Here is a 144179-nt window from a genome sequence, read left to right as displayed (position 1 = left end):
CCAAGCCAGACCAGTGGCTGTGGAGGTACATGCAACAAGACATGGTCAACTCATGCTGTGAGGAAGATACACATGATGTGCCATTATCTTTCCCTCTCAATTGTAGCTGGATGTTTCTTTAACCGTTAGCACATCAAGTTTTCTTTTGTTTCTCTTTTGACTACTTTTATCATGAAAACATGTGGATATTTCCCCTGAAATGGAAGCTGGAAATCAACTTGAGATATGTTGAGGTGAGTCTTTTTCAGCAGTTGATTGCTCCCAGCCCTTTCACATACTCAAAGTAAATGCTGAAGTTGGAGTGGAATACTTCAGTCCCACAGGTTCAATGCAAACCAGATTTTAATCTACAGTTTGTATTTTTGCTGGTAACACACATTAAGATACTTGATATCTTAACGAGTTGCCATATTCAAAGCACTGAATCAGGAGAAATAGATTTCAGATGGAAGCTAAGCCCCCTGTAAGCATCCCAAAGCACAATATCTGTTCAAACTCTGCATTTTCCCTTTCAGAGAGGCACACATGCAAGTGGATCATTTAAGGCCTCCTCTGAGGCAGCACATACCTCAGGAACTTCAGTTGTTCCTCTCTGCAGAAAGCAACTTAATGACCTCATTTACAGCAGTAATGAAAATGAACAGGACTTATGCTCTGCCCAGCTGACACGGGGCAGCAGTTTCATCCATACAACTGAATTGTCTTACTCCCCAAACCAGCGGTACCTCCGAACTGTTTTCTGGGAACAGCCTCTGGTATGTGCCACCCTTTGGCCTCTGTTCTGTCACCTGGGACACAGCTTTTTGGCACAAATGAAATGCACACCTGAGACCATGTGCTAACAAACAATATGGACAACATGTGGCCATGTCTGGACCCACACCAGCAGTGGTGATTTTATTTGAAGAGGTGGAGTCAGTGCATCTAGCTCTAATTTTTTGATGTCAAAGTGCTAAGTAGACATGAGATTCCGGGGTAGGATACCCTCAGGACTGCTTTTGAGTGCCTTATCCTCTGAGCCTCTGAACAGAAACACTGCAACAAACACATATGCAATGTCTAGGACGGTGCTCGTTTATCAGGATGAATGGCCAGGGAAGCTGTGCTTCCAGTAGTTTTTGTTGTCATAAGTAAACCCAGTGGAGCTGTATTGGTCAAACTCAGACCATCCATCCAGTCTGCTGTAGCAAAGAGAGACTGAGATCTCTTTTGTCTCTGGCAGAAATTCTTCCATAGTAATACAGTGCAGTTGAATGGGTGATTTCCAAACACAGTCTACACTATTCTCACAAGCCTGGAGAACTTTTATTTATCTGTGCACAATGTTTGTTTTTTAATTGGACATTATGGAAACTATGACAGAAATATAAAAGATGATTAGCAATAAAACAAAATATAAACCAATGGCTTCTAAATTTAATAATAGGCTAAATGTCTACATTCAGACATGGTTAATCAAAACCAGTTTGTAAACTTCATTTTATTCAGGTCAGCCAGTCAACAGTACATGTAATGCATACTATAAAACTGATTTAGGACTTTTGGACACCCAAGCATCTACATAAACCAAGCAACTATTAACTAGGTCTGTCTACTCATAAATTACAGCACATTGTTTTTAAGTGACCAGGATAAAAAGCAACATGCCGTGAACCATCTACATCATGTTTTTTTCTCCTTTGACCAATTTCCCAGTTACTCTCTCAAATTATCACTCCAGTCCCTTCTTTGTTCATCTCTGTATTGTTTCCATATAACTGTCCAAACCCGCCTGCAAGGAAACTAATCAAAAAAGGCTGAAGCACAAGAACATTGACCACTTGATAGTTTGCCCAGCTTATTAAAAATATGAGTTTGACATCCTGCAGCATCTTTTAACAATTGGTTAGCAAATTACAGCATGGCTAAATACAATTAAATTCATTCCATTGTACACAATAACTATTTAACATATGCTGTGAATCTTGTACACAGATCAGGACTCTGCACTGTTTTCCTACAGCTGTTAGTCAAGTCTTGTTGCCTTGTGCTACAGATCCACCAGTTCTTGTAACATAAACAGGCTTGGGCTGGGTCACAGCTTGGTTGCCATTTTAACAAAACAAAACAAAGCAAAACCTCAAAACCCCACTCGGATGGTTTTTAGAAGCAGTGGTCGTTTTCCATAAGCAAAATTATTCACTTCTCTGTACTCACTGCAAACCAATACTGGGTTTACTCACTGCTGTGCTTGTAGAGGTGAACCATATCTAACAACTGGACCAGTGCCTTAACTCTTTATCTCAAATACCCAAACACAGACAGAGCTGAAAACACTTACTGCTTATTCTAAAAGCAGGTTTAGCATAAATTTATCCACTTTTTCTCCCTCTTCAGAGGCTGAACCCGCAGAGTATATATTTTATCTAGTACAATATATGCGATAATATATTGGCTCACATGAACTAACACGATACAGTATCTATCCCACAGTATGCACCAGATCCGAGAAGCACATGATATACAACTCTCAGGGGATATGAAACACATGTGGGTCTGATTCGCCACTTTGTTATTCCAACTGCACACCGTTGCAACTCCAATGAAGTTACACCAGTGTAAAACTGTTGTACTGAAGTGGAGGATTAAACCCATATGTCTTTTTATATAAGCCAAATTTACAGGACAAAGTTTTTCAAACAAATTCAGTAAACAATCAGACTTCTTCAGAGTTCTATACCTTTTTAGTCCTCAGACAGTAATTTTCCTGCTTCAGGAAAAGCTTTACCTTAAGGACAGCAACTGTTATTTGTTAAAAGGCTGTCAGTAAGAATTTGAGTTATCAAAAAAAAAAAAAAAGGCAAAAAGCTTGAGAATATTTGTGACCTACAAAACATTTAAAACAAGACGGCATTTCCTCAAACTCACTCACCCATGATTAAAACCCTTTTTGCCTGCTTCGCTGCATAACTTTTTGTAGAATTAAAAGCACAAGCCATCACCATTTGCAAATTCTTATGATTTCACTGTGCAACTTTTCAACTGTTTTTCCTGGCCTCATTCCAGACAGTACACCTGCATATTAGTTTAGCAACATTTTACTGCGATAGAAAATTAACTAATTTTGTTTGATTTGGATTTGAATTTGTATATAATTCTGAAAACTTATAAGGTATATGCTTATATACTAAGTAGCTACGTTTATCTGCTGCCAGATGAAAAAACATTTATCAAACAAATATCTGACTGATTCTCATAAAGTGTCATTTAGAAGTAGGAACCTGTGGTAGTGCTCTGTGGGTTACTAGTTTAGTTCAATGGATAAATCAAAAAATTCGTATTAGCTCTATATATTTCTTCAGAATATTTCACTGTATTCAAAAAGTTGAAATTTCCTTCTGGTTGTAGAAAAATGATTGAATCAGGTAAAGAATCCCAATAGCAGCTTTTAATGCTACACAAAAAATACTGAGGAAATGTAATAATGACGATGATAATGCAATAATAAAAATAATAATAGAATACTACTAGTAGTAGTAGTAGTAATACCACTTTCTGTGGAAGACATGATTAAAAGAGTGGTATTTTTTTGTGTTTCAAAGTTATTTCTACAATTCACCAAATATACACTTTCAAGAAGTTTCAGTCACTCAAATTCTATATTTGCAGAAAGAAAAGCTTTTTTGTGAAAATAAATAAATAAATAAATAAAAATCCAGCCCCAGTCCCACTATGTTAATTTCCAGTGCTACTGAACTCAATTTGATTACTTAATGAGTAATTTTTATATCACACAGTGACTGCAAGATCACTTTTTATACCATCTTCTGGGAAGTTTCACTATTAAAAACATTCAGCAATATTCAAGTGTCAACCAAAATAATTCTAAAATAATATTATAAAAAAATTCCTTATGTATTTTACTTTCAAACAATTATAGTTTAATTCTGATCATGAATTCTTTTCTCCCTGGAAGTGTTTTTGATAAAGGCAGTGGTTTATTTGTTTTGTTAAGTGTTTAAAAAGTATTTTATACCTCCCTTCTTGTACCTGTAATACAATTAGATAAAGCTGGCAACCAACAAACAAGCTCTGTGAACACTTTTATATTTAGTTATGATAGTATTATATACTAATACACTTATTAACATGGTAACCAAGAAATAGTACTGAGTTCAGTTATTGAATACCATAAATAATATCTCATACAAATATTATTCATAAAGTAATTATGCTAGAGGCAGAAGGGTATATCTAAATAACAAAAGCTCTGTGATATAAATACCTTTTTGTTTTTAAATAATTTTGTCTAGACATTTATTTAGGCTGTGATTCCTCTCACCGAATTCTAATACTAATGAATGTTAGGGAATTGATCAGTTATCTAAATTTAGGTGTTGTATACTTGGATGAAGGTGCTGAATGCATAAGGTACAGTAAGAGGTCCGATGCATCCACAGAGCTTGAAGCTCTGATGTACCATCACCACTTTTCTGGAGCAGAAGCTGGAGGTCAGTTGGGAAACAACAATATTCCCACTAAAATCCGAATTTCTAGTTAAAGCAGTACAGTCAGTGGCACTGAAACAGCAATTCAACTCACCTGGAACACTAACAGAGGTACTGCTGCCGTTGGGAAGCAGGAAAGTCCTCTGGGAGTAACATCCACTCATCCCACCCTAACAGAGATACGTAAAATAGGAGACAGGAAGTAACCATTCCTCTTCATTGAGAATAAAGAGATTGTCATAAAGATTAATTACATGGCCACCCCTGGGGTTCCACTCATTTGCCTATATTTAGGTGTCTAGTGCCACGTTCCTTGCTGTGTCTGAGATGACCACACGGTGATGGACATTGTGAAGCCTTCTTCAGGCCTACTGCAGCAGCTGCAGCTAAAGACCTTCTGGTGAGATCCAGACACCAGAAGCCCTTTTAGATGCCATTTTAGCTATCTGAACCTTCTGACAGTTATTAAACAGAACCTACAGAAAAGCCACATCTTTCATCAACTAAAAGTCATGTGGGATCTCACATATGATGCCTCATGAATCCCATTTATACAGTTTATCCCCATTGTTCCATCCCTACTCTGGAATTTGATTCACAGATCAAAGTTTCTACCAAGGTAGGAGTTCCTGGTCCACTTGTTGGTAGGAGCTCAGCTGTATGGGAATTTACTGAATTGCCTTTTTACCTCTTCCTTTGTCTCGTCTGTGCTCTCTCTGGGATCATTCCTATTTCTAGCACAATTTCCCCCCCAACTTTCTGGAAGATGACTGGTCACTGTTTCCCAGAATATCAGTCTCATTAGACGATATTCTGCAGTATTGTCCTCTCATGGACAAGATTCTTACAAGTAATGCTGCTAGAAATACATTAATTTTGTGTGGTTTCACCTCTAAATTCTATAAACATTGAGACCAGTATTTGGGGTTTTGTCTTTTCTCTACATTTTTGAGGCTTCAACATTTGTATATAAGACAATTATGCACCATTCAAAGCCTAAAATGTCACAGAAATGGGTAAAGATGGCAAACTTTTGGGTTTATCCCAGATAGGAAAACAGGAGGAAATACTATAACCCTTCTCTCATATATCTGAATATGTATCTAACATCTGAATCAAAATAATTTATATGTAGAGAAGAATTACATCACAAGTACTTTTAATAATACTGCTTACAGCATCAGACATCACAAAATAAAAAAACCTTCATGATGCTTTGGAAAACCAACTGGAATTTAAATGAGATACAAACCAGGCATCTTCTTCAAGTTTTCTTCCTTCTTTTCTAGTTGCTCACAACATGACTCCAAGGGGCAGATCCTACCTGATATAAAACAGTCAGTCCAAAGTCAAAGTTACAGTCACACGAAAGGAAAACCTGGCATGGTGCATCTAAGCTGCAGATAGAGCATTAACTGTGGCTAATTGTGAATGTTGTAGATGTTTCTTCCTACGCAGAGTTATGTCTTTACCTGAACATCTTTCTGCTTTTTATTACTAGGCCCAAATAGGACATCAAAGGTTATTTTTTTTTTAAATCCACATGGAAAAATGTCTCTCACTTCCATGCAGCTCTCTAAACTTCTCCTCCTTACTTTAATTTGCTTCTGAGGACTTCAAAACATCTTACTGTCCGCAGTAGAAGAAACATCTGTTGAAGTCATACACAGTTTATGGCTGGAACTGGTGATAAAAGACAGCATAGAGACTTACCAAAACATTTCCTTGCTCTCAATGTAAAACAAAATATTATAAAAACCAAGCTTTTTTTTTTTTTTTTAATAAGAGAAATGTGGGGAAAATTTTGCAAGCCAAATAGACAAGAAAACTGTGATTTTAATTCATCAAGCCTCACATGACTAGAGTTTCATATCCCAGCCAGCTGAGGCCTAACCACACTATAAAAGACGTTTTTCAATTAGCTAAGAAAGAGAAACAATTTATGAACAATGGTACTTCTCTCCACAGGATTTCCTGTTTGGAGGAATTGCTTTCCACACTAGAATTGATTTTTGCTCTTTCTACCTACTGATCTGTTTTACCACTTGCCCAGAGCAGCCTGATATTAATTACTACTCTTTTTTTTTTTTTTTTTTTTTGGCATAAAAACACCAACAAGGCCCCAACATCACATTTCAGATCTAAGCTAGCCTCCTAGGAGGTGAAGTGGGAAGTATATGCAATGAAATTAGAACTGCCATATTTTTTCCCTTTTTTAATAGTCTTGTCCAATTCATCAATTCTCTGCATCAGACACAGAGAAATCAAGAAAGAAGACCACCTGGCAAGCTTACAGAAACCTGCCTGTCTTACTGGCATGACAGTAGAAAGGCAAATAATGTGGATAAAGCTTCTGGTAACAAGGAGGAAGAATTACAAGGTGGTACATTGGAAACTTCATTTCACAAAGTATACTTCTTTTGTAAGAGCAAGGGAGTCTGCATCATCCAAAAGAACTGATGCTTAGCAAGTGTGGTCCCCTTCAGATACTTTGGCAATTTGATACACTTGTCTATTCAGCTTCCATCTACTTGCAAGTCTTTAAGCAGGTTCTACTCCTAGTATTTTTAGTCAATTATTCTTTGCTCCTCTGTACTTTGCTATTCCATTTCCTTTTTAATGGCATTCTATCTACTTTTTGCTTTATGTTTTGGGTTGATTTTTTTCTCCCTTACACCTTAGAAAATCAAAATTTGCCCATTTTATCGGTAACTAGTTTCATTTTTTCCTTTTGCAGATTCTCTCTACTTTCCATCATCTTCCTTACCCTTATGCATGAGATTAATCTTCTATCTCTACTGATTCCTACTTTTCTTCTATTCCTATTAGTGTTATCTATTCCATTTTCTGTTTTTTTCATATTCACTTTCATCTAGTTTCTCTTATTTTCCATTTCCTTTTCTGCCCTTTTTTTTTCAGGTTCTCCCTTGTACCTCACTTTCTGTTGTACACACACATTGGCATTAGAGAGCAGGAAATAAGGCAAAAAATAAAATAAAGGCAGCTGGGGAAACCACCAGGGATGTCACTGTCTCTTACACACTTCTTTTCTGCATTTTCTCCATTTGTCTCCAGCTTGATGACCGTTTTATTCCTCAATGTGCTTCACACTTTTCCAATAGCATCAGTTGTTTTTGCTTGAGGTAAGTACTGTTTATTCAACAAAAAGTATTTAGCTTCTGCATATATAATTGCAAAAAAGGCGTAACTGATAACTATGGATGAACAGATAGGTTTTGCCTTTTTTTTTGAGCCAGATTTCCTAATTCCAAGGTCCAGAGGTTTATGACTTGTTTCTTGTAGTTCCACATCTGCGGTCAGGATGCCCTAGCATTCAGCTGGAAGCATCTATGGCTTCTTTAAATATTTCTTGTATTTTGTTATTTCAGATAACTCTGTAACTTCTATGTCAAGCATCAATATTTTAATAAACCCACAGTAGCCATAAGGATGTTTATAACCTTTTTTCCTACAGCAGGTAAACTTTCTGTCTCCTTCAAGGAAGCTGTAGAGTATCAGAAGGATATTAAACATATTGGGATAAGTCAATGTTAATGATTCAGAGTGGATCTTTATAAAATATAGTTTAACAAGGTAAGAAGTAATACTTTATAGATACCTACAAAATAAAAAGAAGACTGTGTAGTGAAGTCAGTGCTACTTGTTTCTACTCAGGAAAGTTTGTTTCTGCACTTGGCTGGCTTTAGAGATGCTAGAAGCAGCACAAAGCTGCTTTGTTTCCATACCTGAGTTTCCAATCTCTTCCCATAAGTTGTGGAAAAGGAAAAAAAAGCCTTAGGATACTACAGATTTAAACATAACAAGATTATGTTCCTCCTCAAAGACACACACTTTGATGGATCTTGGGGTTTAAGATGCTTATGGGTACTTCTGGACTATATAATGAGCAGAACTACCAAGATTCGTGTATTGTAACCCTACACTGAGTTTTTTGAAGGCACACTATTGTGTTTTCTTTTCTAAATAAAAGCGGTAAAGCTTGGCATAATAAGCAGTCTAACATATTTTCCAGTTCCACCTGTTGGATTTCTGTAGATGTACTACCTTGAGCTCTACTTGCTACACTGAGCAGCCACACAATCTTGTTTCTATGACCTTAGTTCCTAAGAATACAGACCTACTATATTTATGGCTGTTATGGTGATTATCAAGCACACAATGAGTAACAACAGATAGATTGGGTCAGCAGTCAAAAGGTAATCTAAGGCAACCCACCCACTTGCTGCTGCAACAGAGAGATATTTTTGCTGAAGAAATCAAATCCTGAAGGGACTGTATAAACATAACAGTAATGGGACGAGTTATTATAAAATGCCAATATATAATTAAATGTGACATTCTTTTAAAAAAAAAATCTCCACACAGAATCATTTCACCAGAGCTAAGGATACCTGACAATGTAAACTAACTAATTTTTGGCTGCTAGTTATTACCATTTGACAGTTTTTCTATCGCCTGTGTAAAATGGAAAGGTAGTCTTAGCCATTTCCTTACGACTGCAGGCCATAATAATTCCTTTTGTGCTAAATACTCTTTCCTTAGGGACTAAAAGTGTGATTTGTCCCACCTAGCTCTATGGTTCCATGGCTCCATGGCAGTTGTCAATACAAATATGCCATTTCATATGTCTTAAAGAATCTTTTCTGGCCTCCAGATGGGTCTGTTGTACATTGCACGCTCCAGATGAACATCTCAGGTACCACATGTCACAGGCATCAGGAACCTATATTAAGGCAACTGAACAGTTGCCTACATCTGCAGTAAGGGAATCTTAGATACCCAGCTCACACGTAGATGCATAAATACAGACAGTTATTTAAGTTTAGACTCTGAATTTGAAATACATTCTGAATTAAAAGCTGAATTTTAACCCTCAAATTACAGAGGATTAATCCTACCCTTCATGTTATCCCCCAATGTTTACATCGCACAGCTGGCTGTCACAAATCAACTCCTTGATTTCCATTTGCCTTAGCATAGTTTTCAGGAGAATCTGCTCTATGACCTTGCCAGGCACAGAGGTGAGACTGACTGGCCTGTAGTTCCCAGGTCTTCTTTTTTTCCCTTTTTAAAAATAGGAGTTATGTTTCACCTTTTCCAATCAGAGGGAACTTTGCTGTAACGCCCCAGCTTCTCAAATATGGTGGGTCATGGCTTAGCAACTTCATCTGCCAGTTGCCAATGCATTTTATAATGCATTTCATGAGTCCCACGGACCTGTGCACCTCAGGTTCCTTAGATGTTCTTGAATCTGTCTCCTACAGCGGGTGGTTCTTCATTCTCCCAGTCCCTGCCTTTGCCTTCTACAACTTAGGCAGGCAAAAAAAGTGGTGAGTATCAACCTTCTCCATATCCTAGTTAACCAGGTCTCCCATTTCCTCCCAGAGAGGGTCCACATTCTCCCTAGTCTTCCTTTTATCACTGAGGTACCTATAGAAACTTTGCTTGTTGCCCTCAACGTCCTTGGGCAGGTTTAATTCTATCAGGGCTTTCAGCTTTCCTAATCTGATCCCTGGCTGCTCAGACGATTTCTCTGTATTCCTCCCAGCCTGCCTGTCCTTGCTTCCACCCTTTTGAAGTCTTTCTTTTTGTGTTTGAGTTTGTCCAGGAACTCCTTGTTCATTCTTGCAGGAGTTCTTGCCTGACTTCCACTTTGTTGGAATGCATTGCTCCTGAGCTTGGAGGAGGTGATCCTTGAACATTAACCAGATTCCTTGTGCCCTTCTTCCCTCCAGGGCTCTATTCCATGGTGCACTGTGAAGCAGATCCCTGAAGAGGCAAAGTCTGCCCCCCTGAAGTCTAGGGTAGCAAGCTTGCTGTGTGCCCTCCTTGCCACCCTAAGGATCTCCAACTCCTGTGTTAAGGAAGCCGAACCCCTGGCTGTGGCTCCACTCCTGTAACCATTTCTTGACTGGCCGGATTTGACTGGCCCTTCTAGACCCCTTCACTTTGACTGGGAGGATTGACGAAAAAACCACCGGCACTCCAAAGTCCCTCACCGCTGCTCCCAGAGCTCTGTAATCCTTCTTGATCCTCCTCAGACTGCTCCTGGCTGTGTCACTGGTGCCATGAGAAACAACAGCAGCAGATAATGCTCAGTGGACTGTACAAGGCTTGGTAGTGTCTTGGTGACACCTCTGATACCAGCCCCCAGTAACTATGACACCTCTCTAGAGAGCACATCAGGCCAGCAAGTGGGTGCTCCTGTGCTTCTCAGAAGAGAGTCTCCTGCTACTGTTACCCATTGCCTTTTCTTAGTTGCACCGGTTGTTATACAGGGAACAAATCTATGTGTCATTGCATCACACAATGCTTGATCAAAGAATTAATAATGGTGTTTTCGATGCAGAGATGGCAGTTTAAAGGAAGACTTGCTTATGTTATGCTCTTAAGCTAAAGTCTCACCAGACTGAAATTTTTAAGTTATTTAAATTGTTTAAATTATTCAGATAGTTTAAAATATTTGGGTTATTTAAATTATTTAAATTAAATTATTTAAATTATCCAATTATTCAAATTAATAAATTATTGGCTCTGCTGGGGTCAGAATTATGTCTCTGATCATGAAGATTTACTATCAGTGTTTCCTTGTTTACTGGTGGTTGCCTGCAATTACTGAAACATCACAAGTAGAGTAGTGATTTCTGCATTTAAAGAAATCAACAATTCCAGTGCCTTATCTAATACCACGTAAAAACGTCCTAATATTTGGCTTTTCTGGTAATCACTGAATTCAGGAAAGTCAAAGAATTATAGATATTCTTATTATTTTTGGCTTCTCAATGTATATTTACTTCATATAAGGAATACTAATTAAGTGAGTGAGGCTTATCTATCAAGTGTCTCAGTATTCATTAACCTCATAAATAACCACTGCAATATTCAGAGCTGAGTATACAGGATACATATTTAATTCACTGAGTTTACCTCTCTGCTTTGGATCTGCTTTAAAGACTATTCTGAACTGATCAGCCAAGTTATCAGGATTACTTGCTCTCTGGAAATGTTGAAGAGATCAGTGAGGACTGAAATCCCCCTGCAGCAGGCACTGTGCCTCCTTTCCTTTAACAGCTGATCTCTGCAGCAGTGCTTCCAGACTTCAAAGGCAAGATCAGCTAAGTCATCTTGTAAAATAGGCCAAAGTCTACCCAGAGAGTGCAAAAACATGTGTAAAATTGGATACAAACTGACAAGGTCTTCAGATGTACTGTAGGTAGTGAAAGAACTCTGAAAACATGAAGTACGTGACTTGAGGCTTGAGCCTGTAAAATTGCTGCAGTTTTGCCAACGTAACATTCTCCTACAGACTTGGAAACACATAAGAAATTTAAACATTATAGAAAAAAGATGGATAAAATGAACAAAAAGAAATCAGGATTTTATGCATTTTATGGTGAACTATATTTTTAGGATCAATACAAATGATAAATTTCCTAAATTATACAATGAAGGGGCTCCTACTTAATTCAAGTACTTAATCAGCTTGACACCAGCAAGCAGCCAAACATCCATCCACTCATTCACTCCTCTTTCCTGTGGGACAGGGAGAAAGTAGAAGGAAGGTGAGAAGACTCACAGACTGAGAAGATGACAGTTTAAGAGAAAAACAAAAGTTGCATGCGCAAGAGAAAAAAAAAAAAGGAATTAATTCACTATTTCCCATTGGCCAGCAGATGTCCAGCCTCTTCCTGGGCAGCAGGGCCTCTGCACACACAATGGTTACTTGGGAAGACAAATGCTGTGGGAGACCAAACAGATGTTCAAGCTAGAGAGCCAGGGGCAGCTCCTCAGCGAGAGGTCTCAAAATGCTGTAACATCCCCCCTTCCTTCTTCTTTCCCCCAGCTTTTATTGCTGAGCACAAGGACATGCAGTTTGGGATATCCCTCCAGCCAGTGGGGATCAGCTGTCCCAGTGGGTTCTCGCTGCAACCTACCCCAGACTACTCACTGTGGGTAGGGAAGGGGCACAAAGCTTCAATGCTGAGCAAGCACTGCTCAGAAAGAGTCAAAACACTGATGTGTTATCAACACTGTTTCAACCACAAATCCAGAGCACAGAAACAGAGGCTGCTGTGATGAAAATTAACTCCATCCCAAGCAGAGCCAAAGGGAAATTAGAATTTGTCGGAGTGGCTGGATAGTAACTACATAATAAAGACTAATTCAAGTATAACTGGGTTGACAAATTGTGGTCAGAAGATGCATCTAGAAGAGTCACAAACTAACAGTAAATAGTGACTTAACTGGGGATCCCATTGTCCAAAAACACACATAGAATCATAGAAAGGCTTGGGTTGGAAGGGACCTTAAAGGTTATCTAGTTCCAACCCTGCCATCGAGCCAATCCACTGGATGAGGTTGCTCAGAGCTCCATCCAACCTGGGCTTGAACAGATTGCAAGAGTTTCAGTGATCCCACTAGAAGGGAGGAGAGGAGAAAGTAAAGTATTTAATGAAGGTGAAGGACCTCATCCTCATGCAATATTACGTAATTGGCAATTACACCCATTCTATGGTGAGAAAAGGAGGGGCTTTAAGGCAAAAAGGGTAAATAGAAAAAGTCTTAATAATTTTTTTCCTGAAAATATTGCAATGTGAACAGTACCTGCAAACTCTTTCTTCTGATGAAGAGGGGTAATCAAGCCAGCAAATCAGGCAAATTATTTAAAGTTCTTACAGCTTTGAGCAGCTTCCATATATATCTGAGCACACCCCCTGCACTCTTCTATGAGAGAAGGTGGTGATTTTTTTACATTAGCATTTCCCCCAAACCCAACCACAAGTGAGCTCACTCAGCTGCTTGTGCAAATGGAACTGGGTTTTCAAACCTGATGTTCTATAGAAAAAAAGTTTTGGAACTCTACTTTGGCCTAGAATCCATTCACTGAGGAAAAACACTATTAAAAAAACCCGAAAAATCATTTTTTCTTTGACACTCTGTACTTCAGATCATTCTCTTCAAGAACTTGGCTTACCCTGTTGTCAATGCACATTGTTCGGTCACTGTTTTGGATTTCTTGCTATGCACAAGAAGTTTTCTCACTATTTTTGGTAAACTCTTCCAAGAATTAATCTGGCAGGGTGCTGACCATTCTGGCCTGATCCAGAAAAACACTTAAGGCTGTCTTTAAGCACCCGAGTAGTTCTAACCAGATTGAGCTCATAATACTATTGTTTTACAAGATGGTGAAATATCTGTTTACTCATTAAAGTCTGAATATTAAGATGCAAGATTGCTCGTTCTATCCATTACAGATGTTTTCTCCTCATAAACGACAATCAGAATTTCATTTGTTTGATGTTTAAATCTTTGTTCAGTTTTCTACTCTATTGGATAACTCACAGTGAAAAATTCCAGCCTCTTCTTGAACAATTTATTGTTCTTTTCTTTTTCTTCATTATTATTAATGGGAAATTCCAAACTTTGCAGATAAGATTTATATAGACTTTCAAATAGGTCAGAACAAGAGAATATCAGAAATGTTTAAAAAGCCCGTTTTGCAATTTATGGCTTTACTAAAACAAAAGAATTAAAAAAACCAAAACCAAAACAAAAAAAATGTCCAACCAAATAAAAAACCCCAAAAGCTTCAATTGCTTTAAAAAGTACAAAATTGCCAAAAACTCTGAGATTTATGAACCACAAAAAGACCTGTCTTGCAAACATTTATATGCTGAATTAATTTTAAGCACATGAGTAGCACACTACACTGTATACTTTCATTAATGATCTAAATAATGGGAGACAGAACATGACTATTACGTTTTCAGATGACACCATGAGAGGAGAAATAACAATGTCATGTTGCAAAAAGAGCTAGGCTTTATATTTGCTACATAATAATAGAGTTATTTCAGTTTTCAAGGGGATTTTTCTTCTTTTAAATTAAATGTAAATAAACCGGCATTCAGAATGATCTTTCAATATGAAAAACCTCAGTTTTAATATTTTTTAAGAGCTCAGCACTGCATTTAGAAAAATCTATTAACCTCAGAAATCTTGCCCAGCTCTAATCTTTGATGACTATCGTTTCTTGCAGCAAAGCAGTTACCTCTACATCCTTAATCTTTCTCAGGATCAAAGCCTGTGAGGTCCTGACTGATACAACTGATGATAGCAATAAACTCTTTCTGCCTTTTGAAAGACTTTTCTGATTATTTATCTGAATTCAGGATTATTCATGTTTATTCATAATTTCTCAACTACAAATTAAATTGCTGTTTCTTACTAGAAGAGCACTTTCAAGTTCAAGCTCTATGTCATGAAGTCATCTCACACCTTTTGAGTTTTCAGGGCTAGAAAAACACTTTGACTAACCCCATGCCGTCACTTGCTGACACAGGTTGCATATCACAAATTCCATCTGTAAACTTTTTAAAATCTGTAACAGAAAGTCTACATGTATTTGCAGCCTTGCAGGCTGTTCTCATTTCTTTACTCTTGCAAAGGCCACAGGTCTCTTTGTAATGCCCTACCTAAACTGGTCATGCCTTGTTTACCTTGTCTATACCCAGCTGTGCTTATGCTGTTCTTTAGTTTACTTAGCTCTTTTCCCTCTTTAGTGGTCACTGTTTTGATACAGCCAGAAATAACAATTATGCCCTTTTCCAAACAATCTATTTAGATGCTCCTGCAGTTGATCACCTTCTCCTCTTATTACCATGACTGTGTTCCAGATTGTGCTTAAATCTCTTAAACATACATAACTGCATAGTGTTTCAAGCAAGTTAAACATTTTCTTTCTTGTATGACATTCTGATTCTCACTCTCCTGGGGATATTTATGAGCTTTGTGTCTGAATGTTATTGGAAATGTCCATATATTTCTTCTGTACTTCTGAATATGTTTTGCCTTGGAGAGTCCATTTAGTCAAGGGAAAATTCTTTCAAGCATTTTTCCTGGGTCCTCAGGTTTATTTTTTGTCCCTGAAAAGAACTGAAGGTAGTGGCTTCTGGATATAAAACCCACTGTGACTTTGGTTATATAAAACTGATAGATACCATCTCTCTGTATAGTGCATTGTAACATTGCCGCTTACTTGCATGGCCTGACATTAGAGCATACAGATTAAAGCATGAAATTCTGTTAATGGTGTGCTACCCTCAGTGATGCTTTTTGTCCTAGGATTCTTCATCTTTTTTTACTAACTTTTGGGATAAGGTATGGCTTTTCATCAGATTTTGCTCAAGATTTTTCTCAAGCTTTTGACTGTGCCTTTTTGAAAAGACGAGTGTTTGTATTTGAGCAGAACTACAATAATTTTTAATAAACTTAGTATCTAAGTGTGCTATACAGTCTATAGTACAAAAAGCTTCCTATATTTACTAGCTCAATGAATTCAAATGGGAAGGGATGAAAAAAATGGAGCCAGACTCTTCCCAGTGTCACCCAGTGACAGCATGAGAGGAAGTGAAACAAGAAATTCCATTTCAGAAAAAGAATTTTTTCTTTTGTTTTTACTGTGAATGTGATCAAACACTGGAACAAGTGGTCCAGAAAACTTGCAGAGACTTCATCCTTGGGGATGTTCAAAATTCAACTGGACACAAAGCTCGTTGTGCAAGTGGATCTAATTGACCCTGCTTTGAGCAGGGAGATTGGACTAAGGAACCTCCAGACAGCCTCAGCTGTACTGTGAGTCAGTGATTCTATGAAACCTGACTCTTCATTGCTGATGTTGAAATGCTCATCTAGGGTGTGGACAACTGTCTTTCAAAAACTGCAGCAGTAGAACATCTGGTCATCATAAAAAGTGAAGCCACACTAACAGGAAAGATTGATAAGGAAACCCAGAAGTAAAGAGAAAAGAGCACCCTGCTGGGATGAATAGACGTTGACCCTAGACAGTCACTGGACAATGTAAAACCAGTTTCCATATTCCTTAGCAGTGAGAACTGAGTAAACTGCAAAATCGGGGTTCCTGGTGCTTCCTCTCCCTCCAGCCACATTACTTTCTCATTCACAGGTGCACAATGTTTTGGCTTCAACAACAGAGATAAAATACGAACCATTTTACTTCTTCCTTCCCTCTTCAGCTGACAGCCATCTTTGTGGTTAGCAAAATTCCATAGACTAGGAGATAACTTTCCAGTCCCTATCCTATTTGTTAGGTACATACCTTAACAGTGAAACCGTGAAACTTCTATACAAAAGACGTTGCTGCTGCTCCGGGGGTTGATGCATAGAGGCTTAAGATACTAAAACCCAAGTGCATGCTGACTAAGGAAGTCTTTATTCAACCATGACTACATGTTTAATATCATAGCCAAGTGCTCTCAAGCTTTGTTCGGAGTGATAAGCATAAAAGCTTATAAATCAGTTAAGGTTGGGGTTTTTTTTAAACTATTCTTTACTAAGTGTACACAATATAGCAAAGAAACTAGGAGTTCAAACACCAGTTATAAGTAAATGAGATATAGGAGATATGCATATATATAATTATAGTTTATGTCCTGTAAAGATAATCTTTCTTATGGAACAGTGAAAACAAACATAAAATCAAACCCACAAAAAATAGGAAAGAAAGGGCAGAGAGGAAAAGATAACAAGTACGATTAATGTAATCTGCAGCATATTAGTCTGCTATCTGATATTCAACCTGCGAGTGAGCTTTGTAACACTGAACTATGACTTGACTGATCTGATTGGAACAAATGAGTCAGCCAGTCAGTCTGTGACCAAAAGTGTAGGTCTCATACATTCAACTCTTTTATACTAGGCAGGTCTTCTTTTGTACAAAGATTCTAAGTACTGGTAGAAAATATTAACACTGCACCATTAAAAAGTTCTTAATAATAATAAAGGATATTATTTCGATCATATCTGCATAGTACATTTAATATTGTTTACAAATAGGAAAGTAAAATAAAAAAATATTCAATTTCTCAATTTCTATTTTGCAGGAATCACTAAGATTCTTGTAGCATAACATTTTGGAGAAAACATTGATCTTTTTCAGTTGTCAACTCTGCCTTACTCAAGAATATTTGTCAAAATATGCCTGGCTAAAGTCACAAGACCGTGAGTATCAGTTTTCAGAAGGGCTGTACTGTACAGGCCTGCCAGCTTTTTTGGAAACCACTCAAGAATCTCTAATAGGGCACTGCATAACAATGACAAAAACATCAACCTAAAAGCGCTATGTCACCTTTGAAAATAGGACTAAACTCACTTGGCTTGTGCCACTAGAGCCTCTAGTGGATTTTTTTCTACATTGCAAAACTGTAGTGCTGATAGCAAATCCTGCGGTCGATAGCCCTGTTATTCTGTTGAAGAAACTGCGACATTTCACAGCTTCCAATACAACTGTCACAGTCTAAATAGTATCATCATCACACGCTCTCCTGAGTACCTCAAATGTATTTCCCTATATGCAGACTCTTCACCACTTACTTAGAAGAAACTTTTCACACTATGCTCAGGTTTTGAAGGAAGACTCTATGTCTTTCTCTGGAAACTAGAAGTGCTTTGATGACAAATACGCATCTGTATTATAAATACAAGGAGCTGTACTTGGCTGCACACACATAAGCCCCTCATGTTGTTTTAGACAGAGGATTTACAGTCTAGCATGTAGTTGCTACTTGAGTAAGGCAGTTTTTCCCTACACTGCCCTGCCAGCCAAAGGCAGATGTGACAGATATTGCAAAGCATCTCAAACAGCTATGATACATCTGTAGGCAACTGAATGGAGCCCAAGCAGTGGAATTCATTCAGACATTTGGACTGGGATGTCTACCCTATAAGTGCCTACAGGTGAGCTAGATGTGTAAGCTCCTATTATAGCCAGTGGAGATCTGCTCAGTACAATCACCGGACAGTAGACACCTTGGGCAGCTGCTTATGTACAAGCTTCATGTGTGATGCCCAGGGTGTTCCACCTGCCTCCTGCCACTTCCCCAAAAGGTCAAGGAGTTCCCACAGATCCTCCATCACATCTGCCAGTCAGAAGCAGTTTCCCAAATGCCCAAGGGTATCTCAGGTGGCAGCAGACACTCAAATGCGGACAACTGAATCAATTGTTTACTTATCTAGGTCATACATAGATGGCTGTACTGTAGGCATCTCAATTTAAATGCCTGCATCTGAATCTGAATCTAAATCCTAAAAGGAGTTTTGACTTGGCATCTAATATTAAGCATAAATTTCCATAACTGAAAAGAAAGTATTTTCCAAGCCAGTACATTAACCAGACCTCTATTACAGAAAGCTTAAAGGGAATCAGAGGTAAAATCCCTAGATTTTTAACTATATACATAGAACTAGACATTTAGAAGCTTTGCAAATTCCAGTGCTGCATATCTATGCACTTCAGTATATTAATTGATGACATCAAATGAACTAATACGTGAGTGTCTGCAAGCACAGGACTCCAAAAAATCTTCTACATTCTTCTGAGTAAAATATATTTTACAGTGAAGTAAATACATTAGCCAGAGTAGATGATTTCGGTGAAACACTTCAGAATTTATAAGCAAGAACAGTGACATGATGATTGCACTGTACCATTACAACACTGCAATTACATGCAAAATGGGGTTTGTGCATCCCAGTCATTATATTAAATTGGCACATTTTTCCTTAGATTGATTTAACCTGTTTTTAAAAATTTATTAACTTTCTTATGGCACATCAGCTTATCCCAGAAAATGCATGTTCACATTTGGAAGCATCGAATTTATTTTGAAAAATTGCTTTCACATTTTAAGAAAATATTTCATTTTTCTAATTGCATTTTAGAGAAATACGTTGCAATAAGGAGAAAACTGGGATTTTTCTTCACATGTGAGTGTCTGGCTACACTTTTAGTTTTTAAAGCAGAAAAACTCTAATTAAGAAACAACTGAGCACTTGACAGATAAAAGCTTGCAAGAAAACTGAAAAGGCAGCCCATTGGTTTTCTTGGATTTTTCTTAGCAGATTTCTTTGAGGATTTTTTATTTTGGAAGTTCATCACTTAAGCAGTTTTTTCATTGTACATACTTTAAAGAAAATCACCATGATTTTCAACAGTCTATTTATTGTGCTACACATCACAATTAATAATTTAGAAAAATTAAGTTTCTCTAGAACACATCATCAAAGAACACATACAACTCTTATTTACCAGAAGGATTTTTTCTCCCACAAAATCCACTGATGCACATCCAAGAAACCCCTGGATAGAGCCTGCTGAAGATCTTTTTCACTTCATGTATAAGACCATTCAATTCAAATAACGTGTGTAACGCTGAACCTAGGAGACATTAATGCCAGAAACAACAACTGCACTATATCAAGCCCAGGAAAAAGTAATGGGACTAGAAAGGGAGATTTTCCAAAAATCAGAGTTTTTATTTCATCTGTAATATCGTTGATAAATGGAAATGCTACCATGCAAAATCTCAGCACTTTTTTGGCCGGAAAGGCACTCATGCTAATATAATGAGTCTGGATTACAGAGGTTTGCCAAGCTTAGATCATGTATAGATTAATAATGATGTCTTTTAATGTCTTAATGATCTCTTAATGAAATACATTTATAATGTTACAATTTGGTGAGGACTCACTAACATTTTTCATATCAGAACACAATGTTCAAAGCTAGGTTCTTAATAATAATTAACACATGTATTGTACTTTTTCTCTTCAAAGTGCTCTAGGAATATTAGTAATTAGTTAAAAACCCATGTGCTGGGTGTACGCTATCTGTTTAGGCTCTAAGAGGCCCACAACAATCAAACTGGAGATAGCCAGGAAAGTCCAAGCAGAAAATAGTCATTTCTTCTGTGTTCTGAAGAATTTTATATCAAGGCAGGAAAGACATGTCACAAGATAAATTAAATGCAGGTGGTGGCCACTTCATACAAATACTATTAGACAAATAATATAAACATAGACTACACTTTAAAAAAAAGGTACCCAGAATATTAAAGCTTAATTAAATTTTTCTTAAAAGCAGTGGAAGAAAAGGCAACCTCTGAAACAGAAGACTCCCCTAAACTCATCTAAAAGCTTATTTTGCTGATTTCTGTTCTGTTCTGAAGTGGAGATTTTAGCATAAGCAATCGGAGGCTCATGGTGCTGATTCAAAACTTGCTAATACTCAGTATCTGCCAGCTTTAACAAATCCCATATAAATCCTACCCATTTGCTCCTGCAATTGGTACCTGGCAGCACAGGGGTTAACAGAACAAAGAAGGGACTGGATAAGTTGCTGGGGTTCATCATCTGCCACACAAGTAAAGATAGAGAAAGAAATCAGAGAGAGCTGTAGCCAAGCAAGACTCAGCCTGAGTACCCAGAGAACATGGTAGCTTGGGAAGAGTGGTCTCTCTTCTCAGATTCACAATAATATCTCCCAAACCAGGGAAAACTTTATTCTGAGAAATTATCCTCAGTGCTAGCAGAAAGGAATTGTTTCATACCGTTGTACTGGTTTGGATGGAAGAATTAACTAACTCGTGATAACGTGAATTCAGTTTTGTTTTATATCTGGGAATGTTGTAGAATTTTGATTTTCACAAATAATTCAAACACATTTTTGAAAACTCATGCAAGAGGCCAGCTCTATATAAAAATCTGTTCTTCTAGTCAGGATAGATTTTAAAATTGTTTCAGTACCTAGTGCAACTGATGTGTTTGTTTTCTAAGGAGAAACAACAGAAATTCCTACATTTACAGGGATATTGTGAAGATAAACATATAAAAGATTCATCAGTAATAGCAATCTGTGCTTAAAATAAATCTGTAACTAGACAGTTGAAATGGTAAAAGATTTGGTTGTCTTCTTATGGTCTCAGTTTCAAGGGGGAAAAAAATCCCTAAATGTTTATATTCAATTGAATTTAAACTTCAGCAGTCAAAAAAAGTGTTAATTTTTATAACTTCTAATTTCCCTTACCATTTTTTAGCAACGTAACATTTAAAATAGAGATACTGCAATGTTAATTAGTATGAAGCCGTATGAAAAAAATCTAATATTAAATCTGGTATGTTTTAGAAAATCACACATTTTTCTTACTATTTTGTTTGAGAAAGGAAGAATTTGTTGATCAAAAGAATGGTATGAGATATTAAAATAATAAAGAATTGGTTGTAACAAACACCTTTAGTAAAGGGCAGAAGCTGAAAATCTGATTATTTACACATTGCACTCAGATTTCTTCCAGCCATATACTGGATTTTCACTTTATCTTATGTTAATTTTTTGGCAAATGGCAGCGTGATGCTTGTGAGGTCTTCAGAAATATGACCTAAAAAAAGCTGATAACAAATTCTTGAACACTCTTGTTCTATTTAAATTATACAGACGGCACAAGAGAAATAGAAAGGGAGGGGGAAGGTTCAAAAATGCCGAGCTCAAGCTGCTGACTTCTGAGTCTGAAGAAAGAACTGACCAATTTCTATTCTTTTTCTTGGAAGCTGCAACGAGGCCAAGTTTCATGAAGCAAGCCTTGCCCCACCATAGCCACCTCCCTCCTGCCTGCTGAAGAGTCAGTCTCTCAGTAAGGCAAGCAATTCCAACAGACCTCTGAAATCTAAGGCAGGAAATTCCTTTCAGCACAGCTTTCAGCAATGAAACGGACTGTCAAAACACCTTCCCAGAGGATTACAGGGCTCCTGCCCAGGAATCAGTGGAGAAAGTTCGGCACTTACATGAGTACAATGCCCTCAGCTCCAGTTCATGTGTAACAAGAGCAGCTTTAATGCACATTTATGCTGGGGCTAGTTAACACTTTCAAACTCAGTGCAAGAATGCCACTTCTGTAACAAAGGCTGTTTACATTCTAAAAATACATCAAATGTAAGAAAATGCTGCTTCTTCTCTAAAACACAATCTAGTGCATGTCCTTCCCAGCTTGCAAATCAGATTGTTTTCTTAAGTAAATACACTGTCTTTTTTATTTCACACCCGTGTCTTGCATCCGTTTCTTGCGTGTCTTATTAAAGACCTTTTTATAGTCTTCCCAAGGATCCCAGCCCCAGGCATATGCAATCACATTCCACACGTACAGCTGTCAGTATGCATATACATTTCTTCTGCCCTCTTTCAGATATAGCAATTCAATGAATTTATTGGCAAATTTGAAAAAGTTGTTAATTTTAGAGGCTTTTTAAATTCAATTGATAAGGTGGTGTTGCTCACTGGAATTCAGTCAAGGATGGTTGAGTGCTGGAATAGGATTCAGTTGCAGAAACATGCAGGAAAGTCCAAGCCAACATGTCCTAGTGTGTGTTGCTGTGTCCTGAGATGTTTGGACACCAGCTGCCAGACCAGAAAGTGCCTTATATGTCCTGTCTCATCTGTGCCATACCCTTGCAGATGTCTTAGGGGAACAAGGACATCTCAAATAGCACTGGATTGCTACATTTAGACACCTGAATGCAGTTTCCAATGACCTTACAAATAGAGTGAACAGCATAACTGGTCACAACAGCAAAACAGCTGAGAGCTCAGTAGCTGTGGCAACAGCCTAACCCAACTTCTGTGCTATTCAAAAATAATTGTACTGGAAATAGCAACTACTTCAAATTTAAGCCCCCCAGAAAAACACAATCCAAAAAAAACCCCCCAAAACCAAAACAACAGGTTCTCCAAGACTATAAAGGAAAATGCCATAGAACATTACAGAGTATTGCTGAAATGGAATTGTCTGGTTTTATTATTTCCCCATACCTTTTAACTTAACAGGAGTTTGTTGTCAGTCATAGAATCATCGAATCATAGAGCAGTTTAGTTGCAAGGGACTTTTAAAAGTCATCTAGTTCGACTCTCATGCAATCAATGGGGACATCTTCAACTATATCTGGTTACTCTGAGCCCTGTCCAACCTGACCTGGAATGTTTCCAGGGATGGGGTATCCACCACCTCTTTGGGCAACCTGTTCCAGTGTTTTATCAATCTCATTAATAATTTCCTTCTTAAATGTAATCTACCCTCCTTTTTTGTCATGTGGTAGCAACCCACAGACTAACATTTGTATCATTGCCATATTTTTGTATTTTTAAAGAGGTAAGTATGGCAATGCAACAAACAAAGACCACAATCCCTGGTGTCCTCCCCTCCCTTTCCCCAAATTACATAGTAACTGCACCTGCCTTGGACCTGAATGCTAAAACCAGAAACTGGAGGGATGTGTCTGTCTATAAGCCAAAAGGAAATTCTGCCATCTTTTAGAAGCTTGCAGTGAAAAAACAGAGTAATGTTACAGAAATGGAGGCTCTCTGCAAAGTCTGTGCCCAGGGAGCATTCTGGAGGAAGGCATACAGGAAAAGCTTCTCCACTATTGCTAACTGACTGAAAATAGAAATCAACCAGAATGAGCTTCCCGTCTTCTGTGCAGGGGAAAAAAATGTCCTATGAAGTCAGAAACACACATAAAATGAAAAGGCAGAAGAATTAATCACAGAATAATAGATGAGCCATCCCAGCCACTTTCATGCAAAATGTGAGAAAATCTGATGGACTCCAAATTGGGAAACTGCCAGAAACCATGGCAAAATATCAACAACTGCTGGGTTCAAAGGCCTGTGATCAGTGGCACCAAGTTCAGTTGAAGGCCACTCACTAATAGTGCACTCAGGGGTTGATACTGGAACCAGCACAGTCCAATCACTGCACTCATGACCTGGACAACAGGGCAGACCCTCAGCAAAACTGGGAGGAGTGGGGTGGAGGTGCTGCTATTCAAAGGAACCTTGATGGGTGGCAGAGGTGGGCACAGAGGAATGTTACACAGTTCCACAATGAAAAATATGAATCATTGCACCAGGAAAAGACATAATCCCACGTGCCCGTGCATGTTGGGGACCAATCTGCTGGAAAGTAGCTCTGCAGAGAAGGACCTGGGGGTCCTGGTAGACAACAATTTTACTGTAAGCCAGCAATACGCCCTTGCAACAAAGAAAGGTCAACAATGTCCCGAGGCTGTGCTAGGAAAAGCATTGCTAGGAGGTCAACAGCATCGATCCCTGTCTTTGACACAGCAGTGGTAAGGCCACATCTGGAAGGCCGTGGGCTCCCAGTGCAAGAGAGACATGGACTTACATGGGCAAGTCTCGCAAAGGGCCATAGAGATGACTGAGGGATAGATGCCAGGGAAGGCTGTGAGAGCTGGGACTGTTTAACCTGGAGAAATCTCAGGGAGCTCCTATCAACAGGTATAACTCTCTGATGTAGAGGAGTAAAGAAGCTGGAGCCAGTGACATGATAAGAGGAAGTGGGTACAACCAGAAATACAAGAAATAAAATAAAAAATTAAAATATCCCAAACCAACTTTTTACGGTGAGACTGGTCAAACTCTGCAAGAGGTTGCTCGGAAAACCTGTGGAGTCTCTGCTCCTGGAGAGATTCAAACTCAGCTGGTCACAAAGCCCTGAGTAACCTGCTGCAGTTGACCCTGCTTTGAGCAGGGGGATCAGTCTAGACCATCTTCAGAGTCCCTTCCAATGTCATCCTTCCGTGAGTCTCTGAACCTGTAAGTGAAACTTAAAAGTGTAGGTGAAAAGTAGAAAAATAGGCATTTTGTTTTTTCTGTCCTATGCTTTACTTCTAGAGTAAAATTATATCTATGTACCTACACTTGTCCATGTACTCTATTCCCCATTTGTGCTACACTCAGGAGCAGACAGGTTGACCTCTCTTTCTTTTGATGTCTAAACTTCATGTTTGTTTTGGAACTACATCTCTTTACAAAATTACACAAGCAAACAGAAAATCAAAGTCACCCTGAAAAGTACTGCACCAATATAATGGTAGCAGGGAGGGGAGAACAAGGGTTTGAAAATGTAAAACTTTTTTTCATGTAATGTTGACATACATTAAGTGAAAGTTATAAGACATTATTAAAACAAATAAGACAAATAAGACAAATTAAAAGTCAGTCACAGATTTTATTTCACCAACAATAGAGTTTTAGAATATGAAGAATATTGTGTTATTATCAAAGATACAGTCACAATATACATGACTTTTTAGGGGATTTAGTGTACCTAAACTTATACAAAACCTGTTGTAAAGAAGAATAATTAAATATCTTTAAAATGGCTGAAGCAGAAATAATTTTAATTTACTATCTGCATAGGGACTAAAACACAAACATTATCACAACAGGTTTTTGCTGCATATTGACCTCCAGGGTAAAGTAGTTGGTCTCATCAATAACAAGAATGAAAAAGTGTAGAAAAGTGTCTGGAATGTTCAACACTTTCCAGTGGTTTGTATTTCATTGTCTCCCTCTAACTCTGCATATGGTTCTATGATTGTTTAAACAGAAACCACATATGAGGAATCATAAATAGCAGTTCAGAATAAAATACACTATTCTGCAAAGGCTAAGCAAAAATGTGATCCATGGGGTTTAGGCAATAGTTAGGGCTGGAGCTGACTTTTTACAAGAGACTAAATTCTGTACCTGAGTTGAAGCCTGCACCCTCTGAAACATCAGAAAATCTCTGGCCAAACACTGGTATGACTCACGACTTACAGTTCTCATGGTCAGTTTTAGACAGCAACAGGGGAAGGCAAGGGGAAAAAGAAACAACGAATTATTCTACTAGTTCTCAAATGTACTTATAAACGGAATTTACTTTCATGAAATTCAATGTTTTATTTCATATTACAGTCTGTAGCTATTAAATATGAGGCAGTTGCTGTGTGAGTTGTTCCAGTACACACAGCTGCATTAACAGCTAACTACAAGTACATTTTACACTAGTGGGTACTTTCAAGAACCAAATGCCTCTTCAGGAAGTTTTACCAGCAACTTTTTTTCATGTATTTACGCACTTTCAGCGAACTCTGTATACATATGCACTTTTTTCTGTCTCTGCTGCATGAAAACTAATTTCCACTCATCTGTGGGGCAACACTAACAAAGACACTTCCATCTGTTCCTCGACAGGATTTGCTATCCTGTAACTGCTGACATGTAAAGGGCACTTTATATTTTGATTGGACATTAATTGTGCTTTCTTTGGATTAAGTATTTTAAACTGAACTATGAAAATAGCCTTAAATATATAGGTCATAGCAATTATTGTATTATTTACATTACTAAACAAGTCCACAGCAGATGGCCTCCAGGGCCCTGGCCAGAAGAACCTATCTCCTGCAGATTTATTTGGTGCTTGGAGATACTACCAACTAAACTTCTCAAAGCTGTTTGAATGCCGTTGTGCCTCTCATTTGATGCCAGCAAAAATATTCCAGGCTTGTTTGTTTCAACACCAATACTCCTCAAGACCTGGTACCTGGCTATATAAAACATTCCTAGCTGGGCCTTGTCAGAGGCCCTGACCCTGCAGTTAAATGAAACAACACCAGGGACCCTTAACCAGCCAAGGGGCCACAGCCTGACCACATCTACACTTGTTAGTACTTGGCCCGAGTCTTCTTTTGGACACGGGTGGTACCACTGTGGCCATCAGACAAAATTGTTATATTGTGTAGAGGTTTTTTCATTTATAAGTGCCTGAAAAATGTAAAGACTATTGCAAAATCCACTGTGATTTCTCCATTTCACAAAACCTAGATTGTATGCAGTGTGAGACTATGTGACGAGTGAGAGTGCAAAGGCTGCTAGGACAGCTTTGAAGGACACTCACTGGTCCTGTTTTATGGAGCAGTAAAAACGTAACCAGGGAAGTAATGCAAAATACTCATGAAACTCTGACCTTATAAAGTGCTACCCCAAGCTTCATAACATAAATTCTACTTTTTACCTATCCCCGAATTAAACTAGCACTTAAACGTACTTATTCTATTTCACCCTGATACAGTAAATTTTTTATGCCCATAGGCCACCTTAAGCTCACTGTTTTCTAGGGCGCTGTTTGTTTAAGCAAAGCTTATGCATGTCCAGAAATTCTGGGACCAGTGCTCTATATTAGACCATTTCCATGCTCAAAGTTTTGTGTTTGCTGCACTCTGATTTGATATATTTAAAAAAAGAATCACATGAGAGCAATACTATATATAATATACCTAAAATATACAATCTCCAAGCAACTTCCATTTCCAAAAGATTGCAGTTGGCTTTTTTAGTCTTATAATACATACTAAAACACTATTGCTGCCATTTATGCTAGGAACAAACTCAAAGGAATATCACAGTATTCACATGTACCAACACAAAAGGGCACAATGAGACAACCAACACTATGTCAAGTTAGTTTTTTTCCACGGAGATGTGGAACAATGACCTTTTCCTACTTAAGTTTCCTTTTGCCCACAGACCAGGGTAAAGTACCTCTTCTACAAAGTGAAAAAGAGTATTTTCTGTGACTTCACTATGGGAACTTATGAACTTCATATCAAATTAAATACACGCAGTCATTATTTCAATTTCACCCATGAGCTTACCTGCTGCTGACAATCAAATTTCATAAACAGTTTAATAAAATGTTGTAGTCTGATCAACAGTGGCTCAAGCACCTAGATGATTCTTCGATATATTAAATGTACATTAGACAAACTGAGTTCTGGAATAACAAATGACCTACAGGACTTGATGTGAATGTTGTTGCAAATAGGAACATGGAAACTGTATTAGATCAAGCTAACAGTCCATTCCGTCTTTGGCAGTATCCAACAGTTGTGCCAAGAAAAAGGCAAGCACATTGGGCTACTTCCCTGCTACAATCTCCAGAAGAATGACAGCTCTCAGGGCTTCCTTTACTTTAAGCCTACTAAGCAGTATTCTCATGTTTAATAATCCCTGATGGATTTCCTTCTCATAAACCTGCCTTATCTTTTTGCAAATTCCTGGGAAATTTTAGGAATCTGTGACATTTCCAATGTAGTTTAAGACTACATTTAAGTACTTTTTGTTTTGAAACTTCTGCCTATGAGCTTAATTTTTTTTACCACAGTTTTTGCATTAGAAATCGCAATGAGGAATCACTGTCCATTCAACTTGTTTTCACAAACTACTGTCATTATTTCCCCAAGCTCTTTCTCTCATCAGCTTGTCTTCCAACTTCCATTTTATTTAGTGTTCCCTATGGGGAAGAATTTCACATCTGTGAAAAACTTTGGTACACTTTCTAGATCTTTTGTAGTTTTACTGTACCCTTTCTGAGAGGTGAGAATTGCTGACTCCAGAAAAGCAGGGAGTACATCACCATCACACAGAGTGAGAATCATGGCATTCATTTCCAAATGTCTACTAAGTCTTGATTTATGACTAAGCCTTGATTTTGACCACGCAAGGAACCAACATTTCATAAAGCATCTGTTCTGACTCCAAGGCCTCACAAGTGTGTCCAGTGAAGGGCAACGAGGCTCGAGAAAGGTCTAGAAACCTTTGAGGTTTGGCTGAAGGAGCTGGGTTTAGTCTCAAGAAGGTTCTGGGAGACATTATTGCACTCCACAACTATCTGACAGGAGGTTGTGATGAGGTGGGAGTGGTCTCTCACCACCTTCAGAAAGAGGACAAGAGGAAATGGCCTTTATTTGAGAGAGGGGAGATTCGGATTAGATATTAGAAAAAAAAAATGTTCACTGGTAGTGTGGTCAGGCACTGGAACAGATTGCCTAGGGAGGTGGTGGAGTCACCACCCCTGGAGGTGTTTAAGAGGCATCTGGATCTGGTGCTGAGTGATGTGGTTTAGTGGTTCAAGGGTTCCAGTGGTTGGGCTGATGGTTGGCCTGGATGATCTTGGAGGTCTCTCCCAACCTTGATCATTCCATGATTCTGTGATTCTATCCTTCAAATACGTTGAGGGATGAATACGAATGGATGATGCCATTTCTTAGGAAACCCGGCTTATTTTGCTCTTCCAAAAGTATCTTTTCTTTTTTTTTCTTTGCCAGAATTCCCAAAGAAACTGCGAGGTTTGGGCAAGCGTGAATGATAGGCTGAAGGACCCCCCCCCAACCCCTCACCCCCCGCCCCGTCAAGACGTGCGTCCCGGGGGATCTTCGCTCGTGGTCCCGCCGTTCCCAAGCGGATGATGGGTGACGGGTAGCACCAGGCCCGAGGAGGGAAGAGCCTCCCCTTCCCTGGCGGGGGTCGCAGCCACAGTCCTCACGGAGCAGCGAGAGGCGGGTCGGGCCCGCCCTCGGCGCTCCCGCGCGGCCCCGGCGGAAGGAGCGGCCCCGCCGCCCCCGCCCCTCCTCGCCGGCTGCTTCCGCCCGGCCTCGGCAGAGACAGCGCCGGCCGCCGCCGCCGTGCCGAGTGCCTGCGGACGGGGAAGGTACGTGTCGCAGGGCCCTGCCCTGCCGTCCCCTGCCCCTGTGCCGGCTCCCAGAGCTTCCCCGAGCCGGCGGCCGGTCACCCCCCGCCGCTGCACGGGGCTGACCCGGAGCCTCGCCCGGCAGGGAGGTGCCCCCATCCCTTCTGTGTCGGGTATCAGGTCTGTAGAGCCCTGTTCCGCCAAATAACGCTGGTGATCTCCAGCCGTGCGGTTGAGGATGGAGTAACACACCCCGTGCAGTGAGCAAAGCTTCGTACGTGCTCCCTTGACTTGTTTTGTCATGGATTGGGAGGAGACTTAAGGAAACGAGTCCTTAAGCGGTGTTTCCTTTTCCAGCAAATAACTGAGGTGATGCTGCTTGTAGGGTTTTTTTCTGTCTGTCAGCACGTGTTTCTGTGAAGCATCTGTCGGAGCCTGACTGGTGCTTGTTATCTAAGTGACAGGTTATAAAACAAGAAATGAAGGAAAAGACTATGACCTGAAGGGCCTGTAAGTAAGAAAAGAGGAAAATAAGGTTATAAATTTTTAGGAGTTAGAAGTGAGATGAGATTTTTTAGATGGAAAGAAGTGTCTTCTAGTAGAGGAGCTGTTGGTTTGGCAAAGCAGCGAGGCTGGCAGGCGCGTACGCCCTTCAGGAACTCGCTGTCTGTCAGGGTGGCTCTCAGGACTGGTCCCAGAGCATCACCGCTGTTAGCACCTGCCTTCAAGCCTGCGTTTATTACAGAAGAGGAGAAACGCCTGTGCCAGACAGGAGGTGAGCAGCAGGTTCAGGGAAGCAGTGTAAATGCTGGTATGGAAATGTGTTGTTAAAGAAATTAAGCTAATGATCAAGTGCTGTTGAGACGTGACAGTTGTTGGGAGCTTTCTTACCGGTAGGTTTTTTGTTGTGTTGCAAAAATGACGAGACAGCTTATTTTCCTGCAACTAAAGTATGATGATAAAGCCTTATCATGAGAAGACTTCAATGGCTTGGATGATGCAGATGCTTATTTTTTAAGGTGTTGTATACTCCTGGCCCTCTGGGACTTTGTGGTGTCCAGTTAAATGTGAGAGTCCTTCTGCATGGGCCTGTGACAGAATCTGGATATGAATCTGTAGTCTTTGTGTCTCAGAGACTAGAAGAATTCAATTATTAATTGGGATTATTGCAGTTACCTATTTTCTTGTGGCACTTGCTTATATGATGTCACTGAGGGAAGTGGTCACACGTTTACAGAACTGGGTAAGCGACAGCACTGAGAATATTTTTCATCATGGAATTACTACAAGAATTGTATAAAAGCAATTGAAGTCAGTGATTTTTTTCAAGGGTCTTTGACAATGTCCTCAGCAGGTGCCTGTGAAAAAGGCAAACATACTTCACCTAATTCCACTTTGTAAATATCCACTCAGCTTTCAACAAACTGCAGCCCAGGAACTTTCTGGAACAGATGTATTGAGGTCTTTAAGATCCATAGTGAATTTATCCATCAACTCATCCTTGCCTTTGACCCCTGTAGAACTCTAGTTTTCCCAACATCCAACCTCAAGTGGGTCAAATATCCACTAACTCAGGGGGCACCTCCGTTGGTTTTCAATATGCTTTCTGCTACTTCTATTTAGTATTTCCTACTTTTTAAATTAGAGTAGACACTGATGGGTCATTACCTATTTATACCTATTTATCTGCATCATTTGATTCACCAAAGCAATTACAATAAATCGTGTATGGGTAATGGTAAAACAAAATTACCAATATGCCTGCCAAGCCAAAGCACTTACCAGTAAATTTGACAAGATTTACTCTAAAGCTTCCTAATTGCACTCCTCTCACTATTTTTTTTTTTATTGATAGCTCTGATTTCTTTTCAATTGCACTGTTTTTTCTATTATTGTGATTTATTATAATTAAGGCACCTTTTCTGGAAAAAGGGATGATCCCCATTTTGAATAATGTCTAGGTTATTTTTACCAAATATTAGAAGCAGAATTTCAAGGTTTCAGCTTTAGTGGTGCTGTGCATGCATTTGTACACAAAACATGTTTACAGGATATGGAGGAGAGGTAGTTTTCTCTTGTTTAAATCAGGCATGCACCTACTAGCAATATAAGTATGTTTTTTCTGCTCTTGACAAACTACAGTGTAACACTGTGAATTTTCAGTGAAATATTTGACAGAATTGGATTCCTGCTTACACTTAGAATGACAACATTTAGATGTCCAGTAAGGCTTGTGAACAGATTATACTAAGAGAAGTAAATTATTCTGATGAAAGAATATTCATAATAGGAAAAAAAATGTAATATGAAAGGTCTGAGCTTAATGGAGAATTAAGATCGAAACAAATCTGACTTTTCTCATGAATACCAGCCTGAGTACCTAGTCAGTAGTGAAATGAATGAGAGAACTGTTTGTTTATTTAGCTGAAATTGCACAAGCACCCACACAGCCGTGCACTGTGTGGTAAGTACCCTGTTACCATATGTTAGGTAATCCTGATGTGCCAGAACAACTCTAACCAGCGATGCTCCAACTTCAAGTTTGGCAGGGTTTCTTTCGTCAGTATCCTTATTTCTTTCCTCAGTGTCCTTGCTTCTTTCTTCTGCTACCAGGAACCGTGGTGTTAATTTGGTTTTTTCCTTTTTCCATCTCATCTCCTGCTTCTGTTTAGATCCCATTCCCACTGTCCTTTGCTTTGACCGATTCTTTACTCAAATTTTTTGATTTTTTTTTTTTTTAAGGAATATTTAGTGATACAAACTTTCTGTGGAAGTCTGGCTCCTCAAATTTTACCTCCTGAAAGAAATTGTAGCACCAATTGGAAATAAAATGAGTATCAGATTATAACTGGATTCTTATTTGCACCTGTGGTGAGCACAGGCTTTGTTCATGTATGTATTCATACGTAGTCATGTGTTCGTCAGGCTTTATCTTGATGGGAAGAGCTGGGACCTTGTGCAAAATGCTGTAATAGAGTAATTACCAGAGTTACTGGAGTGTTCCCAAAATGGCTTGGATACTCTTGTGACCAGAACTGTAGGTCTGTATGTCAGAGCACTGGCACGTGCAGGCCTTCCTGCAACACTGGTTTTAAGAGAAACCTTTTGGCTACAGCACCACTGTGTCCAGCCTGACTGTTCAACTCCCTGTCCTGTCCCCCTGATCAGCAGAATGAGGAACATCACCACTGCTTCTTACTGGGAAGGACTTAGATTCCAGGCCTCATATTGGTAGTACAGACAGTTACATTGCTGTAGTGACTCAGAAAGGGATCTAATGCTACCCGTTTTTATTCACGTCTCCTGTTCATTGGTTCTCCTGTTTGATTTCCTTTGTCCTTTGCACAGAGTTGCCTACAGTCTGTTTCTGTTTGTTCCCATGTCTCTGCTCACAGTGCCTTCCTGACCTGTTTAGGTGGGTAAATTAATATCAGAATGTACAGCTGCTGCAGTAAATGTAAGGAGGAGGTGGTAACACAGGTTGAGAGATTACTGGAGAATGCTGTTGTGACAAGTAAGTTGGTCTACTGTGAGTAGATGGGATTTTGACTAATTCTTTTATGTCCTTGTTAGAAAGCAGGAAAACAGGCAACAGCTGGAGAGCTAAGTTGAAGGTGGGTTACACAGTTGATGTAAGAACACATGAAAATATAAAATTATTGAAATGATAAACTGAGAAGAAAAAAGTGTTTTGAATTCAAAGCATATTTTAGATTAAAGGAGAATAACTAACATGAAAAAAGTTGAAGAAACAAAGAAATAAGAGTTAGTTCTATAGAGAGATTTATACTGAACAGTACAGGGAGGATGGGGGAAGCCGAATCAAGGGCAGCATGATGCTAATTGTACTGGTGTATGTTTTTTGATTTATTTTTTTATTTGATTCCTGCCTCTTATTAGTATTCATTATGCTCTTTGAACTTTGCATTGCTTAACAAGAAAAAAGAGTGCTCTCCATGGAGCAGTGAATCTTATTCTGATAGGAGGTGGAAAAAGAGTTATTGAACGTAAGATGAAATAGCAATTGCTTTTTACTGCTTTTGCCTGTTATTGCTGCTGCTGAAAGACAGATGTTTCTTCAAGTGCTTAACTTCTGGATGCTGTGGTTTAAGTGAATGTATAGGTTGCCATTACCTGAAATTATTGCATTTTTGTTTTTCATTGAATGTTGTCCAGATTACCTGTATGACTTACACAACTGTCCAACAGAAATGTGGGGCTTGTAGTTTTTTTGTAGTAGAAGAAAAAATAAGAGTATAGAACACATGGTTGCAAAGCCAAATAATTCTTTGCCTTTTTTTTCTTTAGAAAAGTTGCAAAATTCTCGTTTTCCCTAGAGATAATAGGAACCAAATGGCAAAGAAGCATCATCTTTGTTTTGTGAGCAAGCATTTGATCCAAACCTTAGACCACAAGCAAACCTATTTGCATGTGTATGTTCCTCTCTCTCAATACTATTTTCAGTTTCTTCTCCTGTGTGTCCTTGATTACCTGTTCCTTCACTTTTTTTTTGCAATATATTTTGATATTTCTCTCTCTCCTTTGAAGCTATAAGGCTGTGTCTTCCCCCATAATTCTCGTAACTTTTGAACGTGCTCTGTTTTGTGTGTTGATATGTGCTGAAATTTGAAGGCCACTAATGTTACTTTTCTCTGTATCCAAACTTAAGCATGATGGATTCTTGTTTGAGAAGTATAACATTCCCACCTCTAACTTCAGCCAGATTTTAACCCAGTCTGTAATCATGGTGTTACATTTCAGTTTTGCCCAGTGGCTCCCAAAGTACTGATGTTCAACATAAATAAACAAATTGCATACTTTGCAAACTTTACTGTATTTGTGACAATTTTCTCATGCTGATTTAGATTTCCAAACTGATTTATCTGCCTTTGACTTTCTAATGTAGCAGGCAGCTGGGAAAGTTTATTTACAAGATTCTCTTGACATGAGTCTGCTGTGCCTTTGAAATTTGTTGATCAGAAGAGACCTGGCATAGTTTTTCTCCCCAGGAGACCTTTCTTACCACATAGATGTACTTCAGCAGCAGCTTTTTAGGTTCTTTCACATAGATATTCTGTCTTTATTTGACCAAGGTTTTGCTAGCATTGCAGTTTAATCTCAGAACATATACTTAAAGTATATTTATTATACCCACATGTTATTCATGCTCACCACCTTCTGTTTATCCCTCTGTGAGGTTTCAGTTTTAAAATCCCCAAGATTTTTCTCTGCATCCAATACTTTAAAGCAGTATTTGGAGGGAAAGCTGTCCTTGAAAGTTACTTGATTTCTCCAGTAGATCTCAATTCTCTTTTTTTTCCTTTGTCACTAAAAGGTTTCCCAAAATCCCACTTTCTTTTCTGGAAAATACCTCATATTACACCAAATTAAACCATCTTATTTGCTTTCATGCAGATGAAACTGTCATTACTTCCTTGAGTTCTTTTTTTTTTTTTTAAGCAACAACTCGCGTGCTAATTTCTTTTTTAGGTCATGAACATTCTTCGCTTTATCATCAGGCCTGCATATTGACTGGGAAATTGGGAATTTCCTGGGAGCATACCTACCACTGTCTTGTAATCCATGGGGTTCCCAACCTAATTATGGTTATGAAGTTACTTGAAGAAAAAAACAAACCAAGACAAACTTGAACTCTTTTGGGGTAATTTTCATGTTGGTAGCTCTGAACAGTTCACAACCAGTTTGAGATGCTTTAGCTCTTTTGAGAAAGTAAAAGTGACCATCTGGGTATGATTCAGGACCTTGTGTGTAGGACCTCTTCCACTGTAGTCTGAAATGTGTTTGATAAAACATATTCTGCTTTTAGAATGTCATGTCTTTGTTCTTTGGATACATTTATAGTTGCTGGTGTTGTATGAAGCCTCCAGGACCCTCAGCCACACCAGGGTGACTTCTCAGGATTTGCTTATTTTTGTTCTGACTCCGGTGCTCCATGTTTCTAATTGAGTGTCAAATTACAATGGCAAATGGAGGAGCTTTGATCTACCTGGTAACAAAGGGGCATGGACTGTGCTCTTTGAGCACTGGAGAAGCATAACTGGGGTTTTGAGACCTTTGTTAAACTGAGGTCTGTGATTACCAAAGGAGAAAGAGAGACCAGACATCAAACTTAGTGCCTTGTTGCCAGAACTGCAGTGAAATGTCAGATGTTGTTGACTGTTGAGTGCTGTAGACCAACAGCTGATGCTTTCAGACTGCTTTCATTGAAGTTGCTGTTGCGCCTGATCCCCATGGAAGTCTTTCATTTGCTGTTTCATCCTCTTGAGAGTAGTGTGGAAATCGAGACTGAGTGCTGTAATAGTTCTATTATGATAATTTACAAGAGCTCAATTTTTTTTTGTAGTCATTAGTACATGCTGAACTTCTTAAATCCAGAAGTGTCAGTGAGATATAAATATTGGTTAAAAGTTATGGTGTACCTTCCTAATCCATTACCCCAGGGTTTTAATCACCCTCTCTGTTGAATAATTTTATACCAGACCAATGTAGACGTGATTAATTGTGTAATCTGGACATATTTTCTGATTTCATGACTCCTTACCCCCAAAACTCCTTTGAAATTGTTCATATCAGACAAGAGCACCACGTTGGAATAAGGTTGGTGGGGGATCCATCTATTCTTGGTTTGAATCCACAAATGGGCCTTCCCAAGCTAACAGTTTTTTGATTTGTGAGTCCTATGCTGCTTTGCTGAAAAGCTGTCTCAATAACTGGTTCCATGTTTGGCACTGACAAGGGACCACTTGTCCTGTACAAAATTGATACCCAGAAATCATTTTCCCTGCTCCCCTTCTACGAGGACAGTATGCACTTCCTTGATCATTGCTACAAGGTTATTAGTGGTAATAAAATGCAAATTTTACGATGATACAAAGGTCTTGCAGGTAGGTGCAGTTCTTAAAACTAGGTTTCTCTCTCCTTGGGTCTGTGCAGAGTCCCCTGTATGTTGTCTCTGAACAAGGTGCAGAAATGAAAACTGGTTCCCGTTTTCATTCTGCACTTCAGCTTTTTATCACTGCAGCCCAAAGTTTCAGTAAGCTATACCCCATTTCCACATGTTTCACTGATATTTTTGCACAGTCATCAGTGAAATTCCTTCAGCTGTTTTACTGCTTGAGGGAGGGGCATGTGGATAATGATACAGGAACAAAACAAACGAAGACATCGGATTACTAGGTATCGAGCGATCCCTAAAAACAAGGCTGTCTAATTACTTCACTTGTTCTAGAGAAAAGTAGTCTGCTGCTTTGAACTGCCCCATGTAGACACGTTTGAGGTTTATTGGGTTCTATTGTATAACTACATTGCTTCGTTTGAGATGTTAACTTTTTAGCTTTGCTCATTTTTACAAATAACACCTGACATAATTCAGAGCTAGTGCAAAAGGAATTAGTATATAACTTTGACAGAGAATTGTACTGCAAAGTACAATGAAGAAATGTTTCATTTTTATGTGCTACTGGCTACTGCTGCTGCTTTACTTATACAGAATTAGTCAAGATTTGTGACTAGTGTCACAACAGCTTGCAAAGTCTTTGGCCTGTATTTGTTGTTTTTCCTTAGACAATCTGGCATCCATTGTTTGTAGTTTGTCCGAATAAATCCTTGATGAGAGCGAGGCATCCTGTGTCGTGTCGTCCCTCATCTGACACATCGTGTCGTCCCCCCTTCCCTTGTTCCTCTTTGCAGTTTTTTTACCAGGTCAGTCAGTCTGTCCCTTCTGTTTCTAGGTCTCAGCTATAAGCATCTAAGTTCCAGTCTGCAAATCAAGGAGCGTACATCAGATCTGGAGGGTTCTCTTCTGGGGATATTGTTGCAGAAATTGTCAGAGCCTTAGCATAGCAGGCAGCTGAAGGAATCTCACTATTTTTCCAGTTATTCTTTTCCATTGTGATGTTGAATTCAATCATGTAAGATCATCCGTTAGGGCAGGGTTTCTTTTTTTATTTAAGTGGTACAGCTAATCCTCAGAGTACATCTACTTCAGTTTCCTATGTTTTTGGAGGACTAGGCTAGTTTAGATTCCTTTTCTCTGACCTATATACTTAATTATTGTCATGTACTCTATGCATGAAACTCTGCATTTGCTCAGGTATTAGAAGAATTGGCTGAGATCCTCGTTGTACCTCACACGCTTTATTCTTTCTGATGTTTTAGGGCCATAAGGTTTGTACACTGTTGATTTCTAGAAATCTCTGTAGAAAATTTAGTCCGTCCTTCAGATGAAAATTACTGTTTTGTCCAGCTGAGTCTTAACAACCTCCAACAAGAGAGGTTCTGCTGCCTTCCTAGCAATCTTCCATTGCCTCCTTAGCAACTCATTTTTTTATGGTGCATTGAACTGTCAAGACACAACTTGTGGCTGTTGCCTCTTGTTTTACCATCTGCCATTGCAAGGCAAAGTTCGGCTGTACTGCTTTTGCAGGTCTCTTTCAAATGGCTCTAGGTTGCTATTTGATTAGATCTTGGCAGACTGAAAAAGCACAATTCATAAAGCTTTTCCTTAAACCTCTGGCCTGGAAATTTACTTGACCCTCTGAAGTTTCCCTGTGTTCTTAACCTGGTGGGGTGAACACAGGTGAGCTCAGTGTTGCAGGTATGTCCTCATTATCTGTTGAATAGAAGGGAAGAGTAACGTCTATGCAACTACTGGCCTTGCTTTTGAAATTTCAATCTGATACATAGTTTGCCTTGCTGTGTGCATTGTTACCTTTGTTTGTCATCCATCATGACAAACATCTTTCCCAGCAAGGCTGTTGCTCAGCCAGTTACTTCTGAGCTGCTTTGAAGTGTGGCTGCTCCAGGGGCAGATCTCTATGCTTTCTACTGTTGAGCTTCATAAGGGATCTGTTAGCCCAGTCCTTAAGGTTCTCAAGGAAACAACCCTCTGAACTGAAGCTCTACTCCAGCTGTCTCCACCATTCCAGATGATTTAGCATTGTTTGCTCTTTATGTCTCACCGTCCAGGTTCCTGATGAAAACATTGGGCTTTGTAGGCTCCGGTACTGACCCAAGATTACTTGACATTCAGCTGACAACCAGTAGCTGACTGTCTTTTCAGCTTATTCAGTTAGTTTTCAAACTATGCAAGTCAGTTTATTAAGCCTGCATTTCCTAGGCCTAGAAAGGAGAATGCAGTGGGAGATGGTGCCAAAATTCTTAATAGATAATGTGCATTACATCTACGTATTTTCTTTCATTCTTGTAGCCAAGTATTTTATCACTGAAGCAATTGTGTTGCTTGAGCACGATTTGCCATTGGCAAATTGGTCTCTTATTCAAGAATAACCTCTTTATATGATTAGAAGAACATACAGAATACATACTCCTGTGATTTTTCTGTGGACTCAGCTGAGCCAGTGCCTTGGGTGCTCCTTCTTACTTTTTTTGATGGAAAATGGCTATAATTTTAGATACTTTTTTCCCCTCGCCTTTTTTTTTCCTTCCTAGCAATAAGATCTCCCCTGATTTACAGTGATTTTTTTATAAGCAGCAGCCTTGCAATTGGATCAACCAGTTATTTTGGCAATTTAAGGTGTACCTAAGTTCAGTCTCAGGAGTTTACATACATCCAACTTCTGTACGTTATCCCTAGGCTGTAGTCCAGCTCCTTTCTCAAAAAGGGCAAAGTAGGTCAGGTTGCTGAAAGCATTTTCCAGTTGGAGATTCCACAGCCTCTCTATGCAATTTCTTTCATTATTTAATAGTCCTCAGTGTACATGTGGGGAAACCTTTGTAACTGAAATTACCTTCATTGCAACTTCTGACTGTTTTTCCTTGTCCTTTGGATGTACATCACATGCTTCAGGTCCATATCATCTAGTTGAGTCTCTCCAGTTTATTGATGTCGTGCTTGTATGAGGAGTCCAAAAGTGGACACAGTGCTCTGCTCCAGTCTTTCCAATATCAAGCAGGAGAAGATAATCACATCCCAAAACTTACTGGCTACTCCTTTTTATGCAGTCTTGTATACACATGGGCTTGATGGTTGCAAGGGCACCCTACTGACTCATTTCCAGCTTGTTAATCACTAGTGTGTTTTTTGGAAAGCCACTTCTTAGCCTTTGAGCCCCCAGCCCATCTTGCTACATGGGGTTACTGAGCTCTGGGTGTAAGAACTTTCCATTTGCCTTGGGCTTTCATGTAGTTCCCGTTTTTCCAGCTGCCTATTTGGATAGCAGCCCTGCCCTCCAGTGTTTCAGTTGGTGTGTTGTCTTCCTCCCTTGATATATTCAAAAACCTGCTGAGAGGGCCTCCTGTCCCATTGTGTAGGTGTTCAATGAAGACATTGAACATTGTTGCCCAACAGTTATCCTTGAAAGACACTGCTGGCAAGTTATGGCTGTTTCATGTGCTTGAGTACAACTTTGGGGGTGATTTTGTTTGATAACTTTCTGTGAACTGAGCCTGACTGGCCCAGAGCTCCCTGCACACTCCAACATGGGCATGGTGGTTGCCTTCTTTGCAGTTTTCAAGCGTGTCTCACAATCATAGAATCATTAAGGCTGGAAAAGAGCTCTATGTCAGACTGTTAACCCAGCACTAAACCACGTCCCCAGGTGCCACATCCAGACACTTTTGTTTGCTTCCAGAAGTAGTGATTCCACCGTTTTCCTGTGTACCTTGTTCCAATGTTATTGTGACTTACCAGAAAGCATAGAGAGTGGTCTCAGAGTAATCCTGGCCATGTAAACCCTGGGATGTATTTTTTATGTTTTTTTGTAATCACATATGTTAAGTCTGCGTCAATAGTCCTTTCTCCTTTGTTTTGGTTTCATCATTGATTTATGCAACTTGCCCTTGTGGTTACCATTCTATCTATTACTTCAGGTACACCAGCCTGCTTGTCCTGTCTTGTTATTGGATAGTTTATATGCCAACTATCAACTGACACTTTAATTACATTATGTGGTGCTAGTCCCAGTTTATGACAATTCTGTCACTAAACGTTCTTTTGAATGCAAATCACAAATTTTGTTATTTCCAAGCTGTCTTTTAAATAAAATGCCAAGTCCAGGTAATAGTGTATGATGGAGCAGTTAAAATATGCTATCAGGAGAGTTGCATAAATAATTAGCACAGTGTGTGCAAAGGAAACTTAGTTTTGCAATCAGCATCTTACTTTGGTTAAACCAAAGATGAATATGAAGAGACTTAGTCATATGGCAGAAGTAATCTGCTGTTTGTGGATAACTCTGTTTTCAAATATTCCTATCTGAAAAAAATGACTGTAGGTGGCATCCAGATCAGTAGTAAAACACCTAAATATATGTGTTGGTTTGCAAGTGCAAGTGTGTGTCTCAGTTTTTGTTATAGTCTTTGCAAACCAGGGGAGGATTTGTCTCATCCTGAGGTGAAAACTGAGAGGATGATTGTTCCCTGATCAGGCCATAGACTGACACCTAAATCTTTGTATCCTGTAATAGAGTTTGCATTCAGGTAGACACCTACATTGAGGGTGTGTTAATCTAGTGCTAAAGCCCTGTCAGTCAAAGCCCATATTTCTGTGTTCTAACCAAAGTTTTGTAACAAGAGTAAGTACTGTTGATAGAAGCTGCATTTCTTGTAATACTTTTCCCGCATATGTTTAGAGAATTCATGAGGAGGGGTTGAAGAGAAGGAAAAAAACCTGCATGGGACGTAATAAGGCCTGATTTCCTAAGTGGTTGCATCTCTTTTACTCTGTGATGATTCATATGAAACTCCTACTGGTCAGGTTTGTGGTTCTGTTTTCTCCTCAGCATTCTTGAAACTGCTACCGGGGCACAAACTGTGCCCACTCTACCACCTGACAGAGCTGATAGGAACCTCATCTCTTGAGACTTCTGCCTGTTACATCTGTTTGGAAATTGATAGGCCATCTTAAGATATTTCTAGGGGAAATGCAGGCAATTCATGCCAAAGATAGATGCCTGTAATGGAAAAACTGTTCTTCAGAGCTTCATTTAAGAAGAGGGAAGGAGATCCAGAGGCATTTTTGGGTATTACTCATTTGATCTTAAAACAGGCCTGAGCAGTATGCTGGGAGCACATCCTCTATCTTTTCTCTGTTTTTGTCTTCTGTCCATCTCTATTACCAAAGGCCATAGAGTCACAAATTAAAACCCCAACAATAAATAAATAAAAAATCCCTCGGATATCACGTAGAGTTAGTACTAGGAAACTACTTGGGATTGTCTCAGATGGGCAGTTTTTTAGAGAACCATTTCTTCTCCAGTGTGCAGTCTTCCTTTCAGGTACTGCAACACTGTGCGTATTTAAAATTAGAAGTTAAAAACTTGACCAAAGCTAGTACAAGAAGTCTGTGGGAACCCGAAAATGCTACCACTTCAGTCCAAAATACATTGCTGAGTTTTCTTCATTGCTTAACTTCTGATTTATATTGCAAATACTTCTTGTGAATGAAGAGTTGTCAGTGGGATTTTCATTTGGAGTTGTTCCATGAAATCAATTCAAAATGAAACCTTGCAACAGATTTCATGATCAGAAACTTTGTATGGAACCTACTTTACTGGGTAAGGAGTGGTTACTTTTGCTTCTTGAATTGTAAACACCTAAGAAAAGGAGTGAGAAGCTTAATGTTTACTGTGGTTGTTGGAGTAACTGGGTTTCTCTTTCAGAACTGGTTTTAGCTTCTTTCAGCTTCAAATAATGAAGAAATAAAAGCAGGAATAATGCATTAAGAATACACCTTTTTATAGTTTGACAAAATTCACTTTACTTGCGTTTTAGTTGCTCTAAGACAACAACATGGCAAATAATGAAGTAGTAAAAGTGTCTCGTTTGTCATTAAAAAACCTTCTTTTTCTGGGGGAGTGGGGTGAAATAGGGAGGTGGGGGGAAAAGTTTAATCCAGAGAGCTGTATTGTAATTGAAAGTATCAAAGAACTCTTCTCCCTTCCCTCCAGAAGTGTTTTTTGTTTGTACTATACTCAATTTTTTTCAAGGTAGTACTTGCTAATTCAAACCAACATTATCTGTCTTTTCTGCATTGGGTGTTCTTTACCTTAAATAATTCAAAACTTCAGATTAAAACTGGAGGAAGTGAACAAATGTTCTTTCTTCTACTGTACTTTTTTAATGTTGTCAAATGTCATTACTTAAAATTTCACTCAGATCTCTTCCTGTCCTGGTGTGTAGTACAGGGAATTTTCCAGTGACTGTTTTTGAAGGTAGTGCCTAAATAGACTTGCAGACTTTGTATATCTTTTTAGACTTTGGTTTACATACCTAAAACTTCACAAACTGACTAGGAAATAGAATTTGTATTATTATACTGAAAAATGAATAGTCCTTTTTCACTAAACAAAAATAGTTGAAAGGCCTAAGATTATCCTTAACTAGATGCTTTTGATGGTTTAAAGGTCATAGTGGTATGCACCAATATCCAGAGTTATTATGAGGCACACAGAACTTGTAAAGACAGTCATGCAGTAGTTCAGCGTGTTTGGTGTTTTTTCTTTTGTTTGCCTTCGGGCAGGTTTCAGATAAATCTTTTCACTGGATGGCATGAATTAAGAAATTTAAAATTATTTGCTTTTAAGGTAGAATAGATCTTACTGTCCAGTTCATCACCATGTATTTCTGTGACAAAACTGAAAGGTGCCTTCATACAGTAGTAATATGTATCCCCTTCTACACTCTCTTCAAACATCAAATCCTGAATTGGACCTCAGTTTACTGGATATGAGAGCTGTTCAGGGGAGGGGGGGGTGGTTTGGGTGGGGTTTTTTGCAATTATTCTGTGGGAAGGTAAAATAGCAAAGAGCCAAACATGTAAATGTTTGTTGGCCTGTTATAACAGTACCTTATTCTGCCTCACAGAAAACATGAGGTCGCCGTCGGAAGAGTCAGTCCCATTACATGAAGAATTTATCTACTGTTGTGGAGCTGCTACCCATGTCTTAAAGTGTGGGCCCTGGAAAGACCTCTCAAAAGATGAAAGTAAAAATCTACCCCGGCTCTTATTCATGATTATTCCTGGTAAGGGTCTTTTTTGTGTTTAAGTCCAGAAGTGTGTTGATGTTCAGGTTCAGTATGAAATATCTCACTATTTTAAGTGATAAATTTTGGCTCATGTGTATCACTAAGATTGCAATGGTGACTTTTTTTGTTACATTCAGTTACTGCTGTTACTTGTAACTGTGCCATAAGGTAGTACTGAGAAATTAGGATGTCTCACTCATTTTCTCGGTGGTGGTGGTTGGCTGGGAGCGTTGCAGTTTTTAGTTTGTTTCTTTCCATTGCTCTTCTTCCATTTATATCTTGCATGTTGAAGCATTACTGCAATGTCAGCTGTGTGCCAACTGAAGAAGGAAAGTTACAATATTAGAGGAAAAATTCTGGATCCAGTAGTATTTTATAAGTTGGGTTTTTTTAATAGTAAATGGTTTTTAACTTAGATTTTTGCACTTGAATTTTTATGCTGAGCCACATGAACTCAATGAGCATTGTACAGTTCTATTTAAATGTGGCCATCCTAAAGTGAGAGGTCTAAACTTCTATTTAGCATATGATAAAATTAATGGAGAAGTCCTAAATTCGTTGAGGTCTGCCAGTGAACTGTATGAATTCTACCTTTAGCGAAAGTAGAGCTCAAGCCTACTCAAGCTCAGATATTGTGACTCCTTCACTGCCTTAGACTTTGCAGATTTCTAATGCTTCCTATGATTTATTTGAATGTATTGGATACTATTCTTACTTCCCACAGAATGAGTGGTGCCAATAATGACTTTCTTTGGTTATCCACAACATTGGCTCACTGTTAGTGGACCCTGTTGCTGTTTATGGGACAGTGTATGGCTTGATCTTTACTTAGTGGTGAAAGTGAGCACGGGTTCAATTTTTCAGGGTTTTTTTTGCAAGGCTTTGGAAGGCCCATGGAATATTTTATGTTAGTTTCTTTGGGCACAATGATTTTATGTACTTTGCCTTCTGAGTTGAATAATAGTGTAACTTCTAACCTAGTGACAGTAAAATTTAAATTCTCTCCTTAACTGAAAAGAAGAAATAAGCCTCCTGTGATTACCTCTTGTTCCTGTTTTGTTGGAATAACCTTTTAAACCAGATACTGCATAGTGTAGTTCTTTGGTAAAAGACTATTTGTAAAAATCCAAATCACCAAACAGTTTTCTGGAGGTAGAAGCCTAATTTAATGCTTTTGAATTGCTGCTTTCTTACACTTAGGGCATTTCTGGAAGGCTTAGTTGAACAGCTAATTTAAGAGTTTCTTTTTCCCCCAGGTTCTGGACCTTTCACCTGTCTTCAGGTTGTGGTATTCTTGTGTTTAGGTTGGTAGTAGAGGATGTAACAAGGGTAAATCTGTAAAGCTAACTTAGATCAGTAGAAAGATATGTGGGGGAGGAACATCCAAGACAAGGTAGCTCTACAAGGCATGTAAATTATTCTGCTCAAAATATACCAATACACATACACACTGTATGGTCTCCATATTCATCACAGGAAACTTTTCATGCGAGAAAATGTAGTGGCAGGGCTACATGGAGCTTATTTCCTGCAGAACAGTTCTGTGAAGACTGCTTAATAACATCCTATATTAATGACGTAGGTATCCAGAAACAGACATCAGTGAAATATTCAGTACTTTTGTCATGCTCTGCAAGCTTTTGCAAGCAGCTGAGTTATGGTTTTGCTCTTATTTCAGAATTATCTTGGTAACAAACTGGAAGTTCTGTCACAATTTAAAACCACAGCAACCACAATAATGCTATCTTCACTTCAGATGCCCAAATTCAGTAGTGAATCAAGTTACTTGAGCTTCTTGCTGTGGCTGGCAGGGAGCTGACTAGGACCTGGCATTACAAAGTCCAGTTTTGCTTCTCATAAGTCAAATGTTTGGGTTTTTTCCCTGCTGGTATATGCCTCATTGTTAGCCTTCAAGGGAAGGCTTATCTGCCAACAGAAAAAGCACAGCCTAAGGAGAACTCCTGACATTGGGTCATCTGGCAACGTGTTTGTGTACCTAAACAATTAGGGTTCAATAGCATTCCCCTTTGTAGCTTCCCAAGAATGCATTGTGGAGCCCTTCTGGAGTTCAGCAATTTTCACACTCGAAAGGCATCTATCCCTGGTTGAGACTCTCTATGGAATGAAGGAAAGAGGGGCAAAGGGACAGCTTGGGACAAGTCAAGGGAAGAAATATCCAGACAGGGGCAACTCTGGCTCAGAAAAGGAGAGTATGCACAGCCAAGCGTTGAGTGATCTGAACTGAAGGTGGTTAGTTCTGCTGCATATATTATCCTGTTCTGCATATTAAACTGCTCTGGTACAGACTTTTCCAGACCTAACGAAATTCATGCATATGATTTTGTTAATATGTAGTCAAACAAAACTGCATTGTTTGGGGGCTCCTGAAAAGAAAGATGACAAAATTCTCGGCTTCTGCTGGAATCGAATTGTTGCCAGACATTTTAGAATAAATCCTGTATATTTATTTTCTTTCTGTGTTTTAGTCATGTTCGTTGGAACGGGGAGGATTTCTCTCTGGTCTGACTTACTTTTTTAAAAAAGAGGGGAGAGAGAGAAAGCTAACTCCAAAACATTTTTCTACTCAGAAATCAATGGCAAAAGTCCCATTGACTTTAATGAGGCAGGATTCCGTCTCCTGAGGACTGACAGCTCGCTGTGCTTGAAGGGGTTGGAATACAGAACATGCAGCAGAGTTCAATCTCATTTACCTGCAACAAGCTAATGTTGTTTTATTAATGGCAGTCTGTGTGAACTTAAAATTTAAATAAAGTTTTACTTTATTAGTTGAAACGTTTAACATACACTTTTTTGTTCCATCACATTTTTTCCTTATGTAAGCAAAACTGCTGTATAGGAGTAATAATGTGTCCACTAAAGTAATTACTGTGTGTAAGGTCCAAATTTTCCTCAGTCCAGAATATATGTGTACACTTGTTTACCTTTCTTATTATGAATTCTTCTCTATTAAAATTGATGAGATTTGTTCATGAGAGTAACATTAAATGTAACATTTAATGAGCATAACATTAAAGGATCAGGTCCATCGTTTTCTGGAAATGTAGGCGTTATGGAAAGGACAGAAATTAACTGGTTTTCCTCTTGTGTCCTAAAGGTCTGTTTTCCCCCTTGCAATGTTTGTTTAGTGTAAAATTAGCAGTGAAGTACAAAATCTACTACAGCAATATTTAACATTGCTTGTGTTCATTGAAAACCAGAATCCACAAAGTGTAATGGAATATTTTGTTACTGTTTTAAGACTATCTGTCTATTTATGTCTGTATATTTATGAAACATTTAACCTTGTAAATAAATACTGTACAAATTTTAAAACCACTGTGCTGTTTAGTTCATGATGTTTTGCTTTTCATCAAAGTTTTTCTTGCATTTCATTGCAGGAGTGCATTGGAATACCTTCATTCCAGGCTTCCTAATTTGTGTTACCATTGCTGTAAAAACAAAGCAATTTTGCTATTTTCACTCTTGTGCTTGGGAAGCTTAGTTCACAGTTGATAATGTATGATGTAAATAACATTCTTTGTGGTAAAGCATGTGACACAAGTTTCATTCATTAATATACAGAAATAATTTCAGAATCTGGTTCTTTGGCCTGCATGCAGAGTATTCCCTATGCTTGCCAAGTCTCTTGATCTGCCTGCTTTCAGTTGGATTGCTGCTGGGTTATTGGATCATCTTATTGTTTTACCAACTCATGTGGTGACTTGGTGACATTTAAGGGCTATGAGGACTTAACCCAACATTTTTATTAAAATATAAAAATTTTATCTCCTGAGTCAAGAATTGCTTATACACAACAGAAGTTGAGGACTCGAATGCTCATCTTTTCATCTTCTCCTAGGAGTAGTTACATCAACTTACATCAACAACACTGTTTCACTTGAAGACTACTTAGCTATTTTTCAGCAGTGAAAACAGTGCAAACAATTTGCTTGGATTATGACAAGTCTTTAATGTGTTCTCCCTTGAGGTGAGACATCCTGTTAGATTTAAAGTCTTTGAAGTTCTATTTTTGACTGTAATACAGGGACTCTGAAAAGCTTTCAGTACATTATCTGGCTTTGTCTTCACCTGCTGTTTTGTTATTGAACAGTCATCACCCTCAATATTTGCATAAGAAAAGTTAGAATCACTATATAATAATACTTTACAATAAAACTAATTGTATAGCCCTAAAGCTTAGTTCCTTTGTGTTTTGTTTTTTTGGCTCCCACTAAACCAGCTTTTTGAAAGTTATTAATCATTTACTCTGCTCAGCAGTTACTGGAATGAATGGTTCTTCAGAGGTCTACTGTCACCACTGAGACCAAGGGGTTTGCTTAATAATAAAAGAATCTGTTTCCTCATTCTACAAACTGTGTAAAGTATGTTTACTCCAATTTCTCTTCAGTTTGGTTTTACAATGGGCTTTGATTTATATAAAATTCGTGTGATTAAATGGGCTTGTTGGTATGTAATCTGTGTGTTTTAACTGTTTGTCTGCAAGAACTGAGTTGGACTTTCAATATCAGCAGATGAGTTTGCAGTGTGTAGCTTCTGGCAACCTTAGCCAGGATGTAATTCAGAATCCTATATGGAGTCTTGACACTTAATGTGGATAGATCAGAACTGTTTATGTAAAGCAAAATCTGGTTTTGGAGTCAAGACCACTGAGTTACTCAAGGAAGATACTTTATCTTCTCAGACACTACTTTCTAAGCTGGCAGCCAGGATCTCCTCCACCAGGACACAGCAGTGTTCAGAATTTGCCTTTGAAACTGGAGGAAAGGGGAATGTTGCTGGCAATGGACAGCCAGGTTAAGAGGAAAGATGACTTCTCACCTCCTGGGCAAGGGGACTTCTTAGTTCTGGGTCATGTATGCTTTGTGTTTACAGTCACTGAACGAGCTCCAGCAACAACTCTGTGAACAAAGTTGAGAACCTGTTCTGTCTGAATGCATTAGGCATTAAAAGTTGCTTTTTTCCTCCTTTGGTTTTGTGATTTGAGTTTTTCTTGAATGAATAGTACCAGAGCATCAACAGTAGGAAAAAATGTCTCTCCTCAACTGTTACCTCTGCAGTTTTGTCACTGTCATCATGATTATGAGAGCTTTCATGTGGTTTGGGTTTTTTGGGTTTTTGAGGTTTTTTTCGTTTGTTTGTTTGCTTTTTTGCTTGGTGTTTCATTGGTGTGGTTTTTTGGGGGGTCAGGCTGAGCCTTTGTCACTTGGTGCAGAAAGGGACTCTAAGGCCTGATTTCACCCAGCCTAATAGTGAACACCTAATTAAGGTGCTAAAGTGAGTAGCATAAATTTTTGGGTAGTTTGTAGAACCAGTAGGTAGGGATGGGTACAGCCATGAGCATTTCTGCCTGCTGAGGGTTTGGGTTGCCCTGGGATGTGAAGTCTCCAGCTCTGGAGATAATCAAAACTTGACTGTGTGCAAACCTGGACAACCTGCTCTGACTCTGTGTGAGCAGGGGTTGGGCTACAAGATCTTGGGTGATCCCTTCCAAATGCAGTGATCCTGAAAACGTGACCCGTGGGCTCACCATCCAAGCTCCTTGTCCTTGTGTTGGATCTGATCTGGATTGATTTGGGGTACCTTCAAAAGGCAGTAAAGATAGGTCTGTGGATAATCTTATATAAGTACTTAATTAGAATTAAGTACTACCCTTAAGTAGCTGCCCTTTCAAAAGCTGTAGATTGCCTTCACAGCCACACTGCACAGTGAGGGTCTTAACACTGAAATTGGGTTTGTTAAGTGCTAGGAATCAAATTAAAAATTGGTGAGGAACAAAGTATGGTACTTAAGCACAGTATGGACAGAGTATACCAGAAGAGGGAGCTGTTTTAAAGATTAGAAAAATAGTGGGGTTTGGCAAGCTTATTTCTGTAATAGCCAGCTATACCATGTATGTACAGGTTTCAGGCTCTCATCTCAATGCACAGGTAAGCACTGACTGTTTCTCTACTTTGTGTATCAGAAAAAAAATTAGTACTTTATTTAGACCATGTGACAGTGATTAATCAATTATTTTGGTTGTTGAGGATCATAAAAATGCCTTTTACTTGCATTAGGAGGAGTGAGATAAAGGAAGTCCAGTTTGAGCGGAGAATATAAGAATTGGGAGTGCTGGGGCTTCTGTTCCCAACTTTTCAGTGGATAGTCATCCTCACAAATTGTGTCCCAAACGACCAAACAAATCTTCATTCACATTTGCAACATTTGTAATTATACAATTGCCCAAAATAGCATTCACTTACAATCAGCTAACACTAAGTAAATAAATGAATAGTAAAGCACAGCTACATAGAGTGAGGCAACAAATACTTCCTCTCTTGGAATGTTTAAATCTTTGGCCAGCTCCATGGGCAGCTCCACTCTTACTTACTGTGAGAAATTCTTGTACCAGGGCACATATCACCTTCTGTACACCTAGTGTACAGCACTAAATACCCAAAGGACATTAAGGAAAATAACGCATCACATAAAAATACTTCTTTTTTTAAAGGAATCATTAATTTAACTTTGGATTTTGGAGTTTTGAATACTTCTACATGCAATGAGATTTTTTAGGTGAAAGTCATAAAGTGTAACTGCTTTAGTTACAGTAAGTGTAGTACTAATGTTGAAATAAGCTGTATAAGACCCCTTTTTTCACACTGACTTACACTTTATTTTGCTTAATCCTGTATCACATAGTTCTGATGACCTAAAGCTGAGGCTGAAAAGCTTTTTCCTATGTGGATGTATATTTTCCATCATATTAACATTGTGCAATATGTGTTTATCTTCACATACCTCTACTAGTGTAAGATACAAGAAGTTTCATGAGTTCTACTACGTTTGCATACTTTGACCATATCATCCCAAGGGGAGCAGTGCTGCTATTGTCCATCCTCAGCTGAAGCAATGGAGCAGAGAAAAAGGGAAATTTGGGTGCTCAAAAGTAAAGATGGTGTTATTTAACACACTTGGTCCAGGGAATCAACTTATAAATCTTGTTTGATTGGAGTCTTGGCTGCTTTGACAAGGCATGTGGAGGATTATGGAGCTCAGAATGGCGTCTAGTCCAGCTGGCACACTTGAGTCACATGTGGCTAATCAGCAGGAACCAAAAAAAGTCTAAATTTTGCACCTAAAATTCTGTCCTGGTTATATGCTGTTCAAATCCAAACAGCTAAGCAGAATTCCTTCTATGTATGCACAGATATTCACACTATTTATTTAAGAAAGATTTCTCTTTTACGTATTGGATTAGCAGCAGCATTCATCTGTTCTGTGGGACTTCCAGTGCTTGAAATTAAACTGAAGATACTATACTTGAGCAGAGTATTCACTGTAAAACATCCTGCCTGACTTCATGGAGAGGATGGCAGTGAATCTGTAGCCTTTTCCTTGAGAGAGGAAGAGAAATGCTGTACTCTTTATCATGGCCTCACCTGCAGCACAGGAATTGAAGCAACCTGGGGCTTTGAATGTATTACTTGCCTACTGGGCTGCTCAGGAAAGCTAGATGCTGTTCCTAAAATTTTCAAGGGTGTCTTTCACTGCATCCCACCTGTCTGTGTTATGACTGTATGGGATCAACATCACCTAATAGCAGTTTTCCTGGAAAGTCTCTACCATTCCCTGTTTTTTTATTTACTTAAGTAGTTGAACCTCTGTTTGGGTGTGGGCAGCCTGTGAAGGGACTGGGTAGCAGGGTTGGGCCATTCACAGAGCTCTTGCCTTCAGACAGCTCTTAGAACCGTGAAGTTGGGTATAAAGCAGATGGTCCGGAGTCTGAAGTAGTGTGGAAGTTAGAAACTGTTTCTAGAGTGTATATTAAGAGTGACTAGATATTGAAAATCTGAGAGATTAGTGCTTGAAGCACTTAAAAAACTTCCTAAGGCCATTATTTCACAATCCAAACTGTTTGTCAACAATGCTGGCATAAGGTATTCCTGTTCCCACCACACTGTGCCATTCCACCCCTCAGTTATGCCAGAACAATAGCTTGAGAGATCATGCTGTGAATTAAATAAATACATAAATTTATTTCTGGGGTCTTTCTACAGCTGGAACAGTTTCCTGGAGCAGGGCCCCACAGAGTTGTGCCATAGTAATTCAGGGGCTGGTGAGCCGTGGTGGGAGGGTGGGAACGACAGTCAAGGGAGAAGGTGGGAGTTCCTTCAGCTGGACTTGCCACAGAACTTTCTGTTGATAAATTACAGTGTCAGTCCACAACATGAAGCGTGTGCACGTGGGTTCACATGCTCTGTCTGAAGACTGCTCTGAAAGGAGCTGGTACCCCACCAGCCTCACCAGGTGGTAGTGATTCTCTGAGAATGCCTCTCTCTCAGGACTTCTGCTTTTGTTTACACTGCAGCTCCAGATGAGGCTGCCAACTCTTTGCATTTGACCCCGAGTTCTCAGATTCTGACATGGAGAATTTGTATTTTACATTTCTTTATTTTTATTTTTTCCCTGAATAAAAAAGATTTGGCAATGGGAAAGGAGCTTTCCTACTCTCCAGTAAGTGGTATATGTGATACAAAAGCAATCAATGAGAACGGACTGTGCTGTAGGGTTAAAAGTTTGTGTAGCATAGCAAAGCAGGTAGAAAGGTTTATGTTGAGTAAAATAACATGTTTTCCCCTTTCCCTATACACGTAGTCTTACCAGCAGATAAGGAAGTAAGATCACAGTTTTGATTTCAGTGAGACATAAACACAGCAGAACATTTTATTCTTATGCTTGCATGGGATGTGTATCACCATATTTTGTATATTCACACTTTGAACAGGAGCAAAAGCATATATATACACACAGAAAAATAGCCCAAACAAAAAAACTACCCAACTCTATCTTCCTGATATTCCCAAATAGTCATCAACTATGATATTTCCACTTCTGTCAACTTTTCTAACCGTTTCTTTAGAACCAATATTCATAACTTGATTATGAAATCAGTCTTGTATTCAGCTGACCATATATTTTCTGAGATGGCACTGTAAGCTGGTGGAGCTCAGTGACTAGCAATACTTTAACTTTCATGCATAGATTGCTTAGTCTATTTCTTATTTATAAAAGGGGAATAAATACAAAATGGCCCTCCCCTCTATTTACTGAGCTAAATAGTTTGACTTCTTGAGAATGTTATTTGCCGATAAAACTAATTTATCTGTACCTATTTGATTTCTACTTTTAACCCCCTTAAAATTTGGAATACCTCAGTCAATTTTCTCCAGTTTTTTTCTGAGACACGTGGGACTCAAAATGATACCAAAATGCATTTGACTGGAAAACATACCTGCTGGTAAAGTACCCCCTGAAGGAAAGGTGTGTGTCATACCCCTTATTATATATAAAAAATTCAATTCTTAGGACACTGTTCTCCGTTATTTTTGTTGCTTATGGACTACTTGTTTGTGGCTAATATTTTAAAATATGCTGACAGTTGAGCTTTGTTTACTGGGTCAGCCCACCAGCTTCCATTGTCTTTAGAGAAGAAAAAAACATAATCTTTCATTAAAAATAAAAACTTCCTCATGCAAAGAGGAGCCTGTTTGTCAGATCTAGGCTTGAAATGTGCCACTTTTGTTAATTTCCCAGCGCTCCAGAAGTACCTCTGATGGGGGCTTGGCACAGTTGAGCTTGTTAAGCTTGAGAAGGCAGAGTAATGACAGGATGGTTGAACATCCAGCTGTGCTTGACAGTGTTTCCCTCCACTAAATCTGGGTGGCAGATGTGACTTACTGAAGTGACTTACTGAAATTTCTCAATCCACAGTCTTCTCCCGGTGTCCTCTCCCTGCTAATGAGGCGTTTTCAGCATGGATCCTTCCTGCCTGGCTGTGCAGCAACATCAGAGGAGGAAGTGATCCCTCTCCTGCAGCATGCAGTGGCTTGAGTTGGCCAGAGTTATGGGAAAGTTGTGTTCTAGGGTATTTTGCTTGATTTGACAATTTAAAAAAGGATCTGTTTCTCTTCATGGGGTGCCTGAGGCAGGAGGGAAGAAGAAATTACTTACTGAAGGACCTACCTATGAAGGAAATCCTGTGTTTCCATGTGCGTCGTGTACAAATAATGCAGTTAAAATGTTTAAAGCTACAGCAGCAGTGTATACTGTGCTTCCTTCCTGGGAGCTGCTACCATAAATACCTGAGCTGATATGGATTTACCTTGATATTAAACATTTTGACTTAGTTATATCTGAAAATAATGAAAAATAAAAATTCTCTTTCAATTCAAGTTAACAGAAGGCCTCATTTCTGTCCTGCTGGTAACTCTTATGGATCACTGAATCTGTATTAGAAATAAATATGACCTATTATGTTCAATATCTGGATTATAGAAAACAGTAGAACCAAAAATTAAGTCATAGCTCTTGATCTTGTTTTCCTGTTATAGGCATGATGGAAAAATTTTGATAATTGTCCTGATTTCCATTTTTGAAAACAATTCTTGGTTATTCATGATGGATTTAAAATCTCCCATAGGAATAAGTAAATGTATAGTGATACATACACACTGCCCTTCACCTTTAAATTTTAGATATTTTATATCTCCTATCACAGCCTTCTCTTAAGAGGCAGAAACTCTTCATAATAGACCTCAAATGGCTGAACAAATATGCTTGGGAAGTGACTTGTGTTTTGTGTTTTCCTGAATAAAGTGTTTCATTTGAAGTTTCCATGGAGCATCTACTTAGGACTAGTACTAATACCCCAACTACAAGGCTTTTTTCTTCATCAGAAATGCAGTCGTGTCAATGCAAAGAATTTTTTCCTAAGGACGTGGATTGGTAAATGTTGGTTTATCCATCTGCAGAACAGTCTGTACTTTTATCTTGCATTTCTGAAGACTGACAAAAATGCAATGAATAATTCATTTGCAAAATCACCTTAGACTGTTGTTTTCAAGTGTGACGTTCTCTTCACTCTTGATACACAAAAAACACAGAAACACATTTTCAGTCTTCTTTTCTAAAATTAGCTGTCCTTGTGTTCTGTGTTGATATTTGTTTCCTGTCTGTTGCTATCTTGGTAAAACAAACCAAACAAACCCCAAAGCCCCCAAACCTATGCTTTTTTTTTTTTTTTATAATTATTATCAGTGGTACAGCATAGGAAAATCTCTGATACATATTTGAAAATATTCTTTCTGTTGCCTTTTGAGTGTATTGTTTGCTTCCTCCTTGCATATTATTCAAAAGTGATCAAATCTGCAGAGCTATGTATCTGCACAAAACAAATAATTTGTGGTTATCTTGGGTTTGAATTATTTATTTTTCTTTCCTTTGTCTTTTTCCTGCCACTGTTGTCTCATCAGGGTTGTGTTATTCAGATGTTTCATAGGCGTTCCTGTGAACCCATTTGACATCAAGTCTCGTGTTCCTCTTTGTGCACTTCCTTTGTGCTCTCTCTTTCTTTCAGAAGGAGGTTTACTTTCTACTGGTCCTGTTCTGCTTCAGTCTGTGAAGCTGGCTGAAAAATTCCCACTGGGAATTCTAGACCCATTGTAGAACTTGCAGTAGCCTCTCTGCCAGCATCAGTTGGTTCTAGGATGGATTGGATCAGACCAACCGTCTCTGGGGTGTTAAAAGTACTTATATCTGTCTTCATCTGCCTAAGCAGATGTTTAAGAGACTGTATGTGTAGGTGGGTACTGGGAGGTCTAATTAAATGTTTTAATTTTTCTTTTGCTGTGGACAAAGTAGAACAAAAATTATTTAGTTGTAAGCACTAGAAAATCCTGGATTCTCCCTTTGAAAAATGTGAAAAAATGGCTATTCTATTAGGGACTCAATTATTTTAGTTTTGTATCTTGATCTTAACTTCTTTCCAAGAAATACTAGTTTACAAACATATAAAAAAATAAAATCTAGGCTTTTTTTTTGTTTTGTATTTATGTACCTACTTTGCTTGAGGCATTAGAGGTAACTATTGAAATACATCTGTGAACTTTATAACCTGTGCAATATCGCATAGTCACAAAGTCTAGTAGGTTTGCAGTGGGTGAAGTCAATATTTTGGACTTCATGTTTTGTCTGCCTGGTTACATGCTGTTAATCATTCCTGTGAGAAAACAAGCATGTACTGTCACAGTTTTTAGCTGGGAATTCTTATTTGCAGGCTTCAGGCACAATTGTCACTTGGGCAAAACCAGCTGTGTTAGGTTAATTCAGGTTTATCAGACTGTCTGTGGGATTTCTTTAGAGTTAAATGGACCCACATTTATCCTAAGGTGGAACAGCATTAGAGAACAGCAGGAAAGCTTATTGGCTTTGCAAAATGTGTATAAAGAATGTGTATTATAAAATCCTATATGTAAGTTCTATAGCTATATGAAACTAATAAAAGTATGTGTTATATATGTATATATAGGGAAAAAAATGTGAAATGTTCTTGAAAAACCTTTCTAATAAGCTGTTACAGACAGCTGGCTGAATCCTTCTGAGATTCCTTATTTTCACAATTCAAGCAAATATATTAAGGTGCTTTCCAGCCACATTCATGATTCCAGAGTTAAGAGACGATCAAACAGAGCTTTCACATGTGTTTCTGTACAACATCCTTGCAGTTGTTTGCTCCTTGGCTGATGCTGCTCCTCTAGTGTAGGGACTATTAGTGGATGCAGGACTAAGAATGCCAGTCCTCTAGACGTGCAAACAGGTGAAAGCTTAATTGCTGTGAGTTTATGATGGTCATTCAGATGTTATTTGACAGGTTTTATTTGGAATCCCCTGACCCTGTATGTCAGGGAAACCTATGTGTTGCCTTTTAAGGGCTGATCATCAGCCACGGTGTCAGATTCTGCAGTTTTCTCCCAAGTGTGAGAACATCATTGTGTTTTTTACATGCTCCATTTAAATCCTTCTGACATCTGTATGGGCTGCTTTCCATTCATTAACATAGGGGAGTTGCATCTTCTTCCATGGTGGCTGGTCAGACGCCAAAGGCAGATTAAGTTTCCTTGAGCAAGGAACTTGTCATTTAGGCTCTTCGAGCTGGAGCTGGGAGCTTTGGCAGCTCTGAGAAGAGGCAGTGAGAATCATTGCCACAAAAATGATTTTTGTGTGGTCCTGCTGTGCACCCCTGGATTTCAAGTTTGATTTATGGCTGCTCTTTTTTTTTCTTTTTAAAAGTCAGCATTCATTTTTTCTTGCAGGAGATTATAATGTAAATACTGCATCATACACATTTAACTCTGAAACTGTGCGTTATTTCTAAAATTAAACACATGGTAATTGCTGGCATATTTTCCAGTTCCTCAGAGTTCTCTGTAAACCCACTGCTGGCTGTGTATTTCCCTTCTTGTATTCATGTAGCTGCCTTTATTCTTTATGGTCCTGCTGAGGTCCCAGAGCAGGCAGAAAGCAACTGCTGGAGAAGCATATAAAGCACCACGGCTGAATGCCAGCTAGTGCTCCCACAGGTGGCCAGGCTCCTGGAGACACAACTGGAAACACTGGGGAACATCTCACAGGACAGTGCATGGAACCCAATAGCTTGTTTCCAAACAAGATTTGAGATGACTTAGCTACACGTAAATTTCTTCTCCGTCACTCCCCTCCACTCTTGCCTTTTACTATACACTACTCAAATAAATCTTTTTCAATTCAGCCATCCCTTCCAGAACTGCTAAGAATTATTTTATGTTTTAGTCTAAATTTCTTTTCAGTAAGCTGTATATATTTTTGACTTATGCCTTTCTGGACAGAAGACTTTTCTGCCATGGTTTGGTGTATATCTGAAACATTTTTGCATGTAGTGTTCTCTTAATTATAATTTCCTTTTTACATGAATATTTTCTGTTGCTGAAGAATTAAAAATACTTAACAATTTGTAAGCTGTCATAAACACTGTCATTGCTTGTGAGCAGTAGCTGTAGTCTGTGACTTTGTAAATGGACATGTTTGCCATTCAGAATTAAGCTGATTGAATTGCAGTGATGGCATACTATATATAACTTCGAACTTACCAAGTCTGAGTAACTTCTTTTTTGGAAGTGCAGCATCTCAAATATTAGTATGTATTTCATTTAAAACAGGCCAAGTTTGACTTTATGATGTGTTATATAGGAAATCCTGTGAAATCAGGATAAAGGTTATTCTTTAGCAGTGATACCCTGGGGTAGATACTCAGTTTGTACAAGTTGTTCTCTCTCTGCTTCTAGCTGTCTTCATAAGAAGGAAGCAGATGGCATTTAAAATCCTGATTTGATGGAAAAAGCATTAACAAGAATGTGTGTGAAAGTGAAGGGTAGGAAATGCATATATATAAGTAGTATTCATATTTTTAATTACATGGATAATTAAAGAATAGTAGTTCCAGTTTCTGAGAGCTTATATCTGCAGTATATAAAAGTGGACAATATTTAGCTTTTCCTATAGCTCAAGGTTAAACCTCTGCACTCGGTTGTTCTGTGTTAGCTTGGGTGAAACAGATTGGAAAAGGAACAAGTAGATTCCTGTCTTCAAATTAAAAATGGAAAGACTTTGAGCTTAGTGTAGAATAACTGGGTGACATGTTGTGTGGTACAGAGAAGAACAGGGAATGTACAGGAGTCCCTTGGCTATTGCACCTTATGAGTACACCAAATAAAGTGCCCCCACTGTTCTGGTTCACTGTATAAATTGTCCATTTGACGTACTCTTCCCATGAAATGCTTATAAATATTCTGCAAATTAGGCAAATGCTCAGTGTATTGTAGTTTTGTGTCTTCTTCTGTTACGGTCACCATTTACAACTGTTGTTTAAAAGACTCCTGAAACAACATAAATGCGGTTGAAAATTAAGCACAGTTGAGAGTAACTGCTTACAATGTGCTTCTTGGTTCAGATGACTGCAACTTGAGATCTGGTGGCGTGCATGAATGATTCAGCTGCCCCGAGGTGCCTAGGGATTGATGTGGTATTCAAATAACTGGAGTAACCTTCAAATCATGGAGGTTAACACTGAATTCACTTATGGTTTCCATTTTTTGACACTTGGTTGCTGAGTGATAGAGCATAGGCAGTTTTGGTTTGATGTACTGGGAAATACGTAAAATGCACAAACGAGCACTGTGTTGCCTGGGCACCTTTGTGATTAACCTTGTCTATAAAATAAAATAATTTAATTGAGCACATTTCAGTCGCAGTAGATGAGCCCAAAATATTATTGATCACAGACTGTTGTGCATATGGAACCCCAGTTATTTCCATGAGCTCTTACTATTACTCCATTGTATGAAAAGAATCTTTATCTGTTCAGGGTTTTTTTGTTTGTTCCCCTTTAAAGTGTTTTGACAGATAGCAGCTCAAGTAAAAACATATAAAATTACTTTACAGAAATGTGAGATAAACATTCTCCACTTACAAATATTGTAGATGCCAGCTTTCAAGAGCAAGGGCTGTTGATCTACCTTTACTTAAGTTAGTGCAAGTCTGTAATAACTCCATTGGAATTGCAAGTTCAATAAAGAATAAATTTATAGCTGGTTTACATGTGGTGATTTCTCTACAGAAATCTTTGCTGTTAAAATTCTTGTTGATTTTCCTTTCTGCTTATGCCAGCAGTTCTCATTCATACCTCTTCAAGGCATTTTAAAGTGCCAGTAGCAATTCGAACATCTCAGACCTCTCAGAATGTCTTTTACCATGAGCAGATTGATCATGAGGAGTGCAGAAATGGCATTTCTTTTGCATTTATGGATTTTTGTGTTTACCTGCCTAAAATACACATTATACAAAAATCCCCTTTCCCTCAAAGAAATATTAGTGTCTTGAGCTTTGTATAGTATTTGATGCAGAGCCTCACTGTCCTTAAGCAGTTCTTACTTGATTGCTCCTCAGTTGGTGGCCAGATCCTGAGATTTTATTCATTAAGTTCTTCTGGCTGCTGATGGGAAAGAGCAACAAAATGTCTAAGATAGCTGCTGTCATTTCTTCTCCTTTCCCTGTTCTACATTATTAAAGGAGAGAAAAATGTAAAGGAAAAAGGCTGTGATAGAGAATAATGTTGTGACTCCTTGATCTCAAAATTCCTAATTGCATTATATTTCAGGACAAAGCATAGTGCCAAAATATTGTGATCATTTGTACTACAAAAGACACAATTTATTTTGGAGTGTTGCTACTTTTATCTTCAGCCTTGCTGAAAGACGTGTGTCCTCTGTGTCACACCAATCCAAGGAACTTGACAGATGATGTCTAGATTTCATTTTACTCTCTCTGGGGCCCTCTATGTTATATATTTTTACGTATGAAAATGTGATACAGTTGTATGGATGTGTGACCCTTGTGGATTTTAAGTTGTTTTTCTGGAAATCAGATTACAAAAATTAGATCATGCATTCTGGAGTTTATATAATACAACAATTTATTTTTTTTTTAATTCTCCTTTAATGTCAAGCTTGCAAATAGATACTTAGAAATATGTAGTAACTGATACTGGGGTTTGGTGGGGTTTTTTCTCCCTCCAAAGCTGTGTACGCCAGTAAAAACAACGTTGTTGTAAGATTGGTAGTTTTACTAAGGTTTAAAAACCATCAGAGACACTTTTTACATGTAAGTGAGGGGTGAAGCATGTGAGATACACGACCTAGAGTGGAAGGCTTCCCTCCTGTGCCCATCCATGATCCCCAGTGTGAGCTGTGGCATCACTTCCTGCACACGTGTCTGTGCTGCAGGTGGCTGTGGGTGCCTGGGACACTCCTGCTCAGGAGTGAACAGGCTGCTCTGGAAGGCCTGGGCTGAGGGAATGCCTCTTGGGAGAGCAATGAACTTACTGTGTCCTGCCTGAAGAACAAAAGGGTGGAAGTGAAAGAAGAAAACACGAAAATACCCACTACAGAAAGGGAAGAATTGGAATAAACCCCATTTTTATCTCCACGCACCTTTTCCACAAGTACTAATTTGATTGTGCCTTTGTCATATCAATACGTACACAGCTCAACCTGTTATTGCAATCAGACTGATATAAAGGAGTTGACAAAATTTTAATGAAGGATTTTTTGTTTTGTAATACATTGGTGTTGTTTTGGAATGTCTTTGTCTTAAAAAATGGCAGCCTTTTTACACAATAGTGCTCTTGTTGCGTTTTGCTGTTGATGATATCCAAACTAAGAATTGCCTGACGTGGGAGTGAAAGAAACGTAAATGAAAAATCCTAACTATGGTGGTGGGCTTGCCCGATGTCTAAATGATAACAAGAAATCAGTGGAACTCCTCTGGAAAATCAGTAAATATATAGCAATTGTATGTTTTTATGTCTATGTGGAATTTTTATGCATCGTATGGAAATTAGGAAACCTCTGCCTCATCTTCATATGGCTTTACTCTCCAACTTATGTCACTACTGATAACCAAAAAAGAAAGAAAGAAAGGAGGAACAGATTTTAGAGTTTTGTTTGGCAGTCCTGAAATCCCTCCCAGACACATATTTTTGTCTTTGAGACAGTATTTCAGTTTCCACTTCAGCAATGGTACCTGACTGTTGATATTGTCACTGTTAAACAGTGGATTTTAGAGAAAGGTGGTCTGCTCTCCTGGGGCAAGCCGTGTTCGTTCAGACACCAGCATCTTCGAAGAAGTCCTCTGTAAAGCTGATGGGGTACAGGAGAGAGCACAGCTTCTCCTGTGGTTCTAGAGCATGAAGGTTGAAAAGGAAAGAGCTTCTCCAGTGGTGTGGAAGGGGACAGAGAGAATATGAAGTTGCAAGCAGGGAAAAATAAGTTTATTCCAATGAGTTTAAAATAAAATTATCCTTTCTTTCAGGGTCAGGGCAGCCCTTTGTATAATCAGAATGACTATAGTGGTAACACTGAGATATCTGGAAGTGGTAACACTGAGATATTTGAAGGGCAGACATCTGGATCAAGTGACATATGCTGTAGTCTTTGTGATATTTTCACTTTGTGTTTCTGTAACTTGATGGGATGGATAGATAGATGGATAGACAGACAGAGCAAGCCGTTAGACCTCTGATGGAAAAAGAGATTTTCTCTTGTGTTGGACTTCAATTTTAGGTTTTACTATTTCCGTGTAATCTGTAAAATGCTTCCCATGAATGCCATTGATCAATGGAATTAAACCAGTTGAATAGCATAGCCTCTGACTTTGGGAAAACAAAAATTGGACATGCACTAGAGAAAATAAATTAACAAATTGCTGTATAATGCTGTTTAGTTTGCTTTGAAGCAGAATGCTTGCTGTAGGAAGGTTAATATTGACTGTGCTTGTATGTTTTGTTTTTTGGCAGGTAACCCTGGACTGGCAGGTTATTACAGGACCTTTATACAGGCCTTATATTGTGGACTGAACCAGCAGTATCCCGTGTGGGTTGTGAGCCATGCCGGACATTGTAAACCTCCCAGTGGGATGGAAATGATAGAAGGTACAATATTGCAATTTGTGCATACAAATGTTTGTACCCCTCCCATTTCACTACCAGAACATGGCCTGTTAGAGGGATGTGAGTTTTAAGTGTCTCCATTGTATTTCCACAGAATAGTTGTATGAGGATTTACTGAGGGAAAAAAAGTATTTTTAGGTAAATTAGATTTGCCAGACAAATAAGTGCTATTAAGAGAATAAGAATTTGCTGTTGGCAGTCATTAGAGACAAGTTACAGTGAAGAGGTTCTAGAATGTGTCTGTGTTGAGAAGAGTAGATTAGAAAAGTACGTTTTTAAATTAAATGTCCAATTCAAAGATTGAGTATCTTAGGAGAGATTTAATTAATAATAGCTGTACTAAATTAGTGAATTTCCTAGAAGCAATTACGTCTTTCTGAGTCTAGGGTGTGGAATGTTTGGAGGGGAGAGGTTGTTTGTGTATCTCTTACGAGTCTTTTGAAATGCAGATCTCCAGCAAGACATAGTAGCCAACTTGAACAGACGTTGTTAATGTAGAACATTGTAAAATGGGGGGAGCCAGCAGCAAATCCTGTCCTGAAAGCTGCTTAGTGTCAGAATACCTCTGGACTTGGTCAGGCTGCAGTGATGTAGCAGTAAATCAGTATGATTCCTTAGGTCCAAAAGGTTCAGCAATGTAAATTAACCTGAAAATTTTGAAGAAGAAACCATTTTAGCTGTTTAGCATAACTTTCCCTCACTAACCGTTGCACCTGAGCTTCTAAGCCTTTTTATTGGTTTATTTAATCTCAGGTTTGAAAGTTAAATATGAAACTTGTATTTCTTTGGTAAAATTCCTGCCAGTCATTATGTTCAAGCATCAAGCTACTGGCTACTAGCATGTTTTCCTGACAGGTGAGAAATCCTTAGGTTTATAATTTCTGGTACAGTAGTAGCCACAGGAAACAGGTAGAAGTTTGGCGACAGAGTGGAGCTGAGTTTATTGCAGGGAACATTTGAAGGTCTGCGCTGGGATCGTGTCTGTAAGTGTGTAGTTAGTAAAAAGAACCTTTGATAGTGAGAGATGTGTTTGGTGACTTGAAATGGCTGAGCAAATTGAAAGGGGGGAAGGATTTTAGATTGAGTCGGTAGGGGTGTTGTCCCATTTCTACTGTGACAGTCCCTGTACTACTAAAGAGTGTAAATCTGGGTGGAGGACAGCGTCCAGTAGGTAAAAGCAGCTGATAGATCTAAGTTGAAAGCAAATGTTTAGCTGACTTCACTGTATCCTTTTGTGCTGACAATGCTTCTGTGAGAGGGGGAATGTGGACAGGTCAGAAGTGAAGTACCATGATGGTGTTGTGTCAGGTTTTATTCAATATATTCACCCATGACCTGCAGAATGAGAGTAAACAAAGAAATTTCTCAGTTTGTGAATGGCACTTCATAGCATTTAATTACTGGGAAGACATTAGATGTGAGGGAACCGTGTAAACATCTCACAAAATTTGATGGTTGGGCAAAAAGATGGTAGACAAGTTTCAGGAGAGATAAATATGAATTAATGCATCTGACAAAAAAGATCTTCTTTAACTCTGCCTAGGCAATCTTGAACTTTGAGTACATTTATAAAACTCAGGAAAGATACTAGTGTCATCACTGACCGTTCTGTAATATTAATCATCTCTCATTGCACAGTGGCAGACAAAAATTTAAGGTAACAAAGCAAATAAAAGTGGGGGAAGAGTGGGAGCTAGCAGAAAAGAACAATTCATACTGATGCATTTACAACAGTGGTCTACAAAGTTTTTTGCTCCTGCACTGCTGTCAGTAAAAAAAATTTGGGGCACACACCCTCAACATATCATTTTTAAAAATTTAAATTACATACATGTTCCTCTGCATTTCTGGTACTTCTTTCCTATACCCCACTGTACATGCACCCCATTTCAGAGACTACTGATTTAAAGTGTGCAAGCCTTTAAATAGTGCACTTAACTTGTAAATGATGATGCTGTAAAGGGGTCTAAAATTAAGCAAACTGTGTGGAAGTATTATGTCTGGTTATATGTAGATCAGGTAAATTTTGAAAGTCTAAGAAAGACTAAAACAAGTTTTCCAACAGCAGACATCAATCACAGACTACTTCCTAATTGACTGGAGGCATATCACTTAGCAGTTTGGAAACCAAACAAAGCTACACCCTTCATTTTTACTTCTCTATGATATCCTTCTATTCAGAGAGTTCTTGCAGGCTGTACTCCACAAAGACACACACCATTAATTGAACATTTCTGTTTCCAGCAATCAGTCCACTGTGAAAAATAATTTGAATCTTATTTTTACTCAGTGAACACAATGAAAAATTATACCTCAGTTTCAATGTCCTTATCCTCCTCCTCAGCTTTTAAAAAAGCGGTTGTTTTGAACACTGCTGTGGCTGCAAAACAGGCCCACATCAATCCTTAGATGTAGGCAAAATTACAAAAAGGAGAACAGTTTTCTAGCTCTTTCTTATTCTGTTTTAAATTGGCACTAAAAATGGATAGACAGCCTATGCACATACATAGCCATGTCTTAAAATGGTCTAATTCCGTGGACATCTGCTGTGGCTTGACAAGAAATAGGAAATAAGAGATCGCAGATGGAAGTAAGAGTAGAATCAAAGAGTCATTAAGGTTGGGAAGGATCATCAAGTGCAACCTTGACTGAATGCCACCATGCCCACTAAACCATATCACAAAGTGCCACCTCTACTCGTTTTTTGGATACTTCCAGGGATGGTGACTCCACCCTTCCCTGGGGAACCTCTTCCAATGTTTAACCACTGTTTCAGTGAAGAAATTTTTCTATATATCCAACCTGAACCTCCCTTGGCACAATTGAGGCCGTTTCCCCTTGTCCTATTGCTTGTTACCTGGGACAGGCCGACCACCACCTGGTGTAGCCACCTGGCTACAGCCTCCTTTCAGGGAGTTGTAGAGAGCGAGAACACCCCCCTGAGCCGCCTTTTCTGTGGGCTGAGCCCCCCCAAATCCCTCAGCAGCTTCTCATAAGACTTATGCTCCAGCACTACAGGCTGGGGACAGAGTGGCTGGAGAGCAGCCAGACGGAGAGGGACCTGAGAGTTTGGATTTACAGGAAGCTGAACATGAGCCAGCAGTGTGCCCAGGTGACCAAGAAGGCCAATGGCATCCTGGCCTGGATCAGGAACAGTGTAGCCAGCAGGTCCAAGGAAGTGATTCTTCCCCTGTACTCACCACTGGTGAGGCCACACCTGGAGTGCTGTGTCCAGTTCTGGGCCTCTCAGTTCAGGAAGGATATTGAGGTGCTGGAGCAGGTCCAGAGAAGAGCAACGAGGCTGGTGAAGGGACTCAAACACAAGTCCTATGAGGAGAGGCTGAGGGAGCTGGGGTTGTTCAGCCTGGAGAAGAGGAGGCTCAGGGGAGACCTCATCACTCTCTACAACTCCCTGAAAGGAGGTCGTAGCCAGGTGGGGGTTGGTCTCTTTTCCCAGGCAACTATCAGCAAGACAAGAGTGCATGGTCTCAAGTTGTGCCAGGGGAGGGTTAGGTTAGATATTGGAAAGAATTTCTTTACAGAGAGGGTGGTCAGACATTGGAATGGAAGGGAAGTGGTGGATTCTCCGTCCCTGGAGATTTTTAAAAAGGGACTGGATGTGGCACTTAGTGCCGTGGTCTAGTAACCGCAGCGGTAGTGGATCAAGATTTGGACTTGATGATCTCGGAGGTCCCTTCCAACCCAGCTGATTCTATGATTCTGTGACCCTTTGTTGCCTTTCTCTGGACACCCTCCAGCACCTCAGTGTCCTTCAAGAAAAAGGACACAGGTTTGGTTTGGTTTGTCCTTAGGACTGCCAAGATACTACTTTTGGTAGTACTTCACAAGTACTTCACAAGTAACATTGAGAGTAAAGAAAAATTAAATCAAAGTCAATTTGTTTATTTATTTGTTGTAATAGTCTTTGTATGCCAAGCGCTACAGAAATATGGAATTGTGTGATTCTTAATTGATTAAAGAGACACAACTGATGCGTTAAAATATATACCTAACAAATAGCTAGCCATCAGTCATCTCTTAATGATACAATATTTGGTCAAGTGATAAATTATATTAAAGATAAGTCTCTTGAACTTTCTAAACTGTACAGATGAGTATTGGGCTATACAAAGTCAAATTACAAACACTTTATTTACAGTGTCAGCAAGGCATATTTTCTCTTTGGTACAGATTGTCTACTGAATGTTGGTTTGCATCTGAATCACTATTAACTTCCTTTTGAATGAAACGCCATTCTTAATAGTCAAGTTAAAAGATAAAATTCTAGTTTGATCTTTTATGTTCTATGGACTGTAGAAGATAATAGTATGTCCTTAAAATCTGTTAGGCTAACCTTAGTTCATAGTTCTTGACAAAAAGAGGTAGGTAATGATTGATTTCTAGTCCATCAAAAGAATATTTCCATTGCTTTCTCTTTACACATGGAGGGTAGGGCCTTTAGGCCATTTTGAAACTGCATTACATCCTTAAGAAAGAATATGGAAAAAGCACAAAAGTGGTGAAGGGATAATAAATTATCTGTGAAGACATTGAGTGTGTGATCCCAAAATGTTAACGTACCATCAGTGTGAAGTTTTGAAGTGAAATTGTGTATTAAAAAAAAAATAAATTCTAGTGTTACATGAAAATTTGGAAGCCGTGTGGAGCTTGAATTTATTTGATATATTGCTTCTTGGCTGTTGTTACAATTCATCTGAATGGAGTTTGCTTTTGCAGCCCTCTGGCTTCTAATGAAACTGCAGAATTGACTATGAGTGAGAGTCTGCCTCTAGCTCAAGTGATATAAATCTACAAAAAATGACTGAAATTATTTGGGTCAAACTGAATTTTTACTTTAGCAAATTAATAATCTTGTTAATTGCTAGGTAGTTGTCCACCAAATGTCAGATATAAGTGTGGGCATGGTTAGCAGATTTGAGCCATAAGTTTCTACCATCATGATATGCTGTGCTGGCAGGAAAAAGCCTAAAATAGTAGCCTGAGCAAGACAAGGAGCATGGTGTTCTATAATAAGAGGGTTATGAGTTATTTGAGACAGTGATTCCCAAGCTGTGATCTGTGGGACACTGGTGGTTCCCAGGACACTTGCTTGTGGTTCACGAAGAGCTGGCTGATCAGATGAAGTTGGCACTCTGGCCACTTTCCACTTGCTGAGCGGAATGAATAGTAACTAAGAATACTTTTCCAATAACACTTCTTTTGTGTAAGCGTTTGCTGTGGTGCCCTTAGAGATGTTGTGCCACCACAGATGTGTGGTGAGGGTGAGCGGTGGGATTGTGGTCTGTACTGCTGCAAACAGGAGAGGAGGAGGTCATGAAAGTTGGGTGTTCCAAGAACTGGGCTCCTAAAAATAGGGACTCATCCTTGTTGTTGTGTATCATAGAATCATAGAATGGCCTGGCTTGGAAGGGACCTTTAAGACCATTTAGTTCCAACCCCCTTGCCATGGACACAGACACTTTTCACTAGAGCGGGTTGCTCAGAGCTTCATCCAACCTGGTCTTAAACGTTTCCAGGGAGAGAAGTTACACAGGCACAGGGACTCCATATGTATTTGGTAGTTTTCACTGGCTTGTGACTCATGTATTTTAAGTAGAATAGATATTTTTAGTGATTGCTGATGGTGGAGAATACCTGCACTGCTGAATCAGGTGAATCAGAGCTACTGGCAATCTGTTCGGTCAGTACAAAAACACCTCAGAATTAGTCTCTGTAGTACTTAGAAATTTTTTTGACCAGCAAATCATTATCTATGCTTCAGAACTGTTTGGTCAGTAATAACAGCAGAGATGTGGCCACACTGAGGTACACAGTGATAGCTGGGTTTAAAAGGCATTTATGTCTTGCATATTCATATGTACATATATATAGGGAGACAAGCAGTAGGTAGGCAGCTGGGCTGGCATCTCACGTGCATACTTTAAGCTTATGCATACACACATTTAATTCACATTACACACATTTAATTCACATTAATTTCTATTTCAATAACATTTTCTGCTTCCTAGGCATATAAATTAAAATACCTGAGAATCAATGAAAGATGGATTATCTCTAATGTAAGTTCTTTTGAGGTTTGGTCAGTTGTGTGTATATATTACAGACCCAGAGAACTCTGTAGTCATGTTTATGTCCCAGACCACATTCAAATTCTGCTTAATTTTAATGCAGAATTATATGACATGATTTCTGCCAGCCTAGGGGTATCGCAGTGTAGATACATTAAAACCCCCAAGGATCAGGCATGTCATTCAGGTAGAATTTTACTAGTTTCATAACTATTTCATAGCCAAGAGTAATTTTTTTTAATGTATAGAGAGGAGAAGCTTCCTGTTTACAGAGCTGGCCTTGGCATTGATTAATCACATTGAGCTCCTCACATGGTATTCGTCAGCAGCAAGGGATCCCACATTGGGGTGTGCACAGAGGAACTGGTTGTTTTCACAGGATGGGACAGGAACTGTCAGCTCAGTGCAGTGCAGTGCTCCTGCCCCTCCTGATCCAGCAAATTCTCATGCCCAGAAACCCTATTCCTTCCTTGTCTTGGAAAAGGCAGCCTAAGGAAGGAAGTGTGTGTGCACATGTAAAAGTTATTATGAGGCATTTAAATGTTGAGGTTTTTGTCTTTGCCTGGTAAGATCTGAATTTTACTGTATGGTTTTAGTGCTAGGTGTCTATTTTAAGGAAACAAACGGTCATTTCATGTTATGAACCCACTGGAATGTTTGAAATCTAAATGTGTGAAAAATAAGCAGCCCTAGGGATGCTGCAGTACTCCATTTACTTCTTTCCTTTTAGCCACATTCAGTTAATTATTCATGGAGGTCCCATAATCATGGCCATAATTATGCAAATACATCCTTAGAGTGAAATCTTGGCATTTAGCGTTGACTTTATCAGTCTTGCTTAATTTTCAGCATGTGTTTAAAGGTCCTGTTCTGTTTAAAATCAAAACTAAGAAAATAAAATTTTGCCATATGTGAAGTATTTCTAAGATGCTCTGTTGTTTTCTTTTCTGGCCATCCAAAATGATAACAATTTTAACTACTCATACCTTAGCAACCATGTATTTATTTGTAATGATCACTTAAACACTATTAAACTCATTTTAGTACCACTTAATGCATAGCTCTATGTTCCATTGACTTCAATGGAGTCGTGACTAATTTTTGTTGACATTACTAAGAATAGAACTTTGTCTTTACATTTCTTATGGCTGCATGAAAAATAGGTTCTCTGTATTCTCTGATTCTTTCAAGGTTTTCCCCTCAGTCTGTCAACAGAATACCTGTTGGCATATTTTTTAAAAATGTCCATTAAGAGCTTTCTAATCCAATTCTAGTACTTAATTCAACTAGTTCCTGAGTAAAAAGAACCAGAAATTTTCATCCATATCTACAAATAAGAGTAATATAATTCTGTTTCTGAAGATGGGTTTGGCTTGTTGATCATTGTGAGTCCCTTCCAAATTGGCATATTCTGTGATTCTGTAATAGCTTTTGAAACCTGATACAATCTTCTGGATCTTTATCCGGAAAACAAGATGTTAAAAAAAAAAAAAAAGACATCAAGACATCCATCCATTAGAGAGTACAATGTCTTTACTGCATTCCAGGAAACTTTGGATGTAGGTTTTGAAATTGTTTATGGATCATATTCTACCTTTCCCCCCATGACACAGATATGTTCTCCAACTGGTACCATCATTTCTGATTACATACAGATGGCTGTTGGGGGGTGGGGAAAGTGTTCAAGAATGTGAACTCTATGAAGAGGTAACAGTTGTATCTTCTGGTGTCCTGATTTCCAAGAGACGACCAGCACTGTCCTGTTTCAGAGTAACTTATTTAAATGTATACCATACTATTATAGGGAAAGTAAAACCCTAACATAATTCAATAAACACAATATTGAGATGATTCAGATTGTTTTCCCCGGGGGGTATACTTAAGAATCTTTTAACCCAACTCACTTTGAAAGATATAGTTATGGCTGCTAACAGAATGAAAACAAAGTATCCCCAATAGCAGAGAATAATTCCTTGTGTCTGAAGGTGTAACAGGTCTGGATTTTTTTTTTTATAGTTGAGTCAAAAAAGTTTATTTTCTTCATAGGTTAGCTGTAGGAAGAAAGCTGATCAATACTTTTATTTACTAATAAGAGTTTCTACTTTATGATAGAGATCTTTGATTTAATTTGATATCCACAAAGCTTGCAACAAATGGTGCAGATCTCGATGGGATCCAGTGTTTGGTGGCATTTTTTTTTTAATTGACAGTGATCTTCAGCTGTAAGACTGAGGAATCATCACAACATAATTCCAGATTCTAAAATCAATCAGGTTTGGAACATGGGCCCCTTCTTGTTTTGTTTTGGTTTTGGGAGTTTCCTTTTCTTTAAGGAGCAATGTGGGCATTTCAGGGAAATACAGGAAACTGTAAAGCAGAGTGTGCAGGAAAAAGTAACTGCAAATGGTCTCATTCTGAAATAATCAGTAGTGAATTACTCATACCTCCAGTGTATCTACCTAAATCTCTCAGTAAGATCTGAGTAGAGGCTGAGTGCTTAGAGAAATGATAAAGAAAATTATATGGTACTGTGGACTCAGGTTGAATGAGGGGGTCCCAAAGCTGCTTGCTGGGTGAAGGAGTTTTTGTTTTTTCCTAGTTTTGATACCACATGGCACTGCTCTCTTTCTTTACGCCAGACATTCGTACCTTCCTAAAGGCTGAATTTTAGGATTAGTGGATTCATACATCTATTAAAATTATCTAATTTAGCTATGAAATTACTGGTGTGGTCAGGTGACTACTTAGTTTTCAAATTATTCCCCATTGGTTAAACGTTATAGCAGATAATTAAAATTCTCAGGGGTTGCCATTGTAGTGTCATATTTTTCCAAACAGAATTATGTTTTCAAACATATTACTAAAGGGTCTTTGCTCTCAGACACTCCACTGACTTCTGTACTGGTGTTTACATGATTTGGAGGAAGAAGTTTTATTCTTCAGTTAATCATGAAGAGAGCAATTTCAGTATTTCTGAATTCACTTTATTATAAAACTCTACTTGATCATATTTGGATCTGTTTATATCTAGAGTGCAGGTCAAACTCAGTTGCTGTCTTTTTATATAAATTATACTGCAAAGCTGCAGGCAGTTTCAAAGCATTTGTATTGAGCTGTTACTTTAATATCTGCTAATTTAAATGAGTGAGAAAACCAAACTTTGTCCAACTGTGACTCTAGAACTGCTTGTGGTGAATTGGTTTACTTTCCATGTCGGATCTCTCACCTGTGCAAAATGAAGACCAAAAAATCCCTTATTCATCTGTAGTGACAGATCTTGGAATGGTTTGGGTTGGAAGGGATCATCTAGTTCCAGCTTCCCTGCCATGGGCAGGGACACCTTTCATAAAAGTAAGTTGCTCAAAGCCCCCTCTAACCTGATCTTGAACACTTCCAGGGATGGGGCATCTACAACTTCTCTGAGGAATGTGTTCCAGTGCCTCACCACTCTCATAGTGAAGAATTTCTTCCTTTAGTCTAATCTAAACCTGCCTTCTTCCAGTTTAAAGCCATTCCCCTTTGTCCTATCACTCCATGCCCTTGTAGAAGTTCCTATCCAGCTTTCTTGTTAGGACTCAGTTTTGTAGTGGTGTCACTTAAACCTCCATTTCAGCTATCAGGTAAAACTCCCAACTAAAATGAAACCATCACATTACCTTGGGCATGTTGCCATAGTTGCCATGCTGAGCAGTTCAGGCCAGTGACTAAGAATGAAACCTTCAGCATTTTCTTCAGGAAGGTTAAAAAGGAAATTGCTATCTTGGTAATAGAGAATTAATTTTTAAACAATGTAACAGAACACTGGAGAAGAAGAGATATAAATCAGAATTTGAAGTGGTCATTTGGCAAAACTGTGTTTCCACCTGAAACATACAAAGCTTGCACTGCACAGCACGTGCAAACGCTTATTTAAAGCATCAGCAACTGATAAAGAAACCTGCTAAATTTATATAAAGTAGAAAGTGAAATGATTTTCATAAATTCAGGCTTTTACATATACTGTTTTGTCCATTTCTCTTTTGCCAGCAGGGATCAGTGCTGGGAGTCACTGAGCCGTGGCTGGTTCCCTTTGCTGTCAGCTCACACTCCTTGTGCAAAGAGGAGCCCACACAGAGATTACAGGGCTTTTCAAGCCAGCTTAGGAGCATGGACTGAGTGCTGTGAGGTAGCACTGCATGGCAGAGTATTTTGCATACGTGCTGTGCTACTGCCCTCGGCACTGGTAGCAGGGGGTCGGTCGTGTTCTCTGCTGGAATCAACTGACGTAGCTCTTTTCAGTCAGCACTGTGGCACCAGTTTACAGCATCAGGGAATATAAGATAACAACTTTGAAAGCCTCTTATAACCTATAAATAAATTTTGAAGGATGAAAGATGGAAAAATGTTATATTTGCCTAAGTGGCTCATTTACTGCTTAAAAAGGATGCAGATGGTATTGTTACATAATTTGGACTTGAATATTAAATTTAATGTTTCCATGGACAAATGAACATAGAAACCTACACTTTGCTTTATATTTCTATTGAAATAGTATCATCCAAGATGAATATACACAAGAGTAAAGAAAAAGAACTAAGTTTACTCAATGCCATCCTAATGCCGTTATAGAAGCTAGTCAGGCAGGAAGTGCATTAGTGTTATTTTAGTGTTATTCTCAAGATAAGTTTTATTTTGGTATTATTTTGAAGAGTCATAATTAGTTGAATGTTTCAGTCTTGGTCTCTATTGCAGTTCTGAATAAAATTTTGGGAGGGATTTTCAAGGAAAATTGGGATGGGCCTAACAAAAGTTATAGGTTGAATTCAGTAGAAGGATCAAACACTTCATAAAATGTCACCCATCAATGTGTATGGTCACTGTGAGGTAAAAATTCTTATTGTTAATCCATAACGGCCCCTCTCAGCTCCTTGCTTTTTCTCTTTTCCTTCTCTTGACATCGTAGTGTGCTCCTTCTCCTTTTCTCTTACTTTGGAAATAATTCTTTTTATTTCCTGTCTGTGAAATAACATGGGTTGTCTTCCTTGGCCAGCTGTCTTACTCTGCTCCAAATTTCGGCTCTCCCTTGTTTGCTCTCAGTACTTCTTTCTCTATTTGTATCTGTTTAAACTTCCCAAAGTTTTGAAGTGCTGTTTTCAATAGGTGTGACTGTTGGACTTGCCTACTGTGGCACAGCACCTCATTTGTCATACACCAGAGGAATCAATGCCTGTGAAGTGATATTCATCTATTTTTGTTTCCTTCAACACTCACAGAATTTCCACTGTCCTTTCTTTACCATCTATGCTATATCTTCCTAGTCTTGGTGATGTGCAGAACATCGTTACTCTTGTTTTCTTTCATTGTTAAACTGTATAAAAGCAAGTTTTGTTGCAGTGTAAAGTTTTGTTTGTGTGGGCAAGTGGAAGGCATTCACAGAGTGTGTCCAGAAAACGTAACATGGACAATCAGTTTTCCATGGGCTCGGATCTCTCTGTTTTTGCTCCTTGACGTCACTTCTTGTTAGAAATTCAGATCTACTCGTATAGAGTGGTGGTTCTCTAAACTCTGCCCTGCTAAGGGGTTGTTTTTTAATTTTTATTTTACTATTTGTTTTCTCTCTTTGTAATATGATGCTGAAAATTCTTACAGATTGTACTTTCTGCAGTTGTTCAGCTTAGTGAATGCCTGCAAAATGCAGTCATTCAAATACAGAAAACTTTTCCATCTATGTTATGTAAAACACCTATGTTATATTTGCTTCATGCATGTTAGAGTGGTTGGAATGGAGACATTGATTGGTGTAAAACTGCGTAATAAAACACTCTTTAATGGTGTTTACCTTGCCAAAATTGGAGACAAAGTTTGTGCTGTTACCTCAGCATACCTTGGTAATAGTTACCCTAATCAGAGGGAAGCAAGACTGTGAATGCAAAATAAAATAAGTTTCTAACAGATTTCTAAATTTAATAAGTTCAATATGCTCCTGTATGCTTTTAATAAAAATTTGTGGTTTAGTATTTGTCATGTTTATTAGTTCATTCTGTCACACTATGCTTGTACTAATTTAATTATAATACAACTTCCTTTGAAAAACAGATTAGGTGTTAAACAAGTGTCCCAGCAATACATATGCAGATAGCAAAGGAAATCAGTAGTTCAATTTGTAAAATAAGGTCTTGTTATTTTTCTAGTAAAGAAAATAATACATACGACCACTTCAGTATCTTAAGTAAATGGTAATTTATTTGTGGAGGATACCTTTACAAAAAGTAATTGCTCCAATAAACACTAATGAGTGGTGTGTTTATCTTAAAAGTTGCATGAACAGTTCCTGAGGGTGCTAGGGACAGCCTAAGGTCTAAAGGTTAATCTAAAACGCAATGCTTTAAGACCCGGTTCCTGGTGTTCTTCAGTATTTATTGTACATTCTTTCACGGTTTCCATCCCATTTCTTTGGCATTTTATTGCTTGCTCATACAAATTATCCAGGGTTCACTAATCAAATGAAAAATTGGGTGAAACATTCAGGTTTTAAGCAATATGTCTTTAGGGGATGCCTGTAGTAGACTCACCTTAAGTCTCAATTTTTAACCTTACAGTTCTATCTAAACAGTTTCAAGTGGCATCATTCAGTTGTAAGAAATTATTGTCTTTGCTATAAGAACAAAAGCAGTCAAATTATTTATTTAATTTCCAGAATTAGAGTCCTGATTATGCACACCATTTTAACAGCTAATCCTTCTGAGTAATTAAGTTGTGGGGTTGCTTTCTCCCTGTCATAAGATAAAACTTCCCAGGGGTTGCTTCATCTGAACAGAAGTTACTCAGTCACAACTGCTGCTCCTCCCACCAGGCAGTGTGTGTGTTTGCAGTGGAAAAAGGATGTGATGTGTAAAGTGTAAAACACTTGGCCCAATATGCTGATTGTACTTAGGGTATTTGGTGGAGATGCAGTGGACTTAACGTGACGCTGAGCTAACTCTCCTGAATCATGTGGTTGGCTGTACTTGATGCTTTGTGCCTTTTCATACGCTTTGCTATCATCATTGACCTGTCAGTATTTTCTCCCGCTTTGCTTTGCTTCCTATTGATACTTTCTTGTTACAGCATTTTCATGTGTTTAAAAACTTGTTGTTTCTCCTTACTGCTAGCATTAAGCTGCATGATGATATGCCACAAAGCTGAAATGAGCACCATCTTCAGAGGAAGAGGTGAATTTTTTTCTAGCCCCCTGGTTCAGTCTCCAGATATTTACTTGTCCTTATCCTGCAAAAGGTCCAGTTCTGAAAATTCTTGACCAGAAGATTTTATACGAGGGGTTCATTAGAGATTTTTCTTAGATATCCTGCTACCACCTCCTAGAGTAAGTGGTCCAGGGAAGAAGACGCAGTGCAGATAGACCAGTGGTTTTTACCTCCCATTCCTTCAGGACATATAATCACAAGTTACCTTTCCACATAGTTCCTTACTTGTTCATGAGTAATTTGGAGGCCTTGTGTATGAGCAGATCTTGGGACAGACTTCAAAGTCACTCCCTGACAAGTGAACAAGTGTCTGTATGTACTGAGCTCAAATACTCAGTCACCTGTTGTGACCAGAGCAGTTTGGAGTTTGGACATGTAAGCCTTTCCTTTTGAAATTCAGAAAGTACAAAAGCATGCAGACATTTGAGGGTACTGTTGGAAAATCTGGCCTCTTGTATCTTTTTGAATCATCCAGTAAAAAGAAGTCTATGATTTTTGGAGACTCTTTAATGATGGGCTACATTTTGTGAATTGCCAGCCTAAAGTCTGCTTGTATAACTGCTGTGCTTTTTTTTTCTGCTTAAGAATTTCCCTTGTATACACAGCAGAAAAAACAAACAAACACAATTCTCTGTTATTTCCCTGAAAACCAAAGTCCTCTTTCCTAGCAAGATTAACTTGTCGACTAATCTTAGAGCAAACACTTTATTTTAATCTATCATTGTTTTCTGCCTGTGGTTTTAGCAGAGGTCAGAAAAAGAGATTCATTAAAGTGATGGCGCATTTGTTTTTCCAAAAGCACATCAGAAGATTAATGCTTTGCCAAAGAAAATAAAGAAATACAGTATTTCTTTTAATAAACTTCAGCTAAATAAAGTCTTAAGATCACATGTCTTGGCGCAGATGGGGTGTTTGCAGCGTAAGGTACAAGTCTTATAATTTCTACTATCTGAAAACTGCTTAAATGAGCTGTCCTTCAGCCATGGCATGTATTCCACACCTGAAGTGAAGTCACTCTGGTCCCTTCTCTGATGTAGAGCCATTGGAGAGCTGACTGCCAGTGTGTTTGTGCAAGTCTGTTTGCTTATACAAAGAACCCATTTAAGCTTCTCCACCCAAGAAATTCATGTTGATTTTGGATAATTCCTGGGTGATTTTATTCTGTAAAATAAAGAAATAAATCTTCCAAACTTGTGACGCAGCCCAGCTCTCACATATTTTGGACTATGAGAAGTGTAGCATTTGGGTTGGGGAAACCTGAAGTGACATGAGGCGTGGGCAACTTTATATTTGTCCAATGCAAAATAGGATACATATTTCGATATAGAGTTACTGGAGTTTCACCTGATGAGAGCGGGGTCAGTCCATGATGAGAGCTTTGCATGCAGATCACCAAACCCCATACTTCACACTCATCCTCCAGTGTGGCTCTCCAGGAATAGTGCCAATGTGATTGGGTTTGGCAACAAACCAGTATTTTGGAAGGAAAGGAAAGGTTGTATTAAACAGCTGAAATATTTCTCTCGGGTCAGCCTTGGCTGTCAGGACTCGCAGCCTCAGAGGGTTTGTATGTGTGTGTAACACAGACCAGTAGCCGTGGGAATTGGAGCATCTTTGCTCTGAGTGGTGTGAAATGCTCTGTGCTGAGGATGATTCAGCCCAGTGCAGTAGAACGGGTGTCCATGGTCATCATCGATCACAACTAACCCATCCAGTTAAAAATTGCTTCTTCAGTCTCTGCTCTCCCCAGCTCCCATGAGGAAACACTAGTGCACAGGCTTGAGCTGAGTATGCTCAAGTCCTAAACTGAAGTCTGGGCAAATGCAAGGAGGAAAAGCCCTTCTTTTTACTGTACTCTTAATCCCCAGCCATATCCTTCCTCTTTGGCAACACAACTGGTTCTGAACAGGCACATCTCTGCTGAAATCAGTAACAGCCGTGAATATGTTGGCCAGAATCTCTACGCTGCTCTTTATTAGATAACTAAATAATAAGATATCTGATGTATTCATAAATAATAATATAATAAATAATAAAATAAGTAACTGTATTCGTCTGACATAGTTATCTAAACTTGGAAAATGTCGAGATGGGGTTAGACTGTCTCTGCTGCACTGTTTATTAGCTGCATGGCAGCAATGTTCAGCAACTATTTTAGCAGATACAGAATTCATATAGTGAAAAAAAGCCATTAACCTCATGAGACTGAATAATGCAAATAAAAATTTGTTTTCTTTCCTTGTTGGTTTCTGGGTTCTTGTGAACCAGGAGAATTCTCTAGATTTATATGTCTACTTTACCTCCTTTTCCCTTTTTCTAACTGGCAAATAAGCTGAAATTCTTGTAAAAAACCTTATTTTCAAGAATTGAAATGGAATGTCAAACATTATAAGATGTACTGATAAGTTACTGAGATGACAGTGCCTGACTAAGACAGTATGGAAATGATAGCAAAATGACCTGCACAAGCCAACACATGGTGATATGCATATACTCAATAGAACTTATTCTGTCACTTGTTTCTGTATCCAGTGGCCTCTTGTATTTCAAGTATTCTGGGGGTTTTGTGTTACATATACCTGTAATTAGACTTGTGATATAGACAACCTGTTCCTTCATGAGACTGAGCTGCTGTGTAATTAAATATATTTAAAAATTTAAATAAAATGTAGACCTAATAAACAAAATATTACTTCTCATCTAATTTTGCATTCCTTGAGTGTGTTTTAGTAAACCTTTTTTTCTTTTTGAGTAAATTACTATAAGTTATGCTGGGATATGACCATCAGTAGTTTTAGTAGAAATATTAGTTTAACTGAAGAACTTCTTTGTTGTCATCTTTGTGCTAATAATTTAAACTCAGAAAAGAGCCATCAGAACATGTTCTTGAGCAATTATTTTGCTTCTAAAGGTTATGTTTCATGCAGATAATCAAAAAGGTGTTATAGTGCCAGCCCACTTGGGCTACTAATTTGTACTGTCACTGTCAGCCTTCCAATAGCTTCACTACAGTAACATTGGTAATTTTTGGTATTTGAGGTTACTGTCCAATTGCCATCAAACTTACTACAGCGTATTAAAGTCCCGTCAGCCTTTGTGATTTGATAAACGCTGTTCACAGTCCTAGGCAGTTCACTCATAGTTGTCGCTTTCTCCAAGCAGATGCAGAACCAACTCCCATCTGAAATGGATCTGTGATACTATCTGACTTTCTCTTACAGTAGTTTTTCAGTGCATTTCAGTCTTTTTAATGTATTTATAGTATCGATGGATGCTTTCTTTCACATTTATTTTTCACGCAGGGAACTGTTGCAGAGCACATCAAAAGAAACCAAGTGGAAAGTCACACCTAATACTTGGTTAGGACTGTGGGTGCACTATCTCTGTCAACTACTCCTGAAAAGGTGTGTGGCATTTGCCAGGAACCTAGATGCCATCTCTAGGACCATGGATCAGTGATGAGCCAGTCCCTATCATGTGTCTGAACCATGCTGCCAGGAGATTTAGCTTATTTCAGACTAAAGCTACATCCAAAGTCAGCCTGCAAGGAGTATAAAAATCGGAGTTTTAAATTGGAGTATGAAATTGAATCCTGAGATAATAATATGGATTTAAGACATTAAGTGATATTAATGCGACTACATCTCCTTTAGGTAAGGTAGAGGCATACATTCCTTCATGCTTTCTGCCTCTTTTCTTTCATTCTTATTTTAGTATTTTTCTTACAGTCTTTTCAGTGGAGTAGTCCAGCTTAAACTGGAGTGGTATATCCTCAACGTAGCATTTAGTTTAGTGAGTAGGGCACTCTTCTAGCAGATGAAGGAGCTGTGAACCCCCTTAGATTGTGGAACTTGAGATCCATGTCACCCACCTCATGAGCAAGAGTTAAAGATGCCCGAATTGCTGTATATTCTTACAGACACTGGTTCAACTTTGTCTTGTTGACTGACCAGGAAGCAATGATCCAAATTCTCATAAGGGATTGCTCAAGCTCTCTTAAGAGGTCCCTGGCAAAACAGTGATCAAATTGCACAATAACCTAGAAGCATGAAGCTCTAACTTGATCTTCTTTGTGGCTGAATTGACAGTGATAAGAACCTGCATAAATAGGGGTAGTTTGTGTAGGTGCTAGTGCTCCGTGTTGACACATAGGCATTTCTGGTTTTCCTCATGACATGGGACATTTTTGTACATCTTTATTTTAAGACAGGAGATTTTGAATATCTGAAAGTTTTAGTGCATGATGACATACATGATAGTTTGTCTTCTGTGAGGAGGAATTCTTATTCCTGGGCAGTATTGCTCTTGTAAGTCCTGATTGCTCACTGTGAAGTTGGATTGATTTAAGCTGATCCAATGCTCTGAGTTTGGTCTTGTCCTTAATGAAGGAGACCACAATACTGGATGATGTACCAAGAAGCTCCACATGTTTCCTTATCCTTCCCTGGTTCCCAAGCTACACATAAGGCTTCACATCCTGTGAATGTGATTCATCAGTCTATATTTGCCAGTGGTGGTAACTTTAAATTATTATGTCTGGTGGTTTGAATTGGTTATTTTAAATTAATATGTGTATTTATTTCAGTGTTTTACAAAGAAGTTAGGTGGGGGGCAAGAGATACTTGAGATTTCTATCATTGAACCAAAGGACTTCTTTTCTTTTATGTTTCAGACACAGATATTAAGGAGCTAGAGGATGTTTTTGGACTTAACGGACAAGTAGAGCATAAGCTGAACTTCCTCAAAAAGAATGTATCAAAAGATATAAAGCTGGTACTGATTGCTCATTCTATTGGTTGCTACATCACCCTGGAGATGATGAAGCGAGCATCAGAACTTCAGGTACCTCAACCTTCTCAAATAAGTGTTACATTATTAGCAAAGCAGGGCATGTGCTTAGCCTGTGGGTAATGCCAAGGATTTCCTGTGGAAGCTCTGTTCTGCTATACACAAACTTTCAGTTAACATGAAACAAAAAGTTAATGGCTAATCCTACTAACATATAATACAGTAGTTTGATGTAAAAATAAGTTCTGAGTCTGAATTTGGACCTTTAATGCCCTCGGAATATAAAGAATTAATAACAGTGATAAATATATTTAGGATTTTCTTGTTCTCATCTTTAAGTAATTTTTAAGTAGATCACTAGATATTTGACAATTACATTATGTATTACACCAAAAATTGAGACTGGTTATGGTTTTAATAGTGATTTCTTATCTCGAGGTGAGCAGATTGCTGACTGGACATGGGGAAATGTATGGAAATAACTAGTAATATAAATTGTGATGAGTACTATGAAAGATGTTTTTAAAATTTAATACGTATGCAAATATCATTGCTTCTGCAACTCAGTTTTGGTTTGTGTAACTCAATGAGAGCTGTTACTGCATGTTCTGTGTATCTGAACATTTTCCTTTGTCACTGTGAAGCAATAAGAAGGCTGAAGCAGGACCATGTCCTTGCCCCTCTGGAGATGGTAAACTGTTAGTGCTCAGTAATAACTCACTCTAGAAGTGGATGATGAATGAAGAATACAGAATTTTTATTCTTAAATATTCACTCTTACTAAATCATTTTCTCTTTCTTTACATTATAAAATCCTCAGTGGAAGGAAGTGCCATGTTAGCATAAAGTCTGTGGTTAATATATGCATGTGGTTAATATATTCATATCCACTTCTTCATAACCATTTCCACTGCACATCTAACTCTTTTTTTCCTTTAAAGGAAAGAGCAACTAAAAATGTTAAACATGAGGATATATTTCCACAGGTATATTTCACTTTATGATTATAAACAAGGGCATTTTTTGAGAGAACTTTTATTACTGTTTTATCTTTTCAAGAAGGAGTATTCTAGAAAATACCGTATGCAGTAATTTGTCCAAAAATACCAACTTTGGTCAAAATGTGTACAGTATTTATTGCTCAAATGATTTTATCTGGTTTCAGTTAAACTATAAATTGTTGAATAACTATTTTACACCTGGTTCATTGGGCTCTGGCAGCTTGCTATTCCTCAGTGTTTTGAAACGTAGGGATCTTTGGGACACTCTTAGGCTGCATGGTGCACTGTGTGCATAAAGTTAATATATGACAAGCTACATTTAGGATGCATTTAACAATAGAAAATATTTGTGTAAGCTGGAGTATTGTGCAACCTTTGTCCCTTTGCCAAAAATAAGTTAACTCTTAGGTTTTGTAACATATGAAGTGTGATAATAAGAAACTTGTGTTTCCATCTCTCCCTTTATTTTTACTGGAATATTTGATTACCGCAAGATTTTGAGCACATATGTGTATTTTAGTAGCTAGATCATTTGATTTTATTTTTGTGTAGTTCTTATGTGATATTCTTTCATTACATGAATTTTCATATAGGTCTTAAATTCACTGCTTTAAGAGTCTTTCATATCTTACAGTTTCTTATCCTGAGCTAGAGGTTAATGTGTTGTATTTATTGTTCAAATAATCTAGTAGACATTTATATTTGGTATGTATGTTTAGCAGATTTGATTTTTAGAAACATAGAGTCATAGAATCGTTAAGTTTGGGAAAGACCTCTGAGGTCATTGAATCCAACTGTTGACCCAGCACTGCCATGTTCACCACTAAACCCTGTCCCCACAGTACCGTATCCACATGTTTTTTGAGCACTTCCAGGGGTTAGTGATTCCAGCAGTTCCCTGGGCAGTCTGTTGCAATGCCTGACCCCCTTTCTGTAAAGAAATTTTATTGCACAATTTAAAGCCCTGCCATGGTCTAGCCAAATACAGACTAGATTGTTCCTCTCTTAGTTCAGCTGTTGGTTGGAATCATCAAGGTTGGAAGAGACCTTCAAGATCACTGAGTCCAGTCATCAATCCAGCACCACCATAAATACCCCTAAACCATATCCCCAGGTGCCGCATCCAGATCCAGAGACCGTGACTCCCCCACCTCCCTGGGCAACTTATTCTAATGCTTAATCACTGTTTCAATGAAAAAGGTTTTTTAATATCTAATCTGAAACTCCCTTCAGGCCATTTCCTCTCATGCTTTCACTTGAGACAAGGCAGAAGAGACCAACCTCCACCTCCCTGCAGCCTCCTTTAAGGCAGTAGAGAGCAATGAGGTCCCCTTTGAACCTCCTCTCCTCCAAACTGAAAACCCCAACTCCCTCAGCTGCTCCTCATCAGGCTTGTTTTCTGGCTTTTCTAGCTTGTTTACCAGCTTCATTTCCCTTTGGACACGAACGCTGCTGGTTTCTTGGGCCTCTGTGCTCTGCAGGTTAATGGGGTACTGCATTGTTTTTCTTAAACTTCTGTGAAATTATGCTTTCTTATTTCATTAAGAGAAATTAAACAGGAATTACCAGTTTACTCCAGCATAAATTCAGTTTTGGACCCCATCCGTATTTTCCTCTTGTCTCTCAGGGAGGCTTATGTTAAGAACTCTTTCCGAAGACCCATTAGCACAAACTTAGTCTTAGCTTGATGCCTTTGACTAAGTCTGATTAGTAGAGAAAGGGCACACAGGTTACATCCACACTTGTAGTTACGTGGGGCTACTGCACAGATTTGAGTACTGGTCTAGTGATGTTTTTAAAGTTGTCTTTAAGTGACTTTTCAGCCCAAAGGAGCCAGCAACTCCCAGAAACAACCTGGAATGGTTCTGGGCTTGGCAGAGGCCCAGGACCATTCTCAGGAGTTAGTTTGGATGAAGACATCCTGTTTGGAGGCAGGAGTTGATTCAGCCTTGTGGACACAGACCATCCCATGCCCTCCTGTTTAGTGACAGGGCCAGGGAATGGTTCCTGGCCAGTCTGTTTTCTGGTTCACATGCAACCACAAACACTTTTTAGATGTCATGGTGGGTTTTGAATCTTGACAATATTCAATTTTGTGGCATCCAGATTTTGCCGAACTGCTAAAAAATTTTGACACTGGGAAGGAAAAAGATCAACCTCACTTTGTCAAGATGGAAAACTGCAATAATGTACAGCTTCCTTGATACTTGCTCTTAACCTCATAATCTTTGCTCTTCATTCAGATAGTAGAACTGAAAAATGAGACTGAGTGACAAAATGATTTTATCAGTTGTTGGAACATGAGCCTGACTCATAAATATGCTCCAAGCTCTGGGCATTCTCTTCTAAAATGCAAATCCTTACTTGGAGGATTTCCTTGTGCTTTGCTGGCAGCACTACTGAGCATTTCCTAAAACACCTCTTTTGATCATTAATTTAGTCAAAGATTGTCATGTTTCCTTGTTAATGAAATTCGGTCTGTTACAGCATTAGTCCTCCATTTACAGTGATGCTTTTGAAATGCCAGCACCTTTGTGGTAATAAATTAACACTTATTAATGGGTACAAAGTAAGTATTGCTCGTCCTGTGAAACTCATTGGTGAGAAAGAGCTTGAAACCTCTGAGTATGTATTAGTTTAAGCAAATAAAATTTCTGTAATATGTGATTCAAACCCATGCATTGCTACTATGTCTCAGTGATGTGAAAGAATATTGGGTATTGCTAGACCTTGGTTGATTTCACGAATAATAGCTAAAACCCCATAACTTGGAATAGTTGTGTATAAAACAAATTCATAGGTCACATCATTTCTGTATACAAGTTAATTGTTTAGTTCAACACTTGGTTATGAGTTTGGGAAGCACTTTCATAATGTTAGGAAAGAGAAACCTCACCATGTTTTTAAATATGAGTATTTCTACAGGAAAACAAGTGTCTTTACTATGGAATTACTGGAGATCCACAGGATCTGTGAGACTGGATTTGTGAGGGAGATTTTTTTAACAGTGCAGGAACTAGTAAGCATTTCTGACGTTTGAGATAATAGGAAATCTTTTCAGCTGCGTGAATGGAAGAGGGAAGGAACATATGAAGGAAATTACATTTGTTCAGTTTCTATTTTGCTGAGTTTAGAACCTGTTTATGTGATCCAAGACTGGTGGTGTTACCATTACAGAAAACATCTTCTGAAAGGATGGTAATGTAGCAGGCTCTGATGTTCTAGTGCATTTTGGAAGTAGAAAGAAGATGAAAAGGTAAAAAGAAATATAAATTTCTATTGAATTTTTGAAAGTTTCATTTAATATACTGGTATCTAATTCCAGTGTTGATCACCTAAAGTAGATGTCGCAGTACTTTTAAACAAAGTCATTTTACATAGCTGTTGTCTCGGTTAATAAATTTCTGGTGATTCTGGTGATCTCACTGATTATAAAGTTTAAAATATGCTTAGCAAAAAATATATTTTTTACCATCTTGAATGCTCTCTTACAAAAGTAAGCTTATCTCAGATATTTTGAAGAGTACAGTGAGGCTGCATAAAATAGAAAAATATTGTAGAAATATATGTTTTATAGCGAGAGAGTAATAAATATATATTTTATATATATTCTTTACTTATATAGAGAAATATAGAAAAATAACCAGAAGATCTCTGAAGAGAGAAGATATCTGCTCTCTATACTTTGTGTACCTGTGTGCCAGGGTGCAGTGTAACCAACAGCATGGTAGAAGCATAAATAAATATCCTTGGTTTGTACAGCTTCCTTGGATTTGTCCTTGCTGAGAACTGTTTGCTCTTGGTTCCTGAAGGGGTTGGAGTGATAGGTGGCATACGGATATGTGGTTATGTCTAGCAGTAGAGATCATGATCAGGAGAAACAGTATGGAGAAACACTATTTTTATATGAATTTCTTGTTTGTAACAGGCTTAAATGAAAAGTGCAAAAAATCACCATAAAAATTAAAGTGGTTAAAAGACTTACAGTAACACCAACCCAATGACAACATTTGCAAAATTATTATGCAGGAGAAAAGCAGATGGCTCTGCTTAGCAGACCTCGCAAGGGAATTGGTGCACATTTTAGATAAATGCATGTCTTGTGAAGAGAGCTATGAATTTCTAGGCCATGATACAAAACTAAACCAGTTCTGGTATATTTTTCTTCTTCTTCAGTCCATCCATCCAGATAAATGGACTAACATATTAAAAAACGAAGCAAACAGCATTGGGCTTATATGAACCCACCCTTCATCCCCCTTTAAGTGTTGAGGAAGCAAAAAAAGACAGACTCTAACAGAATTTTGCACAGATTTAAACATGAACCTAAGTTCAGCTGCCTTCAGTGAGGTGTGTGTGTGTTAATTTAACTTTATTAACTTTATGAATGTTTTAAGTTGGTCACTGAGTTGGACTATTTCTATTATATATATATATATAAATTTTTTTGGCAGTTCTCTCTATCAGTTCTTGATATATCAAGTCTTTGGGAGTATGTACAATGAAGCCCAGGTGGTCTGAGGCAGCAATTAGGCAAAAATTTGCTTTAGTTGTCAGCATACACATTGCAGAGTCTGAAAAATCCACCTTACAACTCTCAATGACACTTCAGGCAATATCAGTAAGTCTGATATTGTCTGGAACAGCCAGCAAAGCAGCAATATGAATTTGGGGCACATGCAAACATTCACAGCTCACTTACTTGGAAAAAGAGAGAAGTAATGCAGGTGATTTATTAAATCTAATCAAATAAAATAAATAAAATACTGTATGTTTGAAGCATCGAAGTTTCTGTGAAGATATGTGGAGAGGTTTGGGTTTTTTTTTAAAAAGGGAAAAAACGAAAACAACCTTCATATGAAAACCTAAGACAAACATAAAACGTTCTCTCTTTAGAGTGGGAGGCTGCAAAGCGAAGAGCTACAGTTGTTGAGTTCGTGGCAAAGACCTGTTAGAGAGATCTTGGCTTTTTTACTGAGACACCTATAAAAAGCCACCAGCCTGAATTTAAAAGCTCAACAAACCTTGGGAACACCATTGGTGAAAGGCTGATAACTGTGGAATGGGGTTGAGAGTGTCAGCTCACCCAAGAGACTGCCAGCAACCATTATTTTCACTGGCTTGATGACAGACCCTAATCCTTAGGGCCCCAGTCATATTCTCTTCTACCTCTCCTCACCACTGCTGAGGGGAATATAGAAACAATATGGAAAGTGAGATTTTAGTCAGTGTAATTCAAAGTAGGAAAACGTAAGAACAATAATTTTCGTTTCAAGAGACTTGGAGTTTTTTAGTAACATTGTGTTTCACTGCTAATGACACATCTGATTGGAGATGTATGTAGACAAAATTCAGATAAACCTATAAAAATTATTTTTTACTAGGAAGTTAAAAGACATTGAAGTGGCCAAATGTACAAACATAAAAGGAATAAAAATAAACTGAAAAGCAGAATCTGTGATGATTCATCAAGAATCCAAAGGAAAACATCAGAATGAAGAGGAAATTAAGGAGTAAAAATAAAAAGATGGCTAAAATGGTAAATGGCAGAATAACAAGATTTGTTAAGTGCTGGGAATTTTTACAGGTTTGTTCATAAAATTTTGTTTTTTGAATCTCCTGAAATTTAGATTTGTATTGTAATAACTGATTTGATAGAAATGAGAGAATCATAAACATACAACAAGAAGTGAGTTTCAAAAACAATTAGGATTTATGGCATATGTTTTAAAAAGAGCTCAACACCATTTCAAAAGCCACGCTTCCCAAAGAACTTTTTATGCTGGGTGGTGAGATCTTTCGAAATCCTGTCTGCAGATGTGTGTGCATAGCACTTGAAAATGAGAGTCTCATCTCTTTGGAGAGTTGGACCAAAAACCATTGGAATTCAGTATATGTTGCACATAGCTTGAATTTTTTGTTTGGTTTTTTTTTAGTGTAGTTAATGTGCTTTTACAGAAGAAAACAGAGTCAGAAATCTGCAGTTTTCATGCTGTTTTAATATTAAGTAGAGAAAAGGAGAAAGCAGTCAGTTAGGACATTAAAGACTTGTTCGTGAAAGGAGCAGCTGAAGGGATATTGTGGAGTTTTTGAACATAGACTTTGCAAAGATGTAGTTAAACTTTAAGCGTGGCTTTAACTCTAATAAATAATATCTGTTCCTACAAGCTTTATATTAAAATAGATGGGTTTTGTCATCAGCAAAGAAGTTGAGCTGCTTTGTCAGCTCCTGCCTGTGTTGTATGTGATAGTTACTCAGGAAGCAGGGAAGGACTTGTCTTGGATCTTCTAGTTAGAAGAGGTTACTTGGAAAGGACAGTCTTTTAATTGCAATATTCCTACTCTGCCATATTATTAATTTGTTCATTCCCCATGATTTATGTTGAAGTCTAGGGCTGCTTCTGCTGCACTGGCTTCTATCCTGAGAATGGTGTGTCCTGTTTGAAGAGTTCATTGGAGGAGTGAAAGGAATCAGAAAAAGACATAAACTTTATAGAAAACAGTTATGATATCTCTGAGCTTGGACACTGCATTCACTGCATTTAGGGCATTTCTGATACACCATAAAATTAAGTTCAGGCAAATACTGGAAAATTTTTTCCTGTATCTTTTTATTATTTCTGTGATTGCTGATTATTTAGGGAGTTTTTGCCAATGCCACTATGGATCTTTTCAGATACCTGAGGATGTGTTCAGTGACTGTAAGTCTATATTTAGGGAACTAAATCAAGCCCTAGATTTCTTCTTAAGAATCCCCTTCTGTACTCTTATGACCGAGGTTATCTTCAAAATTAAATGCAATAGAAGTCTGCTTCCTTTTCTGTTTATTTCGTTGTGTAAATATTTTAAATACTTGATTTCTACTGTTTGGATGTAAGTGTATATAACTATGGCATTTTGTAAAAAAAAATCATTGGAGTTTGCTCTTTCATGTGGAATTCAGTGTTAAGTATACATATAAGCACAAGTCCAGGAACAAAAATGTATTTAATAAACTTATTAACTTTGGAGTCCTGTAAGAAATTTCAATTGATGTTAATGAAAACATGCTTCTAATAACTTTGTTACAACATTTCTAGTCACTGGAAAATTTTAAGAACATTCCGCTCCATTTAAAATTCCAAAACAAAGCATAGTTCTGTTTAAGGAGCAGAATTCACTGAGTCCTAATTGTTCTTGAAAATATTGAATTTCTGCTTCTCTATTTTAAACAGTAGTATGACTACTGTAAGTATATTTTACTGAGATGAAAGGTACAAACCCCCAGTTCTCCATAAATATAATATAAATTGTGACCTTTCATGGCAACTGGCAGCGTTTAGACTTTTTACCTGGCATGGGCAATTGAAAGATATTCTACAAATTCTTATTCTCAGTTGAACTAAAGCCCTTACTACCTGATGACCAGTTTTATTTGTGTAATAAATTAGATATGATAATTTCGCTCTCTTAGCAGATTCCTGCCTGTATTCCATTTGTCATAGTAATTAAAGCTAGCAGCACTCTGTAGTATTATGAAGGAAGGAATTTTTTATTTTCCCCTTCTTATTTAAAATGCTTACAGTTCTGGAAAGGTCAAAGCAAGGATGGAAAAATGAGCTGACTGAGAGAATTCCCCACTCCCTCCTCTCTCTTATTCTCTTCTTCTAATATCCTGACAAGACTTTGGGATATAAGTTCTGTCTTGAACCTCAAATACTCCTGATTTCTTTCCTTTCTTTGACAAAAATGCAAAGTTCTGCTCAGTGTATACTTCCTGACAGTCATTCTGTTTTTCAGTGATACCACAAGGCAGAACCTGACTGTTCTTCTTTCTCCAGAGCACATTGTTAACTAAGCGACTTTAGTTGGTTAAAATGGTAGTGGAATGAACTCCTTCCAACATGCAATACCCGCTCAGCTTTCCTTGTCTGACTACTAACCCTTTGAGCCAAGAAGGGTTATGGACTTGAGTTGACTGGATGCCTTTTTGAGGGCTGACTTCAGTGAGTGGTAAAATACATCTCTTCCAAATGTCTTGAATGTAGCACTAAAAAATAGAAGTCCAAGGATCTCAAGGCACTGATGGAAAATTATGGCCTTTCCTTTTCATCGGCAAAATGAGATTATAATTGTAAGGCTGGTTTCTCATTTACCTTGTTCAGCCACACTTCCTTAAACTGAGTGGATTGTCATTGAGATTTATTAGTAGTTATGGCTGTACATTGATGACTGTGAAAGCAGTTGATTCAAGGCAACACAAAATCTGATTCTTAATGCTTTGTGTAGGTTGAGCCACCTCTCCAATTTAAAGACATATTGCTGGTTCATCCTAAGTGGTGAATGTCCCAGAACATGTCTACAAGGATCACATTTACCAGTCCCTGTGCTGTAAGGGTACCTGCAGATGCAATGCAGTGATCTCATGGGAGTGCTACACTGAAAAAAAAAACACCACCCTGTACTTCCAAAATGAAAAAGGAAAGAATTTCTCCTGGAAAGTGGCAGCTGTGTTCTGACATTCATGTAATGGGAGCAACTGAAAGCTTTATGGTGTGTAACTGTGACACTGCATTCCAACATAAGCTTCTCCCAGCCCTTCTTCCAACCAATAAACTATTCTTCCTCTCTTTTCACTCTCACCCCTCCTAATCTTCTTCTGTTTATACGCTTTAATCATAATAGCAACAAATCCATCCCTGCTGGTATTATCACACCGTTGCAAATTTTGGCCGTCTCCTTTGGCACTTCCCTTGTAGATGGAATGACATTGCCCACTTTGATGGGGCTTAATTCTCTATGTAAAATACTGCCCTGTCAATGAATATTTTCTCTATTAAACTATTTTCAGTCCAACAATAAGATACAGATTTTTGGGAGAACAGTTTTCTCATTATTACCTTAACCCATAAAAAGGCTTTTTCTTTTTTTCTTTTTTTTTTTAATTCAAACATTTTGGGCAAGTTTTCAGTTACCCAAATATTTGTAGTACAGAGTAATTTGCATTTCAGCCCTGTGAGACTTGTAAATGTAATGAACAGTCTGTGTGTTTAATATTTTTTATATTTTTAATAATTTGCAAATAGTTCAGTATGTAGAGCTGACCTGTTGAAAAATAGTTTGCAGTGTCTGTAGAGAACACTTCTGAGTCTTTTGTGTATTTAGCAGAATTCTGGGCTTCAGCTGGAAAAATTCTAGGAGTATTTCTTACTGGAAAATATTTCAAGTAATGTGAAACAACAGATAATTTTTTCCTGTGCTGTGACCCACTTGTAAGGTGAGGTATGGATGGCCCCTCTCCTGTTACTATCAAACAGGTTTCAGCATTGGAAGTCAGGTACAGGAAAAATACTGACAGCTTTTGAAAGGTGTGATTGAAAGCATATTGATTTCAAAGGGAATTGTGAAAAGTGTCCATCTACTTGTCATTCCAAGAGGTTAATCTCTAACTATCATGATCACTGTTTTACGGCAACCATGGTCTTCATCTGGCTGTCCAAGAATAGATAAGAGAGTCCTGGTTTCTAGAGCTGGGATATTGTCTTTGGTGAGATCTACATTGACTGTAGACTGTCACATTTAATAACTGAAAAATAAATCCTTAAATCAGAATTTATTCATGGGGCAGAAGGAAGATGTATTAAATTGATGAAAATTTTGCCGCTGGTTTCAACAGGAGCAAGATTACACCCCCACCGTGCAGTAGGTGGAATCACAGAGGACCAGAAGTATTCAGTAGGGTACTGGACACGATGAAGTCTCATTAGTGGTCTACCTTTTTGATTACTCTACTTGTGACCACTGTTGACAAAGCTGATTTCTTACTCTTAGCAGCTGAAGTTGGATACGACCAAGATTTCCATGCTTCTCACTGTCTTGCTATGGAAAGATATGTCCTCATTTGGTTTCGTCCCATTTTAGTTCTTTTGTAATTAAACTTTGAAGGGCAACTTCTAGTATTCTCCTAATAATACAGCACAAAAGTTAATACTGTAGAAGCCTGATTGTGATTCATGTTTTAACAGGACTCTTCATATGGCTGGTCCAGTGAGTTTGGATGCAGGACTGCAACCTATAAGGCACAGAATCAAATTTATGCTAAGTCAGTGGAAAGTGACCTTAAAGTAGACATAAATTTAGTCACACCTCACCTTGGTGCGAATGACACTCAGGTCTATATACCTAAGGATATAATCACTGTATTTGTCATTACACTGGAGATTACAGTTTGGAATACAAATACATTAACAAAAATGCTGGTCCTTGAATTTTGTTTCCATCCAAGTGGAACTGCCAGGAAGCACTGGAGGCTTGGGGTCTTAAAGATGTACTTCAAATAAAATTGGATCATATATGTTAAATAAAGAAGGTGCCAGGACATGGAAAAACCATGTGATCACTGTAGAGTATTTTAAACAGATGAGAATATTGCCTGCTATTTATATCAGGTAGACACTGAAAGAAAATAGAAAATAGTAAAAAAATAAGCTGAGGTTTGAATCTATTTGAAGAGTGTGGGGTTTATATATATTTGAACATAGTGGGTCAAATTCAGATGTTGAAGGAAGTGTCATTTATATGATAATACTGGATATATTGAATGGAAGTAAATATAAGTTAAATAACTTATAAGATTAAAATTCAGTTTGTTGTGATTCATTGTATTACAATTGACAACTTCAAAGGAGTTATACAAGAAAACTGATGGTTGAGAAATACAAACCAGCTTACACAAAAAGGGAGTTTTCCCTTAGATTTCATTAACTGTTGCTTGGCTTACATATATTTATGTTCCATTTGCAAATAGTGACTTTTTCTGATATAACTGAGGACAACATTGTCCATATAACTTTAATATTCCTTTAAAAAAAAAAAATCTTAGTATGACCTTACATTTTGCAACAGTTGGTACCATGGTAGAATACTGAAGTTGTGAAGATTGTGCACAGCTTTACAAGATGAGTCTCAGTGTGCCCTGTACCTTTCATTACCCTGTATCTTGAATGAAGTTAATACTGTTGAAATGTTTGGAAACAATACATTTCTGAGGTGTTCAGGAAGATTTGTATGTATGTTGTTTCTTAGAGAAATCTTCCAGGAAGTATATATTTAGGTACACTGCTTCCTGAAGAACTGATACAGCTGATGCTTTCTGTATAATTCCATATAGGAATAGCTAAAAACGTGGGATACGTGGTTGTTTGAATTTATGTTACCCTGCAGCCAGCCTGTTGGAGGCTCTGAAGTTCTCTCTTTTGTAATTCAGAGTGATGGAGACCTATCTAAGTTGACCAGCTCCCCTAAGATCAGTGAATAGTGAAGTATTTTGGAGGTGAGAAAGGGCTGTGTGGGTTGTCCCTGTGGTCACAGAGAAGGGAAAGTGGTCTCTTCCTTACACTGAATTGAATGTCCCAATCTAATAGAGTATGCTGTAAGTAATTTTATCTGTAAAAACATAAAGTTAAGTATGAACAAAGGAGAATACACCAGATACAAAGAGGCAGAGACATCCCTGACATCAAAGATAAATGGAAAAGAGCATTCAGACAGGAGACAGGCCTTGTCACACAGCCAGGCTGAGCTTGGGATCTGATGCAACACAGTAGTAAGGCAATACTGTTTTGTTAAAAGTATGTTATGAATTTCTAGCTGCTTTACAGATCTCTAGAGGAGACATTGATTAGAGGTTGGCTACCACTTCTCTCATGCCTCAGCTCTTGCTGACTGTGGTCTAGTTTGACCTTTGAGTGACAATCAGGCCAAGGAGCACGGGTGAGAATGTTGAGAAGACATCCACATCAGCAGAGCACTTCAAGGAGGCAGCCTTGTCTGCTGTACACATAAGAATTAGAAGTCTGGGTGTGAAGGAATGGGACTAAAAAGTGTTTTCTTCATATACTCTCCACTTATTGTTTCTTATACATCTCATAAGTCATATTTGTACAGATAAGGTTTTAGAGGAGCCTGTTTTTCCCACTGCGTGTGTGGAGTAACAAAGTATAAATAAAGGGCTAGGGGTCTCCATCAGTGCTCTTGAGAAGATGAATGATACATGTCACATTTTAGTCCAGTGTAATATAATTTATAGGACAGAAAAGCGTAAATAGTATCATACAAGGTCATTTCCAGCCAGCTGTATTGAAGAAAGAGGAATTCAGGCTGAAATAAGTAGAGGGAAAGAGGGAAAGCCTAGGAAGATAATAAGGAACCTAAATTATGGGAGGAGTTCAGGGTATCTTGGCTTGTTTAACCTCATTATGTGTATATGAGTGCCTTCTGTAAACATTGATAGGAATAAATACAGAGAAAAATAAAATTGTTATGTGATTATCTATTGTGTTGTATTAGAATACAATATGTATATAGGATCAGATAGATATAAATAAATTCAGAAATTCGAAATGAATTTCTGGACATGAAAATATTAAATCTGAAGTAACCATCCAAATAAGTAACAGATAAGAAAACTATATTGTTTTTAGTGAATGTGAGTAGTTAATGGAATATAAAAAAAGCTAAGAGAGTACATTTGTTCTGGTGGCTGTCATTTTTGCATATATATTGTAAATGTTATTCATAGATATATGTGTATGAAATTCAATCATTAGTATAAAGCATGCATAATATTTCAGTACCTAAACTCCTGTTTATGGACCTTCCCATAGTTGTCCAACAAATATTTTTTACCCTGACTTGAGGTATAGCTTCTGTGCCCTCATTTGCCTTCCTTGGAAGTGGTAAAGATTGACCGCAGGTAGACAGTATATACAGTGTTCCCATAACACTGAAAACCTTGTTTACATGCTCACAGTAAAATTCATCAAAGATTTGAAATCATAAAAGTATTCTCCATTTTAATTTCATGAGTTCCATATCAGAAAAGGGGGCCCAAGAGAGTGGTAGTGCTGTGAGTCTGCCGTCTTATCATCCTGTGCTGGATCATCAGTTTGGGGGATTTGGATCTTTTTCCAAAGCATCATAAAATTTATCATTGGGTGCTGGAGGATTTCTTACAGCTTGATGGAAAGGAAATGCAGAACGGTTTTGGACTGGGTTTAATGATCATTCTTATGCTTGAGTGTTGAAAAGTTCATCTTATTAACAGAATTCTTTGAATTAGAGAGAAATATTTTTTCCATAGAGTTCTCTACTTCAGTTTTTTTTCTGATTTTTTTTTTTTGGAGGAGTGGTAAAACCATTGACATAATGTTTGATTGGTTTTCTCCTCCCTAAAGGATATATTTCTTTCCTGGACATAGCCACTCTGCAAATATTCTGCCAACTTGCTGTATAGCTGAAACATGCTTTGAATTTTTAATTTTTGAATGTGGTTAACATTCACACGAAACAAAGGATAGAAGGAACCCACATTTTGAGTCAATGCATTTGCTTTTCATTCTTCCTGGATCATTGGTTTAATCAGTGTATGTAATACGCCGTAGTCCCAGGACAACGTAGTTACATGAGAGAAGTTGAATATATAAATAAGATTATCAGGCCTTACGTTGACTATTTTTTTATATCTCCTGACACAATATTGCAGTTTGGGAAATCAAGGCTGTCTGTCACATCCATGTAAGGTGGCACTGCTCTCTCTTGCACCACCCCTGTTGGTAATGGTCCTACAGCTGGGACCCGATAGTTTGGTGCAGCATAAAAATTTACGTCAATACAGACTTCTGATACTTGCTTTAGCATTTCAATTTTTTTCATTTCTTTCTGTCACAATCTACTTATGTCACTCGTTTCACCCAAAATATTATTTCACATCCTTTGCATTTATAGCCCTTAAAAATTTGCGTAGTTACAATTCTCCACGTCATTTCCTTTTTGCTCCCATTTTGCCAAGCTGTTCATAGTTTTTCTCTATAAATATTTCCTTCAACGATTTTATCATCCAATCCCCTTGTTAATTTTAGGCTGTATTTGTGGCTGGCTTTTGGCTGAAATCTTTCCCTTTAGCATGTAGAGCACAAAATGCAATCTCAGTTGCCTCCCAGAGGCAGAGCTTCCTCTGGCATTTGTGTTGTGTTTCCTCACTGTGTGTAACAAACATGAAGTCGCAGAGCTTCTCTCTCATTTGCTTTCTGCACCATATCGTGTTGCACACTTGCATATCACCATCTCCCATATGTCCTTGCAGCTGAATTACTTGCCAGGCTTTTTCCTACTCATTCATGCTTTACATTATTTTTCCTGGGCATATTTAAAGATAGTAGTAGCTTCTGAGTTGGTTCAGTGAGATGAATATTTAAAATGCCAAATTTAACTTAACAGAACCTCATCATTATACCATCTTTTTCCAGTTTGGGGGGTGGGGTGAAGGTGGGTGTTGTTTTGGGCGTTTTGTCTGTAAGTGGGTTTTTTTCTGTACTTCTGCTTGGAAAAATTGCCTTAAGCATCATAAAGCAGATACCCAAGTTGGATCTCAGAAAGGTAGTTTGGTATGTAGTGTAGCACTATGTCCATAGAAACTGCAGTCTAGCTACAAAAGAGGTAGTGACAATCAGTATGAAATACCTCTAGCTTCTTCTCTTATACTGCCTGTCTGTAATTTGAAAATCAGATCTTCAAACATTGACCAAATATTGGAATTACTGCATATCTACTGCTTTTACAGAACTAAATACTAAATTCTGGTCTTTTTACATTGCCATGTTAAGGGGTACCAATATATTTACATAGTGGTTTTGGTACTGGAGCTAATACACTGCTATGAATGAGCCTCTTTAGAGAACACTTGCTCAAATACTGCTTAATGGTAGCATTTGTTTCCCTCAAAGTATTTATGTGAAAGTGTGCTCTGCTACTTCTCCCTTGGAGGAGGAGTCTCATTTTGTTCTATATTATGAAGCTCCTAACTAGAAGTCTTAGGTCCTCTGTAGTTAGTGGGAAGCAGAAGATTCTATTAGAAAGTGGGTTTAATTCATTTGCCATCTGAGGATCTGTCCACGACTGACTTCAACTGGGAGCCGTGGGGTGATTTAATTCCTAACTCGGGCGCCTCAGCTAAGAACCAGTAGTGAACTTGGATAACAGTAAGCCAAATTGAACTCTGAAAAATACAAAGGTTTATTCTCAGTTATTTTCCCACCATTTCATGGTGGAATTTCAGCAGATGCCATTAACACCTCTGTATGTAAAGACATATGGAGTTAGTGACTGGCTGTTCTTTCCTTGCTGAGCATCTGATGAATGATCTCTTGATAACAGAGGGAGGATCTGTATGTAGTTGCCAAGGATGATACACAGTGTATTTAGAATCTCATGTAGGCAAAATTGATTATTAAATCTCTCTGAACAGTTCAAGGTATTTCTGATTGAATGAGGTAGATGTGCTAAAGCTAGTGTTTAAATTATTTTTCTGTATAAAACAAACCAGGGCCCGTCCTGTGGCTCTTGACAGCAAGTGGCAAAGTACAGCTTAGATTCCAACAGTGAAACTTTCTCCTTTTCTCCTAGCTCCAAACATGATCACTTCATACACATTCTGTATTTCGGAGAGTCCTTGGTCTGTGCTGTTTTCTAACCTGTGCCCAGATGTCATCTCAGGACGTCTGGCTTTGGTCAAAATCATGGCAGAGAACATACTAAAAGGTTTTGGTCCTGGAGCTTAGGTCTTAGCCCAGTTCCACTTACCAGTACTGAGGCTACAATGCAAATTGGTAGACACAATTTTTATCACATTTTAGGTGATAAAAATTTTCTACTAGTTTCACCTCTTTCTATTTACAGAAGGCATACAAGGGGAAAAAAAACCATGCAGGATTATCAAAAATCAGTGCCTCTAATGTGATAAAGCTTAGATTATTACTACACTGACAAAGAGAACTGTTTACCATACTGCTGTTCTGGCGTAGCTCAGCTCTGTGCATATATGCATACTTTACTCTATTTATGAATTTACTCTTTTAGTGTAAGATGTCATTAATATTCATGTAGCCAGTGCTGGATGGAGATCCCTAGGTATTGCTGTATTTATTCAGTGAAAAATTAGAAGCATGTACCTGGTCGTTATGTGCATGTGTGTGTGTGCATGTGTGCATGTGTTGGACTTGGCACATGCCCAAGGCAGAACCGAGGCCCAGCACCTTAAAGGGAATGGCAATGATGTTGTCAAGCAAAATTCAGTCCAAGGTTTATTTGGTAAATGGATCTATGGACTGCTTGCACATTTTCTTGCTCAGTCCTTAAAAGTGCATTCAGTGTTTATATACTTGTGTTTTGTGTCTTTGGCGCTACTGTTTGGATGCATTTGTGCCTATATAAAAGGAAAACAACGTCCTGGCTGTAAATCGCGATCATCTTTAAGCACATTGCTCTCTGGTTTTGTCCTGTTGCATTTACACTACTGTGCTCTCACCTACATGAGAAAGCTGACTGGGTCATTGTATGTTTAAAGATGGCATTAAGTAGTTCTGCTCAACTGAACCGTAATTTCTTCAGATACTGTGAGAGAAATTCTGCCTGTGAGTGTCTGTGCATCCTCCATGTGCCTTCACAGCCCTGCATGTGTAAGTTCCCCTAAAGAACTTGATCCCTAGCTAGATCCTCAGTATGCCTGTGAAAATTCTACCAAAAGGTCCTGTGATCACTCCTTGATCCTAGATCCAGTCTGTTCTCAAACTGTGAAAATTCAAATACCCCTTAGTGAATCTGAGCTGACAAACATCACCGTGATGCTGTTAGTGGCACTCAAAAAGTTTACTTTTCTTCGGGAGCAAGAATTCATTCAGCCCATCAGGGAAAATTTAAGTGTATTATTTAGAGTTCTAACAGCAGGTTCACAGAGTTGCATACACTAACTGTGCTTTTGTTTGGAAAACAAACTCAGCTCTGCAGGGAGCAAATTATGCTCTTTGTATGCAAAGGCTTTTCATAGAAAATTAAAAAATCCTTCCTTCTGTCACATACTCTCGCAGATTATACGTAATAAAATGAGAAGTCTGGAATGAAAGTAATAGAAAAAATTAAATGCATCTGATGCCAAAAGGAAAATTTGGGAACTAAGAAATAGGAAATGTAGAAAATTTAGGTTGAAAGTGTGAAATCAAATGTACATGCCCCTGCCCTGTTCTATAGCACCCTGTATGTTGAGAGCAGGCTATAGAAGATGATAACAGAAGATTCCCTTTCACTAAAGCAGCTGCTAAGGAGCTAAACCACCATGACATTTGTTGTAACAAAAAAATACAACATTTTCTGCAAAATGTTGCTTATTTGCATATTTTACCGCTTTATTTTACGGAAACAGTTTGGTTACCCAGAAAAGTAAGCTTTGGTTAGAGCAGAGTATTGTGAATTACCACAAAGTCCTTTTAAATATTCCTGCTTTTACAGTGTATATTTTTATGTGGAGTCATCTAACTTCAGTTTATTTGTCAATAAAAAGCTTAGTTCTTATAAAGCACTTTGAAATCATTGGTTATAAGGTTCTCTGTTAACTGTGTTTGAGATACTTGTTACCTATTTAATATGTCCAAATATTTGTTTAGAATCACAGGAGATCCATAAGGTAGAATAGAAGAAAGTGCACACAGTATGGTCTGACTTCACACCAGGAGAAAAACAATTTTTTGTCACTTGTGTTCATTCTTTGGTTCTTTTGCTGTCATGAAATCCTGTGGGTTTGTTGATATCGAGCTGTGACAGCTTGCTGGTACAGCAAACCAAATGACATCTTGAACAGCTGAAGAAGAAATTATTCAAGATTTTAAAATAGAACTCCATATTATATATATTATATTATATTATATTATATTATATTATATTATATTATATTATATTATATTATATTATATTATATTGTATTAATATACCACATAATATTCTACTATATTATATATAGTAGAATATTTATTATATTATATTGTATATAATTCATGACTGACCACAGTGAAGGGGCAAGCCCAGCAAGTCCTGCTCTAGTGAGAGGACAGCCGAAGCCAACACTGTGTGGTTTGTCCTGTGTGTTTTCTTGGAAATCTGCTCGGCACAGCTGTGGCAATAAAGCAGGGAATACTTCCCTGATCCTCGTTGTTTTGCCTGCAGATTTCTGCATACTGAGTAGAAGAAATTGTGATTAATGTGGCATTCCGTGTCAAGGGTAGACTGTAGATTACCACTAAGTGCATCATTATGTTATCTTTGAAAAATTTACTAGGTTTCACCTGACAGATAATAGCTTTTCCTCTGCCAACACAACAGAGGAATAACAAACTAATACATTTGATGAACTAATATATATCAAAAGAAGTGCTGCTTTTGACAGAGAAGCAGCTTTTGCTTTTCTCAGGGTTTTGAAGGAATTTTAAATAAAACTTCCCAGCCCTGTGATTTGAAGCCATGCACACAGTGGTGCTGTGGGTGTGGGGCTGCGGGTGAACTGCAGAGCTGTGCTTGAGTGCTTTGTTACTGAGCATCGGGCCGTGCGATGGGTCCGTCCCCACGCAAATCCAGTGTGAACCCCCAGCGACTGCTGCTTCTGCCATTAAAACAGAGTGAATCAGTGGGTTATTTCTGAGGAAGTTTCACTTTCTGGTATTTTGTTCGGTGTGTCAGTCTTGTTATTTTACAACTCTGGTAGAGATATCTGAGCATACCTGTGGGCTGTCATGGGCAGGAGTGGTCTCTCCGTTGAGAGCCAAAGGACTGAGAAAGCCTGGCTGTTAATTAATGAATTCACCTACTTGGGATCTCTTCTGAAACAAATCTTTGGAATGGCTCCTGCTCCTTTCTGTCAGTCATTGTCTGCCTTCTCACATTCTCCCTGCTCTTCTCTCCTATTTTACTTCTCTTATCAAAACGTCTCTCTGTATTAAGAGCAGGTGGCACAATGAGAGCCCTCTCAGGCCCTCGGCTATGTGAGCTCAGGAGGGCACACACCTGGGGTATCTGAGTCTCTAACCAGCATTTCTTGTGTAATCAAAACTGACTGATTTCAAAAGTACCAAGCTCCTCTTGTTGTCGTCAAAGGACTTAGCTGATCTGAAAATCGAGTCACTTTTTTGGTATACTGGTTGTGAATGGCATCTAGTTTTTAAGTATGGTTTTACTTCCTCAGCACTGTCATTTACCAGGCCCTGTACAATTAATATTAACCACTCAAACTTTAAATCATAGCTGATTAATATATTTCAACCCTTTCAGTGGAGGGCACTAATGAAAAATATTACTGTGTGGGGTTTTTTTAGCTTTATATGATTTGCATGCTTTTAGTGTTTTTGTAAGGAAACCATTTAAACACTTCACAGAAATCCTTTGATGGTGTGGTTGAGACTATTAAATTGTGCTGTGATAAACATCAACTTACTGTAAATTTAGTTGTTAGGCTTTTTGTACAATGTTCTCATTTTAATCAAAACAAAAAAACTTCCAACTATTTCTGTAAATCCAAAACCATGTTGACATAACTATTATCCAGTGAAGTCTGAAGGTACTTAGTTGTCATCTTGTCATCTTGTTTTAGATAGGTTAGAAGCTGAATACAAAGCCCAGATTTACAGGAATGTATATGTTCTTAGGTAGTTTTGAGGAAGCCTTTGTTCTATTTTTGATATTTATATGAAGGAGTAATCAGATGGAAGTGAATCACATTCATTTAGGGATCCTTCCTAAACAAAGCACCTTGCCATGCTTTCAGGGAATGGGTATTTAATAATCTTTGCTTTGAAAGCTCACTTTTCCCATAAAATAAATAGTTTCTATTTATTTTTTGTTTTCTAAAATTTACTGTGCAGGTCATACATTCTTGAAGTTGATGGACTGATTGCTCTAAATACCGAAGTATGTAAACAGTGGCAGGAGGGAAATTCTTGAAGTCCATACACCTTCCTACTGTGGTGTGTGTTGAAGAAATAAAGGGCAGAACATTCTAGACTGTTAGGGCAGTTTGTTCTCTGGACACATGCTCAGGCCATGCATCACTTCGTTTTCGCATTTTCACATATATATATATATATATATATATATATATATATATGCACTGCTTGACTAGGGACTAGGAACTGCCATGGCAGCCACAGGAATTATGTGAAGAGTTTGCAGGTACTGCTAGCTTTTGATTCGTAACAAGATGTAGAACTTCTGAGACACTGAATCGTATTATAGATGCTTGAACCATTCAGGTCTTGAGCCCTGTGAAATTTAGGGTTAAAAATTAATGATGAAATAGAAGCAGCTGTTTAGTGACTAACCCAAAGAGCATCTATGCTTGAACATTGAACTTTGATATATGCATCATCCTGAGTGTTGAAATCTTGCAGTTTAATAGCATGATAAATAAATAACTGGTAAATAAATCGAGTGTCAGATTTACAAATACTGTTTATTGTCACAACAGTCAACAGTGGCAATTCCAGTATAACTTCATAGTACATGTACTATTTTTAGTGGCTAGACCAAAGAACAGCAGAGGTAGGTGATACAACCCACAGCTCTCAGCAACTCCTGGACAGAGGGTGTGTTTGCCTTCAGTAGATTCACCAGCCAACTTTCTGTAGTCCCAAGATCCACCTGAATCTCTGTGACCTGTGTCTCTGTTCACCCAACTCTCTGCTTTTCCATGTGATTAACACATAAAAATCACTGGACATTGAATTGAGAGTAGTTTAAACCAGGTGAATCTGGATTTCTCTCTCTTATTATATTTTCACTGGTCTTATAATAATTCTGAAAGTTTTAACTTGAATATAATTCTGTGCCATCAACCTGATTTCAGCTGGTGTTAATTCATATAGATAAGATCCAGCCATTTGAAAAATAAGAAAAACTATTAACTGATGTTGACCATTTGCATCTTAATAATTTCCTTCATTTTACTTGAATATTTCTGCTTCACTTATTTCAAGAAACAAATATGACGTATTTTTTTATGGTCATATGCATCCTTATAATAAAATGGGTTAAATCTGTTGTATCTGCAGTTCTGTTGCAATGAAGTTGAACTACATCTTTAAGGAATTCTACAGTGAAATGCGCATTTCAAAATGCTGGCTTGAGAATGTAGCAGGAAAGTAAGAAATAGTTGATAAGTGTCTGAAAAATAAAAATTTTACATTTCCGTATTAAGAGAAAAATATTTTAAAAAAATTAAATTATCCTCCATCTTACCACCATCTTTTAAATAAGTGTGCAATTACAAAATGCAGGAATGCATAGGACATTGGAACAACTTTCTTGGTTTGTCCTTTTCCTGCAAGGTTTAGCAGCTTCCCCAGTGGTTAGTGCAGCCCTCCAAGCAACTAATCCTATATCTATAAACTGCAATGTCAAGGGATTAAAGTGTGCCTGGGAATGCAGGTCAAATCTGCTTTAGATCACAACAGTTTGGGTTCAGCTCCTAGCTGAAGTATCACAAAACTACCATATAATTTAGTACAAGTTTTGCATTCCTATACTTCAGCTGCTGGTTGCCTTTAATAAAAAGAGGCCCAGGATTGATTTCCCTGAGAAGGTATTTTTCTTTGTTTCAAACCAAAGTAGGATCAACTGGAAAGTAGAAGGATTTCTTAAAATAATTATTTTATATAAATAGCTCTTTCAAAGTCTTTTAAAATAGTATAAAAAGTTCAGTATGGCAAGTTTCTGATGATGGATGCATGACATGGAGAATTCCCTGCCCTCTCTCTGCCTGGCTGAACACAGTGACTTAAGGGACAGGGCAATGGCAAAAAGTTCCCTCATGGCACAGCTGGTGCATCTCCTCTGAGACTGCCCCACCTCTCCAGGTGCTGTAGAATAACAGATGTGAGGCTCTGCAAGTACAGTAATCAGAATAATGGTTCACCTGGCTTGGAGGTGTTGCTGAGGTTGTCACCCTGCACCCCTCATCAAAACTGCTTCTGTAAGAAAAAAGATGAGTCATTTTCGTGGGACATTCCTCCTGAAGGGAACAGAAGGACCCACTTCTTACAGAAACCTGCTGCCTCCCTGGGTCCCAGGTTAAAGATGTGAAGAGAAAGCTTTCCGCCCTGGTATGGCTCTTGGATTATTATCCACTATTGATTTTTCACCTAGGTAACAATGAAGTTGCAACAAGCAGTCTGAGGGAAACCAAGAGAGACTTCAGGGCCATGGGACGACTGGTTAGGGAATCAGGAGCACAAGTAGTGTTCTCCTCAGTCTTCCAGCTGCAGGGAATCATGAGGGAAGAAACAGGAAGAGCCAGCAGATCAATACCTTACTCTGACCAGTTGTTCTCCAGGTATCCAGGCCCCTGAGCTGGAAGACAGGGATGGTAAAGCAGACTGAAGCCACAGTAATCTGAGAGGAAATGGTTGGTGATCTGCTACACAACTTAGACACACAGATGTGTGTAGACAGCAGGACGAGGGCAGTGATTGTCCCCTGTACTTGGCACTGATGAGGCCACACCTGGAATCCTGTGTTCAGTTTTGGGCCTCTTACTACAAGAAAGACACTGAGGTACTAGAGGGTGTCCAGGGAAGGGCAACGGAGCTGGTGAAGGGTCTGGAGTGCAAGTCTGATAAGAAGCAGCTGAGGGAGCTGAGTGGAGAAAAGGAGATTCAGGGGGACATTATTGCTCTCTACAAATACCTGAAAGGAGATTGTAACCAGGTGGGAGTCAGTCTCTTTTCCCAAGGAACAAGTTATAGGACAAGAGGAAATGGCTTGAAGTTGTGCCAGGGAAGGTTTAGATTGGATATTGGGAAAATTCCTTCACGGAAAGGGTTATCTAGCACTGGAACAGGCTGCCCCAGGAAGTGGTTGATTCACCATCCCCGGAGGTATTTAAATGATGTGTAGATGAGGCACTTGATTTAGTGGTGGATGTGGCAGTGCCAGGTTAACAGTTGGACTTGATGATCTTAAGGGCCTTCTCCAACCTAAAGGATCCTGTGATTTTATCATATTTCCTGAATGTTTGCTATGTTACAATGCCCAGATCTTGTAAGCATCTCTTAGTGACATGCCCTGCCTTCCATTGGAGAGCCACTGAGACCGGGGTGCTGCACACAGGTGTAGTGGCATACATTAGCTGTCTCATCTGAAAGTAAAGACAATTATTTTTAAATATTTTTATTAAAATATTAATCTAATTTGCACAATATTTAGAATGACATGTGCAGTAGAGCAGGCATATGTAACTGCATCAGTTTTATTTATCTTGAGTCACCAGGAAAGCCCAGCTGTTTATACCTAATTATCTGCAAATGCAATATCCAGAATCTCTCTTACTTTACTTTGTTGATACTTCTGTTAGGTACTGTGTGTGTCTTTGATGGTTATTCCTCTGTGAATTATTACAATATATTTTTACTTCTGGAAAAACGTTGCAGTTATCTTTTTAGAATATTTGCTTGATCTTAACATTGCAATATAGCTGAGAGTAGGTATATTAATTCATTTTTGATTAGTGTGGATGGGTTTTTAATTAATTTCTTTGTATTTTAAGGCTACAGTGTATTCTGTTATCACCACATAAACTGATTACCAGCTATAGAATATGTCTATTTCATTATAACATACAAAAAGCAATATTATGTGTCAGTGTACGCACCACAGTGAAAGGGCTGTGCACTTTTATGCTTGTTCTGACCAAGTTTACCTATATTGAACTGCAAATTTAAAACCCTGTGTGTTGTCAAACTGTAACACAGCCATCACAGTGGCTGATGCATTTTAATGTGGTTGGTTTACTTGGAGAAAATAGTTTACCAGAAATAAAAAGCAACGTACTTTTCCTGACATGTAAAGCCCGCCGGGACTGAGCGGAGGGCTCCTGCCTGCTGCCCTCTGCTGGGGTTACTCCTACTGGAACCAGCACTGCTGGTGCTTCCAGGTACATCATGATCCCCAAAGGACTCACCTCTGAAGTTCTTCACCTCCTTATCATAAAACTGAGCATTTCATAACCATGTACTTGTTTGCTTCATCTTTTAAAAAATTTAACATGGACACTCCACAAATCCTGCCTGCATGTCTGAGGTGCAACGCGCCTGGAAACCCCATTTCATTTCAAGTGGGGGACTCGTTTCCAAATTCAGCCTCCCGGGCTGGGCTGTGGTGCTGCAGGACTCCTCTGACAGTGGTTTTCTCGTGTCCTGGCAGGTTCTTCGCTCCGTGCTGCTGTTCCCGACGATCGAGCGCATGGCTCAGTCCCCGCAGGGGAAGCTCATGACCCCACTGCTGTGCAAGCTCCGCTATGCTCTGTACATGCCTGTCTACCTGCTGTCCTTCCTGCCTGAGGGCGTCAAGGCCTCCCTGGTGCGGTTCGCACTGCGAGGAATGAAGACCTGTGATGAATCTTCCATAACAACCTCCATAAATCTCTTCAGCGTCGACTGCATCGGTGAGCACCTTTTCTGGGTTAAAACTATCTTTTGTACTTTTCCTTGTTTAGTAAATGTTGATTTATTTTTGTGGACAAAAAGCTTAATATTAAAGAACAAGTTTTTTAAGAATAACAGGTCTGATCTTTTCTGAAATTAAGACCGTGGGTACAGGAAAATCTCAAATAAGTCAATTAAAAAAAAAACATAGGGGGAAATTAACAAACTATTTTCCCGAAGGATATATATTTCTTAAGAAAACTGACCTGTGCTACTAACGTGATTTCTCATGTGATTGAAACACTCTTTTTACAATCTAGTTTATGTCTGCCTACTTTTTGCATTTCATTCGTACTGGATGGCGAATATAAATCAGTAATCAGTTTCACAAAGGGTTCTTTGCATCTGTTTTTTTAAAGCTATGATTTAGCCAGCTATATAGACTCTGTCAGCTGAATTGGAATATTGGTAAATTCAGAAAAGAGTCTTCAGCCTACAGCGACATATAGAAGTTACTTTATGCAAAGAATTTCAGCACTTTTTTGGGCATAAAGAGAAAGATTAATGTTCCTCTAGTGCATATTGTATGTGTATTTTGCACATTCTAGAAAGAGAAACAAATTTAAGAAGGGGAGTAATTTCAGATAAATTATGTTAAGTTTAGAATGAAAACCAGAACGTGAATTGTGCTATACTCCAGGTATTTTGGTAAGTTAGCAGTTCAAAACAATTTGGAATAGAATTGACATGCTAACGCAGTAATAATAGCAAGAAGGAAGTTTTGATTGCATTAATAGTAATAAAAACACATTCCTACATTTCCAGTTGGGCTCTGTCTTCTATCAGTTAAACTTTACCTACTAATTGTCTGAACAGATGTGCAGAGTAACTGGGTTTGCAGCGAGGTCCTGTACCTTTCGTGGACCTCTGGATGTGTTGGTCTGTGTGGGAGGCTCTCTGTAGGACGGTACAGGGAGGGTTCTTAATGCCAACCCAGACAGCCCCATTTATGTTGTACAAACTGAACATAATGACAGTCACTCCACTGCAGTACCCTGTGCCTGACACAATCAATCTCCTGACTGGTAATGTGGATTTCTGATAGAAGTCCTATAGTTTGTTGCTTAAGTTCCTATTAATTTATGTCAGTTTCCTGGTGGCAAAGGAGAAAGCAAGCACAGAGTCATACCTACACTAGATGTTCAAGCATCTTCCTTTGATAATTGTGTCTCAGAGAAAAGGTATGTGGCGGACTGTGGGGTCACATTTCCACAAGCCAGGAATCCTTCTCTGGTCCTCACAGATAAACTTTTACCTGTTTAAAAAACAGATTATACACAGCCAGGGTTGTATTGGAAATGGTCCTTGGCCTGCGTTAACCTCCAAAAAGGCATGGCCAGCCATTGTTTGTATGTGTTGTTTGGCCCAGACCACAGCCAGTGGCAGGAATAATTGAACAGAACAGATTTTGTATGCTGCCGTTGGAGCCTGACTCCCTGAGCCCTTCAGTCCCCAGGTGAATGAGCCCAGTTGATGTGTGCCTGTCAGCCTGTTGTAATTTCCTGTGTGCACAAGTGTCTGACCTGTGTCTGAGCTGTAAGGTAAATTGAGGCAAGAAACCAGGCTGAAAGTCCTTCACTTGTAGGATGTGGTCTCTCCCTATGGTCAGTTTGTTGGCTGCATTAATTATACCAGAATGAAAACCCCTGTGAGCCAATGTCTTGTAAAACTTGCATAAATAGGCCTTATTGATGCAAGTAGTTCCTTTGGGCTTGTGATATCATCTCTCTCAAGCAGAATTCCGCTTTGGTTTCATCTTTGGAAACTGATGATGTTTTACAGCCCAGTGACTCAGGACCACATGTGTGGATTAATAATCTTTGGGCTTTCCGGATATTGCCTGTTAACCTTCTCTTTCATTGTTTGAGGACAATAGAAAATGTTACCATTCAGCAAAAATTTGCTAAAACCTAGCACAACAACTGAGTCTGTCTTATGGGACTGCTCATCTGTGAGTTGCTGAAGCCTCTGAATTTATGGTGGATGCTTTTTTGAACATTTCCTTGTCCCTTAATAAATTGCTAGATATAGTTCAGAAATGAAGTTGTTTCTCCTCTGCAGGAAGGTTGCATGTCAACTTATTAAAAATACACATATTGCCTTTGGCCTGTACCTCTGTTGCATTACTGTAATTGTAATAAAAGCTGTGATTAAGAGCAGAAAAGATGGTAAAAGTTTCCTTTAAACTAGTACGTCCGTTAAAACAAACCAACCTGCCAGGGATTTGTTACTACATCCAAAGCTTAGTCACAACAATGTTTTCTCTGCTCTGAAAGGAAATGAGATTTGAAAACTTAATTAGAGCGAAACTCTGAGACCAAGTGCTTCTCTCGTTGACACCGAGAGTGAAAAGCTCCATTCAGTGGCAGCAGGATCAGGCCTTTGGTTGAAAGAGTCTGTGAAGGAAGAATTGTTTAACTTATTTGTCCCACTGTTCCAAATTATGTTTGCTCCTGCTTCTTATCCAGGAATCTCTTTCTGTTGTCCTAACTTCATAGTTGATGACACGTAGAAGCCCCAGTCACACAGCAGGAGGAACTGCGATGACACTGCAGACAGGGAACATAATATAATGTCTTGTCCCAAAGGGGAAACAGTACAGAAAGAGGAGAGACAGCAGCAACTGTAAAGAAAATGGATTGTAAGGAAGGATGGGTGTATAAATAATAAAGGACCTATAAGAAATAAGCAAAAGGGGCTGAAGGGGCTTTGCTTACCTGGATAGTAAAGATACCTTAGGGCAGAAAAAGCATTACAATGAATAAACAAGCATTTGGGTACTTGTATTCCTGAACCTAGGAGATGAATAGACAGAAAAATTGAACATTAGTGACCCTGAGTTATCTGAAACATTGTCACTCTGTTTATTCAGGCTAGCAAAACAAGGCTACCCATATCTAATACAGTGGTGATGGTTCTACAAATCATGTACAGTCCTGCTGTGCTGGAATACTTTGGCACTCCGGTGCCCTGAAATTTGTAAACATTTCTTCGGTGACAGATGCCAGTAGCAGACTTACAGTGACAGTAAACCATTCTATCTACACGGGACAGGATTTATTGTCCAGCCGTTTGACTGGCAAACTTCCTCCGTTTGTTTCTGTAGAATTTCCACAGAAGCACAGACATTACATAATGGGTAAACACCGCGTGGCTTTTTCGAGAAGCGGGCTCATGGGTCAGGGGTTAACGTCTGGATGACAGGGAAGATACAGATAAGCACAATAGCAAGAAAAAGCTCCAACTGGCCCAAACGAGGTGGGTCCTTTGTGATCTTGAACCTGTGACTTCCCTGAAGGAATCTGCCTGTTTGTTTAACCTGGTTGGGGAGCAGGGCAGCACCGTGGGCCGGGGCAGGGGGAGGTCTGGTTTCTGCTGTTGGGGCAGGTTGGGGAGGAGGGGACTCAGAAACCTGAAATGAGGCTTTCAGATGAGTTTAGGCTGTCACATGAGTGAGGACTGGAAACAGTAGGTTCCTAGTTTAATTGAAGCACCCAAGAGATGTTGTAAGGCAAAGAACTAAGATTAAACTCCAGAGTTTGGATTCAAATTTTATCTCAAGTGTGAAGACATTCAGATTTCATGTGGAGTGTTTACATTTCCCTCATTTTACAGAGGAAAATGGGTAAGGCAGTTTCAGGCACTCCACTTCTATGTCCATGGGACTGTATAGGAAGTGAAAATCCCAACTGAGGTATTGAGGCTTGTCTCCCAGCAGTGGCTGCTTCTCTCTGTTGGATATACAGGATGGCAAAATTACATCCCTGAAGTGCCATAGAGTAAAAGTTTTCTTATAGGATAAATTTTGCAGATCTGTCCAATAGCATCTGGGAGATAAATTTACATCAAAAACTAGTGACACATAAGCTTCCAGATGCCATGAAAATGGAATAGGAAGTTTTTATAATGATTAAGTTACTTTAAAATTGTATCTCCAGGAAGCCAACTGGAAAATTGCATTCTGGGTTTGAATTCTCCCAGCCTTGGGAGTTATCATGGCTTGAGGTTTCTATTCCAGTTCTTTCTTATTTATCAGAGAGATTTTAAATTCAGCATTATAAGTGGTCTTCTTCTGACCACTATGGACATTATGCTGTCCAAGTAGTTGGCATCTAAAGCAGGACAGGGGAATCACACCTTGTAATTGACTGCTGCACTTTACTGACCACAAAAGGGACTCTCTCTTCACTAGAAATCTAAAAGTAGAGGAGATAAATCCTACTCAGTGTCTACTGACTGTTCATTTTGCTTCAGATGTCAGAAAACAGTGTGATCTGAATTGTCCACGCAGCCTTTACCGCTGCTGCCAGGGCAGTCAGATATCTCATACTTTGGCTGCGTTACAATTTACAGCTGCCGGTTTCTAGTGACAGTCCTGTTGTTTGCTTCCTGCCTTCTTTGAAAACTGATTTTACATTTCCACCTCCATTTCCTAACAAGCAAGATGGGAATTTTTTGGAGAGTTCTTTTTTTGGGTCTAAAATGCTGTGGAAATGACCATCTAACCAAAATACTTGGGTAAAGACAGTGTGTGGTGTTGTGCTTGTGGAACTCAATAGCACCTCCACCTATCCTGCTTATATTTTTCAGAGTTAAAAACTGGTGTTTAAAGTATTAGGTAAGCTCTTGAGAAATGAATTCACTTGAAATGGTGAAATAAGTTTTTGCCCCCAAAAGAGTATTTTTAAAAACTATATAATTACATAGCTAAAATTTAGTTTACTTTTCTTTCTTTGCTTTGAAATGAAAGGGGTGTTCTTTTCTTGCATTGGAACTAAAACTGAACTCATAAAAGTGACAAAATTTGTGATGAGCACGACTAAATTCAGCACAGAAGTCATAGTTCTTTTGATTTTTATTATGTTTTATAAAACAAAATCAAAAGAGCTTTGCCTTCCGTGCTGAATGGAATGAAACCTGTCCACTGAGGCCTGCATGGCCGAGGGGGAGATGTGCATTATATTCTCATCTAGGTTTTATTATTTCAAATGCTGTATCAGTATGTTGAAAAAGAAACCCAATGTTCAAGACAGGCCATGAGCTATTGGCCAGCATCAGATAGCTGGTCAGCAGCAGAACTGTATCTAGACCTACATCTCAGGACACCAATTGATGTACTGAACCTTCCTAGCCATTAGTTTAACTTTATAAATCTATATTACAGCTGGACTTGTCTATCTCTCATTGGCCTCTTTAGCCACCAGCCACTTGTAGCAAATGTGGGTAGAGTCCTTCCCAAATCTTCGCTCGCGAAGCCCAACCATGATGATGATAAATATATATGTTTGATAAATAAATATGTATGTTAGTCATGAGCAGCTTTCCCAAACCACACTGGCTAGACAGGCTGGTGTGCATGCAGTGCATTTGGAAATAGAGACAGAAACTGATACTACCAGATTTCAGATAGCACCTTGCAATCTCACACCTACATTTTTCATAGTGGGCAGGAGAATAAAAGCTTTCCCTACCCCCTCACCACTGGGCAACTGTGCAGATCTTTGAACCCAAACCAGGACGTTTTGAAGTTGTTTTTCCAGGCTGACTGAAATCAAAGCCTTGGTAGTAAAAAGTGATTTCTTTGTTTCTTCTGATGAATGTAAGTTTTAGATAACTTCTGGCTATAATGCAGAAATAATTTCAAGGATATTTTCCTACTTTTATATTTAAATGTGTATAGAATTTCAGACATGATGGATAGCTAGACAAAATTTCATGGCATACAGAAATTACTGACATGGTACATAAATTACATCCACATAAACTAAATAATGGTACATCTGTGCAGCGTAGGGCAGTATATCACTGGTGAGCTAAAAGGATGGAGCTCAGCACGTCGCCTCTCTTCTTCCTATGTGCATTCTTTGATGCCTAGTGAGATAGAAGGAGGACAAAAATGATACAGTAGATAATGTCCCTCCCTCTCATTATCATCTAACTGATTAGGATTCAAGAGAAGTCTGTCCTGAAATCAGGTAACTCTACAGCTGTCTCCAGCAAATTGGTTTTTGCCTCTCTCTGAATTTGCTGCTGCCAGGAGACTGCTTTAGGTAGCCCAGCAGCCTGGCCTGGCGTGCTAAATCCTCTGCTCCTGCAGAGTTTCTCGGCAGGCTCCTGTGTGCTGTCACAGTTGAGTCCTATCCACTTCTGACATTTTAAGTGATGATCGTAATATGTATTTCTGCAAAGTGTTTAAGAGCGTGTTTCCTTACCTGTGGAAACACAGTAATATTTTATCACCTGCTTCGCAGGAAAAGGGGCCAAAGAATAACAGTCTTTAATATTTTCATGTTTCCTCTGCTACTGTTTATTTTCCTGTGTGATGCCTGACTAAAATGTTTGTTTAATGTAGTCGGACAACTCACCTTACCAAGACAGCACTTAAGCTGATGGAAAAACCTCACATCTGCTTTATTCTCTCTGTGAGTGAACTAAGCTTTTCCTTATTTTAGAGTAGGATGCTCGTATTAAATTACTGGAGGAAGGCAATGACTTTTATGTATTTATAGTCCTATTTATTTTTTAAAGTCAATCTGCTTCATAATTTACCCCATTTCCAAAAGAAAGAAAGAAAGAAAGAAAGATGTTTAATGAGGACTTTTATTACTTGAAAAAGCTTTTACTTTCCTGTGAAAGCCTTATGAAAATAATAGTAATAATGTGGAAATTTCTCATTGAGTTTATTTCTGTTAATTATTCCTCTTTTTCTTCTTGCGGGGAAAACCCAACATAAAAAGCTCCCATCATAAATATTACTCATAAGGCGTGAATGTTTTGATAGCAGAACTGCTGATCATTTCCATGAAATGTGAGGCACAGTTGGGATTTGGTTGGGGAAGGGGAGATTGTTTATTCACCCCTGGTGAGGTTTCATCCCCAGGGACACGATTTACTCCCACAAATTCACAGCAAGTCTAATGATGTCTTGCAAATGGCATAAAAATGGAAGAGGTAACATCAACAAAGAGAAAGGATGTTAAAAATAAGTATATGCCAGTTAAGTGCTACCAGCTACAGTTGCTTTGTGTTAGCCTGTGCCAAGCAGTCATCTGCAAATTGGCACTTTATTTTCCCTGAGCCCAATACAAAGCCCCCTGAATTCAGGGGAAGGACTCCTCCTGCAGTAGGCTCATGGCTTTTATCTCAGAGGTATCTATCTAAATTCCCCCAGGAAATATCTGGAGTAGAGCTCCTGGCTCTGTCATGACTTGTGTTTACTGCTTGGGAATTTAGCTTGATTCACCGAAGTCCTTCATCGTGCAATACCAGCAAAGCACTTAAACGTATGCCAAAACCATACCCATGGGTAAACTCTAGACATTTATGTCTTGGAATAAGGTTTTTTTGGAAAATGACATTTACAAACCTGCTAACTAATGCAGCACCTGCCATTCCACGTGCCTGAAGGGGACACTGGTTTGCATGTAATTGTTACAGTAGCTGCTGCTTCTTGTCATGAGAATGTCCACCAGCACTCACTAATTCTTTAATGTGACAGTATGGACAAGGAGAAAATGCCTACAGCAAACCCAGTGGCTCAGGAGATGGCTTGCTGATTAGTGTAGTGGTTAGGTGTATTTAAAATGAGCTTTAAAAACAATGGTTTATGTTTAATGAAGTATAAAGTTCACCTTTCATACCAATCAAAGCCATTCCAGTTGAGAGGAAGTTCACCTTGTTCAAAAGATGGGTGAAGTTGCTGAATTTCCTGAGGCTTCCTCAAGATAGAGTCAGTGTCAGGTCCCACTCCAGAAGAGCACTTAAACTGACCTACGTGTAGCTACTCACCTACATAAACCCTTGTCTAGTAGAGCAAAGTAATCCCAGTGGAGCTTAGGCAGGAACCACAGTGTGGAGGTGCTGAATTGCTACAATGCCCACCATGACCATCCCCTGTGGACTGAGCACCTCCTGCACCAGGCCCTTCTGTGCCCCTCTTGCAGTGTGAAAGCAGACATTTTCCATGACCAGAAGTCCCTACCCTGGTAGAAATCCTATCGGCACAGCCATCTGCCACAGTTTGTGAGAGCTTAAAACGGAGATGAATTTTTCTACCTAAGGGATAGTTCTGTCATTTGAAGATGATGGGAGTTGTTCCAAAGTAACTTAGATCAGGATTAAGTCCACAGACATTTCAGTTTCCATCACACACTCCACTTCACCTGCACATGCTTCATCACACAGAGTAAATGAGTGTTTTTCGCACTCCTCAACAAAGCATCTATTGTTTGTAAAGCACCTGGATGTAATTGTTGGATAACTTTTTATTTTTGGCTTTAGCCTCCACTGTGTTTTCTCAAGCACAGCTGACTGATTTTCTTCTATAGTTCTAATCTTCCAGCAACTGTAGTACCAAGGAGATTGGAGAACCCCATCCGTAACAATGCAGCTATTTCTGCCTATTGCTGTTGATCATGGTTATATGTTAACTGGTATGTTTTCATTCTAAATTCAAGTATAAACTTAAGCAGACCCCAAAGTCAATGTTTGCATCTTGTAAACCTCTAAACATCAACATTTTATGTAATGTGTGTGTGTATGTGTGGAAGCACATGTTCCTGCATTAGTCATCCTTGGTACAAAGCAGTTCCTTCTGTTTGATGTTTTAAACAATAAGTTATACGATATTTCCAAGATTGCTGTTGGCAATAATTACCGGTAGAAAATATGTTTTCCCCATAGGAAATTACAGTGCTGTTTGGTATTATTAGTTCTTGCCACTGTTTTCTGACACTTTCTGAGAGTCAGAGATTGCTTCCTCAAGAGCAAAGGATAAACTAGAAGGAAAACTAACTTTACACTCCACTGAAGAACTTCAAAATAAGACAGGGCAACTTACCAGGAAAAAAGTGACCAGATAGTAGTACATTTCCTGATGGAAACTTATTTTCAAAAATTCAATCTACTTTTTGTAGGGCATTTCAATTCAAATGAAGAATTTATTCTTCACTTTGCAATTTAAGCAACTTTGCTTTAGAGCTTAGAGGAATTTTGAGAGAGTCATATTGGAGCATGTCAAAGTATGGATGAGCTCTGCTGCACACGAAAATCATGGAGTCACAGAATGGTTTGGGTTGGAAAGGACCTTAAAGATTATCTCGTTCCAACCCCCTGCCATGGGCAGGGACACCTTCCACTAGACCAGGGTGCTCAAAGTCCAATCCAACCTGACCTTCAACCCTTCCAGGGATGGGACATCCACCACTTCTCTTGGCAACCTGTTCCAGTGTCTCACCACACTCACAGTAAAGAATTTTTTCCTAATACACAACCTAGTCCTGCCCTCATTCAGTTTAAAGCTATTCCCCCTTATCCTATCACTACATGCCCTTGTAAGATGTCCCTCTCCAGCTCTCTTGTAGCCTCTTTAGCTACTGGAAGGTGCTATAATGTCTCCCTGGAGCCTTCTCTTCTCCAGGCTGAACAGCCCCAACACTCTCAGCCTGTCTTCATAGCAGAGTCTTTGGAAATTATCATCCTATTGTAATCCCTCAGAAGGATAAGCAAAACTCTGTGTTCATATCTGCAACTCAGTGTTGAACAGTGATGGATTTAGAAATAAACTGTAAAATCAGTGGAACAGAAATTATGTTTTTTCTGGTGGCCTGAATAGCCTCTGAAGCCAACTCCTGACCGAGACCTTTAGCACTCCCACACAGAATAACTCATTCTTAGAGGCAAAAAAATCCAATCTGTCATTCAGTTAGGACTCTTCCCTTTGGCTGCAATTACCAGCAAATAATTAATTTAAATTGTGTATTGTCCAGTTTACCTTTACAGAGACCAGGAATGGGAATTTAGAGTTGACAATGTTTTGCATATTTTAAAATACTTCTCAAGCATTTTGTAATAACAGGTTATTGTGAAATTATCCTGCTGCCAGGATTTACTAAGGGAGGCATAAGTGAAGTGTTCTGGAAGAAGGAGACTAAGAATTTGTGGAGGTTCTGTGGGATACCCTTGTGTGACAGAAGAAAGGATCACTTCAGGCTTTTCTGTGTGCAGTACTGCTGGTACCTGACAAAATGTGTCCCCAGTCTCTACTGCGGTCCTTAGCCAACACAAGCAAGAGTCTAAAGTAATAGCAGTAATAGCAATTAAATGGCAAATGGTGAAAAAGAAGATGAGTTCTGTGAAAAATTTGGCAGTAAATTATAGTTTTTTAAGACAGAGCATCAGAACTGTCCTGGGAAGCTGCAGTGTCAACACAGGAAAGAAAGATGTATGGAAATAGAGAGAGTGAGAAACTAATGACAGGGTAATGAGGCTGCTTGTTTTTCACAGAACATAAGACATGGCTGTTAAAACCACTGTTTTAGGTTCCTCAGAAGAATATTTGCAAGTATGCACAGGTGTACCGAAGTTGGAGCGCTTTCAATCAAGACCAGTGTCATGGGAGCTTTGGCTTCCTTAACCATGAAAAAGTGATTAACATTGAAACATTTAGTAAAGAAGGCTTGACGATGAGTTTAAAAGGACAGATGAAAAAGTCCTCTTTATCACTGTGGCCAGATTTGCACTCATGAAGGGTCTAAAATTAAAGTAGAAAAAGAAATTCATTAGAGACCAAGGACTACTGGCAGGAAGATGGTAGATGAGGTATGTGATGTGCAGATAATATAAATTTCAAAAGTATGGAAAATAAAGTTCTGTTACAAGCCTTTAAAAATCATCACAATTATAAGTTAATTGTCTTAACAGACACAGGTGAAAGAACTGAGAAAAACCGGAATATGTATATGAATATGAAGGGACATAACAAGCTTGGGAAAGAAGAGCAGGGAGACCTGTTGAATATTAGGTCCATCAAAAATTCTGAGCTATCCAAAGTGCAGTATGTAGTGCACTTGATGCTTGTAGAGGAAGGAATCCAGCAACATACAGACTGTTCAGCTAGTTCTCAGAATGTATTGAATAAAGCAGAGAATTGGCAGAGAGTATGTGGCAGTTTGATACAAAGAATTTGAAGATGGAAGGCATATTGGCTGTGTATTTTCACAAAAGGGTAACACCTGTGCTAGAACAGAAATACTTAACATGTTTACAGCATAGAGCTCTATTCATTCACTAATCCCCTTAAAATCCTGCCATATTCAGTGGAGAAATATATAGGTAACAGTTATCTCATCTGTCTAGGTCGATACTTTAGGATGAGATGAACTGTGTACTTTTTACTGACTGTGAAGGAAGAAGAATTAAGCTTTAGATTACCACATTTAATCAGGTGAATCCCATGCTCAGACTTTTATGTAAGAAATGTGGAATAAGTAAGCAAGTTGTAGCCACTTGTCAGGTTTTTTTACCTGAATCTAGTAGAATTGTGACTCTGATAATACAGTCCTAATCGAACAGGTTATTTTCTTAGAGATGCTGGCAAATATTGCTGAAAAATTACTTCAAAAGTGGATGAATGTGATCATTATCATACTGAGGAATACTATTGACTCACACAGGAGCTAATATCTGGAAATGAGATCCAAAGTCAATCTTGTCCAATCTCTCATTTCCAACAATAGTCAGAACAAAATGCTTCCAAGAAATAAGCAAAAACACTGCAATAGAAAAGTCTGCCAGTTAGTAAAAAGACATGGTTCTTAGAGGTAAAGGTTTAAAGGCCTGAGGTTTTTACAGTGCTATGTAGCTCTAAATTGCAGTTGTGGTTTGTTAAGAGAATTTTAAATGTTTCTTGACTTCCAGTGTCTTTGTCTGCACTTGCTAATTTCTTGACCCTGAGAGGCCCTTACTATCATGGGCTGTATCCTATGTGGTGTAAAATGAAATTCCTTTTACAAGTTGTGATTAGTTCTACGTCTTAATATTCCTCTGTATTACAAATTATTTGCAAAAGATTTTAAATGCTAAAGGGATCTCTTCCGGGCCTGGTTGCATTTCAGATTTTTATTTTTTAATCATAGTGAGCTGTGTTTTATTAAAAGCCTCAAACACAGGGGAGGACAGAGACCAGATGGAAAATGTTGTTTGAAAAATAGATGAATTAACTAAGTAACATTAAACCTGTAAAAATAAAGCTGATGGAATACATAAGAATTTTTTAAAAAAGGTATCTAAAGCAGAGGTTCTCTACAGGTGGGGAAGAGAATCAAGGGAGCCAGAAGAAGCAGATGGCTGAGGGTGGCCAGGAGGGGTGATAAAACTTGCCCCGCTGCAGGGTCTCAGAATACCCTAGAGAAGTACAGAGAATGCCCACAGCCTGCACCACAGTCACCAGGGGATCACTGCTCTCCTACAAACCCCTTCCAGTTTTAGCTAAAGAAAGTTTATTCATTTTTTGGAAAAAAGGACAATACCTTAGTACGTGTGACCTTTGTCAAACAGCTAAGAAGTCTCTCCACCCTGTATTCGTCTGTCCAGGGGGTTGGTTGGTATGAGTAGCAGCAACAGCCTTGCATTTGGAAAACATGATGAAGTCAGGGCCGTGGTCGTCTTCTTTTCCTCTGAATTTGTTCACTCTAGTAACTCTTATAGTATGTTCTTCCAAGGCTGATGCTGCTGAAACTGTATTATCTGGACCTTGAAGTAAAAATTTGGCTTTGTGTTTCTCCCTGTACCCATTCCAGAGCATAGCTCCTACTAACTTACAAGATAGAACAATATTTTGATGCATGGGACTCAATAAATTTACACCTACAGCCACAATCTTGTTGACAGAGTCAACATAATCTGAAGCCAGCAGCAGTGGGGAAATGAAGTGAGTTCGGGTAACCCTTTGTAGCCTTATGTTTATTTTAGTCTGGTGAACAAGCTATTAAAGAATGTGCGTGTGCATCCATTAAAGTGTCTAGATTGTGGCTATCTTCACAACCACTCATTTTTGTTGGAAAAAGAACTATTCTGATGATTTCCTGAAATTCATTAGCCAATGAAGTTGAAAAGGTTTTTTTTTCCCCTTGTTATAGTCTCTTGTTTCATTAGTATGGCATCTCTTTCTGTCTATTCTTTCTATCACAATAACTTTATCTCCTTAGGCCAGCAAAAAACGTAGTATCATTTTTATGTAATTAAGCTATAGACTACAGAGCAAACCCACACAGAATGAGCTTCAGTCATGGCACCACAACACAGAGCTGATTTTCAAATTGATCAAGGGCATGTATATCTCTCAAAGTTTATCAAGGTTAAGACAGAAAGACATAGCTTTCTTTTATATTTTACAGATATGTGCACCATATCTAAGTAATTTTTTTCAAGATTTCATTACATACAGACAAAATTCCAACTATTTTGGCTTTCCACAGACAACATAATGTGATCCCTCAGTTTTTAGTGTGAGTTTACAATTAATCTAGCCTTAAGCTAATCTTTTTCTTGAAAATAAGAAAACAAATCATCTTTAGATATTCAATAATCAAGCAAGAAATTTAAAGACTTGAGGAAGAACACATATTTAAGTCTAAGTACAGGAAACCTCTGTATTGCTTCAAGAATCAAGTATAAAGTTTATCTGTCCTGAGTTAGAAATATGTTTCTTCCCTGAAATCTGCACAGCTTTCCAAGTTCCAGCACAGATCTGTTGATGTCCATAGAATAAAATGACAACATTTTGGTTTAGAATATAGTTCTAAAATCTTTAGAAAAATAATAATAATAATAATGCTAAATATGTATTTCTTCAAAATCAGGAAATTTTCTATTTCACACATTATTTGCTTGGCTGCATTGTGGCTGTATCACTGTGTTTGAAGTTCAGCTCAATAGATACAGGTATTCATCTAACAACTGGCTGCTTGAATTGGTGGTTAAATAACCCTAAACACTGAAAAGCTTGATTGATTTTAGTCATTATTGTTTGTGAAAACTAATAATTTAGCTGAAGGATATTAAGTCCTTGCTGTGACACTTTGGGTTAAAGAGCTACCAATGATATAAAGCAGTCTTTTCTTTTCTGGATCCTTGATTTGAGCCCAATTGGGGTTCCTCTATCACAAAACCCCCACAAATAAATCTAACACATTTTGGCACAGTTTGTCGTCTCTGCTTAGCAAATATATGAGACTAAACTGACACTGATCCTTAATCACCTTTAATCCATGGAGAGGGAATGATCCTACCGGGGCAGGAAAAAGGTCATTGCCAGGATCATGGGGAGAAGTTAAGTTGGCAGTAAATTTCATAAACCTGACCTGGGAATAAATGAGGGGCTTCCATATTCAAGGTAACTTGAATGTAAAAGATCTGCATATAAAAGTTATGATATTTTATGAAGATATTTATATGTTTAAAGCACAATAAGCATAGTATTTGTCTTTTTAAACTTTGATTTCACTTTTGAGCTCTAAGGCCTAATTGTTTATGATACTTAGATAATTAACTATAGATTTTTTTGTTATTAAACTCTGATGACCTGGTTATGAATTACAAAGGGTATCAGCGAAATTTGAGATGCAGTAGGATGTAATAAAAACACTTTGGGGTTCTACAGCTGTCACGAGGTACATTGACCAGTTTCTGTAGGTTTGCAACCACTTTTTTTTGTTCCCTTGTTTTTTGAGAAATGCTTTTCCTTTCCTAGTTGTTGTGTGAAAAACCCACATGAAGGAATAGTTACAAAGGCCATGACACTGCAAAGATTCGTGTTATAAGCTTCATTTTCTGTACTTTGGATTATCCCACTGACCCAGGCTGACTCATAATGCATCAGTCCAGCATATGCATAAATACAGATTTGAAGAAATGGATTTACACCATGAAAATTAACAGTCTAAAGCCAATTTCAGTGGTCTTTGTTCTTAAACCAGATAAACAAATTGAATAAGTGAATATATGTTTACAGGGAAAGCTGAAGAGCTTCTGTGTGTTCCTTTCCTAGAAATTCTAGGCTGGTTCAAGACCAGATCTTTAGGAGCCTGTTTCCTAGATGGGAATTGAGTGCACAGATGTACTGGGCTTTTGCATTACAAGCAAAGGATGAGAAAAAAAAATAAACTTTGTTCCTTTCTTCCACAGTCTTTTCAGGAGATAGCTGCATTTTATATACCTTCAGTGGATAGAGATGGCTTCATAATTCAAATCTCGGTGAGGCAGGATTTAGGATTCAGCTCCAGCCTTGATATTGCAAACTGTCCTTGCTAATTAAAGTGCTTTCAAGCCACTGTGGGTCTCTGACTGGAGTTCTGAAGCACTCACATTCATGTCCATGAGAACTCCTTTCTCATTTTGGGGTCTGAACATCCAAGTTACCCTAAAGTATGTGGTGTTCATCTCATTCACACATCCCATTATAACTGTGCTGTGGTGGAGTTCTTCAGACACTGAATGTTGTCATGATTTATCACTGGTAAAGTCCCTCCTTTGGCGACCAGGTAGAACTGACTTGGTTTCAGTAGGAAGCTGTACCAAGTGCACAACTTTTTATAAAACTCATGCAACCTATGGCAGGAGCAACTCATTTCAGTTGAACCAATTACCACTTAAGGACTGATGGAAGACACACCTATTTCAAACTACAGGACAGTTCTGATCCTTCAGATATTTAACACTGTCACTTCAAGCATTCCTGCTGAAAGGAAAGAGGCAGCACATCATATAAGGGGGTGTGTGTGCAGTATTGTGTCCTCCAAGCATTTTGTGTGGGCTTCGCTAAGCCAGTTCAGAGAAAAATTTTAAATTCAACAAGCACAGTATTCTCACAGAGTCATGTCTTGATTTTAGATACTTACAGGTACTTACAGTCTACAAAACACACTTTTTTGACAAAACAGCCTGAAGCATGTTTTTAAAATGAGGAAACCAAGACAGAGATTTTGTAATTTACACAGAGTCTCAGAGGATTTCAGTGATAGTTCAGAAAAATTCCAGGCCTCCTGACCCTTCATCCCACAATCTTATCTTTCACATGTAATGATTTTTCAGAATACTAATTTCAGTCTTATTCTGCCTTTACTAAACCCCAGATATTTCTCTCTTCAATGAGTAGTGAGCTACACTGGTGACTGCCAAACAGATTAAAGCTACATCTCACCCTAAGTCAATGTAGACACTGAGGTCACAACTCTAATACAGCTTCTACACAGCCTATTGTTTGCATTCCCAATGTTTGTATTTTGAGCCAGGGTCCTGCAGATTTCTGGATGTGCTTTATTTTGTGCAGTGACTAGTTCTGCAGATTTCGGTGAGACAACTTCATTACTCAGGAAGTTCAGCACATGGACTCTAGGTTGCATTTTATATTCTACTTGAAATCATGACAACGACACCTAATAAATATTTTTTCCAGGACTCTTGATAATGATTCTCAGAATCTTTAGAGATTTTCAGCTAAACCAGGCATTGGCATGGGTTGGAAATCTTTCCAGAGATTGTAACACCAGGTAGCAAGCACTGAGAAGGTGATCTCACAGGACAAAGCCTAGGGAAAAATCTCAGAGGTCATTTATTATCTAAGTCTTAGCTTCTGGTTGTACCCAGTTCACAGCCTGATTTTCAGAGCTGCTGAAAAGCTCAAAGTAACAGTCCCTGAGAGCCTTTGAGATGACTTTCTAATTGCACACAGAAAAAGTAAGTAAATTCTTCTGAGTTATTTCCTTAGAAAAAGCAGCTTGGTATTCATGAAATAGGGAAACAGAACAAGTTTTTTTGAAAAGGAAAGAACTAAATATTCAAAAAATGCCAAGGTTAGCAGGGTATAGCATTAGGAAATAGCAGAGAGATTTCTCCCTGAACTTGTGACTTAGCTTTTGAGAAAAATAGCTTTTCTGAAGAAGCCCAGATTGGCATTCCACAGCAGCAAGAGAGAAGGTTACTGTTCCTGCTTTATAATGGTATCTCTTTCAATATAGCTTTCCACAGACATTAAACTTCTTACAGTATAATGTGGATTAGAGGGAAGCAGTGGATTTAGGCTATTTTGACCTTAATAAAGATTTTTACAGTGTCTCCCTATTATGTTCTTATAACAAAGTTTGGGAAGTATGACATACCTGCAACAACTACTAGACAGATGTGTGACTGTGGAAAATGGGATTCAGGAGGATTTTTGAAACTTGAAAGATGTAGCTAGAAGGGTTTTGTAACAGTTTTATCTTCAGTTCTTTAGTATTCAGTAGTTGTGTTAGGGATGTGACTGGTGGAACACGGCATGTGTTTGCGGAGGTTACAGATGGCACTGTGCTAGAAGGTGCTGCAGATATGCTGGAGAGGAACAGGATCAAAGTGACCTTCACAAGCTAAGAGAAGTGTTTGGGGGGCAAGGAGAGGAGAATGCTGTCATTCCTTAAAGGGACAAGTTGTTCTGTACATAAATTACGTACAAGAATGGTAAATTACTGGTTAAGCAATAGTTCTGCAGGAAAAAGTCCTGGGAATATCATTGCTCACAAGTTGATATGGGTTAACCTGTCATGCTGTAAAGTGAGACATGATTTTCATACATATGAAGAGGTCCTAACATTAATTATAGTAACTGCATTTCCAATTAGAGGAGCTCAGGGCAACATGCTTAATGTGAATGCATCAAATACATATGTGCATCAGTTTCCTGTGGCAGCAAGGTTCATAGTTAATTGCATATGACATTAAAAAGTACTTCCTTTTATTGTTTTGTATTTAAATATATTGTGCTGTAAGAGAGGGAAAACCAGTGCATCCTGAAGTATCACAAACATGATGACAACGACACATCTTTAATTGTACTTCTTTGATTATTTTCACCACCATTCTCAGTTTTGCAGTATCCTGCAGAGGTTGTGACTCTCAGCACACAGCATATACAGCTCTTCAGGTGTGGACATGTTGTGTGATTTCTATACTGGTACTGCAGAATTCTCCTTCTACTATATATGAATATAATAAATGCTTTGATTCAAATATTAAATTAATGTGGACAGTGAACAGCAGTCATCTTAAGGGTCTCTGGTTTCTGATTCCATTCTTTACATTAAGCTTGTAATGGAAAAAAATGCTCTGATTTTTTTTTCTGCCTGTATCTTGCTTACTTTTTCTATAATTTAAATTTCTTTTACTAGTGCATTGATTTTTTTCTCTCTCCTCTTGGGATGTCTCACATTCTCCCTGCTGGTTCCTCACAAACTGACTAGTATTGTGTCCTGTGCAAATGCTGTCAATAAACCACTTATCCATTGACAAGATCATTAAGAAAAAAGTTACCAATTATTTAATTCTGAAACTGGACTAGAATTTTAAGCCAGGATTTATTCCACCTGCATTTTTAGGCACTTAAGTTTAAGTCTAAAGGTCTTATCACTAAAAAGAGAGTTTTCATGAGAGGTGATTTAATCCATCCCAAAAATGATCAATTTGCCAGGTGTGTTCAATAATTATTAGATATTTTAAAATAAAAATTTAAATGTTATTATTTTATTATTATTTATTTATCTTTTATTATTATAAATTGGGGGGGTGTAAAATTGTGATGAATCTAGACCTTATTCTTTGCCGTTATAAAAAACAGATTATCTAATCTAATCCTAATCTTTTTTCTTTGCTTCCAGACTCCTTCTTAACACATTGCAACCTTTCATTTTACAGCTGTTTAGTTCCAGCCAAAGTTTGTTGTGTGATGTGTAAGAGAGAGCTTTTAGATGACCTGTAGTTTTTGTCATCTGGTTGTACTTACTGAAGAACTTATAGATCATTAAAATGTTATTTTCCTTTATAAAATCAGTAGCAATTAGACAGGACAGTATTTTCTACTCCCCAAGCCAGGGGACAGGGTGATTCTTGCATAGCAAGATAGTTACCAACTCAGTAATTCTCTATTTAAGGTTCTTAATACTCCTAAATATACCCTGATATGTTCTATATTCTCCACTGATGCTGCTTCTTGATACCTCACTACTCAAATAGAAATTGCTATTGCCAGAAAAAATATAGAGATCAGAAATCTCCTGAATGTATCGAATAAGAAAGTTGGGTGCCATAGAGGAAAGTAATTTACCTTCCAAACAGCGTAATTATCTTCTTTAGCTGCTTCTTTAGCTGTACAAATTCTTTTGTAGGGCTCTTGTTTCTGATATACCTAAGGAATATTTTATTGTTTATTTTTAAATCTTTTAATGTTTGTTCTTGGAAACCTACTTTTGCTCTTTGCAATTTCCTCTTACTTAACGCCTGCTGAAGTTTAAGTTCCTGTTTATTGGTTTCCATAGGATCATGTTTCCAAAATTTGAAGGATTTTTTTTTTTTGGTTGAAATAGACTCTTGAACCTTCCCATTCATCCGCTTTAGCTTAATCCTGTCTTCCTGGTTCCCTTTCTTGCACAGTACCCAAGCCTTCAAAGTAGTGCCCTTATTGCCTTTGCTGTCCTATTTGTTTACTATTAGGATCTCTATGACTAATCTAAGTTTACTAAGTGTGTGAATTCCACTTCATTTCTTATTGTTTACTGAAAAAAAGCACAAGCACCTCATAAATATGAGCAAACCCCACCAAGAACAGGAGATAGGACAGAGGAACCAGTAAGATGGGAGAAAGGGAGCAGGGGAGTACTTACTATTCCCACTGTATGACTGAACTGGGAGTGGAGAGCTGCCTGCAGAATCCCAGTGGTGTTGAATGAACTGGTATGTGTCAGGTTCTCCACTGATGACCACCAATATTTTCATCCCTGCCAACCATCCACTGTTGGTGCTGCAAGATAATGCAGAAGTTCTGACTGCAGGTACAGTAAAAAACAGTGACCTACTAACAACAACCTTATTCTGGACTGGAAAGTAGAAAACTTGACATACTAAAATCCCCATATAAGGAGTTTTGTGCAAGTCCTATTGCGAAATCCAGGCTTGTGCACTTAGTGCTTTGTGAAATTTTGTAAATCCATAGCCACATGCACCTGAAGGATCAGCATCTCAGGTAGAAAGGGCTGCTCTCCATGTCCTGCCTTCTGATACAGAGCAGGGCTTTTGATCAGACAGATTCTGTTGTAAGTAGGACTTTTGAGCACTAAAGTCACGTTTATCACATTAGAAACAGGAATCAATCTGAAATTAATTAAATACCTATGGACTTCCTTGTAGAATTACAGAGTGGTTTGGACTGGAAGGGATCTTAAAGATCATCCAGTTCCAGCCTCCCTGCCATGAGAAGGGACACCTTCCACTAGATCGAGTTGCTCAAAGCCCCATCCATCTTGGCCTGGAACACTTCCAGGGATTGGGCATCTATGGCTTCTCTGTGCAACGTGTGCCAGGGCCTCACCACCTTCACAGTAAAGAATTACTTCCTTCCTTATATCTAGTATAAACCTACCCTCTTTCATCCTAAGGCCATTCCCCTGTGTCCTATCCCTCCAGGCGCTTTTGAAAAGTCCCTCTCCAGCTTTCTTGTAGCCTCTTTAGGTACTGAAAGGTGCTGTAAGGTCTCCCTGAATCCTTCTCTTCTCCAGGCTGAACAGCCTCAGCTCTCTCAGCCTGTCTTCATAGAAGTGCTCCAACCCTTTGATCAACTTAGTGACTCTCCTGTGGACTTAGACCACTTGCCTTTCATATCTCTCAATTAAGGTTTTCCTAGACGATTTTTGAAGGTGCATTCTAAAATGTGTGTGTAATGCACCAGTGTTTGGGACTGAATTAAGAAGACAACCACCAATCAGGGTATGAACTCAACAATGCTGTAGATGCACAGACTTTTGCCAGCTCCACCAAGGGATTAGATGATCAGGTTGCTAGACATAAAACTGCAGAGAGACCCCTTTGCCCAGCAGAGTAGGATAGGACCAGTAAATTTTCTGGATTGTCTGTGTGATGTCACATCTGTATCCCTTTCATCTTGCCTAGGAAAGGAAGAACTTGAATTAGCTGTGTTCAATGTTTAATTGAAGAAGACAGAGCTCTGCAGGTATAGAACTGAATTACATCTTCTTTGGCTGGCTCAGAAGTAGATACTACTTTCTAGGAATTTTTTATTTACTTGAGAGCACTGGCTTTGTCTTTTAACATTCGATCTCCAGCGCCATCACTCATCTCTCCGGTGGCATTCTGCTTCCTTAGAGTAGTGCTGGAATTCAGCCAACTCCATGTTTTGGTCGTGACCAAAGACCTGTGTGATTACCATTTCCTCCCCTATCTCACAGTGTGAGAATGTATTACCCCTGTCTCAAAGCAGCATCAGATCCAACACTGTCATTAACTACTTGTGCACAAAACTCCATTGCTTCAGATTTTAAAAACAGTCAGTCTTTCCATTTTCTCCTGTATTTCAAGACAGGATTTAGTGTTTTAAAATACTTTCAGTCATTCTAGGACCTGGAAATTGAAATGCTTTAAGGTAATTTAGCCACTCAGGGCCTTCCATTGGTTTTGCAAACTGCTGAGAAAGAAGATTATTGTAATTCATTTTCATTTCACATACAGGTTATGTCTCTGTGATCCACAAGCACAGAGGCTTCATATTGTGAGGTCAGGAGAGGCTTGGCTATCTTATTAGCCCTGTAAGCTCACTGAGCAGAAAAAAAGGGTAAATGAAGTGCTAATTCTTTGGCTAGCTTCACATTTCTTCAGTACAGCACTGATGTCAGAAATGGATAGCCCTTATTAAAACACCCTTTGGAGGTGCAACACCGATGGTCATGTAGCAACTCTGAGTTCTGCAGTTGAATACACAAGGTTTGTTCTACAGCAGAACTCATAATCTAACAGTGCTTGTTCAAAGCCAGGTCTTGCAGTGTACATTCAACTTCTGCAGGTTCCGTTGCAACAGAAGCCAGGCAAGGTGGACGCAGTGTGATCCTCCTGTGTCAAAATGTTTAAATTTCTGAATATTCAGGCATCCAGACAAACCAACCCACTTTTCAGAGGTGCTAAGTTCCTATTGCTGTCTAATATACATGAGACATACCAGAACTCAACACCTCATAAAATGAATTCGGTGTCCAAATGTTAGACTTAATTATTTATGTCTCTGAGGCAGTATCTTGCAAACCAACTCACAATAAATTGCACTGAGCCATTTTTAATACTTCACATTCCAGAAAGGTAAGACTTAGACATTTGGTGTCCAGTCTTACCTCAGTAGGTACCTCAATATTATGCAGGACTGCAGTTTCCAATGATATTTGTAGTTGCCATTGTTTTTATTATATGTTATGTTGAATATTTGAATGACTTGCATGTTGGGATGTCAATAATTTAATCATCTGTTGATTAGTAATGCCTTTTATTGTATGCTTTGTATTTAAAAGCCCACTTTTGTATACTTCATGGATGATTTATCATGCTTACCTTTACCTTTCTAGAAGTATGTAGGGAAAGCTAGTCATCAGAGATCCTTCTCTGGTTAGAAGAGAGAGAGAGTCATCACCATTGGCTGATTCATAAGTCTGTAAGGGTAGAGTTATATTCCAAAGATGTCTCCCTTTCCATTAATTATGGAATTAATTAGTAAGAGGTGACTTAATTTAGTCTGTATGGCTTTTTACTCACTTGGTTAGGTGAAATAATTCTGCTCTTTCTGTCAGTGGGATTCTTTTCCATGGGACTGAAGAAACAGTGACTGCTCTGGTTGCTCTGCCTTTTTTCAGGGTTAGGCCCATCTTTTTTTCCTAAAAGATTTGCTGTATACTTACACTATTGCATGTTTCTTTTTCTACAGCCAACATCTTGTACATGGCAAGCCAAGAAATGATGAAGGTGGTGGAGAGAGACAGTACAACCATAAAACAAAATTTAAAGAAGGTAACTATTTAATCCTCAGAGTTTTCACAGGAAGCCCACAGGCATGAGGAGATGATACATCCAGTTATATTTGTGCAAAGCCAGAATTTCTGGAGGTTTGATTCTGCCTTTTTGGGAGTGTCATTCCATTTACTTTGGAGAAGGGGTCCTTAAAATGTCTTGATCCACACCTTTGTAATTGTAGCCTTCACCACTATCAGATGTTCCAAACCATCTGGTATGTTTGCCTTTGTGGAGGACAAACAGCACCTGTGTTCTGGTTGAGCCTGAGATGTGGTTCCCAGTGAGGCCTGGGTTCTGATCAGACAGGCAGATGGTCAGCCAGGAAGTGAGTGCAGGCTGATGGACCAAATCCCTTGACTTTGCTGCTGAACAGGTCAAGAAGAACATCTCTGTTGTGGGGTGTCAGTTAATACCACAGGGTTCTGCAGGCTCAATTTTTCCGAGGCATCAAAAGATAATAGAGTGGAGTCAGCAAAATTATTGCTCCACAGTTTCAGCCATTGAACTGCAGAGTAAGAGGAATTCCTCAGAGGCTGGAGCTACTGCTCTACAGGTAAATTAATTCATTTCAGGGACCTGTCTCCTGCACTGAACTTTCTTGTCTGTATCAATTTATTGTTGAAAGAGATTTTGTAAAGTTTTTGTCTGGACTGACAGTATTTTCCCAGGCACTTCCCAGGCATGGTTCAGGGGTTGGCACAGGCCAGGAACTGTTCCTAATTGGAGTTCTGATGTGGTCACCCTGTTTTGGAGGCTGAGATAATTTAATAGTCTGGCCATGGTCAGACAATTCCAGATGGCTCTTGAGCCAGAAAACTGTCACATTTAATAAACTTCTATTGGGGTAGCCTCTGTGTGAGTAGATAATCAGTATAATATATTATTCTACTGTGTCCCCTTCCTTCCCTCCATTTTTTTGTATCATCCCTGCCTTTTAACTGGAAGAATGATTCCACCACTTTGCACTGGCAGAGATTTTCATCAGAGAATGGAATTTTCTGGGACAGAGGTCTTCTGTAAAATTACTTTGTGCCTTTTAAGTAGATATGGTACAAAGTTCATTTCATAAATCAGTCTTTCTTTTTTTGGCTAAAAATAGATTTTTTTTTTTATTTATCCCATTTGCCTTCTCAGCACTTTGAAAGATATGTTCATATTTTAGAGGACTTGAAATAGCACACATGAACAAGGATCCCTACACTGCACCTGGTGTGCCTGGGCTTTCACATTTTTGCTGCAGAACACTCAAAGTTCTCCTTTGAGTGAATGGAGAATCTCTGTGAAAAGACTGAGAGGCTGATCTTGCAGACTGCAAATATTCCCACTGTCTTAAACAAAACTCTTCATGGCTTGATCCAAAGCCCAGTGAATTTAAGGAAAGTGGTTGATTTTACTGAGTGCCAGGGAGCTGGAGGGTCTGCCTGTTCCCTGAGGGAAGGGGAGCCACACGTGACCCCACACAAGCAGTGCCCTCCCTCACCAAGCACAATCCAGTCCCACAGGACCTGAGGAGAGTACAGAAATGGGTCCTTTGACTGTCCCAGACAAGGCAAAATAATGAACCAGGTCCAGTGTCTCTTCAGAGAATCCAGTCAGGATCAAAAGGGTACAGGGCCAGAGACAGGAGGGGAGACAAGGCTACAACATGGGTCCAAAGTCCACCCAGGAGGGATTGCCAAAGACATGAGGTAAGGCAAGGTGCAAGGTGGGAGCCATCCAGGCAACAAACTGTATAAGGTGGATCCAGTGTCAATCTATGAATCAGGGCGAGGGCTGGAGGCAGATACTCTACAGTGTAACCTGAGAGACAGAGACCAAAGGTGAAGGACAGAGCTGGAGACCCTGGAGCCGTAGGCAGGGAGTGTGGGTCAGGTGCCAGGCGAGGCTGGTAGGGTTATCAGTGCCCTGAAGCTGAGGGTGAGACTGCAGGTCACCCTGCTAGCCAGGATGCAAAAGCAGAGTGTGCAGAAGCAGGACTTCAGGTGCTCGTGAAAATGTTAAATCACAAGCACACTTGTGATTGTTGTGCTTGAAGTTCAGCATTAAAGTTTCATTGGGTGGGGATAGTGGTGGTGGTGACAATCCAGTGACTTCAGGTAGTCTATCAGATGCCTCACATTACAAAAAATACTGATTTTGTGTGCTGAATGAAGGCCCATAGCCAACAGTAAGAGTTTGCAGGTGTCCAAGTCTGCTCCATCTGTGCTTTTGTTGACTCTGTCAAGCTAAGCATGGCCTTGGCAGGCTGGAACTGTTTTAAACCTGTGTTAACTTTCTTTTATTGATTCTTCTATGTCCTCATACTTTTAAAGTGGCAAACATACTCAAGAAAACAAAAAGCTGAAGCGCGCTTATAAGAGTTGGCAAACTGAAGAAAAAGTAGGTCTAAAAATGCTTCTCTTTTTTCATCTCCTAGTAATTTCTGGGAATGTAAGAATTAAGGGAAAAATTTTGAATTGGCATCACGTTAAACTTGAAGAGTATTGACAATAAAAATGGGCTTAACTTATAAAGGTTGGAAGTTTATGAAAACAGGAACTATAGTCCAAGTTGCTATAGAACTGGCAAGCTGTTACTTCAAAAAATTTTATACTGTTTAGTAGTCACTGTGATCATATGGTAAAAGCCAATCTTAACACCTGACTTTGCCAGCTGCTGTGGAATAGAACAGTTATTTCTGGATCTTGTTTGCATTCTGCGATCTGAAGAAGGAGGAAGAAGAGACACAAAATTATTCCAATCTTTCCATACCAGGTTTAACTATAATTGTTACTAGTTAGGGACTAGGAGAAATTTTATCACCAGAGCCCAGATTCTTAGTCTAACAATGCTAATTGCTTGGATTTATGTTGAAAGAATGGGAGCTGGAATATTGTTTGGATAATGAAGTGAGGTTTTTCACTTATAATCTTCTAAAGTCAGAAGTTGTGCAAATTAAATAGCAGTGGAACTGTATGAGGAGGATGGAGACCTGTCTTCTAACAAAGTAATATATGACAGAGCCTTTAAAATATTGTCTGTAAAACTACTTGCCTGGATCAAGCAGTATGTGAATATACAGGAATTTGAGCTTCATATTTCAGTGACATGGGGGTTGTGATAAACCACAAAATCCAAACAAATAAGGTAGGGGATACTGATATAAGATTTGCTTTGGTGGTTAATTATTAGCTATTAGATCGTGTCTAAGGCAGCTGAGCTATGTTCTTTCACTGTAATAACACCAACTCCCTTTCCTAACAGAAACTGGAGGCAAAGATACTACTGAGCTAGAGGAAGTTTATTGTAATTCCTGCACAAAAGGAAGTGGGTGTAATTCTGTATTCTTAAAAGATGGATCAGCACTGAGCATCATGGAGCTCTTACAAATAGAATTAAAAAAAAACAACTTAAAAGGAACAGGAAAATGGATATGTTGGGCATTCACTAGCATGCCTGGAATGGACAATATTTTCATATAGAGGCTCTCTACAGCACTTAACTTGTTACTTTCTGCATCGTGCCCCATTCATTGCTCTATTTTATGACAGCTTTATTGACTTTTTTCTGTCAAATAAGCTTATAAACCTGTTATAATAAGTAAATTCTTGTATAAATCAGGAAGATATTGCACAAAAGGGTAAAACTAGGGTGCTTACAGAGGAAAGTCACTAAAAAATCACCCCTCAGAGTTTATATTTATTGAGTTATATCTGGTCCATTACTCCATATGTAATACACAGTAGTCCTATTTTGAAGTGTAGAATCTGCTCCAAAGTCCACCTAAATCAATAGAAGAACTTCCACAGACTCCAGGAATTCTTGAATCAGTGAATTTTCTGCAGTGGATCATAATTTCTTAAGACAATAAACCATCTCCTCCAATTGAAAATCATGATTCTTTTGGTTAGCATCTTAAACCAAAAAAGGTTTATATGCTCCTTGAGTTTAGTTTTGCCAGTGGTTTGGTGTAGAAGTTACATTGATTACGTAAGGAAAAAGACAGGAAACATCTGAAGGAGAGATACAAAGATCAAAAAAGAAAACCTTTTATCTCAGAAGAAATGTATAAACTGGAAGTTTATGGACACATTAACCTATTTTCACTAAGTTTGTGGAAGTCTGTATAGTGAGTGGCTTATAACCACCCATATATAGATGGTTAGATGGGGAAGAAATTCAGTTTTGTAAAAATTAAATGAACGAAATACGTTTACTATTTCATGCTTATTTCAATGATGTATTTAGAATTTGAAGTCATGCAAGTTTATATCACACCAGTAATTCCAAAGAAAATGTCTTCTCCAAGAGTATCAACTGAACAGTGGCACGCAGAGTTTTAGAATAAAAGCTGAAGAATTAAGTATTTCCTTTCCACAGAGAACAGCTAGGTTTTTCTTCTGAAAAATTGTCTTTGCTACAGAAATTTTTTAAAACTGAGCAACCAAGAACTATTTTGACCACTAAGGCAGCTGTTTTGATGTTGCCCAGTTTTTGGTCAACAGTGTTTTTGTTTGAGTCTCTGTAGACATCCACGGGGGTTTAGTAATTATTCCCAGTGAGAGGAGCATGATCTGAAGATATGTGCTTAAAAAAGAATACTACAAATACTTTGCCTACCCACAGTCTTGAGTGAGGTGCTTGCCTACATTTGTGAAAAACTTTCCAAACGCTCTTTCTGAATAGGTACTAAGTGCTCTCTCAAGCCAAGAACACCTCTTTTTTTGTCTGGTCTCACATCCACTTTGGTTTGTGCTCCCTGGAGGTGCAGAGTTGAAGCCAGGGAAGCTGCACATGTGCTTGGGGATTTTGGTGCCCCTGTCATTTAACCACAAGAACAGCCTTCTCCTTGAAGTGCCCAGAATGCCTAATCAGGGACTGTCAGCTTCTCTCCTTGATGGAAGAGAATCCCAGTGAGCGTTTAAAAGTCCAGTATACCACAGTGTACTTACCTGTGATATTTCACTTGTTGTGCAACTGATCTCCTGTTACCATCGTTCATGCTGTGTGGTGTTCTAGTAAAGAAGCAATGACATTTTTGAGGTGAGTATAAGGTGTGTGCTGCACACAGTAAGCACTGACAGCAATATTTCCCCAGCCTTCTGTAGAATATTTAAAAGTAGAATATTTACTACCCCATACTTACCTTCTACTGTGCACAGCAATGCACAGCATTGCCCTTGACAGCCAGATGCTGATCCTGCTGTTGCAAGAGAGATCTGACTGATTCACGTTAGATAAAGTCCCACTGAATGTAGATGGTGTCAGGCTAATACTCAGAGGGAAATACTGTTTGCAGTAAATACGGTTGGAAGAATCTAGCCCAGTAATAGTATTGCTTAAATAGTGGTTTCAGGTCTGTTTGTTTTTATTTTGGTATTTATACAGACTTGACTTCTGAAATATTCATGTCCCTGACACATCTAAATATATACCCTCGAAATGCTTTTAAGTCTTTAAAGTGACATAGATAATATAAATAAGTTAATCACCCTGATTTGTTGATAAATCCTGTGCATCCTTTTTTAAAAGCACAGTTTTACTTTGCATTGAGTTTGACCCATCATTATCTGTGAGAAAGTGGAAATAAAAGTGGCCTCACATGATCTCATGGTTCTACGTGCAGAGCAGCTGGTAGCATTGCTAACAAACTGCAACAGAGTTAAAGAGAAACCCTTTTCCCTTTGTCAATTTACCAAGTTTCAACACTGACAAAGGCATGAAAACAGTATGTAGGACACCATGCCTGACACCAGGGAGAGGAGTAACACACCTTAAATCATATGTGAAGTACCCACTGCATCAGGCCATGTCTCAAGGTTTGCATCTTAATTTCTCCAATAGCAAAATGTTTCTCCACCCCATTTCTAGACGGGAAAGTGAGTTTTGTTTTTTATTTATGTTGGTTTAACAAAACTGACCGCCATCCTTATGTTAAATAAAATCACCACAAATACTTGGACTACCCATTACACCTTTACTGCAAGCCCAACAGGGCAGTATTTAAAAAGAGCATTGTGTACCCCAGATTGTCAACTGCCTCTTCTCAAAACAGTCCAACTGAAAATGTTTGGTTTTGCACAGCCCTTGGAAAGTTACGAAAAACCAGTTCTGGTAAAACAAGCTGAGAAGCAAGTTCCCAAGACCTTGCCATCAAACTGGCTGATCTAAACCAGGATAGTGAGGGGAGGGAGACAGTGTCTTGAAGAGCCAGATCCCAAAGCATTTAGGGCTTCCTAGGGCAATGCCAGCTCTTTGAATTCCCATTAGTAAAGCCAAAGTACAACTAAAGCAAATTAAAAAAAAAAAAAAAGCGTGTCCCAAACCAGTGTGTTCCCATGTCGTTTATCCTATTCTTTTAGCAGGATAAGGTGGAGACACTTTCATAATTCCAGAGAAGCTAGGTCATTTTCTATAAACCCTGATTGAAACTAATTCTGGGCTAATGCCTTTTAAACTAGTTTTCATCCAAGAACAAATGAATCTATTTGCTGGTTACTGTTGATAGATGTCACCCAGAGAGAAGCTGCTGTGGCAACCAGTGAGTGCATGTGGGAGTAATGCTGATAAAATGTCAGTGTATCAGAGACAAGGATTTCAGCAAGGACACTGGTGCAGTCCTGCTGTTGCACCCGTGCTGCTCGTTTTTATCCACAGAGATCAAACCTTCGCTCTTTGCCATCAGCTGGAGTGGTGCCTGGCCATGTAATAAGATCCTAAAGTTGTTATAACATGTAACGAATTCCAGAGAGATAGAAGAAACTCAATATTTTTTAACTTTTTTGATTTCTTTTTCAGTGCTGCTCTGTGACAGTTACAGAAGAGGCATAAAAGAAATCTCTCTGTAATTTATACTTTTGTGAACTGTCATACACACTATAACAAGTGCCAATGGAGTCAACTGCAGGAAATCTTTATTATTTTCTTAGAAACTCTTTAAAATGTAAACATCCTGTTGATACAAATCTCAGATTCTTCTGATGTTTACTTAGCAGCTGCCATCATTGTGCAGTGTCAGAGTACACACACCATATTACGAGGTACGAGGCTGAGCCCTACTCAGACGTGTTTTTTACAGAAGCTAAGGCTGAACATACTTCTGAGCCATTTAATGGAAATCAACTTGCAACAATACTACTGTTATTTTAAAACTATTTGAAATTTAGAAATTGCATAACTATTTCAAACATGGTATTGAAATAACCAGCAAAGACAGCCCACATCCCCTTTACTCTGCTCTCATCAGATCCTGAAAGAGGACATGTTTCAGTCACTCACAGCGAGCAGGATATTGCATCAGGAATCATAAAGTCTTTCTCATGTCCAGTGGAAGCTGCCATTTCCCTTCTGAGTCAGGAATACCTGGAAGTCTCAACATTCAATATTGCAAAAGAATAAAAATAATCCTCTCGCCCTCATGGCAGAAAAGTTAAAAAAATGCAAATATTGAAAAGTTTAAGCCCGTAAGAAAATAGAAAGAACCTTTTATTTATTGTTTTGCAAATCTGTTTATTTTTAAGCTAGTCTCATTATTTTGGGGGCCTGACTCACCATTTCTGAATGCTTAGACTGGCAGCAGCTTTCCATGGCTGGTGCATTGGTTGTGCTGACTCAGAATGTCTTTACAGCCATGCACCGTCCACAGGAAAATATGCACTTTATAGATCCATACAGCGCATGCCAGTGTTCCCTACAATTGATAGAGATCCCATGTGCCTCTGGTTACACATGGTTCATTAATTATACCTGCCTGCCTGCTGCAATAGCAAAGCTCCTGATGTGAAAATGAAGATGAGAAGATTTAGATTCTGAAAAGTTTTGTTTAAATATGTCTGAAATTATTCTGTCTTAATATATTAGGAAAGTTGGTGATATTCTAAAGTCTGTATATTTCATGTCTCTGTCTGACACAGGCAAAGAGCAGACACATTTTGTCATTCAAAGGGAGACCCTCAACTCCACAAATGGCAGTCAAGTAGCTGTCAGGTTTCATAGGCCAACATCTGGATCACTGAAAATTTGAACCTTGATTGCAGTCCTGCTCTTTTGCATAAACCATTAATAAGGAAGCATTTTGAAAACAATTCTGAATTCTGTTGGCAGTTAAGAAACACATTAAAGTTTTGGATGTGCAGGCATAGGCACACAGACAATGCCTGCACACCAACATCGGCACATGAAATGAACAGACAAAATAACTGTAACATCAAATCAAGGCCCCCAGGTCTCCTGTTCTAAAACTGTTCTTACTTAGTTGGTCATAACATACCCAAACTTTAGTTGCATATATGACACAAGTGTCTGTCCTACCTTGACTGTTTTTATTTCAGTGGAAAGGATTCTACAGTATCTACAAATAAGGCTCAGGGGAAAATGCATTGTTTTCTCATGTTAACAATTCCTGACTTAGAGAAGGAGTCCATGCGTTAACTAACATGGCTAGATATTTATGTATGGGCACCTGAACTGTGCTTTATGAGTACACTTGTAGGAATCTAAAGGTGCAACAGGCATTAGAGATGCAGGTGACCCCAGTAGAGTCAACAGAAATCCATTGAAGAAATCAAGGTGGAATTTGGTCCTTAAATGTAGACCTCTGGTTCAGTTTTGGGCACTGTGAAATATCCCCACCTGGCCTCCAGCTGTTTTGCCAGAAAGTTGTGAGTCTCTTATAAATTAACCTGTCATACCTGCCAGTCTCATGCAGGTGCCTCAGATATCTAGAGCATCTCACATGGCAGTAGATACCCACACTTTGGCGACTGAGTTCTTAGTGGAGCCTGAGGTGCAGCTTCACTCATCTTACAATAAACACTTACTCTGTCAGCTGAATAGCTTTCTAAGCACTGATGCCTTTATTGAGCCCGTCTTTCTGACTCTGTGATGGAAATTTGGATGCTTGGTACACATGTAAACACCACAATACAGGTACTATATTTAGATGTTTTTATGCTGAACTGAACCTGACACTAGGAATACCTGATAGTCTGAGAGATGTTTGAGGAGCAGCACTGGGAACAGAGGTTCTAGAAAAAGCAGCTAGGGTTGGAATTCAGACTCAGAATGGGATGGAGAAACCAGAAGACTAAAATTTGGACTTCGCATGGCAAGTATGTGGGACTAGAATAAAAAGCAGAGTAGAAACCGGAAATGATGAGGTAAGGAAAATAGAGCTGAAATAATGAGCCAAAGGGGGTTTTAGAGCAGTCTTGAGACCAGAAAAGGACAAGACAAAAGAAGTCATATTTGGAGAGAGTGGACAAATGACTGGACAGCAAGGCCAGTAGTTGGTAAATATTCTGCCCTTTTTTGCTGGTAATGGAACCTAAATTTCCAAAATCTTATTGCTTCTGTTCTCATCAAGTGCCATTGGCAATGTTTGCCTAAAGAATAGGAACAGCACAATAGAAGAGAACTGTAGAGATAAATAGTAACTAGTGATGACCTGGTGTTCCCAGTGTAGGCGTCTCAGAGTGTTATTACTTTACCCAACAGTTGTCTGGTCCCATGGACTGAATGTCCATTGGTGACTCGAGCTCATTAAGTTTGATCCTGCAGAGCATTTTTGCTTTAGTTTCAGTTGAAAGGAGGTCATACATTCTGAGACCCTCCACAATGTGAACCACAGTACTGTAAATCTGGACAATCTTGGCATTTGCTTCAAAAACACATTACATATTCAAACTAGATCACTGATTTCTGTGCTGGACACCTCCAGTGTGACACCCAGCAGGAAAGTGTCCCATGTTCCTCTGGCCAGAAAGTGACAGTGCTATTTCTTTTAATTACACCATGACCTTAAGGGACAGAGGCCTAAAGCAGCAAATCTAGAGGTGCTGACGCTGTTGACAAGACATGTAGGTGCCACATGTAAAACGCCTGGGTTTTGGTTTACCTCCTCGAAGCCTGGTAGTCTGTGTACACAAGCTTTGCTAAAACCAGTTGACATTGCATTACCAAGCATTTCACAGTTAGGGAGCACCAGTCTCATTTCAGATGCCTTCTCTGTATCCTTTCAGAGCTGCTTTCATTTTCCTTTTTCCTCTTTCGTTAACCAAAGGAGCTGTGTAATGAAGAACACAGGTTGAAGTACTTCTACCTTATCTGTGGTGGAAGGGGTAAAATGCCTGTTGAAAAAAAAAGAGGGAATTGTATGAAATGAAAGGGAATAACTTCATGGTAAAGGCATGTAAATTTCACATCCAAGAATGGGCTCTTGGTGAAGTCATTAATATTTTTCATAGATGGCCACAGTTTGTTCTCACTTTTCTGAGTATCTCATTTAAGACCTTGAAATGTGTATTGCAGACAGATAGACAGTGTTTCAGAGCACCTGCAAGTGCAGTCCAGGAATGCTGTCCTTTGAGTATAGTCAATTCTGTGTAATGCTGCACACACTAGAAAACCAGCTTGAGGTGTTTCAGACTACACTACATGCTTTCAAATTAATATGTGTAGTTTTACATTAATTTCTGTGCTCCTCACCTGCAAAATGGAGATAAAAATGGCCACTAAGGTGTTGCAAAACTAAATTAATAAATGTGAGCATGCAGATCCTGTAGTGATGTGTGCCAGAGGAATGCAGAGCATAAAGAAAATAAATTCTGTCTGTAAACCATGAAATATGTAGTAAATAAATCCTCAGACCACACACAGAATTTAAAACAAAAAATACTATCAAATAGCAGCTCATCAGCTGAACATCATCCTGTCAGTGGATTGAACGAGTCAAGGATCCTTTGGATCATGCAGTGAAAGATTAAACTATAATGCAAATATACCAGAGGCTAGCTAAGAATGCACATAAATCTTCTATTTAGGCATTTCCAAATCTGTGAGTTCTCAAGTTTACAACCTTACCTGGAGAACAGCCCGTTTCACAGTCCATGCAGACTAAGCCAAGTATTTTATCCACCTTTGTAACTGTAAATAGCTTTTCATCTTTTTGTTAATGATCATTATGTAATGAGACTGCAACTGGCCTTTCAAAAAACCTAATGAATTCAAGGACTGCTCAAACTGGAGTTGCTCCATTGCTTTTTTTCCCTTAGTTTCATAATCTTTAGTTTTGTGTCTGTTGGTAACAGAGCCCAGGGTTAAATGTAATTCAGTCAGATGGTTGGCTTCCAAAAGGCCTGAAAGCAGCTGGCCATTTTACATTGGCTTTTTTGAAGAGCTTTTGCTAGTGTGACATCCTGTGATGGATGAATCAAAGGCAAGATCAAAAGAAATTTTCTGCTAAAGCAAATGACACACCTTGTTTCCAGCAATTAGTGGGTGACAAAGGAAACCAATGATGTTTGCTAACATGGGATACGTAGAAGTTTAACTTGGGTTGGTGTCTGTGCAACTGAGATGTTTTGGATACAGCCCATAGTCAGTAATGTACAAGATTTGGGTAAACTTCAACAAGAGAAAAGTAAGTTAGACAAAAACCTGTAATATTTTGTGAAATGCAGTCTGGGCTCTTAGCCTGCCTCTACCCCGGTGGGTCCCTTTATTTGTGTTCCACATACAAAAATTATGGAATTGAAGATTTTTGTAATGAAAGGAAAACTTCTTGTCCTCTAATTTATGTCAGTAATGCTCAATTTTTCACTGAAGTACAGAAATGAAATATGAAACAAATGAGAGTAATGGAATTGGGCCAAGCTGTGTGTGTGATGTGTTGAGCAATCAGCATCCTTCTGGTACCTGCATTCAAACATTTTAATATGAGGACTGCTTGTCATTAATCTTGTTCTTGTATAGTCTTAAATCCACAGTTTTTTACTCTCTCCCAGACAACCACTTTCCCCTCAGGTACTTTACAGCAATTGAAAAACATAGATATAGCATGCAAAGTTGACATGAAAATGGGAGGAAGTGGTGACTTGGGAAAATGTGACATTTAGTGTTTCTAACAGAGAGAAAAGACACTTCACTGAATATGATATTTGCCTGGAATTTATGACTTTTGCATTTAGGTGGACCCTGTAGCCCCTGCTTCATGTATGTCATCCACCAACGTTATTTGGGCAAGATGAAAACAAAATGGACTTTGGAGGAATTTTAGTTCCACATTAGGACCCAAACTAAAGTTGCCCATCAATCTCTGGGAGGTGCCTTCACTCCACACAGGCAGCATTTCACAAAGACAGGACAAAAAGCTGGGGTTTTCAGCCTGGAAAAGAAACCTTAGAGTACCTTCCAGTACCTAAAGGGGGGCTGTAAGAAAAAGGAGGACAAACTTTAGCAGGGCCTGTTGTGATAGGACAAGGGGTGATCATTTTAAACTGAAAGAGGATCAATTCAGACTAGACACAGGGAAGAAGTTTTTTACAATGAGGGTGGTGAGACACTGGCACAGGTTGCCCAGAGAAGTTGAGGATGCCCCATCCCTGGAAACAGTCAGGGTCAGGTTGCATGGGGCTTTGAGCAACGTGATAGAGGTGAAGATGTCCCTGGTCATTGCTTTTGGTTAAATAGTTAGAAAGCTAGCACAGAAAGGAGCTAACAGCTTAGGAAAAACAGCAGCTGGGCTGGTGAGGGGTGGACTCCATGGACAACTACACGATTTGATCCATAATAAGAAATTTCTTAAGGCAGCCAGGCTTCCCTCAGCAGATCTCTGTTTTCAGAATTAAGTCTGTTCCATGTTCCCCAGTTTCACAGATGAGGAAACTGAGTCACAGAGGATTTAATTGTCTTCATTATAACTGCAGACTTGGAAGCAACCAAGAACTACCAGTTTGCTATCCCTCATGGTATATCTCGGGACTTGAAGTATCACTTATTATCTGTTGGTTGCTCCACCAGTAACTTTGCAAATTAATTATTTACTATGCTTTGATTTCTAGCTGATTTTTTACTATGGAACTGGAGACAGCTGGTGTCCACAGCACTACTACGATGAGATCAAAATGGATTTTCCAGATGGGGACATTCGGCTTTGTGAGAAGGGGCTCCGCCACGCCTTTGTGCTGGATGCCAGCAAGGAGATGGCTGCCATGATCACAGACTGGCTACAGGATGATCTGACCAAATTATAAGCATGGATTCAGTGATTAACAAGAAAACGATGTAATTATTTTGTGAACGTGTAATTTTTTTTTGTGAGAGAGTCTGTCCTATTTTTTTTCAGTTTATTATAGATTATGGCTTGTTTTCTATTGAGATATTATAGAGAAAGTTAAAGAAAAACTGGCTGGTCCAAAGTATAGTTTTATTGATTCGGTGCGTGTGTAGTTTTGTCCTGTGTCTTCAGGACTCTGCAGGACTTGGCAAAAGGTGGAATATTTATTGTCTGCTAGGGCTCTAGACAACACTGGTACAATTGTACCTGAGTTATACCACCTCGTTCACCTGCTGGAGAACTGTCAGGGATGTGGAGGATTCTGACAATGGATCCTGGTATGCTGGGAAAGACCTGGCCCTCTCTATGTGTCTCATCCATCCATGTAAACCAAGTGCATGACAGGCAGAACAGCCCAAGGCCCCTGGGCAACCCTGACATTGTCTCCTCAGGGTCAGATGGTATTGGTGGTCAGTCCAAGGTCATGCTGAGTTCAGGATGAGTACAAAGGAGATGTGTAGAGGAGATGTGCAGTTTCTCCTATTTTCACAAGGGGTTTAGGGTGCCTCCAGGACTCCACAGGGTATTAAAAATGCCATAAGGTAACTGTGGCTGCTCAGCCACATATAAGGAGCTCTTGTCTGGAACGTGGTCAAATGTTTCATTTTTTCAATTGACTGTAGAGACTGGAAAGGACACTGATCAAAAGTGCCAGTATTAAAAGGTTAAAATGGATTGCAGAATCCATGTATAACAACTTCTAGATGGCTTAGCTCTCCTAATGAAGTCCATGAGAACAGTGCTTGCTCAGCAGCTTTAAAGAATTAAACCAGTTTTGATGCATGTCTAAATTTCAGTTTTTTTGCTCTAAAGACTGAAGTATGACATTTTCTGCCAAGCCACAAATTAGATAAATTCACCATCAGAAAATATCTGTTACTGTGCCACGGCTGCACCCATGACATGACATAAATAAGCAAAACACTACAGAGTATAGTCAGGGGAGATCCTGCCCTTGCAAACAGATGAATTTAAATGATGCACTGGGTATCTACCTTACATAATTTATTAACAGTTTTGATGTGGTACCGGTGAGAATGATTCTGGAGAATGTTCTCTGTGATGCAGAACGATTAATTAGTCACTTACTTTTCTTACACAATTATACACACACCTTACACTGCTCTCTAAACCCCCCCTGAACCTTTCACTGATATTTAGAGCAACCTGTGATAGAGCTCAGTTTCTGGATATTTTGGACAAGTTTCCACTGCAGACTGACAGTGGATTTAAGTGACCTTCTTTGTATCAGAAACTGGTTTAGCTTTTGGGACTAGCCACTGGATTTTCCGATTACACTGACACGTGATGAAATGGTACAGATAAGTGAGGTAGAAATGTTGAGACCACAGTTGCAGCAGCGTGAGGAAGAACTGGGCAGATTCAAAGTGAAAGGACTGTGCCCATGCAACTAGTTCTGTTTATTGGAGAGTCATGGACTTTCCTTCTTTCTACAGGTCCATTTTCAGTCATAATCCTTGTTCTCACTTTAGAAATACATAGTTGTCTGTGTCTGTGTGTGTTTGAATAGCCCCCAGATGTTGGCATCATTCCTCTTGGATGGCCTTGGGGCAGATGCTCCATGCATCTGTTGGCCAAGGTGCTCCCTGGGACAGAGCCAGGGGACACGTTCACATACGTGGAGATATATAAATGTACACACACACACACATATATATACATGTGCACGTTTGTATGTCAGCAACATAAAAAACTACAGTTCACTTGGTTGTTTTGGTTTACACATTGATCTGGTTGAACAAAACATGTTCTTCAAAGTGTATGGAACCAAGGAATCGAGCAAGGACTTGGTGGAAGTTCAGCTGTTGTAGTGGATCTCCTGAGACCAGACGAAATCTTGTATTAACCAAAGATGATAAGCAACTATTAAAGCCTGGGAACTGAAGCACCTACAAGAAGCAGTTGTTTACAGTGCATTATTCGTATACTTTGTATGAGGAATTAATTTAGCAATACTTGTACTTGACTTGTGTATGCCTTTTATACAATTGTTAATCCATTATAATAAATCCTACTGACTGCATTAAGACCTAAACTGGGACTAGGTCTGGTCAATGATGACCAGATCTACTGCAGGAGAATGCCTTACAATTTTCTTAAATGAATTTTCTCTAATATTATCAAAACCATATTGATTCAATTGCTACCTTCCTCTTAGGAGCTGTTACTGTAAGGCTAAGATCTGACAATTTGCTGTTCTATTCATTGCAAAAATGCATGGGTCTAGTTTCCACAGCTGTATTTCCTAAGAGAAGCAGATCCCACACAATGAGAATCTGTCTCCTCTGAAGCCTGTGGTGTTCACCGTCACCCCAGGCAAAGAGTGTCAAAAGTGCTTGTGGTCCAAATGTGCCAACTTACCATGAAAACACAGTCTTGCCTATTTTAGACTACGTAAGAGTTCTTGAGAAATCTATCACAAATATATTGACTGTATGCTGTAGCACCTAATCTCTGTCTTTCACATCTGTGCTTAATTCTCACCACACAAGTAACCCTTGCTAGTTCAATGGCTTTGACTCATGTGCAAGTGTTTTGCTAGATCGATACCTTTTATTAAAAGTACACAACTCCAATAACAAAAATAAAGACATTTATGGTAAAATGTAACTTGATTCTTTGTTTTGATAACTTGCTTAGTTCTAGTTCACCTTCTCTATTACTTCATGCATACAAAATTTACAAAAATACTTTCCAAACCCCAGATTTCACATGCGATGCTGACATCTGCCAAGTGCACAGAAAATCCGTGGGTGGTAGGCACCTGACTCGCTTAAGCATTTTTATCCAGAACCCCTCCAAAATAATCAACCAGTGTTTCCCCTTGCTTCCTCCAGCTCTGTGTTTGCTGCTTTGAATGAGCTATAGAGTGCATGGATCAGTGAGGTTTGTCCCTTCAGGAAGCTGGATGAGTGCTTGCCCAGT

At 38.7% G+C, this 144179-nt stretch overlaps 1 protein-coding gene across 3 annotated transcripts; it reads left to right on the top strand.

Moving 5' to 3' along the window:
- Positions 1-29459: 29459 nt before the first annotated feature.
- Positions 29460-141204, top strand: LDAH (lipid droplet associated hydrolase). 3 transcript variants are annotated; one of them, XM_032682936.1, is made up of 7 exons: positions 29460-29689; positions 43514-43672; positions 61905-62039; positions 80042-80211; positions 105210-105450; positions 128055-128137; positions 140959-141204. In XM_032682936.1, the coding sequence occupies exons 2-7, from the start codon at positions 43519-43521 to the stop codon at positions 141148-141150; spliced, it is 975 nt and encodes a 324-aa protein (XP_032538827.1). In that variant the 5' UTR covers positions 29460-29689; positions 43514-43518; the 3' UTR covers positions 141151-141204. The 3 variants fall into 3 exon arrangements, with proteins under 3 accessions (XP_032538827.1, XP_032538828.1, XP_032538826.1); XM_032682937.1 differs by lacking the exon at positions 29460-29689 and adding an exon at positions 29895-30037; XM_032682935.1 differs by lacking the exon at positions 29460-29689 and adding an exon at positions 30089-30443.
- The last annotated feature ends 2975 nt before the right edge of the window (positions 141205-144179 follow it).

The sequence above is a fragment of the Chiroxiphia lanceolata genome, chromosome 3 (assembly GCF_009829145.1).
Source record: "Chiroxiphia lanceolata isolate bChiLan1 chromosome 3, bChiLan1.pri, whole genome shotgun sequence".
NCBI classification, from domain to species: domain Eukaryota; kingdom Metazoa; phylum Chordata; class Aves; order Passeriformes; family Pipridae; genus Chiroxiphia; species Chiroxiphia lanceolata.
This window is presented reverse-complemented; position numbering and strand designations above follow the sequence as displayed.

Excerpts from the sequence above, each read along its gene's own strand:
- LDAH (XM_032682935.1), top strand. The coding sequence starts at position 30,233 with ATGAGATTTTTTAGATGGAAAGAAGTGTCTTCTAGTAGAGGAGCTGTT. Across the intron at positions 30,444-43,513 it reads ACGCCTGTGCCAGACAGGAG|AAAACATGAGGTCGCCGTCG; the intron begins GTGAGCAGCAGG and ends TCTGCCTCACAG. Across the intron at positions 105,451-128,054 it reads CTTCAGCGTCGACTGCATCG|CCAACATCTTGTACATGGCA; the intron begins GTGAGCACCTTT and ends CTTTTTCTACAG.